Raw genomic sequence first — 144,179 nt, 5'->3', positions numbered from 1 at the left:
GCACTTCCATCTTCTACAAGTCCTAGATCAATGCAACCTCAGCACAACTTTAGCAACTCGAAAATTGAAGATTTGATGCAGTAAATGATGCAACAGCAGCAACACCAGCAAAGAACTGATACAACGCTGCAAAACATTGAAAGACAGATTGGGCAACTTGCTAGTAACATTAATCAGATGCAAAATCAAGGATCTGGACAATTGCCTTCACAACCAACTCCAAATCCTAAAGGAAATGTAAGTGCATTAACTCTGCGAAGTGGTAAACAAATTTCAGATCCAAAACAGAATTGTCCGGTAGAAGCGCAGCAAAATTTTTCCAGACCATTTGCAGCTTCGAGTTCACAGAATTTCCAGGATTTTCCAGCAACTTCAGAGTAGCCAGATACTGCACAGAATGGGATTACTGGAGCTGATCAGCAACATTTCAATCAACCGGAAGCTTCAGATTCTGATCAAATTGATGGAGCAGATTTCGGCTTGGAATTTACTCCAACAGCAGTTTCAAATTCAGCTCAAAATTCAGCACATAATCTGGGAAATTCTGGACAGAATCTGGACAGAAATCTAAACCAGCAAGGAGTTGAGCATTCTATTCCATTACCTTTCCCTCAAAAAGTGTACAACCAAGAAAAGAAATGGAGGAAGAAAAGGCTAGGGAATATCAAGAATTGGTGAAATTATTCAGCAAGGTTGAAGTGAATGTGCCTTTGCTTACCATGATTAAGCAAATTCCAAAATATGCCAAATTCCTCAAGGATCTTTGTGTGCACAAAAAGAAATTAAAGGGGAATGAATTGATAAGTATGGGAAAGAATGTTTCAGCATTATTTCAGCCAGTTCCTCAGAAGTGTGAAGATCCAGGAGTTTTTACCGTGCCTTGTGTGATAGGAGATTGTATCTTTGAGGATGCGATGTTAGATCTTGGAGCTTCTATTAATGTGATGCCTAAATCAGTTTTTCAGTCATTAAGAATTGGACCTTTGCAGCCTACAGGTGTAGTGATTCAGTTGGCCAACCGTAGTCAAGCACACCCAGCAGGAGTGATTGAGGATGTATTGGTAAAAGTGAGGGAGTTAATTTTTCCTGCAGATTTTTACATCTTAGATATGGAGGGTGATGTGCTTGCAAACAGGGCTCCGCTTATTCTTGGGCGTCCATTCTTGAAGACTGCTAGAACGAAGATTGATGTGCATGCTGGAACTCTTTCTATGGAGATAGGAGACACAGTGGTTAGATTCAGCATTTTTGAGGCTATGAAGCATCCTAGAGAGGATCATTCTATACTTAGCGTGGATATCTCAGAGGAGCTGGATGGCATGGAGTTCTTGTCAGATATTGATTCAGACTTAGAGATTTCTGATTTTGGTACAGTGAATGAATTTGTTGCATTATTGGAAGATGTTTTAGATGTGGAATCTGATGTCAATTCAAGTGAATGCGTAGGGGATCGCTTGGGAGAAGCATTACCCCTAGGATCGCTCAGAGAGGAAGAGGTATGTGTAGGGGATTGCTCAGCAGCATTACCCCTAGGATCACCTATTATGGAGCAGACACAAGAGGAGTTGAAACCATTGCCCCAACATCTGAAATATGTATATTTGGGAGAAAATCAGCAGCTACCTGTCATCATAGCTCAGAATTTGGAACCAGATCAGGAGGAGAGATTATTAGAGATTCTGAGACAGCATAGGAAGGCCATTGGATGGACTTTGGCGGACATTCCTGGGATCAGTCCTTCCATTTGTATGCATAGGATCTATTTGGAGGAGGATGTGAAGCCAGTGAGACAGCCACAAAGACGACTGAACCCTTTGATCTTGGATGTGGTAAAGAAGGAGGTGACTAGACTCTTACAGGCAGGCATTATTTATTCGATTTCTGACAGCAAATGGGTCAGTCCCATCCACGTGGTTCCGAAGAAGTCAGGGGTGACAGTGGTAGCTAATGAAGAGAACGAGTTGGTTCCCACGAGAGTGAAGAATTCCTGGAGGGTATGTGTGGATTACAGGAAGCTGAACCAAGCAAGCAGGAAGGATCATTATCCACTACCTTTTATTGATCAGATGTTGGAGAGGCTGGCAGGTAAATCACATTATTGTTTTCTTGATGGGTATACTGGTTATTTTCAGATTTGCATCGACCCAGAGGACCAGGAGAAGACTACCTTCACCTGCCCTTTCGGTACATTCGCATATCGTAGGATGCCATTTGGATTGTGTAACGCTCCAGGTACTTTTCAGCGATGCATGGTGAGTATTTTTGGTGATTTATTAGAGCATTGCATGGAAGTATTCATGGATGATTTTTTCTGTTTATGGCTCTTCTTTTGATGCATGTTTGGAAAACTTGTCTCGAGTTTTGAGTAGATGTATCGACACGGATTTGGTTTTAAATTTTGAAAAGTGTCACTTTATGGTAGAGCATGGCATTGTTTTAGGTCATATAGTCTCTAGGAAAGGCATTGAAGTAGATCCTGCTAAAGTTAGCGCTATATCTTCTTTATCTTACCCCGCATGCGTGCGGGAGGTGCGAGCTTTTCTTGGTCATGCAGGATTCTACAGGAGATTTATTAGGGACTTCAGTAAGATTGCTCTGCCATTGTCTCAGCTACTTCAGAAGGATGTTTTGTTTGTTTTCGATCAGAGGTGCAGAGAGGCTTTTGATAGATTGAAGGAGGCTCTTACTTCAGCACCTATCATCAGACCCCCAGACTGGTCCTTACCTTTTGAGTTGATGTGTGACGCTTCAGATTATGCAGTGGGAGCTGTACTGGCACAGAGAGTGGATGGAGCACCCCATGTTATTTGCTATGCTTCCAAGACTTTGGACTCAGCTCAAGCAAACTACACAACAACAGAAAAAGAGCTTCTTTCTATTATTTTTGCTTTAGATAAGTTCAGATCATATCTTCTTTGTTCTCATGTGATTATTTTTTCTGATCATGTAGTTTTGAAGTATCTCCTCAAGAAGCCTGATGCAAAGCCTAGATTAATCAGATGGATGCTTCTGCTTCAAGAATTCGACGTAGAAATACGTGATAGGAGTGGGAAGGAGAACTTGGTTGCAGATCACTTGAGCAGGATTGAAGGAGATTTGGACCATTCGGCCATTGATGATGATTTCAGAGATGAGCAGCTTCTACAGCTGCAGGGTGAGTCTCCATGGTATGCAGATCTAGTGAACTTCTTAGTTGCACATGTTTATCCCAAACAATTTTCGAAAGCTCAAAGAGATAAATTAAAAAGTGATTCAAAATTCTATGTTTGGGATGATCCTTATTTGTGGAAGTTTTGTAGTGATCAGATCATTAGGAGATGCATACCTGACTCTGAGTTTCAATCTGTACTTACTTTTTGTCATTCTTTTGAGTGTGGAGGACATTTTGGACCACAAAGAACTGCTAGGAAAATATTAGAATGTGGTTTGTATTGGCCTACCCTTTTTCGTGATGCTCATGCTTTTTATCGATCATGTGATAGGTGTCAACGAACTGGGAACATAGGACTTAGAAATGAAATGCCTCAACAATTCATATTATTTTGTGAGATTTTTGATGTTTGGGGTATTGACTTTATGGGTCCATTTCCTGCTTCTTTTGGTTTTGTTTACATTTTATTGGCAGTTGATTATGTTTCCAAATGGGTGGAGGTCATTCCCACTCGGACTGATGACTCTTCTGTTGTTGTTAGTTTTGTCAGGTCTCACATATTTTGCAGGTTTGGAGTACCCAGGGCGATCATTAGTGATCAAGGGTCTCATTTTTGTAACAGACACATGAAGGCTTTGCTACATAAGTATGGGGTTACACACAAAGTTTCTACATCCTATCACCCTCAAACGAATGGGCAAGCAGAAGTGTCTAACAGGGAGGTGAAATCAATTCTTGAAAAGACTGTGAGACCGGATAGGAAAGATTGGAGCAAAAGACTTGAAGATGCACTTTGGGCATATAGGACAGCTTTCAAAACCCCTATTGGAATGTCCCCTTACAGGATTGTGTATGGAAAAGCATGTCATTTGCCTGTGGAGATTGAACATAGGGCGTATTGGGCGGTTAAAGCATGCAACCTTGATAGTGACACGGTTGGAGAAGAAAGAAAGTTGCAACTGCAAGAACTTGAAGAGATTAGATTGGAAGCCTTTGAGAACTCACGGATTTATAAAGAAAAGACCAAGAGATTTCATGACAAACAAATTGAGGTGAAAGATTTCCAAATTGGTGACAAAGTACTTCTATATCGATCTCGTCTCAAATTGATTAAAGGTAAGTTGAGATCTAGATGGGAAGAACCTTATTGTGTTACTAATGTATTCTTTTATGGAGTGGTTGAGATCCAGGATATGTCTACTGGCCGGGTTTTTAAAGTGAATGGACAAAGGCTTAAAAGGTTTCATGAAGAAGTGAAGGGCTTGGTGGTGGAGGAAATGGAACATGTTGATGCTATCTACCCAAGTTAGAGGGGAGTTTTACTTTATCTTTTGTTTCCTTGCAAATGAATAAATTTTAGATTTTAGTAGTTTTTCTTATATGTTAGGACAAGTTTCGGTTTCATTAGAATTTTCTTGCATCAATAAATTTTGAGTTACATTAGTAGTTTTTTATTTTTGCATAGTTATAGTTTAGAAATTTAGGTTTTATGATAATTACCATTTCTTTGAGTTTGTTAGTCTTTGTTTTAGGAATAAATGGTACTTCCTTCTTTTGACATTTCTTTGTATCATTTTAAGGGATTTGAAAAGGAATGTTAAATTTGGCTATCAAGTTTAAAGACTCTATAACATGATTGAATTCTAGAATTGCATGAGGTTGATACTAGTGATGGATTCTTGATTGATGAAATGGTATGATAATTTCTATTTACCTAGTGAGGTTTGAGCCTATTTTAAGTGATGCACTTGTAGCTTATTTCACTCTAGAACTTGCTTCAAATCTGATTTTTACCTCTAGAGCAGTATTGAGTCATGTTTCATGAAATTTACTCCATTATTACATTGCCCTCACCTATTTTTGCTATTCTTCTTGTCATAAATCATCATATCTTTGATTTTTTTCTCATGTCTTATTTCTTTGGATGTGGATACCTTGAATGTTATGTGATGATTTTATTTTGGCCGGGACGGACAAATGAGTAAGTGTGGGGGAGGTGTTTAGTTTGAAATTGGTGTTCTTTTGTGCTGAAATGTTGTATCAGTTTTAGTATCAAAATCAGAATGCAAGATTCAAAGTGAAGGAAGTTTAGTTGGAATTTGAGAAGATGTTGAAACAAATGGTATTCAATATTTTTTATGGCATCTACAAACACAAGGAATGGTGGCTTCAGAATTTATTCTGGACACAAAAGAATGCCAGAACAATTCATCAATGGAGCACTCTTGAATGGACACAAATTTGGCAGCAAGTGAACTTAAACAGTGAGGAAAATGCCAGAAACAGAATTCAGAAAAAAAAAACAACAACAAACGTGTGCAACTCTGAATTATCAGACTTTGAAAACCTTAGGAACTCTTAAGATTTCAGCAGCAATTGTTGTTTAAATCCTGATAGCACTCTCAACCGGCTGGAAGAATTCTGGTAGCAGTAACTTGCTGGAATTTTGAATGTTCAGTAACTTTTAAGTGATGTTATTGGCTGAAATATGATGTAAATCAAGCTATGGTTTAATTTAGTGATTGTGAAGTTTTATGGAGATAATTGTTGAAGCTTGAATTGAGTAAGCAGTAACATCAGTTGAAGATGTCAAGTGTGTAAAGCTGAAATTCAGAATTTGATGAGATGCAGAAATGACAGCTCTGAAAAGAATTGGAAAGATGTGCAGATAGGAATGAATGTAGTATCAAGATTTCAGCAATGATATCAAGGGAAAGTGAAGCTCAGATGAAGTGCTGAAACACGAAGTAACAAATGGGACTTTAGCATCAACAGCTTCTACAAAGATTTAATTCAATCACTGGAATTTGGAAATGGCAAGACATTTGATAGTACTTGAAAGGCTGAATTTTGGTGAATGTGAAGAGTAAAAGAAGACAATGTTTGCTCTCAAGTTGGGAAGTGAAACTTAATTTAGTATCAAGAACAATTGAAAATCAAAAGGGAAGGGTGCTGGAATGATAGAAATGCATAGGGTGCAGAATTCAGAAGGTGCAGAATTGCAGGAAAAATGGCAGTTTTGTGCCAATTTGGAATGAGAATTGTGATGAGCCAGGGCTGCTGGAAAATGGAAGGTCTTTGGATATGCATTGTAAAAGGTTTGTAGAGACAAGAGGAAGGAGTATTGAAATTTTTTTTGTGGCTGAACATGTTAGATTGATACAAAGTCTAGCATTGAAGGAAATCTGAAGCTAGCAGTGCGGAATGAAGTTTAAGGGGCTAATGACCATAGAAAAATCTGAAACCTAGCTGCCACTTTGTATTGATAATTGGTTATCCTTCTTCTCCAGAGTTTACAAGATTTAAGACAAGGAATTGGATACCAAAATAGGGAAGATAAAGTTGTAAACTGAAGAAGATGGAACCAAAACTGCAGCTTGATATTTTGGACTGTTAATGCAGTGAGAAAAAGTAAATCCAAGCTGAAATTTTTTTTGCCATTGGAGAACAAGAGGTGGAGTCTTGAATTCGTACCATTGTTGAAGAGGATGCTTAGAGAAAAGAAGTGAATATCTGAAAAAGAAACTTAATTCTGATTTAAATGCAGAAAAGTTTTGTGACACAGGTAATGTGCTGATTTGTGCCAAACTTTTGGTTATTCAAGCCTGAAATGAATGGAGTTAAGTCATCTTGATCTATTATTAAATAAGCTAACTACCAAGGCTTATCAGTTAGGAAATTTTGGCTGAAATGTCATTGAATCCAAATCTGAAAATTCAAGGACAGATTCATATACAGGAAATGAATGGAGTTGTAGGAACAGAATTTTAGTTGTTAAGTTCAGTTTCTGAAAATTGAGGATACAATCTGCACTGGAAATGGAGCAAAGTAAAAGGAAGAGTGCAGATTGGTGTGCTTGCAAAAATCAAATCAGTAACAAGAAGCAATGGGATGAGGAAATGCAGAATTTGGTGCTTGGCCGAAATTGAACATCACATAGCATTCTAGTTCCATGTCTTCCACTTCAATGTGAAATTTATTTTCTTCCTTACTTGATCAGAATTAATTCTTCCATTTACATCCTAATTTGCTCTTCCTTCCAATGATTGTGAATTTTCATGATTTTGCATCTTAATATCTGTGATGGAGGTTGAATTAGATGAAAAGCAAGCTTATGGTAGTGGATTTGCTATGAGTAGCTGGAGTGCCCTCTACCTTTGCAAGATTTGAGATTAATAGAGAGCCACCTCAAATTACCTTGGGAGAATTAGAAATGTTATCATTTTCATTTTATTCATGATGGATGAAACTTACTAAGTATCGAACCAAGGTGAAAATAGAGGTCGTGAATGTGTGAGTCTATGAAACTTGATACTTACTTGTAACTTCCTTTTACTTTCTTTTAGATATGATCAAGAATAGTTAGGAGAAGGAGGTACCATCTTAGTTGATATTTTAGTGGGCTCACTTGCACGAGGCGTGCAAGAATAAGTGTGGGGGATTTGATAAGCTATGAATTGACACATTAATTTTGGGCTAATATTTGGTGTTCTTTATATATTTGCACATGTTTAATTCCAATTTTGATCATGTTTCCCCAAACAAGGTTTTTATGAGCTTTATGATATTTTTCCATCTTATGCATGATTTATTTCTCATTATGTGAATTTGGTCTTGTAGGGCACTAATGGGTTCATGATTCAAGTGGAGGCATGGTTCACTTAACCAAATGAAGCCCAAAACCCTAACTGACCCCAAATTGAGCTTGGATTCAAGTCAAACCCCAGCTGGACCAAACCCTAGGTATAAAAGGGAATTTTTGGCACGGTGAACAGTGAGCTCGCGCTACTGTTCATCGTGCCAGTTTCTTGACGGCGCGGTCGCGGCTCCCTTCCTTCTTCCAGATCTTCGAGCAAGCTTGTCTTCATCGGTGTGGAGTTCCTCAGCCTCCGACGACCAGATTCCATCCATCCTACTTCATCGGCGAAGCGTTTTGGCGAGCGGAGCACTGTAGCTGCGAGCTGCGAGCTGTGATTTTCAGCTCAGACTAGCGGCGTTCTTCTGGTTTGAGCCTCCATTTCTTCACGGGATTATCGGCGGTGGTCCTCCGGTAATTCTGAACCCTTGTCCGACAGCACTTCAACGTTCTTTGCTCCTTTCGTTCAGCTCGCGACTTCAGCTGCAGAACACGCAGCAGCGTGCAGCAGAGAGCCATTCCAGGAACTTACCTAGCTGAAATTTGTGAGCTAATACAAGGAAATCTGAGTCATCTTGAAGCTTGAGGACACCAGATCGACTTCTGTTGGAGTGTTCTCTGCAGATCTTTGTGTGACGGCAAAGAGAAGACAAATTGATTTCAGATTTGAGTTGTAGGGATGTTAGATCTTCTTTGCAGTTTGTTACTAGCTTAGGTTTCATTGTTACACACTTTTGATTCTGAATCTTATAGTTTATAGCTTGGATTTAGTTGTAGTTTCATTTTCTACCTGAATCTGATATGCTTAGTTCTGTTTTGTTGCTGACTAGTTCTGTTCGTGTAGCAAAACTGCTGAAATTCTGTTTCTTGCGTTTGTGACTGTGAATTCTGCTACAGTTAATTGATAGCTGTTAAGTTAGTGAGTTTATTATTTGCACTACTGTTTACTGTATTTAGTTAAACGAAGAGTGAAGTTTTGTCAACTTTCTGCATCCAGTCCCAGTAGGAAGGTTTAGCTGAGGTGGAAATTTAGTCTGGTGTCAAATTCTGGTAGCTAAGAATTAGAGTTCTAGTTTTCTTTGTGCACGTGTAGAATAAACAAGGTTTGAGTGTAGTAATTAGGTTGAATTCCATTTAGTGCAAGTAAGTGTTAAGTGTTTGAATTTTAGTACGTGTAAGTAAATTCTACAGTAGGTAATGGTTTTTTTTTGTCAACAAGTTTAATTCTGTTTTCTGCTGCATTTTAACACCAAACCTCCATTTCATACTTAGAAAACCCAAAAAGAGTGTTCTTAATCTAAGACAAACACGTCTAGCGAGATCCTCGAAAAATTTGACTCGGGCCTTATACTAAAACATTTCCTTGTGTAGTTGTGGGTTTTCGATCATAATATTAATTTGGGAGTTTATTTGTGACATCTATTTAGAGAGCTTACCAATGGCCCAGCAGAGGTGGAAGGATCTGCGAAAAACGCCTCTGCTAAGAAGTCGGGCCACTCCTCTCCCTCGCCAGGTGCGTCCTCGGCCTCTGGAGCGATAGGAGCAGTGACTGGCGGCGGCCGGCCCTTCCATGCCAGAAACCCCTCGGCGGTGACCTCTATACCGGCTAGTTGAAGACTACGCTGCGCTAACTCATTCTATATGGTAAGTGGGATGAGTGTCCCTACGGCCGTGTCTATCCTAGAGGTGGAGAAAATCTGGGTCAGGATATGACAGTAGGGCATATAGACCACTCCAGACGTGACTGTACTAGATGCATGAATGATGTTATGGAACATGTGCAGTGCAATGTCTATATCTAGGCGCTGACTAAGAGCGTACAAAAAGAATGAGTGAGATGATCACATCTTCGAGACGTCTCGAGATGTGATGGGCAAAATGCATGCTATCAGGACTCTGTACATAATATAGTCCTGAACCCTAAGAAGAGTCGATCTGAACTCAGTCAGTCCAAGAGGTCTCTCCTCCCTAAAAAAATGCATATAGATGTCGTCTAAGGTGATATGGGAACAGGGATCACCGAATGGTAGATCCCTAATTGAATAGCATAGGAAGGTGCATGTGGACTCCCTAAGCTCTAAACTCGTACGAATCAGGGAGGGGGTATGTTGGATGTCAGTTCCACCAACTCTGGTGGAATATATAGTATCATCAACCTTTTCAAGGTTGTGATAGAACTGGACACACAAATCTTGGTTTACTGTGTTGTTGCAGTAAACCAGTTTCCCTAGGTGATAGTAATCTATCATCTGGATAGCAGGGTGACAGAACTAGGAGAAAAATGTCCTACCTACATATCTAGGTTTAATGGACTCAAAGGTAAACCTAGCAAAATCTATCCTATGCTGCTCCGAGGGGAATCTAGGGTCCGTAGAAGGGGCCCTAGCCGGTGTAGGATCAACAATGCAGCGTTTCCTACTTTTGACAATATATATAAAAAGATGCAGAATAACTACAAATAAGGACAATAGGGAGGTTTTGAGATATACCTAGGAGGCATTGTAGGGGTATGAAGGAGAGTGGATGGTTTGAAGGCGCCTTAAGGGAAGAAATCGCACGTTTTGGAGAGGGAATCACGGAGAGAAACGAATCGAGAACGAATAGAAAAGGTTCTGTTCGTTTCTGAAATCTCGGGTTGGAGGCGCCTTATACGGTGCTTAAGGCGCCTCCAGGGGGCAGTTAGAGGCGCCTCGGAGACCATCCGAGGTGCCTTTGGTTAAAGCGGTGGGAAATTTCCCCCTGTGATTAAGGGCGCCTCCCTCGTGTGGGAGGCGCCTCCGCTGTGCGCCTACGTGTCACAAATTTTTTTATATTTGTTTTAAAGGTTAGGTTAATTAAAAAAAGAAAAAGAAAAACTAAGTTAATTAAGTTTCAAAAAATATTAGGTTCATAAAATTTTTGAAAAATATTTTAAGTTGATTAAATTTTTGAAAAATATTTTAAGTTAATTAAATTTTTGAAAAATATTTTAAGTTGATTAATTTCAAGTTGATTAAATTTTCGAAAAATATTTTAAGTTGATTAAATTTTTGAAAAATATTCTAAGTTAATTAAATTTTGAAAAATATTTTAAGTTAATTAAATTTTGAAAAATATTTGAATTCAATTAAATTTTGAAAAATATTTAAGTTAATTAAATTTTGAAAAATATTTTAAGTTAATTAAATTTTGAAAAATATTTTAAGTTAATTAAATTTTTTGAAAAATATTTTAAGTCAATTAAATTTTGAAAAATATTTTAAGTCAATTAAATTTTGAAAAATATTTTAAGTTAATTAAATTTTTTGAAAAATATTTTAAGTCAATTAAATTTTGAAAAATATTTTAAGTCAATTAAATTTTGAAAAATATTTTAAGTTGATTAAATTTTTTGAAAAATATTTCAAGTTAATTAAATTTTGAAAAATATTTTAAGTCAAATAAATTTTTGAAAAATATTTTAAGTTAATTAAATTTTGAAAAAATATTTTAAGTTGATTAAATTTTTTGAAAAATATTTTAAATTGATTAAATTTTTTGAGAAATATTTTAAATTGAAAAAATATTTTAAGTCAATTAAATTTGAAAAAATTTAAGTTAATTAAATTTTGAAAAATATTTAAGGTAATTAAATTTAAAAAATACTTAAGTTAATTAAATTTTGAAAAATATTTTAAGTTAATTAAATTTTGAAAAATATTTTAAGTTAATTAAATTTTGAAAAAAATTAAGTTAATTAAATTTGAAAAATATTTAAGGTAATTACTTTGAAAAATGTTTAAGTTAATTAACTTGAAAAATGTTTAATTTAATTTTAATTTAATTGTGAATTTTGAATTTTAATTCGAATTAATTTAATTTTAATTACGAATTTTAATTTTGAATTTCGAACTGAATTTTGAATTTTGAATTTTAATTACAAATTTTAATTTCGAATTAATTTAATTTCTATTCCTTAGTCATCTCTCCCGATCTAAATTTTCAATTAGGGAATCCTATAATTTTGTGAGATGAATTAGGTTCAATTTTAGGGTTTGGTTTAACTTTGTTTTAGATTCAGGTTTAGCTTTGGGTTCAACAAGTAGGCATTCTTTGGATAAACTTCTGGGCTATGGTGAGTCACAAGGACATCATTAAAGTAATCATACTTTCGAGGTTTTCCAAATAGTTCTACCCATTGAACTTAGTACAAAACCTTGGTCTAACTGGTTGGGATCCATAAAGGGTAGGTTCGGTCAGTTCCACTTAGCCAAATGCACTAGGTCAAAGCCATATCTTCCTAGACATGCGATGACTAAGCTTCCCCAACGTACTATCATCCAATACTTCACCAGTACCGTGAGTCAAGTTAAACCTAGCCCAGTTTAATCTAACCTTAATTACCCTGCCGGGTAGTCTACTCTTGGTTACCCTTGTCGGGTGGATTAAGTTTGGAGGTGCCAGCTATTCTGGAGCCTTCCTTTAGATTTTTTTTTAAGATCTTGTAAGAATTTAATTTCATAAATTTGAATTTGGATTAATTTACTTCAATTTAATTTATATTTTAATTTAGTTTGAATTTTAATTTAATTTGATTTAATTTAAGTTAATTCAATTTAATTTAAATTTTAATTTAATTTGAATTTAAATTTAATTTGATTTAATTTGAATTTAATTTGATTTTATGTTTATTGTTCTTCTTCTAGCTCCCCCTGGATCATAACATCGATATGGTCTATCGAACTAATGTATTTAATCCTTAGGAACCCAATATTGACAAAATCCAACTTAATTAACCAGGTTGGACTTGGGTACCCATGCTTGGACTGATTTACTATTTTGTCTATTTACTAAGGACAGGTAAGATCTATATTTTCTTTTAGTTTATAACCTAGCCCAGTTTTGTTGTAAACAACTCTTTGTGTCCCAAGAATCAGGTCAAGCTTCTTGGAGCCTAAAGAGAACCGTTCTAACATATTTTTTAAATCATTGACCTGAGTTTTCAGATTGAAATTTTCTTCCTCAAGTTTTTGAACTTGAGTTGAATTTTCAATTTGAACTGGGTCAGGCAAGGTTTTGAAGTTAGTCACTTCTTGAAGGACTGCTACTTCCTTTAGAAGTGACTTGACTTTAAGGTTTGCTTTAGCTAATTTGCGTAATAAGTAATTAACTAAATTGTTTAACCAAGGAATACTTACAGCGATGTCAGACCCTTCGGAAACGGATACGAATCCATGGCTTCGCTCGGACTTGGCTTCCGACTCGCTCTTGGACAGATTGATCTGGTCCCGGGCCATTAGTGCAAGTAGACTTGTCTGATCGAGCTTGTCGTCGTCATCTTCTGAGGAAGATTCGTCCCAAGTCGCCTTTAGCACCTTCTTTTTCCTCTACTTCTTTGCATCCTTCTGATTAGGGCAGTTGGCCTTGATGTGCCCTTTCTGGTTGCATTCGTAGCAGATCACTTCGAGCTTGACTTTTGAACTAGATTGAACCTCCTTGGATTGTACTGCCTTCTTTAGATCTCTCTTGTTGAAGCCTTTCTTTTTCTTATAAAGCTTCTTCACTAGGTTCACGAGCTCGGAGGTTAATTCGTCGTGTTCATCGTCTGAGTCAGGTTGGTCTTCCTCCTCCGGTTCAGTTCTTCTCCGTAATCTTGGTTCGCGTGTTCGACTGGTACCTGCAACCAAAGCAATACCCTTCTTGGTTGACAGTGTATTAGTCTGTTCATGCAGTTCGAATTCTGAAAATAATTCATCTAATCTAATGGAAGATAAGTCCTTGGAGATTTTGTAGGCATCTACCATCGATGCCCACAATGTGCTCCTCGGAAAAGCGTTTAGAGCGTACCTTATGATGTCCCGATTCTCGACTCTTTGCCCGATCGCATGGAGGGAGTTGAGAATGTCTTGTATGCGAGCATGGAGTTAACTTGCGGTCTCTCCGTCCTACATTTTCAGGTTATATAATTTATTAAATAAAAGATCTCTTTTACTAACCTTGGTGTCGGAGGTGCCCTCGTGGAGTTCGATCAGCTTCTCCCAAAGCTCTTTTGCGTTGGAGAATGGTCCAACTCTGTTGAGCTCCTCCTTGGTCAGTCCGCACTGGAGGGTGCAGGTCGCTCTGACATCAGCTTCCACCTTCTTGATTAGGGTCGGTTCCCATTTTTCGTAGGGTGTCGGCTTGCCGTCTTCGTCGGTTGGCAGTTGTATTCCAGTCTTGATGATCATCTACATGTCAAACTGTATCTTGAGGAAGGTTTCCATTCGCCCCTTCTAATATCCGAAGTCTTCTCCGGTGAAGAGCGGGGGGCGAACGGTGCTGAAACCCTCTTGTTGGGCCATTGATAATATGCAAAAACAAAGACAAAGTAGAAATGTCCCAAGACTAGATCTTGGATTAGTAGTGCGGGAAATAAAATTTTAAGATTACGAGCTCGAAAAAAATAATTAGAATGTAGCTATTGAGCTAGATTCTAATTGACTCAGTAAAAATTGAAAATACCACAAAAAAAGTTTGCGTGATTGGTGGTTGCACCAGATCAACGCGACCCTGCTCTGATACCAATTGTTGGATCGAGAAGCACTAGAGGGGGGTGAATAGTGCTCGTGGCTATTTCTCATTTCAGAATCGTAAATCGTTCGAGTAATAAAGCAGCGGAATAAATAGAAAGAATCATACAAACACAGAAGGCATAGGTCGTTTACTTGGTTCGGAGCTTGTGGCGATTCCTACTCCAAGGCCCGCGATCGTTGATCGCTTACTGTGGGCAACAATTATATCGCGCAAAAGAGTTTGTACAAATGTAAGTTACAATAAGTGCAATAATTAAAGAAAACTTATACCGATGACAGAACTTAAAGTAGCGGAGCTCCGGGTCGTCGGAAACTTGTAGCAGCACTTCAGGGTGTTTTTGAGGCAGCGCGTTGTAGCTTGATCACTTAGAAATTGTTGTACTGAGCCTCTGCCTCGACCCCCCCCCCTTTTAAACAGTGCTGGAGGTGCCTCCAAGCCTGTCCGAGGCACCTTCAGGCCGCCAAGTCGCACACGTGGATCAGCTCTGATCTAGTCGCACCTTATCCCATTGAAGGCACCTCCAAGCTGCTCCAAGGCGCCTCCAACGCCTGGTCCAAGGCGCCTTCAGCTTCCTTCGAGGCACCTCCAGCGTCTCTGGATAGCTGGCTTCGGCTAGCACCCGAGGCGCCTCCAAGCCCCATGGAGGCGCCTCAGACACTATTCATCCGAGGTTAAATGTGCTCTTTTATTCTTGGAAAATGTGTTAGTCCCAAACACAAACCCTGCAAAACAAAGTTAGCACAGAAATATGATCGACAGTCATCGAACTGTCCAGGTCTGGTTTCGAATTTCCAACCGGAAATCCTAGGTCGACCCGACGTCTACTGTTCCCTCTACGAGGAACACATCCTCACCTACTTCACTCAGGAGATTTACCTGTTGCCAGTGCGATCCTCCAGATCGACTGGACTTTTGCTCAGCGTTCGAAGCTTCCGAACTTTCTGCTGGACTTCCGCTTCCCGGCCCGTCCAGTCTTTCACCTGGTTCGTGACACCAGGACTTTCCACCTAGGGTTACCCCCCTAGGACTTTTGTCTGAAGCTGTCGACCCGCCAAGACTTTCCGCATAGGGTTACCACCCCCTATGACCTAGGGTTACCACTCCCTAGGGTTTTCCACCTGCCTAACCGCAGCTAGGACTTTTACCTAAGTACCACTTAGGACTTTCCTGCAAACTCCATGAACTTGTTAGATCACAACACTACTTAACTTTGAACCCTTTGCCATTATCAAAACTTGGGTTCGATCGTCTGATGCTTCCCGCACCAACATAAGGAGTCAGCTATCCGACAAGGATGCCGATCTTGCGGTGGTGAAGGCGGACCTGGAGAGCGCCCGATTGGCCTTGGAGGCGCATAAAGAAAGCGAGCCTAGCCACTTCGAGGAAATGAAGGTGGCATACATCCGGTCTGATACCTTCATTGACAAGTTCGTTGCCCGGGTCCTTAGACTATTCGGCTGCGCCGTGGACAACATCTTTGATCAACTCAAGAAAAAGGGGTACCTGTCTACCGATCTACCCGGTACTACAATTGATCGCGATCAGCTCAATGACTCTATCCCTGACGATGCTCTAGCTTACTTGGAGTGAAACCTTAAAAACGTTTTCTTTTTGCTCAATTTGCTAAGTAATTTTTAAACTGTACTTTTGTCTGCCCCCGTGAGTACCCGGTTGACATAAACTTTAAGGTGAAACTCGATCTTGCTTTATATTTGACGCTTTTCCCCATTTTTTGATGGTTTTCGAATATGACTAGGCGATCGTCTTGACCCCCACTTATCGAACAATGATCTGGGTATAATTTTTATGACGCGAGGGCTTAAGGTCGTCGCTCGACCGCCGATGATGCGAGGGTTTAAGGTTGTCGCTCGACCGCCGATGACGCGAGTGTTTAAGGTCGTCGCTGGACCGCCAATGACGCGAGGGTTTAAGGACGCCGCTCAACCACCGATGATGCGAGGGTTTAAGGTCGCCGCTCGACCACCGATGACGTGAGAGTTTAAAGTCGCCGCTCAACCGCCGATCACGCGAGGGTTTAAGGTCACCGCTCGAACGCCGATGACGCGAGGGTTTAAGGTCGCCGCTCAACCGCCGATGACACGAGGGTTTAAGGTCGCCGCTCAAACGCCAATGACGCGAGGGTTTAAGGTTGTCGCTCGACCACCAATGACGCGAGGGTTTAAGGTCGCCGCTCGACCAACAAGAATACATACATGCAAGGGTACATGAATTCACTCGTGCACCTCTTATCCGACTCTGTAAGGTTGGAGGTGGTTTGCGCTCCACGATCGATCCAGCTTTCTTCCTTCTGTATCTTCCAAATAGCAGGCACCTGATCGCAACTTCTCCACTACATTGAATGGGCCTGTCCATGGAGCTTCCAACTTTTTGGCATCACCGACCGGCTTAACCCTTTTCCAGACTAGATCGCCCACCTGAAAAGATCTAGGGATTACCTACCGATTATAATTTTGTCGCATTCTTTGTTGGTATGCCGCAAGCGGGGCAGCTGCCTTGTCGCGAGCCTCGTCGATCATGTCGAGTTCCATCTGCCTCTTTTCATCATTTCCCTCGTCGTAGTACAACACCCGATCGGACTCAACTCTAATCTCCACGGGGACGACAGCTGTTGGGTTCATCGGGCCGCGAAAACCGCTTTTTCGCGTCGCGGAAACCCCGAGTCACCCAAAGCCATGGATCTCGTGCAAAGATTCGGAAACAAAACTTTTCGAAAAACCTTTTTCTTATACGAGTTTGTAAAAACTTTAGATCTACACTAAAGTTAAGATCATTACCCTTGTAGCGAAGCCCTTCGCGTTCCCGCTCGTCCAAGAAGTTGCCGGATCTCTAGACCGTCAAGCGTCGGTCCTCTAGAAGTATCCACACGAACAATTCTTGATGGAGAAAACCTAAACAAATGTGTGCTAGCACCTTGATAGGTCACGGCAAGGAAGAGGAGGGAGAGCAAGGAGAGAACACAAGGAAGAAGAAGGAGTTACACCACTTGAATGGAAAAATGAATTCCCACACCCACACAAAGTGGTCGGCCACTCTCAAAAAACACCCAAATTAATTGCATTAATTACAATTAATATGAAACCATTAAAGAGAATGGCTTTGTAACCTCCATGAGGTGGTACCCATGATGATGTGGAACATCATTATTGGTCCATCTCATGCCAACTCACCAATGAGGTGGCAAAAAGGTCAAGTCAAAATTGACCTTTGGTCTTCCTTCTCAAGTCAAGTCAAACTTGACTCAATCTCTACCATGGTTGATCTAATCTAACCATTTGATTCGAGCCAACTTAATATAATGAATCTAATTCATTAAATTAAATTGATTCAATGAGTCAAAATCTAAATTAGACTCATTGAACACATGAATCAACTTGAGTCGAACTCAAGTTAGCCCAATTAGGATTACTCTTAATCCAATTTGATTCATCAAATGAATCTAATCCTCTTGGTTCATCATATGAACCTAATCTCCATCTAATTGTCCTAAGTGTGTGACCCTATAGGTTCTTGTAACGTTGGCAATGCCCTAAACCCATTTAGGAGCATAAGTAATGAGCGGTATCTAGCAACACATCATTACTACCCAAGTTACAAGAATGTCGAGATCCGACATCACCTTGTGACTACTAATTGTGACTCCTCACAATATATGAGACATTGTCCTTCTATCCTAGACATCTAGATTGTTCAATATGAGGCATAGACCGTGTCATCCTCTAATCAATCTAAATCTTGAACTCCAAGTAGACTCACTCGATCAAATGAGCTCAACATCTAATGTTGACTCATTTGGGCATGACCATGCACTTAGTGGTCTTACTCTATCAAGAATACCGATGTCACTCCCGTCATATGGGAGGGATAGATCCCATCTACATCACTCACATCCCTCTACATAATTCGTTATATACCCAGTAATCGCCTTTATAGTCCACCCAGTTACGGGTGACGTTTGACGAAACCAAAGTACATAACTCCTTATGTAGGGATCCATGGTGACTTCAGGTCTAATGACTAATAGTCATACTAATAGCCACATGAGAAAGTATATGACACTCATATAACGATCCATGATACTTTCTCATGGCGGGTCATTCAGTATACATTCTCTAATGCATACCCATGTGTCAGCTTGATATCTCTATATCCATGACTTGTGAGATCAAGTCATCGAGCTGACCTACATGCTAGTCTTATTGTATTAACATTGTCCCTGAATGTTAATACTCGACTAGGAATGATTTAGAGTAGTGTTCCCTATATCATCTCACTATCGATTCAACCAATCGATTGATATAGGCAAGAACCTTCTACTCAAGGACGCTATTATACTTAGTCTATTTGGCACTAATATAAATAAGTATAATAACCAAACAAATGTCTTTATTAATATACAAGAATATGATACAATGAGTCCATACAATCATCAAATGATTGGCTCTAAGGCTCTAACTAACAACAGCTTCCCCGCCATACACCAGATAGAAGGGAGTGAGGCCGATTCACTCTTTGGGGGTCGTTCGTAGCGCCCATAACACGCTAGGTAGTTTATCCACCCAACTGCCTCCCAGGTGGTCGAGCCGGACACGCAGTATTCGGAGAATTTCTCGGTTGGTGATCTCAGTCTGTCCATTGCTTTGGGGGTAGGCCATGGAGGTAAAAGCTTGCTGTATGTCGTAACCCTCACACCATTCCTTTAGCTCTTGGCCGGTGAACTGTCTCCCATTGTCCGAGACGAGTCGGCAAGGAATGCCGAATCGGCATATGATGTTCTGCCATATGAACTTCTTGACCATACTTTCTGTTATCCTTGCTAGCGGCTCGGCTTCCACCCATTTTGAGAAATAATCCACAACTACGAGCAAGAACTTTCATTGACCAGTCGCCATAGGAAAAGGGTCGACTATGTCCATTCCCCATTAGTCGAACGGGCATGCGATAGTGGACGCTTTCATTTCGACGGCCGGTCGATGTGTCAAATTGTGGTACCTCTGACAGGACAAGCAAGTGGCCACCGCCTGGTTCGCATCTTCCTAGAGTGTTGGCCAGAAGTATCCTGCCAGGATAACTTTCCTTGCCAACGACCGTCCACCCGGATGTCCCCCGCAGGAACCTTGATGCACTTCTTGAAGGATGTATTCAGCATCCTCAGCACCCACACACTTGAGCAGAGGGCGTGAGAATGCCTTTTTATATAATTGCTCGCCCACTAATGTGAACCGAGCGACTCGCTTCCTTAGAGTTCGATCGGCTTCATGGTTTCCCCGTTGACCCCCTGCTTGGAGGAACTCAATGATGTGTGTCCTCCAATCCTCCGGCAATGGTATCCCTCTCGATCGATCAACGTGCACCACTAGGGAGACCTGCTCAATTGGGCAACTGGCGACGATCGGCGTCATTGCACTGGCCAGCTTTGCCAGTTCATCTGCTGTTTGGTTCTCCGATCGAGGAATCTTGTGTATGACAACCTCTTGGAAGTTTGCCTTGAGCTTCTCGAAGGCCTCCGCATATAGCCTGAGTCGCGCGCTATTGATCTCGAATGTTCCGTTCAGCCGCTGGGCTGCCAACTGTGAGTCTGAGTGTAGGAATACCTTGGTGGCATCGATATGCCGAGTAGCTTGTAGGCCGGCTATGAGCGCTTCGTACTCAGCTTCGTTGTTGGTGGCTCGGTAATCCAGCCGAATGGATAACTGCATCCGGTCTTCTCTAGGAGATATGAGTAAGATGCCAATTCCGCTTCCCTGACGAGCGGATGACCCATCCACGTATACCTTCCATGAGGATTCCTGCTCCGGATTTTGCACTTCCGTGACAAAGTCCGCCAATGCTTTTCCTTTTATGGCCGACCGGGGTTGGTATTGGATGTCAAACTCACTGAGCTTAGTGGTCCACTTGATTAGCTGACCGGATGTCTCGGGGTTGAGCAATACTCGACCCAAGGCGCTGTTGGTCATCACGATTATGGAGTGGGCCAGGAAATAGGGTCGGAGCCTTCGGGGCGACGAGAACTAATGCATAAGTGAGCTTTTCGAGACAGGTGTAGCGAGACTCGGCATCTTTTAATATGTGGCTCAAAAAATACACTGGTTGTTGTATTCCCCCCTCTTGCTTGACTAATGTCGATCCGATCGCATATTCGATAGATGATAGATAAATCCAAAGCGGCTCCCCCACGATCAACTTGGCCAAGATGGGCAGGGAGTTGAGATATTGCTTGAGCTCTTCGAAGGCCTGGTCACACTCTTCATCCCATTGGAACTTGGTTGCTCGCCGAAGAATCTTGAAGAACGGCAGGCTCCAGTCGGATGACTTGGAGATGAACCTTGACAAAGCCATGATTCTTCCGGTCAGCCTCTGCACCTCTTTTAGATTATGAGGTGGTGGAATGTCTTGGAGCGCCTTTACTTTGCTAGGGTTCGCCTCAATCCCACGTTCGGTGACGATGTAGCCTAGAAAACGTCCGCCTTTAGCGCCGAACAGACACTTGATCGAGTTGAGCTTGATCCCATAACTTCTCAGTGTCTGGCAAGTTTCTTCTACATCTGCACATAGGTCGACAGACCGGAGAGACTTAATGAGGATGTCGTCGACATATTGTTGGATTTTTCGGGCCGCGAAAACCGCTTTTCGCGTCGCGGAAACCCCGAATCACCCAAAGCCGTAGATCCGTGCAAGGAAAATCGAACGAAAATTACGAGTACGAGTTTTTAAATATCTAGATCTACTCCTAGATCTATGTGTTAAGAAGTATACCTTGAAGCGTACCCTTTCGCGTTCCCGCTCGTCCAAGGAATTTCCGGATCTCTAGACCGTCAAGCGTCGATCCTCTAGAAGTATCCACACGGACATGTAGGTGGAGAAAACCTCACACAAAGGTGTGCTAGCACCTTGGTAAGATTCGGCCAAGCAAGGAGGAGAGGGAGAGGGAGAGCTTGAGGAAGAAGAAAGGAGTGAATGAGGAGTTTAATGAAAATGAATTTCATTAACCCCCTAAAGTGGTCGGCCACCTCTCCAAGAGTAACCCCCATTTCTCATTTAATGCCTCATTAAAGAGAATGGGTATGTAACTCCCATGAGGTGGCACACCATGATGATGTGGAACATCATCATTGGTCCACCTAATGCCAACTCACCAATGAGGTGGCAAAAGGTCAAGTCAAAATTGACCTTTGATCTTCCTTCTCAAGTCAAGTCAAACTTGACTCAATCTCTACCATGGTTGATCTAATCCAACCATTTGATTCGAGCCAACTTAATATAATGAATCTAATTCATTAAATTAAATTGATTTAATAAGTCATAATCTAAATTAGACTCATCGAATACATGAATCAACTTGAGTCCAACTCAATTAGCCCAATTAGGATTACTTTTAATCCAATTTGATTCATCAAATGAATCTAATCCTCTTGGTTCATCATATGAACCAAATCTCCATCTAATTGTCCTTAGTGTGTGACCCTATAGGTTCTTGTAACGTTGGCAATGCCCTAAACCCATTTAGGAGTATAAGTAATGAGCGGTATCTAGCAACACATCATTACTGCCCAAGTTACAAGAATGTCGAGATCCAACATCACCTTGTGACTACTAATTGTGACTCCTCACAATATATGACAAGAGTCCTTCTATCCTAGACATCTAGATTGATCAATGTGAGGCATAGACCATGTCATCCTCTGACCAATCTAAATCTTGAACTCCAAGTAGACTCACTAAATCAAATGAGCTCAATATCCCATATTGACTCATTTGGGCATGGCCATGCACTTCGTGGTCTCACTCTATCAAGAATACCGATGTCTCTCCCGTCATATAGGAGGGATAGATCCCATCTACATTACTCACATCCCTCTGCATAATTTGTTATATACCCAGTAATCGCCTTTATAGTCCACCCAGTTACGGGTGACGTTTGATGAAACCAAAGTACATAACTCCTTATGTAGGGATCTATGGTGACTTCAGGTCTAATGACTAGTAGTCATACTAATAGCCACATGAGAAAGTATATGACACTCATATAACGATCCATGATACTTTCTCATGGCGGGTCATTCAGTATACATTCTCTAATGTATACCCATGTGTCAACTTGATATCTCTATATCTATGACTTGTGAGATCAAGTCATCAAGTTGACCTACATGCTAGTCTTATTGCATTAACATTGTCCCTGAATGTTAATACTCGACTAGGAATGATTAAGAGTAGTGTTCCCTATATCATCTCACTATCGGTTCAACTAACCGATTGATATAGGTGAGAATCATCTACTCAAGGACATTATTTATATAGAATATGATACAATAAGTCCAAAATACAATCATCTAATGATTGGCTCTAGGGCCCTAGCTAACACATATACCTCCAAATTCCGCCCGATCTGCTTCCGGAACACTTTGTTCATCATCCGCTGATAGGTGGCGCCGGTGTTCTTTAACCCGAACGACATGACCTTATAGCAGAACGTCCCATCAACTGTGACGAAGCTGACTTTCTCTTGGTTTTCGCACGCGAGGGGCACCTGATGATAGCCTTGATAGGCGTCGAGCATGCAAATCAGCTCGTACCTGACTATCGAGTCCACCATCTGGTTGATCTGTGGTAATGGGTAGGAGTCCTTGGGGCATGCCTTGTTCAAATCCCTGAAATCAATGCACACTCGTCATTTATTACCTGGCTTGGCGACCAGTACCACGTTGGCGAGCCAAGTTGGAAATTGAATCTCCCTAATGTGTCCGGCCTCCAGCAGTTTGTCAACTTCGACCCGGATAATCAAATCTTGCTCGGCGCTAAAGTCACGCTTCCTTTGCTTGACTGGTCGAGCGTCTGGCCGGACGTGCAGTTCATGTTGTGCCATGCTTGGGTCGACTCCGGGCAATTCTTGAGTCGACCAAGCGAATACGTCATGGTTCCTTCAAAGGCAGGCGACCAACTCCTCCTTTTGCTGGTCCGGCAGATCGGATGCTACGAAAGTAGTAGCCTCCGGCCGGCTCGGGTGTATTTGTACCTCTTCCTTGTTATTATACATCAGCATGGGAGGCTTCTTTCTGATGGCGTTCACCTCCAACCGGGGACATTTCCTGGCTACTTTAGCTTCCGACTTGACCATTTCAACGTAACAACGCCGAGCCGCCACCTGGTCGCCTCGGACCTCGCCCGCCAAGTTCCCCACAGGAAATTTGATCTTTTGATAATAGGTAGACACTATGGCCCGAAACTCATTGAGGGTCAGCCGGCCTAATATTACGTTGTACGCCGAGAGCGTATCCACCATAATGAAATTCGTGGTGCGCGTCCTAACCAGTGGCTCTTCTCCGAGTGAGATGGCTAGCCTCGCTTGCCCGATCGGCAAGACTTCGTTGCCGATAAAGTCGTATAGAAGAGTTGCCATGGGTAGGAGCTCGACTTGATCAATTTGCAATAAATCAAATGCTTGTTTAAAAATAATATTTACCGAACTTCCCGTGTCGACAAAAGTCCAGCGGATGGTGTAGTTGGCGATCACCGCCTTGATGATCAGCGCATCATCATGAGGGACCTCTACTCTCTCCAAGTCCTTGGGTCCAAAACTGATCTCTGGCTCTTTCGCCTTTTCCTTGTTGCACCCCACCGCGTGAATAGATAACTGCCGAGCCCACTCTTTCATGCTCGGTTGGAGTCTCCTCCAGTCGGGCCGCCTGAGATCATTCCAATTTCTCCGCGGGAGGCGTTTCTTCTGTTTTCTTCTTCTCGTGTAGAATGTCTATTCCGCTCGGCAGAAACTCGAGTGGGGCTCCGATCCCGCGGATGATGTTCCTGCTGGTCGCGCGTCCTCTGACCACCGGTTCTCTGTTCAATTTTGCGTTCGGGATGTCGATCCGGGGTGAGTGACCGGTGTCAGTATTCCCTTGGCTTGGGTTGGTGAACAATGGGGTCGCCATGACATTCCCATGTGTTGTGTGTTCCTGACTGGTGGAACTTACAGAACATTGGCGTCCATTTTTTGCCGTTCTTTTGCTGACTGACCTCCAAATGTACTGCATGCGTCCTTGGCTCAGAGTATTGTGGCACTCCTGTGGCCCAGGGCCCTCGTGGGGGCTGATGGTTGCTGGGTACTCTCCGTTCGGATGGCACGTGGGGCTCGGCGGGTGCTTCTTTTCTGCGGGCCGCCTGTGCTTCCTCCACGTTGATATCCTCCGTGGCCTTCTTCTGTAGATGGGTGAAATCTCGTGGTGGCCTGCGGATGAGTGACCGAAAGAACTCGCCTTCTACGAGTCCTTGGGTGAAAGCATTTACCAGTACGTCCGAAGAGACTGCGGGTATATCCATCGCTACTTGGTTAAAGCACTGGATATAGGTCCTGAGCGTTTCTCGTGGACCTTGCTTTAGCGAGAACAAGTTGACACTTGTCTTCTGATGTCGGTGGTTGCTCGCAAAATGGTGCAGGAAGGCCGCCCGGAAATCCTTGAAGCTACGGATGGACCCGCTCGGCAGCCGTGTGAACCACCGCTGCACCGGCTCCGATAGGGTTGTCAAGAAGATCCTGCACTTAACCCCATCGGTGTATTGGTGCAGTGTAGCCGCATTGTCGAACTTGGCTAAGTGATCGTCAGGATCGGTGCTTCCATTGTACTTTCCGATCGCCAATGGAGTGTAATGTCACGGTAGGGGATTCTCCATAATTCCTCTTGAGAATTGATCGTTCATCCTTTCAGGCGAGTCCTCGTCTCGCGGTGCTTTTCCCTTTCTGGCATCCCTTTCGGGTGCCTCATCTGACGAGGAGCCCTAGTCTCGGCGGACTCGACCTCCTTCCTCCGAGGGTGTCCGGAACAATGCTTGGTGAAAGGGGATTGGCGCGTTGGGCGCTGGTCCGTACGTATCCAATTTTTTACGGGTGCCCGGATCTGCTGCGGGTTCCATCCCGCTACCATGATCCATGGGTTGGCCGGATCATGAGACGACTGGCTCCTGTGTCGGTCGTTCGACCAACATTCGCTGCTACTGCTCCATTGCCTTTGCCACCCCGGCCTGGATTAGCTTCTCCAATTCTTCTGTCGTCAGCGTTACGGACGTTGATCTTCCGGCGTCCTCCATCTCCTGCTTCTGGGTTCAGGTTGAAGTTCCCACAGACGACGCCAATTTGTTCCTGCCCCCCTGAAGTTGAGTAGATGGTAACCGGGAAGCAACGCTAAGGTGGCTCTTCGTCTTCACTGGTGCTCCTCCGCTCCTGCAACCACAAGTCGTTAGTGCCAAGCCAGGAGGAAGCTCCCGGCGACGGCCCTCCGACGCTCAAGTCACACACCGGCAAGCGAGGAAAACAAAGAAAGCAAAGATGAAGCAATGAACGATGGTTTCCAAAGACACGTGTGCGTACCTCCGCGGATAGCTGCTCCCCTCCTTATATAGAGCTTCGACGGGTAGACTACACGCTTCCCGGGCGGATGCGCATCCCCAAAATTTCCCCAAAAGCTAACATCGAGAAAGGATCCCTGACATCTTACCATAACGGGGCAAACACATCTCTGCCGAAGCGACGGAATCTTCTTCCATACGATCTTCTGTCCATCCGCGCCGTCAGTCGACGGCACTGACTCCCAAAAGGCTGCTCTATCCATATGCACCACTAATCGGCGACACTGACTCCCAAAAGGATGTTGACATGTATCCCACAACTTATTTACCGGCTGTTAGTCTGACTGGACTCCCCTTAATCAGTCCGACCGGCCACTTCTTTGACCTCATACGCTTATGTCTAGGCCGATCGGCTTGAGTGCCCCTTGCCTCGGTGCGTTGTAGGCTCGGCCAACCCTCTTCAAACTCTTCTGGCCGGTCGGGGATGAAGGACCTTCTGATCGGCTAGTTTCTTAGTTGACCACCCCTTGACTTGGCGACCACCAAAGCGCTGAACTTCCTTGGAGGTGGACCCTCCCGAGTCATCATCGGATCACATACGTTGTATTGAAAAGAAATGAGGCTAAATTTCATCATTGTTTTTGGGCTTTTGGTGCATGTGGAAGAGTTTTTCCAACCTATTTTTGAAAATTAATTAGAATTGATGTAGCATACTTAAGGGGCAAGTACCCTGGTGTGTTATCGATGACCACAACAATAGTTGATAATGGAAATCTTCTTCTAATTGGCTTTGTATTACTGAGATTGAGTGTGGCTCTACATGAGTGGTTTTTAAATCATTTAAAGACATTTCTTGCAATTGATCCATCAAATATGACAATTATATCTGTAGACATCGTGGAATATTATCTGCAATTAGTAAAGTTTACCCTATTGCTTATCATGGATTATGTTATTATCACTTGTCTTATAATATGATTACTGATACTCATGATAGAGTTGTATTAGGAGTATTTTGGACTACAGCTAGAGCAAATACAATTCCACAATTTGATCGAATCATGTAGACTATGTTAGAGACACATGTAGATGCTTATAAATGGCTTCAAAATATAGAATCTACAAAATGGGCAAATGCACATTTCCATAGTAGAAGGTACTCAATGTTGACAACGAATTATTCTGAAAGTATGAATGCATTGTTCAAGAAGACTCGAGAACTCCCTATTATAGCACTAATAAACAACGCAAAGAGGAGGGTTGCTTAATGGTTTTATAACTGTAGGGAGCAAGTGGCTAATTCTACAGGATTATTGATGTCATTTGCTATGAAGGAGATCGAGACTAGGAGACAAAAAAATTGGGTACTATACTGTTCATCCACATACCAGAATAGAAATAGAGGTACAAATTTCATCATCATTATATATAGTTGATATGGAGTGTTGTAAATGTGATTGTAGTGAGTTTCAGATTTCAGGACTTCCTTGCCCACACACTATGATAGTGCGTTATACAGGAACATGGACCTATATAAATATTGTGAACATTATTTCTTATTTGGAACTTGGAAGAGTACTTACATGGATCATATTTATCCATGTAGAATTAAACAATATTGGTCAATAGGTGGACAAGAATGTATTGTTTTACCACCTAGTAGCGTTGTGTAACCTGGAAGAAGGAAGAAGGCGAGGATCTCGTCCAAGAACATGGGAAAGGTTAAAAACAAGTGTAGCAGGTGCAAACAATTGGGTCACAATAAAAGATCGTATAGAATGCCTCCAACAAGTTGATATATGTATTGGTCTTCTTTTGTATAGTGCTCAACTTTTGTATGTATTTGTTACACAAGCCTATCATCCTGATGAATGAACATATAAGTGCATTTTGCTAAATATATTCATATGTGTGTTTTGCTAAATACATTTAAATATCTCAATGTAATGTTGTCTATATTATGTTTCTATATTCATATGTTCATTTATGTAGAGATATAAATTGTTGCGTTGTGATCTAAATTATTTGTATATTGGATTGTGTAAAAAAATTATGTTGTAAATTGTTGTGTTGTTGTGTCATTTATTGTGGCAGAAATTTGTTAAAAATTCTCTGGTCTTGATATGGTGTATCTCAAAATCTATGCACTCAATATGATATATTGTAATGATATTAATGGCCATTTTCATGTTCAGGACACCAACTCGAGCACATAAGAATTGGTCCCATGTCGATACAATGTCATTTAGTCCATCAATCGATTTTGGTTAAAATCAACTGATGGACTTTAGAGATCCTAAAAATTAAAAATTTTAAATATTAAGAAAGAGAATGAATGAAGCATCTCAAATATGGTGTGTTTCAGTAATTATCATTTGCATTTTATTTATATTGAGTTACAAACATTATTTTTTATGCCTGAATCATGTTTAAAAAATTGCTGCACTCAATACGATGTATCATAATGATATTAATGTGTATTTTCACGTTCAGGACACCAGTCCAAGCATATAGGAACTGATCCCATGCCGATCCGATGTCGTTTAGTCCATCAGCCGATTTTAGTCAAAACCAGCTGATGGACTTTAGAGACTCTAAAAATTAAAAATTTTAAATATTAAGAAAGAGAATGGATGAAGCATCTCAAATATAGTGCGTTCCAGTGATTATCATCTTCATTTAATTTATATTGAGTTAAAAAACCTCATTTTTCAATTTTCGGTAATTATCATCTGCTTCCCTCTATGTAATGGTGTTAAAATTTTCATTTTTCGATTAGTCGAAGTCCATCAGCCGATTTTTATCAAAATCAGCTGATGGCCCAAACTATATTGGATGAACATGTGGTCGGATCCTATGTGTTTGGGTTGGTCTCCTGAATATGTAAATGCCCTCGAATCTCATTACAATATAACATATTGAGAGTTATGAATTTTTAAACACGATTCGAGCATAATAAATGATGTCATAAGCTCAAAGTAAATTAAAATTATATGATAATCACTGACACACACCATATTTGAGATCCTTGAGCTTCCTTTTATGTGATGGTGTTAAAATTTTCATTTTTTGGATAGCCGAAGTCCATCAGCCGATTTTGGTCAAAATCGGTTGATGGCCCAAACTATATCGGATCAACATATGGTCGGATCCTATATGTTCAGGCTGGTTTCCTAATGTGTAAATGCCCTCGAATCTCATTACAATATAACGTATTGAGAGTTATTAATTTTTTAACATGATTCGGGTACAATAAATGATGTTATAAGCTCAAAGTAAATGAAAATTATATGATAATCACTAACTCAGATCATATTTGAGATCTTTGAGTCTCCCTCTATGTGATGGTGTTAATTTTTTATTTTTTAGATAGCTGAAGTCCATTAGTCGATTTTGGTCAAAATCGACTGATGGCCCAAACTACATTAGATCGATATGTAGCCGGATCCTATGTGTCCGGGCTGGTCTCCTAGATGTGTAAATGCCCTCGAACCTCATTATGATACAACATATTGAGAGTTACAAATTTTTGAATACTATTCTCACACAATAAACAATGACGTAAGCTCAAAGTAAATGAAAATTATACGATAATCACTGACCCGCAATTGTCTTATGTGTGCAGGCTAATCTACTGAATGTATTATGTCCTCTAACATCATTACGATGCATCCCATACATCGTAATGAATAACACAACATAAAACAAAAATTTTACGCATCATACAATTTTACATGATCAATTTAACCAAACACAACATAACACAACACAATAATTTTACATAATCCAATACAAGATAATTTAGAACAACACCACGCTATAATTTTACACAATTCAATATCAGTTTAATACAAGAATAAATAATAATTTTCCACAATCAGATACAAGATCAATTTAGAACAACACAACATAACAATTTTAAACAATTCAATATTAATCCAATATAAGAACTACACATCATTTTTAAACACAAAATCCAGTACAAGATAAATTTATAGTTTTTATACACAACATAACACAATATTATTAAACAATTGAATATCAATCCAATACAAGAACAATATATGAATTTTACACACAATCTAGTACAAGATCAATTTAAAACAACACAACACAACACAACACTTTTAAACAATCCAATACAAAAAGAACAAAACACAACATTTTTTTTTAAAAAAATACAATGAATAATTACAAGAATCTAGAATAAAAAAATTTCATAACATATAATTAGATGAAGTATAATTAAATTTGAAACAAACAAACATACATCGAACTTTGATATACAAATTATAAACATACTATACAACACGTCAATTATAAACATACTACACGACACTTCAATTATAAACATACTACAACACATCATTTACAAACACATGTTGTTCACAACACTACAATGAAGATCTCATACCCTTCACTGTATCCGATGTTCACCCTTGAGCATTAAACCACGTCACACTGTTCATCCAAGAGCATTCATTATTCCAATAATGAAGGTCTCATACCTTTCATTGTAGCCAATGCTCATCCTGGAGCATCCATAACTCAACAATGAAGATATCCACTCTTCATTATTTTTCAATGCTCAACCTTGAGTATTTACTCTAATGAAGGTTAACCACCTTCCATGGTGTTTAAAAAATTAATTTTCAAGTCCTTAAAGAGTAACTCCCCCTAAAGACATGCTCCAGACTTCTGTCATTACACCAACAATGACTTTGGTCCTTAAACCTTTAGGAAACCCAAAAGCTGAAGTTTTGAGGTTTAGAAGATTCAATATTGAAACCAATCTTATCCTAAACTTTAATCTAGTGGTCCTTAACCATTTCTCCTTATTTTCATCATGAAAACTATCTTTAAATGTATATAAATATATTCCAAGGATTTAGAAGTGATTAATGAGACAAAATATGGCTTAAAGTACTAAAATCAAGCTTTTCCAATCAAAATCAGCTTTCTCAATCGATTGGGGTTGGGGCTCAATCGATTGACACTATTTCAATCGATCGCCTGATCGATTCCGTGAGCTTCTATTCGCGGAGAAAGTGCTTAAATTGATCTAGACTTGAGTGAATCGATCGGTTGATCGATTCAGTGAGCTTCTACTCACGGGAAACCCCTCTCAATCAATCGCTCGATCGATTGAGACACTCTAATCGATCGGGTGATCGATTAAAAGTCTGATTTCCTGAAAGTGAATTTCAGCCAAAATTCAGAAATACTCTAAAAATTTTAAAAATCATGAAACTTCTTGTAGATATTATTTAGGGTGTATACTATTATGAAAAAAATAGTTTTCTAAGAAAATACTTTCTATTTTCAAAGATTGACACAAACTTGAAAACTCTTGAAAACTTCAATATTTTCTTCTAGTTTGTATCTAAATTTTCAATGATGATTACTATCAAAAGATAGCCTTCACCAAGGTTTTCCAAAATATATTTAAAGTGATTTTCAAAAAGTCAATTTTCAACCATGTTCTTTGGGTTTAATGCACATGACTTGTACATTAGCTTTCCCAATGATTGGAGTACACATAACTATGTGTTTTGATGAAATCAAAACTCAAATAGATGCACTAAATCAATATCTTGAGCCTTGTTCATCATCTTAACATCTCACTTGTATCTAATGTACACTAAAATATATACAAGTCACCTTATAGTCTTTGTGAGATGCAGATTTTGATTTTACCCTAAACTAGGGATCATGCATATCTATCTAGGCATTTTAGGAATTATGAATATTCACCTACAATGCCACTTGTTAGTAAGTGTCATTGTCCTTAATTATAAGGAAATTAAAATGATGTATGATGAGTTATGGCATACATCAAAAGAAATAATTTTTAAAAGAAAATATACTATTAGTACATGATGTATGTATGACATGACATAGTATTTTTGTTATTTTTCATAATAAGCATGAATGCAAAATATGATGTCATGACATAGAATGAGAATCAATCATGGAAAATTAGCATAAAAAAAATATACCTAAATCATCTATCTAAGTATCCTTAATCCTTAGCTAAACTTAAAATTAAGCCTAGATTGCCCCTATTATCTTCTTCAAGAAAATGTCAAAATCCAACTTGGCATTTCTTTTACTCTTTCCCAATTATACCAATTCCTCAAAGTTTGACACATTTTACTCTTTTAAAGAGTAACTGATTAATTCTTTTCATTTTCAAAGGTTAACAAAATCTTGAAAATGCCTCCAAGTGTAAATTTCATCAAGGTTGGGTTAACTACCCTTTCAATTAGAGTCGACACTCTCTAAACCTATCTAGGGTGTAGAGAAAATGCTCTTATGAACCCAAAACCTATTGGTGCTCCTTGGATGTTCTAGGTACACACTAGGGATAACTTCCCTAGATACGTTTCTAATGATGTTTCTAGGCTTCTTAGAAGCCTTGGTCACTTTCACTAGGTCAACTCTAGATATTGCTTCCCTTGTGACCTTCTTAGTTGCATTCTTAGACTTTTTAGAAGTCATAGTCACATTGGTCTTGGAAAAAATACTTCTAGGGATAACTTCCCTTGTATCTTTGACTTGACCCCTAGACCTAGGGTTGGTTCCATAACTATATGGAACCCTATGATAAGAAGGAACACCCTTCTTGGCCTTGGGTTTGTATCCCAAACCTTTATGATCATTGGATGATTCTTGTCTAACTCTCCCTAGGTTATGCTCATTTTGACCCTTAATAATATTTTTCATTTTCTTTAGGATCTTTTCTAATTTATCAAGCCTTGACCTCAAAGCTTGGTTTTCCAATCTTAAATTCTTAGATTTTGATTTTTCTTGATTTCTATGAGCATTTCTATTTTTAGGCCTATAACTAAAATCCTTAGAGTTATTATCTAATTTGTCTACCTTTCTAGCCTTAGGTGTGGTAGTCTTAGCATGATATGCCACATGATTTTTCTTAATTCTATCACGCTTCCTATTTTCATGATAAATAGAATTAAAATGATATAAATTATTTCTATCATTCTTTTTATCATGGGTCAAAGGAATAGGTTCAATGAATAGTACCTTGGAAGCTCCCCCTTGACTTGTGCTTCCTCCTTTGACTTTGGTCAGCTTCTTCCCTTTAGGACATTGACTCCTATAATGTCCTCTTTGATTGCAAGAGAAGAACACAATGTGCTCATTGTCCTTGCGTTCCATGGGACCGACTCTCTTGGGTTTCTCTTTGCCCTTGGGTGCCACTTGGCCCTTCTTCTTGGCCAATTTTGGACACTTGCTCTTATAGTGTCCTCTTTCCCTACATTCAAAGCAAATAATGTAATGTTTATTATTTAAACTTGAAATTGTTATACCTTTACTTGTAGGGGTAACACATGATCCTCCATTTGATTTTTCTTGATTTATGAAGGTGGCACCTGTTGGTGCAACCTTAGGTCAAGGTTGACCTGGGTGACCCGACTCGAGTTGACCTGACTCGAGGTATATTTTGATGTTTGACAAGAATAGAGAAGTTGTATTTTGATGTTTGACAAGAATAGGAACTTGGGGGATTGTGGGTGCAACCTTTGGTCAAGGTTGACCTGGTTGACCCGACTTGAGTTGACCTGATTCGGGAAAAGTCCAAGTATGGAGACTTGGTACGGAAAAGTCCAAGCAGGGAGCTTGGCACGGGAAAAGTCCAAGCAGGGAGCTTGGCACGGGGAAAAGTCCAAGTATGGAAGCTTGGCATGGGAGGTCGGAGAGGGCTCGGTAGCTCGTTCTCCGGATTAGGTCAGAGAGGGCTTGGTAGCTCGTTATCTGGACTGGATGGAGTCGGAGAGGGCTCGGTAGCTCATTCTCCGGACTAGGTTAGAGAGGGCTCGATAGCTCGGTCTCTGGACCGGACGTGGAAGTCGGAGAGGGCTCGGTAGCTCGTTCTCCGGACTAGGTCAGAGAGGGCTCGATAGCTCGTTCTCTGGACCGGACGAAGTCGGAGAGGGCTCGGCAGTTCGTTCTCCAGACTAGGTCAGAGAGGGCTCGGTAGCTCGTTCTCTGGACCGGACGTGGAAGTCGGAGAGGGCTCGGTAGCTCGTTCTCTGGACCGGACGTGGAAGTCGGAGAGGGCTCGGTAGCTCGTTCTCCGGACTAGGTCAGAGAGGGCTCGGTAGCTCGTTCTCTAGATCAGGAAGGCTTTAGGTTTAAGGCTGGGAAATTGGATCGGTCTGCTGACCAATCCAGTGATACACTAGGTCATCTGATCGATCTGGTGACCGATCAGTAACCAAACAGATTGGGAGAAGGAATGGCCTGATCAGTTCACAGACCGATCAGGGCTCTGGCAACCAACTCTCTGTGAGAGTTGGGATCGGTCTGGGGACCGATCAGCCTAGGGCCTGATCAGTCCACAGACCGATCAGCTATCGCAACCAACTCTCTGTGAGAGTTGGGATCGGTCTGGGGACCGATAAGCCTAGGGCCTGATTGGTCCCCTGACCGATCAGATCCATCCTGGACCGATCAGGGTGGAGCCTGATCGGTCCAGGTCTAGCCGTTGAGACACAACGGCTAGATTTCTTCTTTCTTCTTCTTCTTCGCAGGTTCATGTAAGGTTTATATAAATCAAGGGCCTCAACAGTAGGTTGCTTCTTCTTTTCTTGCTTCTTCTTGTTCCTTGCGATCAGAGCTTTGCTGAGCTCTTCACTGCTGAAGCTTCGTGTGAGCTTCCCTCGGCTGGACTCCAACTGATCAGTTGCTGTTGTTGTTGGCGTGAAGTGGTTGCTTCATCACCAGTCGACAAGAAGGCAAGCAAACTAGTGTTTTTACATTCATATTGTTCTTGGCTTTTTGCTGTATTTCTTGTACGCTGATCTTGCTGTTGCAAGAGAGATTGTGGCGAGGTTTCTTCACCCAGAAGGAGTTTTCATTAGCCAATTTTTCGGGGTCTCATCCACCGACGGATTGATAGGATTCGTCCACCTTACGGACACGCCGAGGAGTAGGAGTATCATCTCCGAACCTCGTTATATCGTCGCGTTTGAGGTTTGATCTTCTCCATTTTCGTTTCTACCTTTTATTTCCGCTGCGCTAACTCAAATTGTAGGAAGAAACGAGAATTTGGGGTCGGCTATTCACACCCCCCCTCTCTAGCCGCGTCCGAAGGTCCTAACAAGTGGTATCAGAGCAAGGTCGCTCTTCGTCGGATTAACATCCGGGGGAGCACGAGCTAGAGAATGGATCAACTTGGAGAAGACATCACAATTCCACCCTTCTACGATCGCGACGACTTCGCGTATTGGAAGGTAAGAATAAAGTATTTTCTTATGACTAACCTAGTAAATTGGAATTGTGTACAAGTAGATTTTATTCCTCCGGTGGATAAAGAAGGAGAACCTCTCGAGAAGAAGAAGTGGACGAAGGAAGAAATCCACCAATCCATAATCAACGACGAGGTAATGAAAATCTTTGAATTTTCATTACCTAATGATATCTTGTGTAAGATAGGTAGATACAACAATGCCAAGGAGTTGTGGAACAACTTGGCTAAGTTCCATGAGGAGAGCTTCAATTCAAGTCATGAAGAGGAGTCAAGTGAGCCAAGTAGCTCACATCATGGAAATATGGAATTAGAAGTTGAGGGCTACTCAACATCTAAAGAAGAAGAGGAGGAGAGTTCTTCTTCAAGATTGGAGCAAGAAGAAGAAGCCTCTACCTCTGGAAGGGATGAAGGAGAGAGCTTATATCCATCCTCAACCCTAGGTAACTCAAGCAACTTAATTTCAAGTAAATTACATATAATGTGCTTTGAGTGTAGGGAATATGGGCATTACAAAAGTAAATGTCCAAAGAGGATTAGGAAGACTCCACCGGCACCAAAAGTCAAGGAAGCCGGAGTCCCGATACGCAAGGGCAAGGAGCACGTGGTGTGCTTCCAATGCAAGCAAAGGGGACATTATAGGAGTCAATGTCCAAGGGGGAGGCAACCTCACAAGGACAAGAGACCAAGCACATCTATAGGGGGAGCTAAGGCAAACCCTAAGGTATCCTTTAAGGCACATTCTCGCAATTCTAATAAGACACATGCTAGTAGTTTTATTGCAATTGTCAATAATGATAAGAATGATAACCATAGAAACTGATACATGTGCTTAGGTGCCAAACATGTTAGCCTAGATAAGGACAATACTAGAAATGCTAACCCTAGAATTAACTCATCTAAGGTTAAGGAAAACCTAGATAGGAATCCCAAAACAACTAGACATATGCCTAGGAATACCTCAAAGAAAAATGGAAAATTAAAGCTTGAGGTATTAAAGAAGGAAAATCAAGTCTTGAGGTCAAGACTTGACACTTTAGAAAAGGCTCTTAAGAATTTGAAGAAGTCAACTCTAGGGTCTAAGGGTCAAAAATCAAAGCCCAAGGACATGAGAGGTTTGGGTCACAAACCTAAGTCTCAAGTGGTCAAGCCCACTTATTATAATGTTCCATTCGATTATGGAACAAGACCTAGGGCTAAGAAGACCATCACCAAGGTCACAAGGGGAGTCACCCCTAGAGTTGATCTTGATGAGTCTCAAATGACCAAGGCTTTAAAGCCTAGGAAGGTCATTAGGAGGGTTGCTAGGGAAGTCATCCCTAGTGAATATTTAGTGAACCCAATGAGCTCAAATAGGTATTGGGTTCCTAGGAGCGTGATTCCTTCACACTAGATGGTTTAGGGTGTGATAACCTTAATTGGATAGGTAGTTAACCTACTCATGGCAAAAGGTGGCATTTTAGGAATTTTCAAGGTGTAATCAAGCTTTGAAAATGAAATTAAAAATTATTTCTAAGGTGATTAGGATGTGCCAACCATATTTGAGGAGTTTTCTAGGGTCAATCTAATTGGCACATAGTGATCTAAAAATCTTTAGTATATGATTTTAGGTCTATTACACTTAGGAATATAGAATTTATGGTAAAATGATCAAAATTATCAAAAATGACAACTAAGGCTAGAATTAGATATTTTCTATACCTTTATATGTTATCTGCCATACATTGTTTGTCATATGCCATGTCATGACATCATATTTATTTTATTATCATTTGAAATATCATGATAATGCTTAGGTTAGTTATATGTCATGTCTTATTTAAGTTTCATACTTGATGACATGACATCATGACATTGGCACATGTTTTCACTTATGATATTATTTTATGTCATGTCATCATCTCTTGGATTCATGATCAATTAAATTGATTTAAGGATAAAAACACAATTTGATATGGAGATTAAATTGTTGTTTAGAAAATACATGAGAACTTAAGATGACCTAAACCCATATCTCACATCAAAATTGACTTGGATGTGTTTGATACACCTTAGATGTGTATGAGATATTAGGATTATGAGTTAGCATCAAGGTGCATAGTTCTTGTACCTAGATGAGCCTAATTCGAATTTGAGGATCATAGGGAAAACTTGTGTACAAGTCATGTACATTTAGCCCTAAGATTGTGGTCCTAAATTGAATGGTTTAAGATCATTTCAAAATTGATTTGAAAAACCTTGACGAAGCTTTTCTAGTGATAGCATTCATCATTGAGCAAGTTGATACAAAGTTGGATTAACCTTGAGCTATTTCAAAGTCTTTCGAACTTTGTATCAAGATTAAAAAATGGGAGTTATTTTCATAGAAAACTATTTTTCCATGATAATATATGTTATGAGGAATGTATCCTCAAAATTTTACAATTTTTGGAATTTTCTGTAATTTTTTAGGGGTTTCTGAATTTCGGGAGAAAAATCAGAAATTCTTATCAGAGAATTGTGGACCGATCAGAGAAGATTCTGATCGGTCCAGGGAAGTCTGGATCGGTCACTGGACCGATCCAGGGCAGTGTGGATCGGTCTGGTGACCGATCCAGTGGAGTCCTGATCGGTCTGGTGACCGATCAGAGCGTGCCAAAATGTTGATTTTCGACTGTTGTCTGAAATTTCAGCTGTGGAAGTTGGTGTTTTAGATTTCTAAAGGGTTGAAACTCTCCAAGACATTGTTGGTGCAATGGTCAAGGAGGAGTTGACCTTTAGGGGGAGTTTTTACTCGTCAAGATTTCTGAGGATGAGTGATATGAGATTATCACTAAGTTGATTGTTGACTTTAGTATCAAGGGGGAAATTAAGGGTTTCAATGAAAGGTATGGGACTTTCATTAGGAAGAAACTCTTGACCTTGATTCACTCTTTTTGATGTGTGTCAAAAAGGGGGAGAATGTCCAGAGAATGTTCAAGGAAGAACATTGGAGTTTGGGGAGAATGTTCAGAGAATGTTAAAGGAAGAACATTGGAGAACTATTGGAAAACCTAAGTTAGGTTATCGGGTTAACCTAACTTGATTATGATTTTTGTCAAACATCAAAAAGGGGGAGATTGTTGGTGCAACCTTAGGTCAAGGTTGACCTGGGTGACCCGACTCGAGTTGACCTGACTCGAGGTATATTTTGATGTTTGACAAGAATAGAGAAGTTATATTTTGATGTTTGACAAGAATAGGAACTTGGGGGATTGTGGGTGCAACCTTTGGTCAAGGTTGACCTGGTTGACCCGACTTGAGTTGACCTGATTCAGGAAAAGTCCAAGTATGGAGACTTGGCACGGAAAAGACCAAGCAGGGAGCTTGGCACGGGGAAAAGTCCAAGTATGGAAGCTTGGCATGGGAGGTCGGAGAGGGCTCGGTAGCTCGTTCTCCGGATTAGGTCAGAGAGGGCTCGGTAGCTCGTTATCTGGACTGGATGGAGTCGGAGAGGGCTCGGTAGCTCATTCTCCGGACTAGGTCAGAGAGGGCTCGGTAGCTAGGTCTCTGGACCGGACGTGGAAGTCGGAGAGGGCTCGGTAGCTCGTTCTCCGGACTAGGTCAGAGAGGGCTCGGTAGCTCGTTCTCCGGACTAGGTCAGAGAGGGCTCGGTAGCTCGTTCTCTGGACCGGACGAAGTCGGAGAGGGCTCGACAGTTCGTTCTCCAGACTAGGTCAGAGAGGGCTCGGTAGCTCGTTCTCTGGACCGGACGTGGAAGTCGGAGAGGGCTCGGTAGCTCGTTCTCCGGACTAGGTCAGAGAGGGCTCGGTAGCTCGTTCTCTGGACCGAACGTGGAAGTCGGAGAGGGCTCGGTAGCTCGTTCTCCGGACTATGTCAGAGAGGGCTTGGTAGCTCGTTCTCTAGATCAGGAAGGCTTTAGGTTTAAGGCTGGGAAATTGGATCGGTCTGCTGACCGATCCAGTGATACACTAGGTCATCTGATCGATCTGGTGACCGATCAGTAACCAAACAGATTGGGAGAAGGAATGGCCTGATCGGTTCACAGACCGATCAGGGCTCTGGCAACCAACTCTCTGTGAGAGTTGGGATCGGTCTGGGGACCGATCAGCCTAGGGCCTGATCGATCCACAGACCGATCAGCTATCGCAACCAACTCTCTGTGAGAGTTGGGATCGGTCTGGGGACCGATAAGCCTAGGGCCTGATTGGTCCCCTGACCGATCAGATCCATCCTGGACTGATCAGGGTGGAGCCTGATCGGTCCAGGTCTAGCCGTTGAGACACAACGGCTAGATTTCTTCTTTCTTCTTCTTCTTCACAGGTTCATGTAAGGTTTATATAAATCAAGGGTCTCAACAGTAGGTTGCTTCTTCTTTTCTTGCTCCTTCTTGTTCCTTGCGATCAGAGCTTTGCTGAGCTCTCCACTGCTGAAGCTTCGTGTGAGCTTCCCTCGGCTGGACTCCGACTGATCAGTTGCTGCTGTTGTTGGCGTGAAGTGGTTGCTTCATCACCAGTCGACAAGAAGGCAAGCAAACTAGTGTTTTTACATTCATATTGTTCTTGGCTTCTTGCTGTATTTCTTGTACGCTGATCTTGCTGTTGTAAGAGAGATTGTGGCGAGGTTTCTCCACCCAGAAGGAGTTTTCATTAGCCGATTTTCCGGGGTCTCATCCACCGACGGATTGATAGGATTCGTCCACCTTACGGACACGCCGAGAAGTAGGAGTATCATCTCCGAACCTCGTTATATCGTCGCGTTTGAGGTTTGATCTTCTCCATTTTCGTTTCTACCTTTTATTTCCGCTGCGCTAACTCAAATTGTAGGAAGAAACGAGAATTTGGGGTCGGCTATTCACACCCCCCCTCTCTAGCCGCGTCCGAAGGTCCTAACAGCACCATCTTCTTCTTCTTCTTCTTCTTCTTCATTTGACCCGGAAGTGGAAGCCTCTTCTTGCTTCGGTGTCAATACATGACACTCCCCCTCAATCCTAGAAGTGGAGGCTTCTTTATCTTCATCCTCTTGCTCATTGAATAAAGAGTATGCTCCCTCTTTGCCCTTTTTGTTGCATTCCATTGAGGATGAAGCTTCTTGTTCTTCTCCTTCAGAAGTTGAGCATCTCTCAACTTTGGAGTCCTCTTCCTCTTGATCTTGATCCAATGAGTCACCCTCTTTAGATTCTTTTTGATTTGGTACAGTGGAGGGGACCTCATGGAGTTTAGCCAATTTGCTCCATAGCTCCTTTGCATCTTCAAATTCTCCTATTTACTTTAAAATGTTGTTCGGCAATGTGTTGACCAATACTCTGGTCACTTTGTCATTGGCCTCGCTTCTTCGAATTTTCTCTTGGCTCCACTTGCTCTTCTTGAGAATTTTACCTTTTGAATTTGTTGGAGCTTGAAAACCTTCCATTAGAACAAACCATTGCTCTATGTCCACAATGAAGAAATTTTTGATCCTTGATTTCCAAAGATCAAAACTTGTTGATGTGTATGGTGGAGGCACCCTCGTGTCGAATCTGAATCCATCTCAAAATTCCATTTGAAGTTGAGCCTTGATGAAATCTTTGACTTGTTGAATTTAGTGCTTCAACTTCTTCTCCCTCTAGCTTGTTGGCCTTTCCGGTGGTGATTCTAGTGAAGAGCGACCTTGCTCTGATACCACTTGTTAAGGTCAATTGATGCTAGAAGGGGGGGGGGGGGGGGTGAATAGCTCATCGCGCTCCGTTGGCTTGCTTCAGTGTTGTTGATATGCAGCAGAAAGAACTTGAAACAAGACTCACAACGCTAACACGTAGATTTACTTGGTATCCACCTCAAGAAGAGGTGACTAATCCAAAGATACACACGTGACACACACTCCACCAATAAAAACACTCCTCGGTAACTATCGAAGGTGGAGAAACCTCGTACAAGACTCACACAATAAGATATACAAGAAGAACGAAATACAAGCTAATACAATAACAAATCTTACAAGATTTACAATGAAGAAACCCTAGCTTGCTCTTATTCTAGCTTGAATATATCTCTTGACTTGCTTGGAAGTGCAACAACACTCCTCTCTAAGCCTCCAAGATTTGGTGTGTGTGTGTGAGCTCCGTGGAGAAGAACACGTGAAGATCGAGATAGAGCTAGCGAAGAAGTACAGAAGAAATCGCTTGTCAATGGCTTTAACCTGCGCAACAGTCATATCTCAATCGATTGACCAATCAATTGGGGAGGTTGAATTGATCAGTTGATCAATTCAAAGCGCCTTTATGCTCTGCTAGAAAAGGCCTGAATCAATCAGCTGATCGATTCAGCCTTTATCGCGACTCACGTGATTTCTAGCCCCCAATCGATCGGTTGATCGATTGGGGACTGTTTAGTTTGCGCGATAAACACTCCCAATTGATCGATCGATCGATTGAGCCGCTGTTTATCATAGTATTCTCCCAATCGATCGGATGATCAATTGGGATTCGATCCAATCGATTGGTGGATCGATTGACCACCCTTGACTTGCTCAAATCAATCTCAAGGGTCCCCAAATCCAACATCCGGTCAACCGTGACCTGTTGGAACTCCTCATGTCTAGCATCCAGTCAGCCTTGACCTGCTGGGACTTCTTCACCAAGTGTCCGATCAATCCTTTGACCCACCTGGACTTTCCTCCTCGTGCCAAGTGTCCCGTCAACCTTGACCCACTTGGACTTACCGTCTCATGCCAAGTGTCTGGTCCTCTAAGACTCACTTGGACTTCCTCCCACCAGATGTCCAGTCACCCTTGACCCATCTGGATTTCCTTGTGCCAAGTATCCGATCACTCTTTTGACCTACTTGGACTTCCCAACACCAGGTGTCCGGTCAATCTTGACCCACCTAGATTTCCACATGCCTGGCTTCACTCACCAGGACTTTTCATCTGCCTGGCTTTACTCACTAGGACTTTCACACTGTTTGACTTTACTCACTAAGACTTGTTGGGTTTTTCGGGCCACAAAAACCGCTTTTGCGTTGCGGAAACCCCGAAATCCCCCGCCACCGGATCCGTGCGAAGAATAAAATTATGTAAAACTTTCATATACATGTTTTCTACTCCTAGATCTACATTAGATCTACAAAAGAAAAAGGTTACCCTTGATGCGAAGCCCTTCGCAATCCCGCTCGTCCAAGGTTCGTCGCCGGATCTCGAGAGTATCAAAGTAGATACTCCTCTATGTGTATCCACACGAACAACTCGATGGAGAGAACATCTAAGGATGTGCTAGCAACCTTAGAAGATCAGTAATGGTGGAGGAGAGGGAGAGAAGAGAAGAGCTTGAGGAAGAAGAAGGAGTTACTCACCAAGCACACAAAATGCACTAACTATCTCATCAAAAGTGGCTGACCACTTTAAGAGGGAATGTAACCTCCATGGAATGCCAAGAGTCACAACTCTTGGTAACTCCCATGAGGTGGCATCCCACTTAAGCAACCATGATGATGTGGAGCATCATCATTAGCCCACTTCATGCCAACTCACCAATGAGGTGGCAAATGGTCTAGTCAAAATTGACCATTCATCTTCCTCTCAAGTCAAGTCAAACTTGACCACTTCTCTCCCTTGGTTGATCAAATCTAACCATTGGTTCAAGTCAAATTTAATTTAATGAATCTCTATTCATTGAATTAAATTAATTCAATGAGTCTAAGTCCAAATTAGACTCATTTAATACATGAACCAAATTGAGTCCAACTCAATTAGTCTACTTTGGATTACTCTTAATCCAATTTGGTTCATCACATGAACCTAATCCTTTAGATTCATCAAATGAACCTAATCTCCATCTAATTGCCCTTTGTGTGTGACCCTATAGGTTCTTGTAACGTTGGCAATGCTCCTAAACTCTTTTAGAAACATAAGTAATGAGCGGTATCTAGCAACACATCATTACTACCTAATTTACAAGAATGTTGAGATCCAACATCACCTTGTGACTACTAATTGTGACTCCTCACAATATATGACAATGTCCTTCTATCCTAGACATCTAGATTGATCAATGTGAGGCATAGACCGTGTCATCCTCTAATCAATCTAAATCTTGAACTCCAAGTAGACTCACTCAATCAAATGAGCTCAACATCTCATATTGACTCATTTGGGCATGGTCATGCACTTAGTGGTCTCACTCTATCAAGAATATCGATGTCACTCCCGTCATATAGGAGGGATAGATCTCATCTACATCACTCACATCCCTCTGCATAATTTGTTACATACCCAGTAATCACCTTTATAGTCCACCCAGTTACGGGTGACGTTTGACGAAGCCAAAGTACGTAACTCCTTATGTAGGGATCCATGGTGACTTCAGGTCCAAGGACTAGTAGTCATACTAATAGCCACATGAGAAAATATATGATACTCATATAACGATCCATGATACTTTCTCATGGCGGGTCATTCAGTATACATTCTCCAATGCATACCCATGTGTCAACTTGATATCTCCATATCCATGACTTGTGAGATCAAGTCATTGAGTTGACCTACATGCTAGTCTCGTCGCATTAACATTGTCCTTGAATGCTAATACTTGACTAGGAATGATTAATAGTAGTGTTCTCTATATCATCTCACTATCGATTCAACCAATCGAATGATATAGGTAAGAACCCTCTACTCAAGGACACTATTATACTTAGTTATTTGGCACCAATACAAGTAAGTATAATAACCAAAATAAATGCCTTTATTTATATACAAGAATATGATACAACGAGTCCATACAACAATCATCAAATGATTGGCTCTAGGGCTCTAACTAACAAGACTTTCAACTGTCTGGCTTCACTCACCAGGACTTTCCTTCTACCTACCTTCACTCACTAGGACTTTCCATCTGCCTGGATTCACTTACCAAGACTTTTCATCTGTCTGACTTCACTCACCAGGACTTTCCCACTGCCTGACTTCACTCACCGGGACTTTCAACTGCCTAACCTCCAGTTAGGACTTTTCCAGTCAAGTATCCGGTCACTCCTTTGACATACTTGACTCTTCTTCTTATCAACCTGGTCAACCCTTAACCAAAGGGAAATTGTATCAACAATCTCTCCAATTGGACGATTGCACCTACGATCTCCACATTTTGTCAAATATTGAAACTCAAACATCAAGACTCAAGCTTCAGCCAACTCAAGCTTAGTCAACCTGGTCAGCCTAACCTAGGGGATATTGCACCAACAAGCGTCTCCACCGAAGTCAAGTCAAAGGGTCACATCATTTGCTTCGGGTGTAACGAGAAGGGACATTACAAAAGTAGGTGTCCATTAGATAAGAAAGAGGTAACTTCTAAACTCAATTCAATTCCTTTAGAATCTAATTTGAGTTGTAGGAAAGAAGAAGCCCAAAGGAGGAGAATGTACATTAGATGCTTCATGTGTGGGGAGAAGAGACACTACCACACCAAATACCCCAAGAAGAGGAAAATCAAGAAGCTTGCACATTTAAAAAAATGGGAGAAGAAGAAAAGGAGCTCAAGTCAAGGGGGATCTTCAAGGGTAAAGGAGGTATACCCTAATTTGAATCATAATTTAAATTCAAATTCAAATTTTTATGTTTCCATGCATGCTAGGAGAAATGATTTGATTATCATTGTATGCCCATGCAAAATTTTGGATTTAAATATCATGATAGGAGTAGGGTCAATGTGGATCATAACCCTAGGAGACCAATTCATGATAAATCTAGACACGGTAGACCTAAGGAGAACTAAGACATTAATCCCAAGAAGGGGAAACACATGCTTAGAAAGGGTAGGTCTAGCTAGGAATGTCCAATGCGGGTAAATCAACTCTAGGGTTAGGAACCTAGAAAGGGAGAATCAAGCTTTGAAGGTAACTTTGATCAATTGAAGAAAATCATAGCAAGATTTAATGTTAGATCTAGAGGGTTAAGTATGGTGTTGGGTATCCAAAGACCCAACAATGATAGATCGGGTTTGGGATACCGATCTAATGTCTCCAAGGCTAAGGAAAAGTCTTATGCTAGGGTTGCATATGACTATAGTAAGGAGAAGTCAATAAATGACAAGGGAAAGCCATTTAAAGGTTAGAAGAAGTTAACCAAGGACAAGGTGTCCAAAGTTAAAAAGGTTAGGTTTGTAGGCTAAGTGTCACCGGAGGTGCACCGATATGGCTTAACAATTGTGGATTAGTCACCTAGGGAGGTGACTAAGATTAAGAGCTCTAGGAGGAGCTCAAAGAGTCAATTTGAGACCCATGGCGAATATATCTCAAGTGGATTTTACTTGAGTGTCTAGAGGAGCCATGGAATGTGCCAAGTGGTTTGGAGACGGACTTGAGTCTCAAACCTAGGGATTTGGCACAACTAGTTTGTGTTTCATGCAAGAAATATGACATTGGGGTCATATAGCATGATAATTAATTTTGGATGTATAGATGTCATATAAACCAATGCTAAGGATGCATTATGGGTTAGTATGAGCAAATACATCAAGAGAAAGCTAAAACTAAGACTTTAGGTCAAAGTTCAATTAAACTATTTAGATAGTTTTGAGTTTTATGTCAATCTTAGGATCCAAGATATATACATTTTAAAATGTATTTTTCTCAAGTAGACATTGGTAAAACAGACCTCTCCATAAAATTTGAGAATTTTTGGAGGTCTATAAAATTTCTGATGCATTTTTGAAGTTGGTCAGAAAAGGTTGATTTTCGTAGAAATAGGGTACCAGTTGACTGGTAATAGCATTTTTGAGCACAGAATATCTCTGTAAACTCATTTTGATGGGTACCAGTCAACTGGTAATAGTGAATTTCGAACACAGAGGGCTCTGTGAGTTGAAATCAAAGGGGGCAGTCGACTAATATCTTGAAGTCAGTCGATTAGTACCAGCTTGAGATGTATGAGATCCATGGGGATAAATATATAAATTTAGGGTCAGTTTGATGAGCAAGTTTTCAACAATTGAGATATTGTTGGAAAGCTTTTTGGATGTTAGGCAAAGGGGGAGAAGTAAGGTTTAGTTAGAAAAACCTTTAGTGCCTTTGCGTAGGGGGAGCCTTGTGATAGGTTCTTAAAAATCCTCGTGGGGAAATCCTAGCTCATTAGGGAGCTTAAGTGTAGGGGGAGCCTTGTGATATGTTCTAAATACATGTTTGCATTTTGTTTAGACAGTATAAGTCTAAGTGTGTAGCCTTGGCAACGTAAATCTATTCGGCGGTGTAAGTCCAAGTGTGTAGCCTTGGCAACGTAAGTCCATTTGGCGGTGTAAGTCCAAGTGTGTAGCTTTGGCAACGTAAGTCCATTTGACGGTGTAAGTCCAAGTGTGTAGCTTTGGCAACGTAAGTCCATTTGACGGTGTAAGTCCAAGTGTGTAGCCTTGGTAACGTAAGTCCATTCAACAGTGTAAGTTCAAGTGTGTTGCCTTGGCAACGTAAGTCCATTCGGTTGTGTAAGTAAAGTGTGTAGCCTTGACAATGTAAGTCCATTGTTTCTTTTTAGCATGTTTGTTTGCTATATTTTTTTCCTAACTTAAACGTATTACCAAATATCAAAAAGGGGGAGATTGTTGGAGCAATCCCAATCGTCCGTGCGACCATGTGTTTTGGTGTTTGGGCAAAGGATTTAAGTTAGGATTACCCTCGTTATTTGATATGTGTATGTGAGTGTGCAGGTTTGCAGGATACACATACGACTCAGCTTGATGGCTTCGAGTCCGGTGAATGATGGAGCATCCGAGGGACCGTGGACAAGGCGGTAAGGATAAGAATCGAGAGAAGCGCACTTCAAGGCATACGCGAAGGATGGCATTGGGACGAGCCGTGGGCTTGGTTACATCTGAGGGACGAGAGCCAAAGGAAGTAAGCTTGAAGGCAAGAGGTCAAAGCTGCAAAAAAGAAGAGTTAAGTGAGTCGTGAGGGTCCGAGTGCAAGAGAAATGTACTCGGGAAAGGGAACCCTAGGTTCAGGGTTGTACCAGTCGACTGGTATTTAGATCAGTCGACTGGGGGAGAGCATAGAGAGCTTCTGTGCTTGAAACGACTGGGATCAGTTGACTAGTACATGACATCAGTCGACTGGTAGAGAGTCGTTGGGCTGGCACCAGTCAACTGGTGTAAAGACCAGTCAACTGGTAACGGTAAAACAACAGGGTTGTTTTCTTCCAAGTTCTATAAGAAGGAGCTTGGGATGGTTGGCCAAGGTGACGAAATTGGACTTGGTTAAAGTCTAATTAGTAGTCACTAAGTGCTCAAAGTTTCCTTTGTGTCCAAGTGTTCTTAGTAAGTGTTGTGGTGAGGTTTCTCCACCCATAAGGAGGTTTAAGCTAGCCGGAGTTTCCGGGGATTAATCCATCGATGGATTGAGGGATCGTCCGCCTTACGGACAGCCATGGAGTAGGAGCAAGTTATCTCTGAATCACGTAAATGAACGTGTTAGTGGTTTGTGCTTTCCTTATTGTCTTTAGCTTGCTTGTTTTGTATTATTCCGGTACGCAAACTAATAAGCGTAGGAAGCTATCAATTTGGGGGGCGTCATCCAGTCAACCCCCCTTCTAGCCGGTCATCGATCCTCTAACGGGGGTAGGGAGAATATCAACAATAATCTATAAAATCAATAACAATACGTAATTAATTAAAAACTATTAATTATATAAGATGAATTTAGCATGAGTTGAAATACACATAATGATTACCTGTCTAGATAAGACTTTTGCTAACTTAGCATTTATTTTATTTCTATGAGAATAAGTAGACCTCTACTTACTTATTCTCGATGTTACAATGTTTGTCGGCCACTTAAATAGGGACATGCTTAAGAAACCAAGCCTATAGCATAGTTTAATAATTAGATACTATTAAAATATTTATGAAATATATTAACTAACCAATAAAAACTTATAGCAAGTAAACCGACAAATCCCTTCATATAAGGCAGTGAGAGGTTACAGTTAGGAGTCTTTGATGCAAAAGCATTCCCAAATATTAGGAGTTGAGGAACCATATAATTATATATAGCTTCAACTCAATTATAACTTCCTAGATTGTCAAAATCATCGACAATATCTACCATTCTAAAAGGTAACTTATATGTACTAGAAGCAAATAAAATAGAAGAAAAAAGATACAAAATATAAAATTTACAAAATAACAAAACAGCTGAATCTGAATCGACTCGGAGACAATATGCCCTCATTAGATTTTCCAATCTAGATCGATTTAGGTCTTTATTTGGAAAACATGTTTCAAATAATGCACCAGAGGCAACATTGGAATCCATCTCGACATATTTGTCTCTATTTGGGATTCTAAGTAATAATATTATATCATTGGTTGTGAAGGAGACAACCACGTTGGCGAATTTGAATGTCTCTTTTTCGCAATCTCAACTCTCAAATATGTTCACAAGTAATCCCCTAAGATGTCAAATTTCTGGTATGCTTAGGAATAACGAAAAGGGGTTACTTCTTATAATCTTTATGTATTTTTCGTGGAGTACAACTCCCGAATGACCCTTTGTCTTTCCTCTTGTGGAAGTTTCAGAACAAAAATCCAGAAAATGTCCCAACTTGCTCATCCAATGTAACTTGTCCTGAAAACTTGATAATTTAATTGCACTTCTTGAACTTGATGTATTTCTTTTACTAAAATTCAATAAAATATCAATAGTAAAACAAAGTTAAACTAAATTTAGTCACTGACTCTATACAACGAATGAAAACATAATTAACAATTATGAAATTAGAATGAATGCAAATATCAATATCATATACTCTAAAAAAATATTAAATTTATTGATAACTTAAACTAAGTAAATGAATTAAGAGTTCTATACACACTATAATTTTAAAAATATTAAATTTGTTGACAACACTATGAGTTCTATACACACATAAGGTGGTCAGTTTAGAGATGATATAACCTATTTAGATTAAGAAATTCTTAACACATTTTAGGTACGAAGTATGACAAATATTAAATCAAATTGTATATTTTTTACCAAAGTTAAATAGTATTAACAATTTATCTTGATAATATTAACCTATTTAGATAAAGTATGTGTTGGACAATTCATCTATTTAGTATTAACAAAATTAAATATAAAAAATATGTTTTCATAAATAAAGCTATAATGAGAAATAAATGAACAATTAAAAAAACACTTTTACTCTTAATATTTTTATCTTTAGAGATGATGATATATATTTTGACATTCTCATAGATGTATTGATGTGGTGCAATGGAATAAGGAGATAACGTGATGAAGAAGGTGGTGAAGCTCAAGACAATAACGAGCTAATGCGGTGAAAAAGGTGATGAAGCCGAACTTTGACCTAGGTTATGAAGCTTTCGGGAATACAGTAGTCGGTGATGATATGATTTGAACTTCACAACTTCTAGAGAGTACAGAAGCAAATGACAACGCCCATGGAGATGAAGAAGCTAGATATAAGGAGGATTAGTGATACAGGACTTCACTAGTGAAACGTTGAACGATGGAAAGGAGCAAACGATCAAGTTCGGGAGGGGTTTAGAATTGCATTTTAAAAAATAAATGAAAGCGAGCGGGCAACATCGGGAGGGGAGGAGGAGTTAGGGTTCGAAATTGGATTTTAACAGAAACGGAAGTTTACAAAATTAAAGTGGGTCGGAATGCTTTTTCTTGCTTCAGACGAGCACATGAGGTGAATGATGACATGGATGACGTGGACAAGAGGTAAAATCGATATCCCAGACGTGATTTGATCATTTAAAAGTTATGCACCTAAAATGGGTATTTTATAAACTTATATACACCGATCAGTAAAAAGTTACTTTTTAAATAGTTTATGGATTATATTATCAATTTTTTATACATTATTAATTATTACTCTCACTTTAATTTTGAGATGAAAAAAATCTCAAATCTCAAAACCATGTATTTAAAATGGCTGCATTTATAGTAGCACGTGTTTTCTACAGCTAAAAATTAAATCTAACGGTTGACCTAAACAGATCCCAACGGTACCTAAAAATTAGTGGGCTGATAAATCATCAGGAACACTTTCTAATTTATCCTAATAATTAATAAATCAATCATCTCCAATATTAACCACATAAATTAAATACCGACCGAGCAGTTCTCGTAAACACACATATGTTGAAAAAACACGTGCATTGAGTGTTTTTTAAAAAATATTTTACAAATAGTGAAAATTTGTTGTAAGGAAAAAAAATACATATTCTGATTATTTTACTAGTAAATTTTCCATAATGCTTCTAAAAGGAATCATAAGCAAAATACAATCGACATCTAAAATTCTTCCATGCTAAAAAAATACATATGCTGATTATTTTACTAGTAAGTTTTCCATAATGCTTATAACAGGAATCATAAGCAAAATACAATCGACAGCTAAAATTCTTCCATGCTAAAAAAATGCATATTCTGATTATTTTACTAGTAAAATTTCCATAATGCTTATAACAGGAATCATAAGCAAAATACAATCGACAGCTAAAATTCTTCCATGCTTCCGAGACTAATCCCTCTGACAAATAAATATACTCAATTTAGAATTTGTTGGAGAGGGACAAATATTTAAGTACGTTGTAATATTTGCCTAAGTTGCCATGCCCATGAACAAACCATTCCAATAGCACAGTATATCGAAATCATCATGAGAGGAAGAAATGGCAAACTACTACCAAAAATATATGGATGCAGTAACTGACCCCATAACTCCACACCTAGCAAACCTAGAAGATAAATTGTTCCAAATTTTCCAATAAATGTTTCTTCTCGATCTGAAGTACTTGGGTTGTGGACTTTATCTTCTGCAGGAACAACAACCAGCTTGAAATAGGAAGAAAAGCCAATCCACATGGCGATGGCATACAGAGTGAGAAGCAGTACTTTTATTGGATATTCCTGCGGCTCGAATAGCAGAGGAAACATGGAATAACACGATACTGCAGAGAATGAAAAAGAGATTTTAGTTGCAAGTTCAAGGAATGGAACAATTAATCATAAGGTACTACTATCTCAAGAAGCTCTTGGGCTACTCGACCAGAAAATAGAAATTGGAGTGAAAGAGCACCACCACTAAGATTTGCACTAATGATAAGTCAATAAATCTGTTCATCATGCCAAGTTAATAAAGAAAAACTACTATCATGATGGATCACCTCTGGCAATAAAACTAGTTGATCAAGAAACAAAAGGTAAAAGTATATCGATTAGCAAGCGTCAGGAATACCTATTGAAAGCAAGAAATAGTGTCTTGCATCATTCAAACTGTCCACTGAAATTACAGCGAGTGGGATTGTGAAATGAAGTGATGCTTTCTCATGAACATGCCAGCCAAACATGAAGCCACATGTGAAGGCATATGCTACCCATCTGATAAGGTGTTTTGCTTGGGGCTTTTGGAAGGCTTTGATGAGACATGGAGACATACTAAGTAACACCATTACAAATGTTATCAAAGGGGTGACCTATCATCAGTTCAGAAGTACAACAAAAATCAGATCAAAACAGCTAGCTGAATGATCATACACTCCAAGCACAGAAGTGTTTAAATACCTGAGGAAGCACAGCAAAATGAGAAGAATTTCCAACCAAGCCACCAGTAAAAGATGCTTCAGGAGAAGGGATATCAAATCCAAGCTTTGAAAGCACAACAGCTAGGAGCTTGTCAATAACTATGTAAAAGACCCAAAAATTTGGAGCCCAATATGCATGGCAGAGGCCCCTACCAAATGGAAATAGACGGCTAAGAACCTGCTGAATCTGCAGAACTATCATACTGTCAAAAATAGTTTGGAAAAAGCATATCATACTGCAAGGGGCAATCATAAAGGAGAAGAAATTGCACTGTCTAACAAACAGAAACCCAAGAGAAGTCAATAAACTAACCGAAATTGCAATTTTTAATTATTCAATGTCTGTTCAATACACAATGAGTAGTTCTTCAAATCCTTTCTTCAATCTCTGTAGCATATTAGCATTTGACTTAACATTCCACCACTGCATTAGCCTCTAGTGTGAACAAGTTCTCCAATTCTCAGCATATTCAAGTGTTGGAGAGACAACACAAATATCCTTGATAGCAGATGCATGATTAATTTCAAGGACACCAAAATTGAGGGGAACCTGGTAATATGATCTAACGAGCACAAATGGTTAGCAGGCTCACTTACAAAAGTGAGTTCTTTTTATCCACCTACTTGAGATCGATGAATGAAAGCTTAATACCATAGCAATCTCTATTGCTAATGTATGAGTTGTAAACATAAAGAAGTTTGACCTTGGTTATATTTCATCTCATCAACAAGTTTAGCAATAAGCATAACAGCCCTATTGTTCCAATGGAGAGGAGAACCTATAATTAGCTTTTCGGGAAATTTACAAATGAACAATTTCAATGAAAACTTTCAATTTTTTATTTTAATATGTTCAACTCTATGTATTCCTCTATCCGTAGAGTACATGGTTAACATAAAGTTCTGAAAACATCACTTCTTGGAGAACAGTTTGAGCGCTGAAAAAGATACTAAACAAGAACAATGGATGCACACTACTGTATAATATTCAAGAAAATATGCAGTATTCATATGGCTGTAAGATTGAAGGCAAAGTAACCCTCAATTGGCATTTAGGATGATACACATCAAAGAGCAATATGCACATCAAATGAAATCCAACAAGACAAAAGTAGAAAGCATAGCCAAGAAATTATATGACAATGCCCTGGAATAGTAGTTACAAACAGTTACACTGAAAAACATACAAATAATATGAAAAATGGTACAAAAAGGATCTCTTGCAATTTGACAACTTTTGCTTAAGAAACCAATTATAGAAAACAGTAATAGACAGTTTCTTGAACTACTAGGATGGTTACAGCTGCTCAAAATAGTCTTGGGTAAAGCACATTGTAAGGAACCATGGAGAAGTTGGTGTAAACTTGAATATGTGCTTACAAGGTCCACAGATGCTGATGTTATGTAATAAAGATTTTCATCTAGATCCCAGTGATTAAAAGGACTAACGGTAATTATTTAGAGTGGCAGTAATGCCAACAGCTTAGATTCTATTAGCTCTCAGTTGCTTACCTTAAGTTTCTTTCCTCAAATAGTCCTGTTCCCAGTCAGTGCCCTTGAACAACTGATGAACACAAATAACAATCTAAAATTTTCTAGTTTCCCTACAAAAAGGTGCATTTAGAGTGCCTTTCATAAGTTCATAAGCAATATATTCTCTGATTAATGCTCAAACAGACGGACCAAGTAAGAAAAGAGTTTTCAAAATCTTACTACAAAATTATCCAGAAATTGTTAGCAAAACAAAACAGGAAGCTTTCTACACGGAAAATTAAGATTATGTAATTCAAAGAACGATAAATTTTGCAATCACAGTTTTCACCTGTCCATAGTAAAAGAACGGACCAAATGCAGCAACGAAGACGGCTCCTACCACTCCTCCCATGATTAGAAACCTCCCCGACGCCTTCCACAGACTGCCTCTACAGTAATGCCTGAGGAGGTACACAAAATACAGCGGCGCGGCGATCAAAAAGAGGTGTTTGGAGCAGATCAGGACAGAGAAAGCAATGCCCGCGGCAAGATCCTTCCCTTCCTCCAGGAAGGAGAGGGAGAGGAGAAGGATGCCAAGGAGGTAGCCGTTGTACTGGAAATGGATATGGTCAACGATGAGAAGCGCAGGCGACCAAAGGAGCAGCACAAGGACAATGCTTCGACGAGCGATCGGGAGCCTGCGGCGTGCGAGTCGGACGGCGGCGAGAAGGAAGACGAGATCGGTGACGATGACCGAGAGGCGGAGGTAGAGGAGGACAGGGAGGGGAGCGGATGAAGGAGGGGAGGGGGAGAGGTGGAGGAGGCCAGAGGGATGGAGGCCGAGGGAAGTAGCCGGAAGGGCGAGGAGACGCTGGAAGTAGGCGAAGAGTGGGGGGTAATCGAGGGTACAGCAGGGAGCCGATGTATCGGAGTACCAGCGCCGGAGGGGAACGCTGGAGGTGAGGGCGAGCCAGTGGCGATGCACTTCGAAGTCGGTGCTGCGGTACGACGGGATCAGGAGAGCCTTGACGCACGCTGCCACCGCCCACATCCACACCGCCTCCTCCATGGCTGCTCCTCGGCCCTGTTGCTCCTCGAGGCAACGGAGTAGAAGCGAAGCGAAGCCAAGCCAAGCCATCAAATGGGCCAAGTAGTGGGCCGAAACAAATCGAATTAATAAGTTGATTCGATTTTACAATTGATTCGGCCACGGACCGCCGTCTCTTTCTCCTTCGATGGCAGCTCAATCTCAGTGTCCCAGCGACTTGGTGCTCATGGATAGGTAATTCATTCGCGATGAAGCTCGGATTTTGATAGGTGATGGTGAATTTTCTCTTTGGTTCGTCATCAAAGGTGGAATTTTGATAGATCAATGCATAGAGATGGAGCATGCCCGATCAACGCCGGGATTCGTCCGCAATGACAATGGTCAATGGAGGTGAGGAGTTTGATTCTTTTTGGATTTGTAATTGGTGTTTCTGTTTGTTGATCGTCGCCATCGAGATTGGAGATGAGTTTAGAATGAACCATGATGTGAGGAAGATCGGTGGAAAGGTTTCTGCCGGCGCACCGGTGACATGGCGGAGCCGCTCAGGTATTATCTCTCAGGTACGGCCTCCGGAAGCTGATGCCTTCGTCGGTCTACTCGTGTCCTTCGGAGAAGGATGTGATCATTGTATTTATTTTATGAAACAGATTTTGATAATCTATATATTTTAGATGCTTGAGCTTAATTAAAAAGTCATTGCAATCTAATTATTTAATTATTTTACCTTACTATTTTAGTAAAAATTAAAACATTTACTCATTAACTCTCGAATAATTTAGTAAAATCTAAAATTAAATTATATTAATATTCTTTTTTTTTCCTACTAAAAATAATTTTAATATTTATTAGTAATTTCTACCGATGCAAGCTACGACATATTATTGAGAATTTTTCTCACTGATAATTTTCTCTGATTCTCTTTAGTCCCACGTCTTAGCATTGACAACACTGTGAGTGGAGAACCTTCAGAGCGATGATGTTAAAAAGCATTTTTTTTTTTTGCTAGGATCAAATATGATATTAAATGCATTATACTATTGCATAGATCTAGTACATCCTTATCCAATTTATGGATGGTCTCACTCTTACTCAATTTATGGGTGGTCTTTTGGATAAGATTAAATATAATATTTATTTTTATTAATTTAATATCTGATATAAATAATTAAATTAATTTTTATGAAGGATAGCAGGGGCGGATCCAGAGATAAATTTTAACGAGTGCTAACAAAATATTTTTTTTAACATAATAAATATATTTAATAACAAAAAGTTCAATTTGACATCATAAAAAGATAAAATACTAAATTAATAAATTACAATTAGACTATTACTTATTGAAGTATTGGTTAATACTTGGTGACATATTAGGTGGTCGTTGGATAAGAAAGAGGAGGCAACTGCATCCTGCGGCTTTTCATCTTATGAAAACGCTGCAATATTTGCTCATTTTCAATTGTTGAAAAGATATCTTTATTGATCTATACGACTAGACTGTCATTCATCCACTCGTCTCCCATTCTGTTACGTAAATCAGTCTTTATCATCTTCATTGCAGAAAATACTCTTTCAACAGAAGCGGTCGCAACTGGTAAAACTAATGTCATCTCAATCAGACGATAAACCAATGGATAAGCTTGATTTTTAGAGTTTCAACAATTTTCTGAGCAAAACTTCCCAAATCTTCAATTCCAGAAAAATTTGGATCCTGTTGTATATTATGAATGAAATTCTGAAGTTGTTGTTCAATAACTATACAATCATTTGTTGAGAAGTCCTCAGGATATAAATCACAAAGTCGAACGAGTTTCTGAACATTGAATTCAGAAAAAGAATTCATTGGATGAAGACATACTATACAACTAAGCAATTCTGTGCTAACTTCTGAAAAACGAGTATTCATCTCTTGTATAACTAAATCAATAACCTGACATTGTAATTTGCAAGAATAATAATTAATAAGTAAAAAAAATCTTATTGATGAATATAATAATAATAATAAATTTTCTTTTTTTAGAAATAATACCTGATAGAAAATCTCCGCACGATAATAATGTAAATTGGTGATGACTTGCTTTCTACGTCTACTACGACCACCAATCAAACAATTGTCTTTCATCTCCGACACTAGGATATCATTCAACTCACAAAATGTGTTGACTTTATCTATAATTATATGCCATCCTTCTTCCCTAAATATTTGAAATTGACCTTTCACACTTTCAATCAAACTTATGGCTTGGACAATATTTTGATCCTTTTGTTGTAACACAAGTGACAACTCATGTGTCATTCCTAATATCATCTTCATCAAGTGTAACATGAAAACAAACTCATAATTCTCCATTTTCTGAATCAAACTTTTGGCAACTCCTCTACTATCAAAAGAACTAAAATCATCACAAATATTCTCCAACACTTGTATCACTGAAGGCCACATAGATAATAGACGACCCAATGTCAAGTAGTGTGATCCCCAACGAGTGTCTCTTGGCCTTACTAAATTAGTTTCTTGATTTTTGCCACTGCCCGTACTAATGTCTCCACCCTCCAACATTGCAACAATCCTATCATGTTCAATTTGCCTAAGTTGATCTCTCCTTTTACATGATGCTCCCGTTGTATTGACAATCATAGTGACATAGTTAAAAAAAATCACTCGCATTGAGATTACTCTTGGCAACAACAACAATAACTAACTGTAATTGATGAGAAAAACAATGAATATACCTTGCATATGGATTTTCTTGCAAAATGAGAGATTTCAACCCATTGAATTCACCCAGCATATTTGAAGCTCCATTATATCCTTGACCTCTCAGTCTAGATAATGATAATCCATGTTTCACAAATAAAGCATCGATAGCATCCTTCAAAGAACGAGAGCTAGTGTCAGATACATGTACAATTGCAAGGAATCGTTCAATCACCTGTCCTCTTTTGTTCACATATCTCAAAACAACTCCCATTTGCTCCTTCACTGAAATGTCTCGAGATTCATCAACCATTAAGGAGAAAACATTGTTTCCAATATCTTTGATTATGGAAAGTGTGATCTCAGAAGCAGAAGCACGCGTAAGGTCTTTTTGAATTGTTGGAGAAATCATTTGATTGTTTCCGGGAGCATTTTGATTAACAACCTTTGAAATTTCCTCATTTCGTTGACTGTACCATTGAAGCAATTCAAGAAAGTTTCCTCTATTTAAAGAATTACTTGACTCATCATGTCCACGGAAAGACAGTCCCTGCTTCAAAAGAAATCGCGTAACATCCAACATTGCTGTTAAACGGGTGCGATAAGAAACCTCTATATCTCGCCCATGTGCTCGTAATATATTTGAAACACTATGTCTTTGATCTTGAAAAGATTCAAACTGTACTATAGCATGATTGTGACAACTATCTACAGCACCATTATGCAAATTAAATCTTTCTAAAGCATTTTTTCAATTAATGAATCCCGTATTTACAAATGCATCCTCTTTATATCGACCTCCTTTATTTGATGGTTTAAAAAGATAACACCATAAGCAAAACGTCGCATCTTTTGATATGCTATATTCTAGCCATGTATATATTTTATACCAAGTATATTGGAAACTCCTTTCTTGATTACCAAAAGTTCTTTTGATATGCTCGCGACTGCTAGCTTGTTGTAGCCTGCAGTGATGCAATCGATGGGTGGCCAACCGGCAGGCGGCAGACTGGTCGGCGGCGAACTAGCAAACAGGCGACAACGGAATCAACACAAGCAAACAAAATAAAAGTAGAGAAAAAACTAGAGCGGGTCAGAGGGAGGCGGCGAACTGCGGACCTAATGGGCGGCTTCTGCAGTCAGCGGGCGCCGGGCGACGGACTGGTGGGAAGTAGACCGGTGGACAGTGGATAGAACACGAACGGCGGACTGGGGAACGAAGCGCCGAGGAGTCGCGATTTGTGATTGCAAGGAGGGAGAAAGGCAGAAATCGCAATTGACGAACACGAAGGGCAAAAACACCTATTGGGTATTTGGGCTTGGGCTGCCAAGTGAAGTCTTTAAATTTTATTTAAAAAAATTAAAAAAAAAAGAAAGATGAAAATGTCGCTGCTTCTATTTTTGTCCTATGGCTGTCGGAACTCGGACGCCGATCACGCCGAACACGCCAAAGACCAAACTTCTCATGCCAGACTCCTTTTTACCTCTTTCTCCGGCAAATCTTGGCGAGGGCTTCAGCCCCCTCTAGCCCTCATCTAGATCCGTCCTTGAAGGAGAGTCCTTGTAGACGTAAGGATGATATTTGAGAATAAATCATATTTTCATTGAATAATGTTAAAATATTGATTTTATAAAATTTATTTGTATCATATATTATATTACACACATAATGTATGTACATAATCGCCAGTATATAAGATTTTTCTCTTCTTCAAACACTCAATTCATGATCTGATGGATATTATTATATTTATTTATTTATGTGCAACCATCATGTATAGTTTATAATCAATTATTATTATTTGCATTCCTTACAAATAATTATAATTATTGTATATAGATGAGATATATTTATATTAGTAACTTCAATTGAATGAAATTAATTTAGTTTTAATTTTCTTTCTTTTTAATTTTAAGACCAATTATTTAGTAGATAATAATAATTATCTAATATTCTCTCACTGAGCCTAAAATTACATTAAATTAAAACTTAAAACATAAATATTTTGCATTATAACTTTAAGCATAAAAAAAAACTTATTCTCTTAAGATATCATAATTGCCTTAGTATAATAGAATACTAAATGTGGGTTATAATGACGGTATATTATGTAACATACTTCCTTCAATATACCATAAACATCAGCATCCATTATATTGGACCTATAAATGACATATAATTTCATAATAATCTACAATAATGCTTCTAGACAATTTACGTTATAATATAATAATGTGTACATCATAACTAGAAATCATATATCAAAAATATATAAGTGAGCTCAGAATGTCAACTTAATAAATCATTCAAAAGGATAATGAAAACTCATTTGATGTATATGTTTCTTAAATATTTTTTTTTAAACATTTAGTTAACGGATCTGTAATAATGAGATGTGTTTTAACATAATTAATAAATATTCTTTGTTTCTGAACTTTTTTTTTAGTGATAAAATATTTTAATTTCATATTTTTAGCTCATCTTGAGTATTTATCATTTTTTGAAAAAAAATATTATTACGAAGTTATCACAATAAATTTTTAACAACTTGATAATACTGCCTATAACTTTAAGTCTTGAAATAAAATTTCACAACCATAATACGTGGATTGTGGTTTTAAAATATGTTACAAACTTTACTTCTATTATGGATAAGATAATTGTTGGAATTCAATCAAAGTTTCACATTGAAAAAATTTGAAAAATATCATGAGGTTAAAAAGATATAAGATATCTCTATTGGGATGAGACATTTTGGGTAGAATCTAAGAGCAAAAACATGAGGGTCTAGGCTCAAAATGGATAATATCATGTCATTATAGAGATATATGAATATCCTTTTGGCACAATAAATGGTATCAGAATCATGGTCTAGACCAGATGTAATGTGAGGTAACCTTGAACGAAATTGAGGGTAGGCCCTAAGTAGGTCAGGATGACCGGATGCTCACAAGGAGGCTCAGAGTAGGTCAAGAGTGACCAGAAGCAAATGCTCGTGGGAAGGCCTGGAGCAGGTCAGGATGACCGAATGCTTACGGGAAAGGCCCAGAGCGGGTTAGGATGACCGAATGCTCACGGGGATGACCCGATTTCAGATTGCATGTCCTTTTTACTGACGTGTTGACGATGGATCATTACTCAGGGATCGTTAATTACTTAAACTAAATAAGATTTTCTTTGATAACTTTAGATGGATACCAATATTATCCAAGATAATCCCAGCCAAACACACTTTTAGAGATTTTATTCACTTTTGAATTTTCTACTAATTTATTTAGATATTTTATTCAGTTTTGAGTTCTCTACTAATTTATTACTTGCCATAAATTTCAATGTAAAATAATCCAACTCAATTTAATTCTAGTGATTTTAATTGGTTAACATATTACAAATGCATACTATTGTTGTGTGTTCTACGGTCATTCATTATTATCTATTCATTCTGATATTATGATATATTATTTCAGATGGAAATGAGTGATAAAGAGGTTGAGGATGCTATGCAAAATGTTCCAACTGTGGGAAGTCAAGCACTTGTATTGACAACATCATATTTCCAAAATGAGAGTGTTTTATGATGCAAACGAAACACCTCCAAATGAGAATTTAGAAATTGAAATTATGGGATCAGAGGGTGGAAATAAAAGAAAATTTAGATCTTCTGCATGAGATTATTTTGAGAGAAAGCTAACGGAGGAAAATAGAAAGTGGTTTACAATGGTAACAAGCCCTTAGGTGGTTAAAATAAGAATGGTACGAGTCATTTACTTGATCACACCAGATCATGTTTGTACAAAAAAAAAAAAAAACAAAAGACAATAATGCAATCAATATTGCAGCCAATAAAAAGTGATGGGACAATGATGCTTGGGACATAACATTTTAACTAAAGATCACGGGAGTGTTAGCAATTTCGAGTCGTAAAAATTACTTTTTGCATTACGAAAATTTCGAAGTTAGTCACGGATCCGTACAAAGATAGATAAACCAAAATTCATGTACATGTTTGTCTACACTAGATCTACCTTAGATCTACATGAAAAGGAAGTATTACCCTTGTAGCGATGCCCTTCCGTATCCCCCTCGTCTAAATGATTGCCGGATCTCGTAGAGTGTCAAGTGTACACTCATCTACACGTATCCACACGGATAAAAGGTGGAGAGAACGACTTAGAGTGTGCTAGCACTCTTGAGAGGTCTCGGCAATGGAGGAGAAGGAGAGAAAAGAGAGGAAGAAGAAGAGACCTTGCCCCTTGCTTCACCCCTTCAATGTGGCCAGCCACTTTTAGAGTGTTTTATACCTCTATGTAATACCAAGAGTCATGGCTCTTGGTCTTCCTCATGAGGTGGCACACAATGATGTAGCCTTGATGATGTGGAACATCATCATTGACTGACCCATGCCAAGTCACAATGAAGTAGCATTTGGTCAAGTCAAACTTGACCCTTCATCTTCCCTCTCAAGTTAAGTCAAACTTGACCTCTTATCTCCCATGGTTGATCAAATCTACCCTTTGACTCAAATCAATTTAATTTAATGAATAACTATTCATTGGTTTAAATTGACTCAATGAATCATAGTCTAAATTAGACTCATTCGACACATGAATCAAATTGAGTCCAACTCAATTAGTCTAATTTGGATTACTCTTAATCCAATTTGGTTCATCACATGAACCTAATCCTCTTGGTCCATCATATGAACCTAATCTCTATCTAACTGCTCTTTGTGTGTGACCCTATAGGTTCTTGTAACGTTGACAATGCTCCTAAACCCATTTAGAAACATAAGTAATGAGCGGTATCTAGCAACACATTATTACTACCCAAGTTACAAGAATGTTGAGATCTAACATCACCATTATGACTACTAATTATGACTCTCACAATATGTGGCAATGTCCTTCTATTCTTGACATCTAAATTGATCAATTGAGGCATAGACCGTGTCATCCTCTAATCAATCTATGTCTCGAACTCCAAGTAGATACACTCTAATCAAATGAGCTCAATATCTCATATTGACTTATTTGAGCATGGTCATGTACTTAGTGGTCTCACTCTATCAAGAATCATGATATCACTCCCGTCATATAGGAGGGATAGATCCCTTCTACATCACTCACACCCCTTCGTATAATTTGTTACATACCCAGTAGTCGCCTTTATAGTCCACCCATTTACGGGTGACGTTTGATGAAACCAAAGTATGCAACTCCTTATGTAGGGAACCATGGTGACTTCAGGTCCAAGGACTGATAGTCATACTAATAGTCACATGAGAAAGTATATGACACTCATATAACGATCCATGATACTTTCTCATGGCGGGTCATTCAGTATACATTCCCCAATGCATACCCATGTGTCAACTTGATATCTAATATTCATGACTTGTGAGATCAAGTAATCGAGTTGACCTACATGCTAGTCTCATCGCATTAACATTGTCCCTGAATGTTAATACTTGACTAGGAATGATTAAGAGTAGTGTTCTCTATATCATCTCATTATCAATTCAACCAATTGATTGATATAGATAAAATCTTCTACTTAAGGACGCTATTATACTCAGTTATTTGGCACCAATACAAGTAAGTATAATAACCATAAAGAAATGCCTTTATAAATAGGAATATGATACATCGAGTCCATACAACAATCATCACATGATCGACTCTAGGGCTCTCACTGACAATCTCCCACTAGCACTAGTGCCAATCAGTGTAGGCTCTAACACCTAATGACCTAGTGTGACCATCATGTTTCTCTGTGTCAAAGCCTTGGTCAAGGGATCAACGACGTTAGCCTCTATGGGTACTCTGCAAATCTTCACATCTCCTCTATCGATGATCTCTCGAATGAGATGGAAGCGCCGTAGTATGTGTTTGGTCCGCTGGTGTGAGCGAGGTTCCTTAGCCTGCGCAATTGCTCCATTGTTGTCACAATAGAGCTCTATAGGATCGGCTATGCTAGGAACCACCCCAAGCTCAATAATGAACTTGCGGATCCAAACTGCATCCTTTGCTGCTTCTGATGCAGCAAGATACTCGGCCTCTGTTGTAGAATCAGCAACTGTGTCCTGCTTCGAACTCTTCTAGCTCACAACACCACCATTCAAGCAAAACACGAACCCAGACTGCGATCGATAATCATCTTGGTCAGTTTGGAAATTGGCATCGCTGCAACCCTTTACAGCTAGCTCGCCATCGCCTCCAAATATCAAGAAATATTCTTTAGTCCTTCTCAAGTACTTAAGAATATTCTTGACAGCTATCCAGTGACGCTCACCTGGATCTGACTGGTATCTGCTCGTCACGCTCAAAGCATACGAAACATCAGGACGAGTACATAACATGACGTATATGATAGATCCTATGGCTGAAGCATAAGGGATCTTATCCATGCAGTCTCTCTCCTCTCTAGAAGAGGGACTTTGAGTCTTCGAAAGACTCACACCATGTGACATTGGCAGAAATCCTTTCTTAGAACACTACATGGCAAACTGTAATAATACCGTGTCAATTATGTACTTTGACTTAGGCCAAACAATCTTTTAGATCTATCTTTATAGATCTTTATGCCTAGAATACAGGATGTTTCACCTAAGTCCTTCATTGAGAAACAATTCCCCAGCCAAGTCTTTACAGACTGCAGCAAAGGGATGTCATTTCTAATGAGTAGTATGTCATCCACATACAATATAAGGAAGACAACTGTGTTCCCAACAACCTTCTTGTAAACACAGGGTTCATCTTCATTCTTGATGAAACCAAACTATTTGATTGCATCATCGAATCGAAGTTTTCAGCTCCGAGAAGCTTGCTTTAGTCCATAAATGGACTTATGCAGCTTGCATACTCTGCCAGTATACAGTGGATCTACAAAACCTCCAGGTTGTGTCATGTACACATCCTCGAGCAAGTTTCCATTCAGAAACACGGTTTTGATATCCATCTGCCAGATCTCATAATCGTGGTATGCTGCAATAGCAAGCATGATCCGAATGGACTTAAACATAGCTACTGGAGAAAAAGTTTCATCATAGTCAATATCATGAATTTGCTTGAAACCTTTAGCTACTAGATGACCCTTATATATAAGTCCATCAATGTCAGTCTTTCTCTTAAAAACCCACTTACACCTAATGGGTTTGACCCCTTCAGGTGGATCAACCAAAGTCCATACTTGGTTGGTGTACATGGATTCCATCTCGGATCTCATGGCTTCTAGCCATTTCTCAGAATCTGGGTTCATCACAACTTCCTGATAGGAGGTAGGCTCATTCTCAATGAGCATAACGTCATCATGGTCAGACAAGAGAAATGAGTATCTCTCAGGCTGACGACGTACCCTATCAGACATGCGAAGAGGTAGGTCTACTTGAACTGGTTGTTGTTCCTCAACTCCTTGTGCAATAATCTCATCATCCACAACATTTGGCGGTTCTAGTTCAACTTCCATCAAGGCTTCAGTGCTATGGTCCATATCTTGAACTTCTTCAAGATCAAACGTACTCCTACTAGTTTTTCTAGAAACAAAGTCTTTTTCTAGAAATATCCCAGTCTTAGCCACAAACACTTTGTGGTGACTCCTATAAAATAGCACTTATCGGATTTGAGTCCTAACAAGTTAGTGTTGGTGCAATATCCCTCAGGTCAAGGTTGACCTGGGTAACCAAGCTGAGTCTTGGTTTGGGTTTAGATGTTTGACAATAAGATATTGATTGAAGAAGAGTCAAGTAGGTCAAGGTTGACTGGATACTTGACTGGGAAGTCCTAACTGGGATGTTGGGCAAAATGAAAGACCTAGTGAGTGAAGCTAGGCAGTATGAAAGTCCTGGTGAGTGAAGCCAGGCAGAAGAAAAGTCCTGGTGAGTGAAGTCAGGCAGAAGGAAGTCCTAGTGAGTGAAGCTAGGCAGATGGAAATCCTGGTGAGTGAAGCCAGGTGAAAGTCCTAGTGAGTGAAGCTAGGCAGATGGAAATCCTAGTGAGTGAAGCCAGGTGAAAGTCCTAGTGAGTGAAGCTAGGCAGATGGAAATCCTGGTGAGTGAAGCCAGGTGAAAGTCCTAGTGAGTGAAGCTAGGCAGATGGAAAATCCTAGTGAGTGAAGCTAGGTGAAAGTCCTGGTGAGTGAAGCCAGGCAAGGGAAAATCCAGATGGATCAAGGATGATCGGACATCTGGTGCTGGGAAGTCCAAGTAGGTCAAAGGATTGACTGGATACTTGGCATGAAAGAAAAGTCCAAGTAGGTCAAAGGGATTGACCGGATACTTGGCACAGAGAAAAGTCCAAGTGGGTCAAAGGATTGACCGGACACTTGGTAAGGGAGTCCTAGCAGGTCAAGGGAGTGACTAGATGCTAGGCATGACATACCAACAGGTCAAGGTTGACCGGATGTTGGTTTGGGAGGTTTGGGACTTGGTTTTGGACAAAAATCAAGTGCTGGATCGATCAGTGGATCGATCAGCTGGATCGATTGGATCGATCCAGACTGTCCCAGCGAACAGAGAGCTTCCGGATCGATCCGTGGATCGATCAGAGGTCCCAATCGATCGATGGATCGATTGGGAGCTTCGCGCGATAAGCGCCGGATCGATCCGTGGATCGATCCGTGGATCGATCCACATGGTCGGATCGATCCGTGGATCGATCCAAAGCCTCCCCGATCGATTGGGAACATTCGAATCGATCGGGATCTGACCGTTGGCGTCGTTTATAGCTGCAGGCGTTCGATGGCTGCGGCAATCGCTTCTCCGATTCACTCCAGAGCTCTAGCCAACTCCTCCACAGCGCTCACAAAGCTCAGATCGCCAGTTCTTGAAGGATCTTGAAGCTCTCCAAGTCAAGAGGCGGATCAAAGCCAAGAAGAGAAGCTAGGGTTAGGGTTTTGTACTCATTGTAAGCTTGTAAGCTTGTATTTCTTGTATCCTTTCCCTCTCTTCTTGTATTGAGTCTTGTAGGGCTTCTCCGCCCTTGGTAGTTACCATAAAGGAGAGTTTTATTTAGTGGAGGGTGTGTGTGTTGGTGTGGATCCTTGGATTAGTCACCTCTTGTGAGGTGGATACCAAGTAAAACCAACCGTGTTAGCGTTGTGTGTTTGTTTCTGTATTTTCCGCTGCACATCTTTGAAGGAACAAGCAACGCCGAGCACCGAGCGAACGCGACGAGCTATTCACCCCCCCTCTAGCTACTTTTGGTCCTAACAGTTAGTTGCTCTTTCGTTGTGTCCATTAAAGGGAGTCTTGGTCAACTTGCCTAGTAGGCATGACTCGCATGTCTTATATGATTCAAAATTAAATGAGTCCATGGCAAACCATCTTTATGGAGCTGGGATAAGCGATTCTCATTTATATGACCTAAGCGATAATGCTAAAGATAGGTTCGGTTCATTTCATTTGACCTGAACCTTTTGGTACTTATGTTATAACTGGGGTTCTCTAAGTATAGAATGTAGAGTCCGTTCATCAGAGGTACACTACAATAAAATATATCTTTCAAATAAACAGAACAACATTTATTCTTTATTATAAATGAAAATCCTTTCTTGTCTAAACAAGAAACTGAAATGATGTTCTTTGTTAGAGCAGGCACATAACAACATTCATCCAATTCTAGTACAAGCCCAGAGGGTAGAGATAGAAAGTAAGTTCCTACAGCAACAGCAACAACCCGTACTCCATTGCCTACTCGTAGGTCCACCTCATCTTCGTCAATGCCATGCTATTTCTCAGCGCCTGTAAACTAGTACAAATGTGAGAAGCACATCCGGTATCTAATACCCACGATGAAGAAATAGAGAGATTGACTTCTATAACATATATACCTGAAGTAGAAATCTCATTTCTCTTCTTCTTAAGATCTTCCAGGTATCCTTTGCAGTTCCTCTTCCAGTGCCTGGTCTGACCGCAGTGGAAGCAGGTAGCATCCTTGGCAACCCCTCCTTTAGGTTTCATTACCTTGCCTTTGCCCTTGGCTTGAGACTTTCCCTTACTTTTAGGCTTACCCTTGCCTTTATGCTTTTGCACCATCAAAATTGAGTTGGGCTTTACCTTCTTAAGGTTGAGCTTAGTAGTTCGCAACATGCTTAACAGCTCAGGTAGTGGCTTATCAATTTCGTTCATGTTGTAATTTATGACAAATTGACTGTAACTTTCTGGCAAGGATTGCAAGATCAAGTCAGTGGCTAGTTCTTGGCTAAGTGGGAATCCTAACCTCTGTAGGTTCTCCATGTACCTAATCATTTTGAGTACATATGGACCTACGGGAGTCTCATCTTGCATCTTGCACTGAAACAGTGCCTTAGAGATCTCGAATCTCTCGTGCCTTGCTTGTCCTTGATATAGTTGATGAAGATGTTCAACCATATCATAAGCAGTCATCAACTCGTGTTGCTTCTGAAGCTCAGAGTTCATGGTTGCGAGCATGAGGCATGACACATCTAATGCATCATCTTGATGCTTCTTATAAGCATCTCGGTCGACTCGCGTGGCAGTGGCAGGAGGTGCCTCCGGAATGGGCTGCTCTAGGACGTACAATTTTCTTTCTTGTGTAAGAACGATTCTCAGATTCCTGTACCAGTCTAAGAAATTGGCTCCATTGAGCTTGTCCTTGTCAAGGACAGAACGCAGGGAGAAAATATTCGTGTTCGTCGACATGACAATCTACAACATAAATAAAGCAGAAAGTAAATATCATATTCCACTTATCATTTAATTATGCCTTTAACTAAATGATGCTCCCACTGAATTATCGAGCTTTTGTAGTATCAAGTCATGAATGTGGTCAAACCACACTACTAGATTCATACCAATTAGCTATAATTCTTGCGGGACAAGATCCACATCATACTACACCTTAAGTTAGCTTTAGCTAAATCATCCAAGACTTAGTATGATCGGTAGATAACTAATTACCAATTACATCTTTATTCAATTCTTGTTTATACTATCTTCCCAACCGTTGGAAAATGCCTATAGTTTTACCCGATCCAATTGAGTTAACTAGTTATACTCAATCTAATTGAGTTTGTTCTCCCCCAAGCTTTAATAGGCGGGACCAAGATTGTCCCTCCGCATCCTACCAAGATAATATGTGTTGCTCTTCTTTGATAGATTCAACAACAACAAATGATCAAAGTAGTGATGAGTATCAAAACCTGGTAGACATTTCAAGTTGATTTGATTAAGATCTAATGTAATCATGAATGTGTATCATATACGCATTAAGACACTAATTACCCTACATTAGCATGCATCACATACACATAAGCAATGATATATAATTGCTTATGTGTATGTGATGCATGCTAATGTAGGGTAATTAGTGCCTTATATATATATATACTGATTAATTAATTTGTGATGAGATCATGACCCTACTACGATCTTCTCAAGCTAATGAAAAGATAGGACGGTCAACCTAGGGTTAACTAACGGCTTCTTCAAGTGCCTCCTTTTGACCGCCATGTGTTGACAGCACCCTCTTCGTAACTCCTCATTGAGTGGACCTTCCACCGCTTCATTTTGTACATTACAAATATGAAACTCGAGTTACATTTGAGTCTAAAATCTATTTACAACAGGAACATAATAAGGGAGGCACGATGCGCAGGTCGCATATCATATACAACACGCACAATACTAAAATGACGCGCAGGTCATATTATGAATTACAATACAATTTTAACCAATCACATTGGGATTTTTAGGCCATGACCATCACAATATCATACATAATTCTAAATTATGTATTTTACATAAATTTCTATAATTTTACTACTGTGTTATCAATTTTATGAGTCACAACTCCTCGGTGGTCCCGTTTAACGATTTTCGGGAGTAATCGTGAGACAATGCCCCTTGCGTGGTTAGGGGCAGCGCCCCTTCTTGCAAAATGAATATTGCGAGTGTCCCAAACTGATCTAATAGCGCCTTAAGTCACTGTCCCAAAAAAAATAATTTTTATTTGTGCGAGACCTTGCCGTTTCGGAAGGTTTTTCTCAATATTTGAAGTCTACAAGTGTCCAAGCACTTGTTGCTTCGCCTCTACAAGAAAACTACTCACAAAATCCATAAAAGTAGGAAAATTATAGAAACTTACAGATCTGAAACCTTTTCATAATAACAAATACAAACATGTATAAGCTTCGCACTTGGCTCTGATACCACTATTAGCAATTTCGAGCCGCAAAAATTACTTTTTGCGTTGCGAAAACCTCGAAGCTAGTCACGGATCCGTACAAAGATAGATAAACCAAAATTCATGTGCATGTTTGTCTACACTAGATCTACCTTAGATCTACATGAAAAGGAAGTATTATCCTTGTAGCGATGCCCTTCGCGTATCTCGCTCGTCCAAATGGTTGCCGGATCTCGTAGAGTGTCAAGTGTACACTTCTCTACACGTATCCACATGGACAAAAGCTGGAGAGAACGACTTAGAGTGTGCTAGCACTCTTGAGAGGTCTCAGCAATGGAGGAGAAGGAGAGAAAAGAGAGGAAGAAGAAGAGACCTTGACCCTTGTTTCACCCCTTCAATGTGGTTGACCACTTTTAGAGTGTTTTATACCTCCATGTAATATCAAGAGTCATGACTCTTGGTCTTCCTCATGAGGTGACACACAATGATGTAGTCTTGATGATGTGGAACATCATCATTAGCCGGCCTATGCCAAGTCACAATGAAGTGACATTTGGTCAAGTCAAACTTGACCCTTCATCTTCCCTCTCAAGTAAAGTCAAACTTGACCTCTTATCTCCCATGGTTGATCAAATCTACCCTTTGACTCAAATCAATTTAATTTAATGAATCTCTATTTATTGGTTTAAATTGACTCAATGAATCATAGTCTAAATTAGACTCATTCGACACATGAATCAAATTGAGTCCAACTTAATTAGTCTAATTTGGATTACTCTTAATCCAATTTGGTTCATCATATGAACCTAATCCTCTTGGTCCATCATACGAACCTAATCTTGGTCCATCATATGAACCTAATCTCCATCTAACTACCCTTTGTGTGTGACCCTATAGGTTCTTGTAACATTGGCAATGCTCCTAAATCCATTTAGAAACATAAGTAATGAGCGGTATCTAGCAACACATTATTACTACCCAAGTTACAAGAATGTTGAGATCCAACATCACCATTGTGACTACTAATTGTGACTCTCACAATATGTGGCAATGTCCTTCTATTCTTGACATCTAAATTGATCAACTGAGGCATAGACCGTGTCATCCTCTAATCAATCTATGTTTTGAACTCCAAGTAGATACACTCTAATCAAATGAGCTCAATATCTCATATTGACTTATTTGGGCATGGTCATGTACTTAGTGGTCTCACTCTATCAAGAATCATGATATCACTCCCGTCATATAGGAGGGATAGATCCCTTCTACATCACTCACATTCCTCCATATAATTTGTTACATACCCAGTAGTCGCCTTTATAGTCTATCCATTTACGGATGACATTTGACGAAATCAAAGTATGCAACTCCTTATGTAGGGAACCATGGTGACTTCAGGTCCAAGGACTGATAGTCATACTAATAGTCACATGAGAAAATATATGTCACTCATATAACGATCCATGATACTTTCTCATGGTGGGTCATTCAGTATATATTCTCCAATGCATACCCATGTGTCAACTTGATATCTAATATCCATGACTTGTGAGATCAAGTCATCGAGTTGATCTACATGCTAGTCTTATCGCATTAACATTGTTCCTGAATGTTAATACTTGACTAGGAATGATTAAGAGTAGTGTTCTCTATATCATCTCACTATCGATTCAACCAATCTATTGATATAGATAAGAACCTTCTACTCAAGGACGCTATTATACTCAGTTATTTGACACCAATACAAGTAAGTATAATAACCATAAAAAAAATACCTTTATAAATAGGAATATGATACATCGAGTCCATACAACAATCATCACATGATCTGCTCTAGGGCTCTCACTAACAGGGAGGGCAGAGCTTGCTAATATGATTACATTGTATGAGTATCTTTATCGATGGTTAATCATGTGGGGTTTAGAATGCACTCTTATGTCTTACAACCATTATTTAAAGTTGTTTCTCGAAACACAATTAAGAACTACATCATGAGGATATTTGAGTATCAAAGAGAAAAAATAATGAAATTATTAGACTCAAATGCTAGTCGAATTGCATTGACAACTGATACGTGAATATTAAGTAATCAAAAAAGAGGATTCATGGCCATCACTTCACATTTAATCGATGTTTCATGGAAGTTACAAAGTCAGCTTGAAATCTTAATTTTTTTATCTTTAATTTTGTACTTGTAATTACCATTAATAATATTAATATTATTATTAAAATTTATTATATTTATTTTGTTACTCTACTGTGTCCACATACTGCTGAGGACCTTGCAAATGCCCTTGTTGATTGCCTCTTGGATCATAAATTATCCATTTAACTATTGATAATTGCACAACTAATGATGCTATGATTGAGTTTATTTTGGACAAGCTTCCTCCAAGTTCACTAATTTTAGAAGGAAAATTGTTTCACATGTAGTGTTGTGCCCATATTTTGAATTTGGTTGTAAGAGATGGGCCAGACTTAATTAGTGATAGTATTGAACTATTTATTATAGTGTTGGATTTTGGATAGCAACGCCAAAAAGGGATGAAACATTTGTTGAAACAACTCGATAGTTGAAGGTTCCAAGCACTAAAAAATTGGAACTTGATTGCAAAATACGATGGAACTCTACATATTTAATGCTTAACATTACATTGAATATAAAGATGTATTTGTTCGTTTGAAGCAGCATGAGACTTTATATAAGAGAGTTTCCATAGAAGAAGATTGGTTAAAAATGAGATAGATTTCTTCTAGATTGGAAATGCTTTATGACGTTATAGAGTTATTTTCAGGGACTAAATATCCCACTATAAACATTTTATTCTCACTATTTGTGATATTAAGTTGGAAATTAGTGTTTGACTTCTCTCAAATGATAATGTAGCGAAAACAATGGCAACAAATATGAAAATAAAGTTTAAAAAGTATTGGGATGTAATGAATTGTTTGTTGGCAATTTGGAGCATTTTAGATCTAAGGTATAAGACAAAGACAAATTAGTTCTATTATCTTCTTGTTTATGGTGATATGTCTTTATTTGAGATTGAAAAACTAAGGTATAAGTTGTACAACATGGTTGAAGAGTATAAGAAGAAATCTAAACAATCTTAAGAAGTGAAAATTCACAATATTCATCTTCAAGGCCTCCACTTCCTAAGCGTGGTAGCTACGCTAATGAATTTGAGATGTTTATGGATTTTAATGCTAGTATTGAATATGAGAAGTTGGACTTAGATTATTATTTAGAAGAGTCACTCTTGCCAAGAAATACAAGTAACTTTGATATCTTATTTTGGTGGAAGATGAATGAGATCAAATATCTCATTTTGCATGATATTGTTAAGTTTGTGTTGTTCATTCTTGTGAAAACTATTGCTTCCGAATCAACATTCAAGTACTAGTGGTAGAGTTTTAAGTTCTCATCGTAGTAGGCTTCATCCTAAAACTGTGGGGATTTTGATATGTGCTCGAGATTGATTACGCACTACAGTAATTTTGATTATTGCATGGAGTGATGTGATGTGACATGATAGAGAAGAAAGTAATTTATGAAGGATTGAAAAGGATTTAGGTATCTCCATAATGATTATAATATTGTCTACTTTGGACCTAAGCCTTAATGGTTTTGCTCTTGGGCTCTATCCAAAAGGCCTTATGTCAATGAATATATCTTTTTTTTATAAATCCATGATCTTTCCCATGTGTTTTCAATGTGGGCCTATGTTTGCAACTTTACAACCCCAACAATCCTTCCTTCAAATAAAGGACCAAAGGGTCCCCTTCAAGTATCAGGTCAGAAGTGACCTGCTTAGGGTCTTCCCTCGAGTATCAGGTCACTCTTGAACTGCTCAGGGTTTCCCCTCAAACATCGGGTCACTCTTGACCTGCTCAGAGCTTTCCCTACTTTGTTCAAGGTTTCACCCACATGATTTAATCTTGGATCATGGCTCTGGCTCGTGCTTCTTCCGATGATTAGTCCGGTGAAGAGCGACCTCGCTCTAATACCAATTGAAGGATCGAAAAGAATTTAGATATCCCTATAACGGTATAATATTGTCCACTTTTGGCCTAAGCCCTCGTGGTTTTGCTCTTGGGCTATATCCAAAAGACCTCATGTCAATGGAGATATCTTTTTTTTTATAAACTCATGATCTTTCCCATATGTTTTCAATGTGAGACTATGTTTGTAACCTTGTGACCAATTTGATGATGATGATAGTGATGAGTTTGATCCTTTCCGCTTATTGAACAATTATTAATGTTATGAGGTGTATTGTTTAAGTAATATTAGTGTTTATGTTATTATGTATGTTGTTGGATTTTTGTATCCGCACATAATTGCACTTTTGCTATGTGATTTGAGTTTTAACTTGTAAAAAAGTGGATATTTCAAGTGGGGATGGGGATGAGGATGGAGATGTGAATTTAATCCCTCAGGTTCGGGGATCCGCCCCTATCCCCGCCCCATTGTCATCTCTGTGGCGGGGATGGGGACGAGGATGGAGGTTTAATCCCTATGGGTTTGGGGATAAGGGTGGAGATTTACTTTAGGGATGGGGATGACAAATATGTCCCTGACCCACCCCATTGCCACCCCTAAAGGTGAGTGATACCAAGCTCTTTTCACATAGGATAGAAATAAAAAGAGTGCGAGGAAACAACTTACAATCTTCTTAACAATACTCCAATGCATAACCTGAAAAGCAAGGGCGATAGGGGGTCACCTTGCCTTAAGCGGGGTGGCATCCACTTAAAAATCCATAGAGGCCACCATTTAGAGAGATAGGGTAAGAGATTGTGGTAACTCATGTTGGAGCAATCCCAATGGTCCGTGGGATCATGTGTTTTAGTGTTTGGGCAAAGAATTTAAGTTAGATTCACCCTTGTTATTTGATATGTGTATGTAAGTATGCAGGTATATAAGATACACATGTGACTCAGGTTGATGGTTTCGGGTCCGGTGAAGGATGGAGCATCCGAGGGACCGTGGACAAGGCAGCGAGGACAAGGGCCGAGGGAAGCGACTTCTAGGCATACGTGAATGATAACATTGGGGATGAATCGCGGGCTTGAATGCATCCGAGGGACGAGAGCCAAAGGAAGTAGGTTTGAAGGCAAGAGGTCAACGATGCAAAAGAAGCGTCAAGTGAGTCATAAGGATGAGGGTACGAGTGCATGAGAGATTGTACTCGGAGTAAAATCCTAGTTTTAAGGTTTTACTGCAGCGCTACTGTAGCAGTAATGTAGTGTACTGTAGCAATACTGTAGCAGTAATGTAGCGTTACTGTAGCAGTCGACTGCATGTTTTAGCAGTCGACTGCTGCAGTCGATTGGGAGCGAACAGAATGCTTCTATTCGTTCGGTTAGTGTGGAGCAGTCGACTGCTAGTTTTAGCAGTCGACTGATATCGAGCCGTTGGGATGTAACGGTCGAATTTCTACAGAGGGCAGTCGACTGCATGTTTTGGCAGTCGACTGGTAGGCGGGGATTCCAACCCGTGACCTATATAACCAAGCCTTGGGAGCTTGGTTATAGTTGACGAAATTAGTGGTGGTAAACCCTAATTAGTAGTCTACTTGTTCTCAAGTGTTTGTGAGTGTTGTGGTGAAGTTTCTCCACCCACAAGGAGCTACTTGAGATAACCGAAGTTTACCGGGGCTAATCCATCGACGGATTGGGATCGTCTACCTCAAGGACACGCCATGGAGTAGGAGCCCTAATCTCTGAACCACGTTAAACGAACGTGTTAGCGGTTTACTTGTTTTTCTTTCCTTTAGTGTTTAGTTTTCATATTTGTAGTTAGTTTGTATTTCCGCTGCGCATACTAACGAGTGTAGGAAGAGAGGATTTGGGGGTGCCGTCTATCCAACCCCCCTTTAAGTCGACCATCGATCCCCTTACAACTCATTCCCTAACTCATTCACAAAATTGTTGAGGAAAATCAAAACCAACAAGGGTCGCCATGAGGAAATCTTAATCTATTATATCAAATGTTTTCTTCAAATCCACCTTAATCATATACCTTGGTAAAATTATTTTGTGTGCATGCTTCTATAGTAGCTCTTGGGTTAAGTTAATGTTATCACCTATAGACCGCCCTTGCACGAATGCCGCTTGTGCATAATCTAATAAATAACCCAATACCATAGCTAGTCGGTCGACCAACACCTTGACAATTACCTTGTAGAAGACGTTACAACAAGAAATAGATCGATAATCCAAAATTCCCGGGGTATGGTCTGCCTTTGGTACCAAAGAGATCAATGAGTGGTTTCATTTTTTTAATAGCTTCCCACCTTGAAAAAACACTTAGACTGCTACGATAAACTCCGAACCAACTATATCCCATGATGTGGTAAAAAATTTCGCTCCATATCCATTCGGACCCAGCGCCTTATCGCTTCCAATGTTGTATAGAGCTTGATCTCTACCACCGCCACTGGTATGATCAAGTCCTCAGTTTGGGTATTAGTTAGCCACCTTTCGGGGAGTCTATCGATGTCCTTAGGGTTGCACGACACCATTTGCCTAAGTAGAGCATGAAATAAGTCCACAAACTCATCTGTCACTTCCCCTAAGTTGTTGTTTGATTCTCATTTCTTTTCATATGTGTAATAATAACATTTCTCTTATTGTTGTTCTTTACCATATCATGAAAGAATTTGGTACACTTATCCGATCTTCTTAAATAAACATTCTTTGTCCTTTATTGATAGAATTGCTTATCCACCTCCACAAGAAGAGTGACTTGCTTCCACATGCGACTATAGTTCGTGGGGATAGCCCCTCTCGCTAGAATACCTTTTTGTATCTCTTGTAAATTTGCAATTGCCCTTCTTGTTTTCTTCGAAATGTGTCCAAACTATTTTTTGTTACTCCCTCAACCAGCCTTCAACTTGCTCAATTTTGACTTGAGTACAAACTGAGCTTTCCCAATGGCTAGGGTTGCCCATGAGTCCGCCATCACCCTTTTGAAGTCTTCATACAACGACCACATATTGAGAAACTTGAACGACTCGTTTAGAGCTCGATCTTTCGCTAAGGTATGCATTATGCCACAAGAATGGTCCAATAGACATATGAGAGCCATGAATTCCGCACAAACTTTAAAATTTGCCATCAACCAATATGAATTCACTAAAGTTCTATCTAATTTGTAAGAAACGGTACTGTTGGACCAAGTGAGCCGCAATATGATGGAATGAAAGTCCACTAAACCCCATGCGTGAAAAAATATTTGAAAATTACTCATGGTTTATGACTAGAGAGCCTCCTTACTTATCATGAATTGATAATATCGAATTGAAATTGCTCATGATCATCCATGGCTCAAAGATAATCCTCCCAAACTCTATAAGCGCCTTTCATAATAGCCTTTGAGTAATAATGGAGTGAAACTCATAAATAAACATCACCAAAAAGCCCTCTCGGATACACAACACCAAATATGATAACGAATAAATTAATCGATTGTCATAATGACCTCCATATCAACCTTATGTAATTTTCAAAAGAACAATATACTATCATAGTTAAACATACCAAAGTTATGAGCAAACATGACACGTTATTATACATTCTTATTTATAGACAATAACATCTTTATTTTCGTGCATCCATTATGTATGATTTATAATGAATATATATAGATGAGTTATATTTGATTAGTAACTTTGGTAACAACTTATTTTGTTTTAATTTCAAATCTTTTAATTTTAAAATCAATTCCTTAAAAGTTAATAATAATTATCTAACATATGGCCCTCTTCTGTGTTATTAATAAATTCATGCACATAATTTCATATTAATAAAAAAAAATATATTGTCAATTTAACAAATTTCTGTAGTTTTATTTTTCAATAAGTTTTTTTTTTAAAAAAAATAATCCATCGATTACCATGCAAATACTTATTTTCATCTATATTTACAATTTTTTTTCTTTTTTTTTCATTAATGAGTACTCAACAATCCAAGTCAACTTGAAGGATTAGAGATTTTCAAATTTGGATCGGAAGATTTTAGAATTGAAAATTTTAGAGTGAATTGAGATGGACCCGAATTTAAAATTTAATAAATATTTTAGAATTTATATAAAATATGGTAACAAATAATAATTAAATAATAAGGTTAAATAGAGGAATAATCTTAACAGAATTTTATGAAATTTTTAGAAATTTTCTGTAAATTTTTTAGAGGCCGTATGGTATAGGTTACGGGGATAAATATTAGGTCACAAGAAAGTCTGTTTAGACTACGCCATTGAACGACGTCGTGCCCGACTCTTCTTCTCTTCTCCTACTCTTCCCCGGGCTCGATCCTCTTCCCATGCTTCCGTGCCCTAGCCCTCTTCTCGACCCCATCTCCTTCTCCTCCTCTACTCGTCGTCGCTTCTTCTTTCCCCTTTGTTTTCTTCCTCCGATCACCGAGCAGAGCCACCTTCTTTCTGCCCTAGTGCCGAGCACTTGGCATAATCCAAGGCGAAGCCGTCGGTCTCTAACCTTTCGTGTTGCTGTGTCACGACCTTGAGATGTCAATGCCCGACGTTGCCAGCCACTGCCGCCACCGTCCCTGTCTGTTGCCGCCTATCATCGCCAACGCTCTCACCTCTCCCAATCGTGGACACCAATAGCTCGCTGGAAGCCGAGCGTTTGAACTCTCTGTTCGTCGTGCCCTAGTTTGGTTTTCTTCCTCACGTGCGCTGGTGTTGAGGTATTACCGTCGATCTCTCCTTGGTTTCCTTCTGCCCGATCGTTGACCCCTGAAGTAGTTCTGCCGACACCTTCCTGCCGACACCTCTGGTTGCAGGACCCTAGCAGCAAGGACTTTCCTACTGGATTCTGACCACTGCAGTAGGTTAGAGGACCTTAGAGGTAGTGAAAATTGTTGGGACAGATCTGCGATTTCCTGGAGAGGAAGCCAAAACGAGCGTGGAGGAGGTAAGGGGGTCTGTGGACAGAGTTTAGAAGTTTAGCATGCTTTGGGTTAATTTGTAGAGGTTGGATTTCCATAGGATATTTGATTTGTTTTCAACAACCATGGCCAGAAATTTGGTAGTAGGTTCTTCAGGATTGGAGCAGCGCTGAGGCATCGGAAATTGGGTAAGTTTTGTGTTAAGTTGTGATTGAACTAAATAATGAATTGGGTGAGTTTGGGTTGGTCCATGTATTAATCTAATCAAATTTGATTGTAGATTGTTAGGGATACCTAATTCAATGTAGTTGTGAAATGGGTTAAGATAAATCTAATTGGATTTGAATTAATGGTTAGCTAATTAATGCATAAAGGAATTAGCTAAATCCGTATATATTTAATATTACAAGACTTTGATTCGAGATGGTGTCTCGACGTGAGATCTATTTTGGAGATGATCTCTACTTTTGAGACGGGTACCTTGACTTATCTCTTTTGATATATCATGTTAATATTCGTAGTAGATTATAGCCTTTAGTAATAATTATGTTTATCTTTGCTTTGGTATGCCACTACACGATACCTGTTGTATGCTTTTATCTATTTTGCATTTATATTTTATACCATCTTATTTATTCTCATGACTATTTATGATCATAGATGTAGTGACATACCATGCCTTACGATACACCGGACTAGTCATTTACCATATCTGACATATGTACCTATATCTGATTATTTCATGCTTAGTGTCATGCATCATCTTGCATGATTGTATGTTGAGCGATTGACAGCTCCATTATTGTTGAATACATCACCAGTTACATGGATTTGCACACAACCACTCATGGGTTAGTGGTATATCAGTCAGGGTGTGTGTGACAATTTTGCTCTGTTAAGCTCCATTGGTCCACTTATGGGTAGCGTGACGCAACGTGGTAGCCAATAGAGATCCCTCCTCTGGACTGTCTCAGGGAGATGAGAGTATTGAGCTTCCCCACTTATGATTTGGGGTAGGAGGATAGATGTACTCTGACAACATCCTGTCCACTCGGTCACTCATCAGGAAGAGTAACGACAGAGTGCACAGTTGTTATAGTCCTATCAACTTTTTTCTTCATCGTGTGTGAAATGGCTGATTGACATTAGGGATGATCATGTCATTTACATCATATGCATGATTGCATTTATTGCTTATGTTTACTGCATTTTATTTGCTGCATATTGGATGCATACATATATTTGACATGCATACAATGACATGTTACTTTTGGTCTGACGACCTTATTATTCTGATAAAGGTCCTAATGAGTACAACTTCTCATTTTCTTACAGATATACATTTTCCATTACTTCAGGAGACTGTACACATATTTATTATTACGAGTTATTTTATACTATGCATATGAATCTGATACCCACAGAGAATTTGACTTACCCCATTGATGTTATCATTTCAAATTGATGCTATCAGATGATTCCAGTCGCTAATCCCCACTTTGCGTCAGGTCGATTTTCTACTTTTTAGTCTTTTAGTTCCTTGTTACATTTCATATATATATATATATATATGATGTGTATATTTGTACTCAAAGAATTTTATAGAGTTTACGTCATTCTAATAGAGTAGATAATTTTCAAATATAAACTACATAATTGTATCAACCCGAGATTGCAATATATATAAATCGAGTGGTTATTTAATTATATTTATTATTATTATTCCGACCATGTTAACGAGATATATATAACCCCAAGGACCTTATAAAATAATTTCATATTATCATCAGTATAAAAAAAAATGTTGCCGAAATTTCTTCTGACAAAAACTGAGCATGACAATTAAACCACATTTTATTTTAAAAATTAAAATACTTATATATATATAATAATCATAATAAAATATTGAAATAAAAATAAAAAAATAAAAATAAAAAAACAGAGTTAAAAAAATCATGTATTATTCAGATTAAATTCGAGTTAAGAATTTATTCGAGTTTGGTTTTTTAAAAAAAAAAATAAAAACAACTCAACCAAATTGACACCCTTTTATTTGATCTATCAAACATTTCTAAAGAACAAAATCAGAATAAAATTTATTAAGATATGATTCATAATCTTAATTATTTAATTGTTTAGACGATTACTTTATCTATTATCTTCAAATTCTATCCCTTACAACCTTCAAAATCTACTTGATATATTCAGAAAATATCTTTTCAAATAACAACTATAAAGACAAATATTCAATTATGAGAACAATTTCTTGATCAAATTCAATACCCTTTAAACACCAAGTCTCTTTGCAAATTGAATTGACTTGGAGAATTTGTTAAATAAATAGAAATTGAATTGATCGATTTATGGCATTGATATTTTGAATATCATGAATAGAATACCATTCTTAATAAATAGATACATAGTAATTCTTTCGAAGTAGAGAGGAGTATCAAAGAAAAGATAAAGGATCTTTCCCTGACAATTTGTAGATGAAAGACTTCGACATAATGAAAATTTCGTCGAATAGTATGATTGATAAATGAGAAAAATAGATAAGAGCCACACAAAAAAAGCAACATTTGGAGGTAAAGAACTGTATTTGATTTTATTTTTTTGAGATTTAAAACAAAAAATCTTGAAAAAAAAAGATTTAGGAATCCGAATGGGGAGAATGATCAGAACCTGTCGGGATATCATGAGAAACATCATGAAAAATCAGTGGATTGACAGACCATGAAATTTCACATCACTTCATTTCCCCAAATATAAAACCTCGAATAAGCATAGCATCGACAAATCGACCAAGTAAAAGAAATAATTCGAGCAAAAAAAAAAAAAGAGAATAATCCGAAAAGAGTAAAGGAGAGAATCAAAGGGATGACTCAGAACTTCTTAGAGGGATTGTGTTACCGTCAGCGATAGACGAATCCGTCTCCGGCACATGCATTTGATTTCATCATGGCCATCTAACTAAACAAACAAAGATTTTACCTTTATCAACAAAATCGAAGAAAAAAATTAAAAAAACAGCAGACGGCGCCGGCTCCACGACAGCGTCCCGCCGTCCCGGATTTGAGACGGAGATTCAACTATCTGCCGTTCTCTTATATAGAGGAGTAAGTAGGGAAAACAAACCAGAAACCCTAATTTGAGATCGGATGTCCCGATCTGGGCCGGGCCGAACCGCTCTCACGTTGGGGAAGAATACCATTTCTACTTTTTTTTGTCTTTGTATTTTTGTTTTTACAATTATATTTAATTTTATTTTTAAATTAATTTTATTTATTATTTTTTCACCAATACTTATATATTTTTTAAATTTTTATTTACTTTTATTTTTTAATTAATTTTATTTATTATTTTTTTAATTATATTTAAATTTATTTAATGTTATTTTTTAAATTAATTTTGTTTATTATTTTTTTCATCAATACTTATATATTTTTAAAATTTATAAATTTCTTCTCCCTCCTCCCTTTTCAGATTTTGTCTCCCATATAAATAACCTTTTTCCCCTAACTTCTTTACTTATAATTTTTTTTAATTTTATTTAATTTTTATTTAGTTTTATTTTTTAATCAATTTTATTTATTATTTTTTTCATCAAATTTTTTATTTTATACTCCTATTTTTCCCAATTTTATTTAATTTTATTTTTTAATCAATTTTATTTATTATTTTTTATCAAATTTTTTTATTTTATATAATTTTTAATATAGTCAGAATCTCTCTCTTTCTTTAAATTACTTTCTTAATTCAATATTCAAATTATTCTTATCCAACTCTTTACACATGTCAGAACCTCCTCTCTCTTAAAATTACCTCCCTCTAACTCTTGACACATGTCAAAATTTTTCACTATCTTTGATATATGTCAGAATCTCCTTTTCTTTTAATTACCCATCCTCCAATCCTTAACACATATCATAACTTCTATTCCCTTGATTAAAATTTTTATTTTTATATATTTTCGTATATTTTTTTATGTATTATTACATGTACTATTCATTTGAAAAAAAATTATTCGTAAGCTATAAATGTGTTTACTATTAATTGTTAATATTTTTATTCGTTTTATGTATATAATTTTTATTTTGATCCATATTTTTATACTTTTAAAATATAAATCCGCTATATTAACAGCCCCCTAGTACCGATCCCATTACGTCAGAGATACCATACGCTTACATCATTTTTAAAATTTTTATACTTTTAAATTTTTTTATAAATATAACTCTTAAAATCTACAAGTAAACAATAAATAAAAGATTATAAACCTATAATAAAAAATAAATTACTCAAAAAGAATAAAATTGATAAAAAAAAATATAAAAAATTGATTAAAAAAATAAAACCAATAAAAATAAAACAAACAAAATTTTAAAAAAATGTGAATGTGAGAATAAGAAAAAGGTGTAAAGGTAAAAAATTAGTTGAGGTCAGCATATGAGGATATTAGGAGAGATGAGAAAACCAACTCTGGGGACCGTCCACGACCTGATGTCATTTTCTTAAATGATTTTTTTTATTTTTTATTTTTAAACTAATGACCGTGCTCACGCGCACATTGATCCTTTATAATGAAATTATATTAATTAAAGCATTTTAGCATTAAAATATTAAAGTAGAGTAATTAGTAGAGTCATTAGAATAAAGTACTTAACTTTTGAAAATCTGAATATTTGGATTTTTGAAAATTCGAATTGTTTGGATTTCCGAGTATCATCTTTATGACTTTCCTATGAAAAAAATTAATTTAATTTATTATTGTACTTATCTTAGTAAAAAAAAACTAAGAAAAGTCTATTTTTTAACATTGTCGACCTAAAATATTTATAGAAACTTTTTTGATCATAGTGTTGTCAATTTTAAGATGTGAGACTAAAGAGAACTACATTTTTTTATATAAAACAATTAGAGAAAATTAATGATGAGAAAAATTCATAATAATATGCCGTAATTGAGTCTCGAACTCTAGTTCACTGATTGTTTCGTTTGTGGAATTATTAATAAATCTTGAAATTATTTTTAGTGTGAATAGAAAAAAAAAGATAATAACGTAAATTTATTTTAGATTTCTAGTTAATAAAGGGAGAAGATTTTTAATAAAATAATAAAATTAAGATAGCCAAAAAGATTAGGTGATGCCAAGATAAAGTTAGGAGTTTTTCAAACTCTTCAAATATAACATACCTATATTAGATTTAAATGTCATTTGGGGTGTCGGTCCCACAAGGTAGCCCAGGGCAAAATGAAACTATCTTTAAAACATAACGGGTGAAAATCTATTATTTAATATTAATTTGTGAATGGAAATAAATTTTCTTCCGTCTTAGTCTTCTTTTATACAAAGTTAGAAGTTTTTTTTTTATATTTATTTTTTTTAGTATTGTCTAGGGGTGTAATCAAGTCGAGTCGAGTCGAGTCAAGTCAAACTCTTGGATGTTTGAGTTTGACTTGTTTATAATCGAGCCGAGTTCGAGCTTTATTTAACGAATATATTCATGGCTCACGAGCTTATTCGAGCTTTTATCGAACCTAAACGAGATTAATAAATATAAATTATAAATTTAAATATTCATAAAAAACTAAATTATATGTTTTAAAAAATTATAATATTATTGTTAAAATTTATAATTTTATTCTAATAAATAAATTTAATATATTTGTCTATGTTTTTCATAAGTCCAATATAAAATCTATAAATTTAATATCAAAGCTATTATTTATTTTATTTAAAAGTTGATTTATGAGTTTAATGAACATGTTCACGAGCTAACGAGCCGAATATTGTGAAGCTTGAGCTTAGTTTGTTTATCTTAACGAGCCTCATTAAACGAGTTCAAACGAGCTTTTATCGAATCAAGTTTCGAATAGTTCATGAGCGGCTTGGCTCATTTACACTCCTAGTGTTGCCTCTATGCGGACCATGCCGACAGATCACCTCAGGTTGGACCCCAACCAGCACCAGCTGGATCACGGTCGGATCACAGTCGGATTTTGATCGGATCATGGTCGGATTCTTATCGGATCGTGTCCTGTCGAATCAAGGCCAATTGCGGTCATATTTCGATTGCAATCCGATCACAATCTAGCCGTGAACCGGCAGCGGACGAATTCCACTCGTGATCATACCAGATCATTGTAAGAATCCGACCGCAATTGATTGTCATCCTCTTGGTTCACGTTTTTCCATATTACAGTTTGGATCCGGGCAAACGGTCAGAAGCCACTGACAATGGGCGAACGGTCGGACGCTAAGTAGGAGGTGGTAGGTGGGTGTGGTAGACGCGACAGACGCTAGGTGGGCAAAAGTTCGACGTCGCACGATGATGAGCAATATATATATATATAAACTATTAATCGTGTCAGTGATAGGGCCCAACAAATTTTTTTCGTTACCTATGAAAAAAATTCATCCACTAATTCATTAAAAACATCCTCGAGCTACATAAAAAAAAAATATCCTCGAGCTACATAAATTTTTAACTCCCATTATCTTAAGATGACTGTGTTCGGCCATAGTCTTTCATTCAATTTATTCTAGAATTAATACGAAAGAGGTAAATATACAGATGATTACTAGTTCTTAGAATAATGACTAATACATAAGGAAGATATTTATTTTGACTATGTCAAAATTTAAATCTCATACCTTAAATTAACAGTACCTCATATGCTAATTTCTTGCCCTCCCGATGGGATAAATTTTGGGCTCACGGACAAACAACCAAAGGTTTTAAAATAAATATTTCTAAAATTTAAACGGATTTGTCAAGATTACCTTCAATGCACGTGTTGTAATTCAACACAAATGTACAATTTATAAAACCCGTAAATTTATAGTATATAGATCAACTTGTTGCTAATAACTCGGGAATATAAAATGATTAAATTTAATAAACATCCCCGATAAACATTTTAATCTACAACATCATTATGGCAAGGGGTTGATCTTGATATTGCTTACGGATGCTAATAAATAATGCTTCCAAAGGCATGTTTTCCAACATCATGATCTTAGACTTGTGTCCGTGCATTGTGTTTGGCAACTTGCCTTCAATGGAGTTTATCATACCTTCTTCTTCATTCATTTCCTTTTCGAGATTGCTTTGTGTTTTCAAACTTCTGTTGAAATTCCAAAGAGTTCCTTCAGATGAACACAGATAATAATGTGGTGTGCAACAATTGTACAAAGATGAACCATATGATAGTAAAAATCGACAAACTAACCGCCAAAATGAAATGTTGGAATACAAAAATTGAAATCTGTCTGACTTGTTATCCGTGCTCTGTCCCATATTTAGACAACCATCGGATGCACCCAGTGTTAGACGGAAGCTATGATCCAGACATGTGAAGTATTTCTTCATGAACACTATAGGATACAAAATTATTGAAGTTATTGTATAGTGTAATTTGGGTGAATATTAAAGGTTCATGTAGATGAAAGAAGAGAATGTGGAATGCAGTCACCATTCCTTACAAACATTGTATGATCAATCTTGTTAGAAATGGATTATGATCAATCTCAAGTTGATTTGATTTGTTAGAAGGTGCAGTTAATTGATCCATTAAGTAAGATAGTGTTCATGTAGATTTCCATGGGAAATGTCAGTTGTAATATAGCAATTACTGAATTGCATAGAAAAAGTACTAGATAAATGAATTATGTGGGAAATACAATGTAAATATGCACATCTAGAGGTTGAGATGGAGATTTGACATTTTATGCAGACATCAAGCAAATAAATAACCATAAATTTAGCACAAACTAAACAATTATCAAGAAAAATGATATCGATAAGGTTCACCTTTTGACTTGGAAACGTATCACACTTTCGGTTTTAATGACATGATGTTTATGGGAGGAACTAGCAAAAATTCTATCATCATTGATCCTGTCCAAAAATGGAATCGGATGAAGATCAGATGAGGTATCGTTGGTATTGATGGAGGAGAGACTGTGATGCTGCAGTCGTACGGGCTTCGGCGAACGGACCCCTACGTGGCCTTGAAGGATTACTGGGTCTGAGCCGGCGATACTGGAACTCTGCGCACACTCAGACAAACACATGGAACGTTAGAGACCAAGAACTAGGGAAAAAGTCCCCGGAGCAAACCTTCCGATGCTCAAGTCAGGTACTTTTTTTCTCCAGAAGAATAGTGTATGAAGGAAGAAGAAAAGTAGACAAGTGTGCGAGTGAGCGTACTTGTCAAGGGAGAGGACACCCTTTTTATATGACAATGCGTACCTTCTGGAGACTGACCCCTGTCAGAGGGTGTCAGGACTTGTTGAGTGATGGAGGACACGTGGTTTTCTCCTATAGACTGGAGGAAGGTTCTATTTGCAGATGACCCCGATCGTTAGAATATTTCCTGACATGCAGTAGTTATTCTTTGACAGGTGGTTACAATTCCCTGACCTGTTGGCGCGTAGCACCTTCTGTCCCACCCGGGTGTGATTGAGGCAACCCGGGTCTGTCTGCTAAGTGCTGAGGAACAGACTGGATGGACGAAGGGGCATGACCAGAGTCCCCTTCTCCATGCTATCTCGATTCAAACCCGACCGAGAATGACAAATCTGTTTATGCGAGCTAGCTTGAGGAAACCCGACCGGTAAAGCCAGGTCAGGCTTTTGCCCTGATCACACGTCTTGTCGCAGACATGGTTTCCTGATCGGTAGACTCCGCCCTGACTTTATACACCGGATGGCCTCGGGCGGTTCTACTCTGTACGTTGACTGTCACGTTTTCTTGACTTCTGACTGTCACCTCCCCTTGCCTTCTGACTGCCACATCCCCTTGATTTCTGACTGCCACATCCCCTTGACTTCAGACTACTGGACCATATCATTATGCACCGTATCACAAGCTTCCCCTCCAAGTCTAGTCGAAGGAGGCTCAGGTTCGACTGACTAGACTCGGACTCCGGTTTCACTTGGCTTTGTCATTGTGACTTTAACTATTGCTCCTTTTCCCTAGATCTTCGGAAATTTACCACGTTCTCAAATGTTGCACCCTTTCCTAAATGTCTGTGCCATTGCGTTAGTTCTCCAAATCATTGGATAAGTAACTTGTCCTTGAATGCGGCTCGACTCCCCATTTGTTGTATGCTACGAGGCCGACTCTTCACATCTTTCTCTTTATAAAGGATTGACTTCTCTTATGCCCTTATGTTTTTCTCACTATCTTCTGCATACCATGGAATCCATCGTGGAGCCTGATGAGGTGTCATCGTTGCGCCAACAGCTTAGTCATCTGAATCAATTACTTGTCTAGAAGGATGAAGCCTTATTCGAGATGACGCAGAGCAAGGACCTTCAGTCCTCCCTTCGCCAAGAAATGGAAGAACTTTGGCTAGCCGCTAAGTCCAGGACTCAAGCTACGACGGCCTTAAAATATAAGGCTCATTCAGACCTGGAGAGCCAAACTCACTTTATTATCTATTTGAAGGTAAAACATGATGCCTCACTAACCCTTCTTCAAGAAAAAAGTCGGATGAAAGATGAAACTATTACCCTAACAACATCGCACCAACAATGTTTCTGCAATGGGGAAAAGACAACTCTAGTGAACTAAGAAAAAATGGAATTTCTTACCATCCTATTATAATAGCAGACAAACTTCTTACAATTTTATATTTAAGATCTTCACGAATGTCTTCGAACATTATAGCTGCTGAAAAAAACCCAAGCATAACGACATGAATTGATTCCCTCCCTAGCCTCACAACCTTGCCCTCTGAAAAATTCAAGTGTCCAGTAACTCAACTAGAATATAGATACAAGAAATGCATTAGGTTTATTCTATGCTACCAATTGATTATCCTGTTGTAATGGTATGTCTCAAAAAAAAGAAAAACAGGTAAATGAGAAATAACCAATTGGATGAACAATATAAAGAAAGAATGTTATAGCTAATGCATTAACAAGAGAAATAATGAAAAGGCCAGAGGGAAGACAATGAGCAACAGTTGTCGATCCGTCTGCATCCCACAGGTGCATTAAAAAGTTGTCTAGCATCACTTTGTGCTGGTTTACTATGCATGTGATAAGATCTGAACGAGCAGAGACTTAATAGAACCAGAAATGAATAAGTGCCTATGATTGTCTCTGACTTCTCTGATCCCACAGAAGGAGCTTGCAATCGACAAACAGATATGGATGGATTAAAACAGCATGATCGACTAGTGATAATGTACCTAATGGCATGCTTGGCTCAGGTGAAAAAAGCAACAAGTTTGTTTTTACTGTAACTCTTATGTGTGGAATTAATCCTGATATGATCTTCGCAGGTTTGCTGGGAATATTAACTTCGTAAACCAATATCACACCATCAAATATCTCATCCTACCTGTTGCAAAAAACAGAAAAGAAAAAGTCACATCTTTCCATCTAATTAATTTCATTTCAGTTACTTGAAAAGAAACAGATACAATTGTATGCTGTTTAGGACTTAATAGCTAATAGACATAAGAGACAAATGAAGTCTACTCCCTATACAATTTTTTCTGAACCTTAGACATAATATCTAATTTCATTTCAGTTACTTGAAATGAAGTCTAGTCCCTACAATTGGTTGCTTAGTTGTACGAGTAATGAACATAGATTGGATGTCAAAAAATAGGTTATCGCATGAATATGAGGTTGGAGTAGAGTCTTTCTTGCACTTTCTAATACTAAATGCTAAAGATCTGAATGTAATACCTTGCCCATGTGCAAGATGTGGTAATTTAAAGAAGAAAGATGTTGACATTATATGAGCACATTTGTGTTGTAATGGTATAGATTTAACATACCATACATGGATTTGGCATGGGGAAAGATCTAAGATCAGGAATTCAATGAATGATAGTGATCGAGTAGGGCAAGATGAACACAAATCTTTTGCCGAGGAACCTATAGATATGGATATGCTACATGCTGCACATGATAGTTATGCTAAGAATCCAAACCAATTCCAAAAGCAACTTGAAGATGCTGAGAAGCCTTTATATCCTGGATGTACTAAATTTATAAAGTTATCTTCACTTGTCAAATTATATAACTTGAAGGCAAAATATAGTTGAAGTGATAAAAGTATCACTGACTTAGTTTGTTGGGGGAAATGCTTCCAGATGATAATGAATTGCCTTTCTCTTTGTATGATGCAAAGAAAAGCTTATGTGGATTAGGGATGGAATATGTGAAAATTCATGCTTGCCCTAATGATTGTATCTTATATCGGAAGGAGTATGCAGATTTTACCAATTGCCCTATTTACATGATGTCAAGATGGAAGTTGGGTAAAAAATTCTACGATAAATGAAGGAGTTCCTGCAAAGGTCCTTTGGTACTTCCCACCTATTCCAAGATTTCAAAAATGGTTTCAGAACAAAGTGATATCTAAGGAGTTAACTTGGCATGCTGATAAAAGAATTCGTGATGGATATTTGCGTCATCCGGTTGATTCACCCTCTTAGAAAGTGATGGATCACAACTGACCAAATTTTGCTTTCGAGCCAAGAAATCTAAGATTGGCCATATCAGTAGACAGAGTTCGATGAGTTTTGCATATAGTTGTTGACCAATTGTAATGATCACTTACAACCTTCCTCCAAGGTTATGTATGAAGAGAAAGTTTATGATGCTCACTTTATTGATTTCCGATCCCAAACAATCGAAAAATGATATTGATGTCTACTTAGCACCTCTAATTGATGACTTAAAATGCTTATGGGATATAGGTGCTGATACATATGATGCATATTGAGAAGAAAATTTATTGCTTAGAGTTGTTTGACTATGGACAATCAATGATTTTCCTATATATGGGAACATATCAGGTTGTGTTGTGAAAGGATATCATGCATGTCCAAAGTGTGGTGAAGAAACATATTTGATAAGGTTGAAGCATAGTAGAAAAATTTCATATACAGGTCATAGAAGGTTTCTTCCTAAAAGTCATCCTTATTGAAGGCAAAAGAAAGAATTTAACAGGAACCAAAAGTTTAACCTCACACCAAAACCATTAACTGGATATGAAGTTTTAGAAAGAGTTGAAAATATTAATTATCGGTTGGGAAAAATAAGTGGGAAGCTTCAATTAAAGGATGTTGATGAAAAATCATGCTGGAAAAAGAAATCTATATTCTTTGAACTTGAGTATTGGAAACATCTACATATTCGACATGTTCTTGATGTGATGTACATTAAAAAAAATATTTGTGAAACTCTCATTGGTACGTTACTTGACATTCATCGAAAAACAAAAGATGGAGTAGCGACAAGACTAAACCTCATGGAGATGAATGTGAGGATTGATTTGACACCAATGATGGGGGATAAGAGAATATAATTGCCAGCAGTCTCTTATACACTAAGTAAGGATGAGAAAAGAAAATTTTGTAATTCTTTGATAGGAATAAAGGTCCCATCAGATTACTCATCCAATGTTAAAAATCTTGTGTCGATGAAGGACCTAAAACTTATTGGCCTTAAGTCACATGACTACCACACTTTGATGCAACAATTACTTCCAGTGGCCGTCCGTGGTGTCTTGCTAAACATGTTAGAGATACTATCACTCTGTTGTGTGACTTCTTCAATGTGTTATATAATAAAGTGATAGATTTCTCAAAGTTGGATGATTTGCAAAGAGAGATTGTAATGCTATTGTGTTTACTTGAAAAATATTTTCCCCCATCTTTTTTTGATATAATGATTCATTTAACTATGTCTTGTGCAGGAGGTCAAATTATGTGGATTAGTGTGGTATAGACATATGCACCCATTTGAAAGATTCATGAAGATCTTGAAAGGCTATGTGCGAAATCACAATCAGACTGAAGGGTATATAGCCGAAAGTTATATTACTGAAGAGGATGTGGAATTTTGCTTGGACTACATGTCTAGTGTGCATACAATTGGGATCCCATCAAGGCATCGATGAGTACAACTCACTAAGCCTCTAGCTAGTTTAGTAATGCACTCCACTAGTCATGATGAGTTGGATCAAGCACATCGTTATGTATTGAAAAATGATGTTGATGCTTATATCAAGTAATTTCTCTAACTTATTAATACTTTCTTGCACTTTTCTTACATTCAATTGGTTAACTTATCCCTAATCATTTCATCAGGAAACACATGATATTTTTGAATGCAAAATTTCATATGGCTAAGTCTAAAAGGTGGTTATAAGATGAGCATAACCAAACATTTATTAACTGGTTATATGATCGTGTAAGTTTCATAATTATAGAAATATAGGTTTTTTCAAAGCTAAGTTCAAATGTTATCATATTGTGAAATATAGGTTGCAAGTGTAGTTGGTCATTCCACTAGTCAAATATCAGAAAGATTGAAGTGGATAATAGCATGTAGACCTAGCAATCAAGTGTTAAAGTACTCTAGTTATTTGATTGATGGGGTTACTTATCATACAAAAGAGCATGATGATATACGAGTTATTTAAAACTCCACAGTAAGCTTAGTCGCAAAGACAATACAAGTTGTTAGTGCAAAGGACAGAAATCCAGTTTTACCAGAAATGATTTTTTTATGGAGTTATGAAAAAAATATGAAAACTTGATTACCAAAAATTTCAAGTTACAATGTTTAAATGTAATTGGGTTGAGAATAATAACGGTATTAAAGTTGATGATCTTGGTTTCATGTTGATAAACCTCAAGAGAATTGGATTAAAATCTGACTCTTTTATCTTGGTCAATCAAGCAAAGCAGGTATTTTACATTGAAGATCCTTATGTTTTTGCATGACATGTTGTACTTGCAACACCTACACTACAAGAAAATCCTCATTCAACAACACTCAAACGACAACGGTTTTATGCCAAACTGTTGTCTTTTTGTCTTTTAACAACGGTTTTAACAAAAACCGTTGTCTTTGAACAGTTTTTTTGGCTTACGACAACGGTTTTTAAAAATCGTTGTCTATTTATGTTTTTTTGGGGCTACGACAACGATTTTTAAAGGCTACGACAACAGTTTTTGAAAACTGTTGTCTATGTGCGTATTTTTTTGAGATTACGACAACGGTTTTTGAAAACCGTTGTCTATTAAGTGTTGTTGAATATAGTTATTTTTTTCCTTCGCTTGTTTTCTCCCTTCGCCATTTTTTACCGCCTCGTTTTTTCTTTCCCAAATTGTTGCCGCCGCATTCCCCCCAAATTTTGGTCGATTTCTTCACCTACTTCACGTTTTTTTTCTCCTTTCCTCTCCAAGCCCTAAACCTGCCTCCCCTTCTCCTTTCCTCTCCAAGCCCTAAACCCATCGCCCCTTCATGACTCGTCGTGAACCAGTCGCGGGGAGGGAGAGAGATGGGCAACAGAGGCCACAAGCATAGGAGCAACCAAGGAGGATTAGCAACGGAGGTCGCATGATCCAGAGGACGACTCCAGGAACGAACGGTGTGGCCAAGCATCATGGCCATGGAGGCGCGGTCACGGCAGCAATGACGGCAGCGACGTGAGGTGGGAGGGTTGCATGGAGTTCGAGGAAGGGTCGGATGGGGGATCTGATGGAGGAGAGAGCCTTGCGAGGATGAGAAGCCTCATGGACGGCGACCTGGAGGAACTCAAAGGGTGATTAATTTTGTTCGAGACATTTAGAGACAAGATTGGAAACTTCGAAGTTCGCTGTGAGAACCAGATCAGAGGGCTTCTGAGTCTGTACGAAGCTTCCTACATCGAGAAGGAAGGAGAGGCTGTGCTAAAGGAAGCCATGGATTTCGCGACTGAGCAGCTGAAAGAATTCATGGAGGAAGGATCTGTTCCTGAGGCTGGCGATCTCAGAGATCAGGTAGCCCATGCGCTGCAGCTTCCACTGAATTGACGGCTGGAGAGAGTGCAGCACAGGTGGTTCATTGAAGCATTCCGTGGAGACGACACCATCAACCCTCTCCTCCTGGAGTTTGCTAAGCTCGACTTCAATATGGTTTAGGATGCGTACAAGAGTGAACTCAAAGAGCTCTCCAGGTAAATTAACTGCATCTAATTAATCAAACTTTCGATGTTTTTATAATAACAATTTCAAAGTTTAATTACTTTTTAAATGCAGATGGTGGTCCGGGCTCGGGCTTTCAGAGAAGCTGCCATTTTCTAGTAACAGATTAACTGAGGGCTATCTGTGGACAGTTGGTTTCACTTATGAACCAGATAACCGGAGATGCAGAATGATGTAAACAAAGGCAATCTGTTTTATTACAGTGATTGATGATATTTACGATGTTTATGGAACCTTGGATGAACTCCAGCTCTTTACTGATGTCGTCGACAGGTGACAGCAGTACATTCACCATCATCGTCAAGTCATGTATATATGTTTTATCACGAGTATCGATCTAAGATCGAGTGAGTTTTGTTGCAGATGGGACTTAACTGCCATGGACAAGCTTCCAGTGTAACGACCACCCTTCTTACTACTACTGCACTCTAAGGATGACCGTTACTTGACTACTAACTCTACTTAACCGGTATGATAAAAATCTTTAGGAAAACCCTACCGAAAAATTTCGGCAGAATCTCCCCTGTACCGGTGACCATATCCGTAAATACATACAGAATATACTCAGCCACAGGCGGCTGGAACATATAATTTCACAACCACGCAGTATAATAGCTCAATAAAAATATGAAACTACTCTAGCAATGGCAACAACCATATCACTCCAACAATAGGAGGTATCAAACAACAAATGCGGAAATAAACTCAATCTCAATATAACATTAAAAGATAACTAGGGGAAAAGTCTTGACAATTTTGCCAGCTAATTCTGGATCTCTCCATAGTCCTGGCATCACACACACTGTCACAGCATCTCCTTGTCGCCTTCCTTCTTATACTTTTCCTTTTCCTTTATCTGCAGTAGGAGGAAAATAGTATCTATAAGCTAAAAGCTTAGTGAGCGCTATCCTACTCACAAAAACTCGATATGCATATATATAAATAAAAACATGCTAAAACTGAATGCTAACATGTAGAGCTACTTATGCTCATAAATAGCGAAGAAACTAACTGAAAAACTAACATGTATAGCTAATCATGCTCATAAATAGCGAAGAAACTAACTGAAAAACTAACATGTAAAGCCAATCATAGAACTATCATGTGTATCAATAAGAAACTGAATTGATACCTAAGCTAAACTAATTAATGCTAAACTGAGACTAACTTGTATTCACATAACTAATTTGTGAAGTTTTGAAAACTATTTACATAATAGATTAAAATAATAATCATGCTGCTGATGGGCCCGGCAACTGTACTTGCTGTGCGCGCATCCCTAACTAAACCCGGGATTGCAAGTTCCGAGTCTAGTAGGGTTTACTAGGTTATCTAAACCTAGGGACGACTGTGGGAGCCCAACTCAATGGATATCTAATCCTACTGCTGAAAATAAAATACTGATTTCATAGCTAATTTTCTTACCTTGCTCTAACTAGGTTATCTGAACCTAGAGGCGACTGTGGGAGCCCACCCATTGGACCGTAGTCCCATATAAGCTGAAGCAAGACTAAATAAGTTATTTTAAATGCTTCTACTGCATTAACTGAGCTATTAAAATGCCTACTGTAGCATTATATTGAGCTAAGCATTTTATCAAGCACTTGGTGTGCACTAGAACACACCCTACGTCCTGAAAATCTGTATACAACTAAACTAATGCATAAAACACACAAATAGCTACTTATACTACATATGAATTTACTTATAAAAATCTGCATGCTATAAAGATAGAGCAAAGAAAGCAACTTGGACTTTCTAAACATGCTGTAAAATAGAGCAAAAGAAAGCTAACTTAGACTTACTAAACATGCTGTAAAATAGAGCAATTGAAAGCTAACTTGGACTTTCTAAACATGCTGTAAGGTAGAGCAAAATAAACTAATTCTGAACTGTTATAACAAGGTTATTCTTGCCCTTAAACCAGTAACAAATAATCTATCCAAACTTACTAGTATACTAAGTTGTGCATGCTCATTTAGTGGCAAGGGAAACTGAATCAGCATACTACTACATGCTATAATCCTTAACGTAATTGGAAATAAGCACCTTTCATGGAAACCGAGATATAAGAAGGGATATTGCTGTTATCAAACATCTACGCATGATATACTAAAACTTCGTGTATGGATTAGCTACTAAGGATCCAACTGAAACTTCCCTAATTAAATCTGTTCATTGTTGTTCATTTACAAGCCGATCATGCTTAAAAAAATAAATCTATTTAACTAACTGTTCTTAAACTAATAGCAGGTTCCAAAGGCAAGGAAGGACTAAATCCCTAGCAACCATAATCTGTTACAGCAGGTTCCAAAGGCTGTTCTTTTCAATGCATGGCACAAACAAAGCTAAAATCTGCTGAAGCTTAAAATCTAATTAAAAATCTCTTCTCCTCTTCTTTATCAAACTCACGGCAGTAACTAAATGGTTCTAAAACTGCACACTAAATCTGAAACAGGAAACACTGAAACACTTGCTGTACAGAAAAATCCAAGCATGGAATCAAAGCATACTAGAATCCTGACTGTAACAAGCTCTAAGAGGGGTTGTTCTAAGCTCTAATTAAGTTGTTCATGGTTACGAAATGCAAATAAAACTGCATGTACAATCCGGAACCAACAGCAAGGGCTGTTCTTGCCCACTAGCAAACTAACAGATCCAAGGGTTTCATACATGCTCCGGCAACAAAAAAGGAAACCATTGTAACTAGTAAGGGGTTTGCTACTGGAAAACAAAACAAATACCATTCCTCATACTCAGATTTAACAAAAGAAATTCTGGAATTGAAAACTATACTACACAACCAATGGATCAAATACTGTATGCTTAAAACTAACAACAAAGAAATCTATTCCAGAATCTCTACAAGCTGAAATGCTAAACTACATGCTCATCTGATTAATTTGTTCCTTTTCCAAACCTAAACAAATCTGAACTTGAGATTCACGGCAGCAAACCTCAAGAACAACAATCCTACTGCATACTTCGGCCAAACAAGAAGAGAATAGAATCCAGAAAAAGAAAGAAACAAGGAATAAAACCTCGGAGCTATCCTACTGCAGGTGAGTAGCAACTCACCTTTTCTTGGAATACTTTGACTTACAACCGGAGAAGAAGGATGTTTCTAGGGCTTCGGATATATGCTTCCTCGACGATCTCTTGGTATCTTCTTGCTCTCCTCGACGAGAGGATCACAAAGGTATGAAGAACTCACGGAGAAGGGTGCTCGCCGGCCGCCGGAGACGCCCTAAAGCTCGCTGCGTTTTTCGCCCGAGAGAAAACGCCGTCGCCGAGAGAAAGGGGAGAAGATTTTGTCACGGGGAAAACCTAAGTTCTTTTCTTATAACTTTAATATTCTGTTAACTAACTATTGCTTAAATACAACTTGATTCGGGTTTTATTAAGAAAAGTTCGGCTGGTCTGTTGGTGGGCTGCGTTTTGCTTAAGGCCTAGCGCATGGTTCGAAACTTGGCTGTAACCATTTTTCCTTCCTATTTATTTCCTATTCATTAACAACTTCTTAAATAGAATATTTCTCCTTTTTAAATAAGAAATGATCGCTAGCACACTTGGTCAGCCCGGCTTTAACCAAATCCCAGGTCACAGCTTTGATTCCTCAGCCGCGCACTTTTATTTCCAATTTATTTTACTGTTCCTAACTACTACTTAAATATATATCGCTCCATATATGATTAACAAAACCGTGTAGCTCATCTGGTTGGGCCGATTTCTGCTTGGGCCGAGGAGCTGGGTTCAAACCCCAGCTTCTACAAACTTATTTTTTTTTTTTATTTTTTTAAACTTCTTCCTCTTGGTAAAAATACCAAACGAACTCCAAAAATTACGTAAAAATATTCTAAAAATTTCTAAAAATCTCTAGAATTTTTCTATAGCATTTAAAAATATTTTTGAATTATTTTTGGAGCTCAAAATGAGAAAATTTGGGTCGTTACATCCAGAGTACATGAAACTATGTTTCTTTGCACTCTTCAACATGGTGCACGAAGAAGGCTACTGGGTGATGAAGGAGAAAGGCTTGGACATTGTGCCTGGCTTAAAGAAAGAAGTAAATTAAATTATAAATACTATTTCAATTTTCTTCGTTTTGCTTCTTTGTTATTAATCAATTGTTGGTATATTAATTTTCAGTGGGGAAATTATGCAAAGCATACTTTGAGGAAGCAAAATGGTTCCACCATGGACAAACTCCCAAGCTCCAAGAGTACTTGGAGAATGGTTGGGTATCAATCTCTAATCCGATCATGCTATTTAATGCTTACTGCATGGGCAAAGACTTAACTGGAGAGGCCTTGATGTGTTGTATCCACTTTTTTCTTTCCTTGAACCTTTGTTGTTTCCATACCTTAATATTAGAAACTTTATTCATATATTGGTTTCGACCAGAACCTGTAGCCAGGTAGAACTCTAACTCATATACTGACTTTAGGTTCTTTATGGTGCTGATTTTGACACTAGGGGGTTTTCAGTTGTGGCTTTCTCAAAGAGTTATCCTCTGCGAAGGTATGAGCACTAGGGGATTAGTATATGAGTTCTGGATGGAATTTAAATAACATCATGGCATGTTATTATTTCCTAAGAAAAACTGTGTACTAGTCTATTATGTCACAAAATTGTGTTTACATCATTTAATAAGTATCAAATGTCAAGTCATATTTATTCTTTTCCCTTTTAACAAAAAATGTATTTATATATATAAGGTGAAGTTTCTCTATTAACACAATGCTTCTACAGTAGTTTACTGGAAACTTTTACTGTCATGTTCGAAGAGTAAATAGTTTCATTCTCTAGTTAATTAGAATTACCTTAGTTCAAAGATGGATTTTTTTTTTCAAATTATAATAAAAATCCAGACATACTAGGTTATAAAGAATATTATAGTAAAGAATATTATAGTTACATAAAACCAGACATACTAGGTTATCTCCTGTGTGGAAAAATCAAGTCATTTAATGAGAACTTTCAACTTCTTGGATTAGGTTTTGCTAGTAACTATCTAATTATATATTATTGTATTTTTGTCTTATTTCATATGCACATTTCAGTGTATGCTTTCTTCTTGGTATCTGTACTAAGAACTCAATATTAAGAGTTAATCAATATGCTATTGCAGGGGTAAAGTTGCTGAAGGTATAGATTTTGATCGACACTATGGAAGACTTGTTATCATGTTTGGGGTTCCTTTCCAATATACACAGAGTAGTTGATCTTAAGGTTAATTGTCATGTCATCACTAAATATGGATCCTTCCCATCTAGCTTCTCTAGTTTGATTGATTGGAATGAGGAAATTCTGAAACACCTTTGCTCAATCATCACTTTGGATGTTGTATGAATTAAGGTTATGAATTGAGCGATAGTTTTCATGGGCAATATTTCTAATTTGACACTTTGTTCCTTACCGAGGCCATTCCTATTCTTATTTTCCTTGCATGGTTTGTTTGTTACCTTAAAGCTGTCTCTACTTGAGAAGATGGGAGCTTAAATAGAGCAAGAGAGGAGTGATAGTAATCATTTCCCTTGTCTACTTAGGTGGTAGGGCAAAAAGGGTAAAGAAGGGAACAACTTGGCTCTTTTTTCCTCACATTTGATTCCTTCCAAAATGGTTGTAACAGGGGGAAAGACTGAAAAACAGTTGGAAACAGTGGTTTAACCTTGCAACGCTTGTGGTTCTATTTGTTTTTATTTTTATTTTCAATTACCATTTTTCAATGTCGTTGAGGAATTCAAATAACTTCCTTTTGTTTTTTCCAGAATTTTGCTTGCTAGGTTATTGTATTTGCGTGAGAGATTCCAGATAAAAGAGGGTGCTTTCTTACTTTTGATGCTTTGGTATGTCCAATTTGGCCCTTTTATTCAGGTCTTATACAATTAGCTATTTTCTGTTGTCAGTCTTATTATTGGGGTACTTTCTGAATTATTTTTAGAGTTCAACCATGTGGAAGGAAAATGCATTTGGTAAATATATATACAACACGACAGAATATGTTGCAATTATGCTTGTCTACAGAGATTTTCAGTTTATTTGTATTTCTTATATTCTCTGTATTATTATTCCTATATTCTCTGTATCACTTATTTATTTTTTATTTTTCTGCCAAGTTACTTTATAATATTTTACTATTACTTTTTGTGCAGGGACTTTCCGTTCCCAGATGCAATCAACAGACGAAACCAATGAAGACAAGAAAATATTTTATACTCTATTTCTTACAAAATAGACAAATATTTCTTCACCAATCGGTACAAAGACAACAATTGAAAGTTGTAACTATCTGATTGATAAGTCCTAGGCTATTTGGTTGAGTTCAAGTGATCATTGAAGCATTTTCAATGTTTCATTATATTAATGTTCAAGCTACATAGTAATTTGCATGCCTAGATGTTAAGCCTACCTAGGGCTAGACTGATCTTTGATCTTTAGTTTTTTTATATTTCATTCCTGTATTTTGTAATACCTTTTATGCATAGATCTTGATCTATACAACTTTTTATTGGTATGTTAAAAACATTTTGCTCAATTCATTTTTTTCCAATTAGCATAAATTAAATTCCTTGATGTTTGCAATTGTTGCACCCATTTCATAATTGATGAAATTAATTGTTTTGTTTAAAGCAAATTTTTATTAGATGTTGTCATTTTTCCCTGGTTATTATTCAATTCTTTTTTTTAATGCATCTGTTGTAGTGATGTGGAGATGAACATTATGTTGGAGAGCTCCTTGAATGCAAAGGAGAAAATAATCTCTGAGTTGAATATGGAGCTTCATAACATGGAATCCACATTATTAAAGGGGAGGGAGCAGCATTTGAATGAGATAAAGAAGTTGAATGCACTAATCAATGAAAAGGTTTCAGTTCTTTGTTTATACCTAATTTTTTATACGATAACTGATATGAAGTATAAGTTGCAACATTTTGGCATTTGAGATGACCAACAATTATAGTTCAATTAAAATTTTATCACAATTTCTCGGCACAACAATATGATCTTGGACATGTTTAAAGCTATCACATCCTTTATTAACACAATTAGATTTGATAAAATAGCAATGCTTACAGTTCCTAATCTCTATATCTCTATTTTCTTGCAGGATAGTGCTCTTTTGGAGATAAGAAGAGAACTTCAAGAAAGACCAACCACAAGATTAGTTGATGATCTGCGTAAAAAAGTTAAAATTCTTCAGGTCCATAAAATGCAATTGACCATTGGATTCACCTTCCTAACATTTGTGCACATGCATTCTTCTTTTGGATTCCTTTATACTGTTTGATATTGCATACTCAAGAGCCACGCTTAAACAATTTTGCAATATAACTATACTTTTGAAGATCCACTTAGGTATTTAGCCAGTAGTTGTTTCAGTTCATCTACATTCTTCCTTTCTTTATTCTTAGTAGTTTGTTCCTAATTGATGATGTATTTAGCCATGCTTTGCTCCCAGTGTAATTATTTAGAGAGATAGTTTAACATACTTGTAGTTTGTCCATTGGAGGATTTTTGACGGTACAGTTCAATGCTACAAATTTCACTTATTAAGTGTACATATGGTGTTATTCCATACCAATGCAACAGTGAAATCAAAGGTCCATTTTCAATGCTTTGCTCTCAAGTTGTTTCGGTTAGTAATGATCCTAAAGATAACCTTTTATTCTTACAAGATTGTTCCAGATAGCCTCTGTCACAATATTATTTACAATTTTCCTTTATCATGACTATTTCAGATATATAATTTAACATAATTTCAATTTATTAAGTTAAGTCACAGTCTTACTTGAGTGTACTAACAGGCACAATGCATTCAGCAATACAATTTAGTTGCTCAGGAAATAGTTGAAACAAATGCATTAGCTTGTTCATTGATATAGGATATGGTGAAACAAATGCATTAGTTGAAACAAGCTATCACATCCTTTATTAAACAGGAAAATGCATTTTTATTATTCATAGGCATTTAGTTTAGATCAAGTGACATTTCTTTATCTTCTTCTTACAGGTGGAGTTTGAAGGATTAGGAGAATTAAGAAGCAAGGATGAAGAAGATGAAGGCATTTAGTTTATCTTCTTTCTTTATCTACTTGGTCCACTTCGATCCAAGTACGATGCAAACATGGCAAGGATGAAGAAGATGAAGGATTAGGAGAATTAAGAAGCAGTGTTTTGTTACTCTTCTAGTGTTGTACATGGTAAAAGTAGTTCAAATGATCCAACTCTTCAAAACTGGATATCAAGATTAGGATGTTGTGTTACTCTTCTAGGATTAGGATGTTGTGTTGTTCTACCTTTGTTTTAATAGTGTCGTTGTCATTTTGTTGGCTGCTTTTGAAATTTCTTCGGAATGTTGTAAATATTATTTTCGAATGTTAGAAAATTATATGTTAAATTTTATTTACAAATTTAGTATTTTGAATGATTTATAATACTAGAAATTTGTATAATAAATTTTAATATTTTTTATATTTTTTATCAAAAAAGACAACGGTTTTTCATTGTTGTCGTAAATAGTTTAAAACTGTTGTTGAATACCCTGTTATTAAATGTAGACGCTCAAAGACAACGGTGAAAAACTGTTGTCTTTGAAGGAAAAGACAACAGTTTTTCACCGTTGTAAAAACTGTTGTCTTTGTCTTCAAAGACAACGGTTAAAAACCGTTGTCTTTGGGTACCCCCTTTAACAACACAGCCTTTAACAACAGTCTGAAAGTGGCTACGACAACGGTGAAAAACCGTTGTTGTAAGGTTTTTTTCTTGTAGTGCTACCAGGGAGTACATTGAATACATAAATGGTGATGAGAAGGAAAATGATGTAATCCACTATCAATGTTTTACAAGAGAGTTTCTATCAATGGATGTTGACATAATAGATGAAAATAAACCACCATGCATTCATGAAGATTGTGATGACACTTGGGTAGACAATAATTAAGTTCAATCCTACATGGTATGAACCACCATCACAGGTTTCTAGTCTTTTGACTATTGTTCATTAGTTGTAAATGGAGTTTATTTGTATTGGGATAGATTTTATTTGAACATGAAACATATTCCTTCTTTTGTGATTGTGATTGTGATTCTTGTAGTTTTGAGTTAATTATGAATCATTGATTAGAATGAACCTAATAATTTACCGAGAGATAATTAATCAGAACCATAATACCCCCATTGTTCATAATATTACAATTTGAGGTAGATAAAAAGTAAAGAAGTGAATACTTAATTTCTTGTGTAGTATGCGTTGCATAGTATATTTTTATGAATGCCTGACAAGTTATCAATGCATGCAGGAATTGTGTCATCGGAGAACTTAACAAGATTCTGGAATTGTATCTCCTCATTTCTTTGTGGAAACAATGACATCTTGTGGAAAATAGAGTACAAGAATGCCAATGATTGAGAAGTCTAACGAAGTGAATACTGCAAATTTTGCAAGTTCTGCCACAATATTGGAATCTCTAGAGACCAAAACAACAAGAACATTAAGAGGTCGCACTCGTTTGGATAAGTTGGTTAGGTAAAGGGTTTAGGGAATTAGAAAGGATGCAAGTTTCAATAAATTTGGACAGCCAATAGGAGACTTTGCTAGTAAAATACAAAGTTATATTAACATTCTCACTCGGGACAAGGTTACAATAAGTTACTAGACATGGAAGTAAGTTCCAAGTCATGTTAAAGAATTAATATGAGAATCAGTTAAAGTAAGTTAGAATGTTTTGACAATTTTAATTACCTTTCATATGGTTATGATATATTTAATGTTATGAGTTAATCTTTTTTTTATAGTTGAGTTACAATATTGACCCAAGATGAAAAAAAGGATGTTTGAATTCAACAAATAATAAGTGGCATCAATATAAAGCTCTTCTCACGCAGAAGTTCATTCTTAGCAAACTTGATAAACCTGAGGAGTTCAAAGAACTACCAAGTGACTATGGTATTACATGAGATGATTGAAGTGTGTTTAATTTGTAATCAGTCGCATGTCTGAAGACTTCAAGGTAAGATCCTTAATTTGTTATTTTAAAATAAGTTCGCCACGATCCATTATTTATATTAAAATCTAATATATATGAGGAATGCTCAATTAACTAGAAAGTTATTGATGAACAAAAGAAGAGAAGAAAGCAGAACTTATACCCCCATCAACTTGCTTGTAAATGATATGCACGTTTTGTTGATGAAATAATAAGTATTCCTACTAAATTCAATAAATATACACTACAAGAAAATCCTCATTCAACAACACTCAAACGACAACGGTTTTATGCCAAACCGTTGTCTTTTTACTTTTTAACAATGGTTTTAATATAAACCGTTGTCTTTTAGTAGTTTTTTTTTGCTTAGGACAACGGTTTCTAAAAACCGTTGTCTATTTATGTTTTTTTGGGTCTACGACAACGATTTTTAAATGCTATGACAACAGTTTTTGAAAATTGTTGTCTATGTGCGTTTTTTTTGGGATTACGACAACAGTTTTTGAAAACCGTTGTCTATTAAGTGTTGTTGAATACCATTATTTTTTTCCTTCGCCGTTTTTTCCCTTCGTCATTTTTTGCCGCCGCGTTTTTTCTTTCCCTCTCCTCAAAATTTTTTGCTGCCACATTCCCCCCAAACCTGATGATGACAACACTTTATGTGCTAGCCACTAGACCGTCCCGAGGGGATTAAAAATTCTCCAAAATAATTGATGATATGGATATTGATTCAACTAGAAATGAATGTATACTGAGTTTCAGATCAATCCTCATATTTATTTCTGTTTGGCAGAAGTTTTTCCATATTTATGGCTATGTAATAACTTGTTTGTTGACCTTACAATCTTAAGGAGTCCACATTTTTTTTTCTACCATTCAAATCACCTCTAAAATTGGAAGATTGATTTATATCTTAATGCATTGCTCTTCCAATATTAATCTGATACTTTAATTCCCTATATATATATATATATATGTATAGATTTTATTTTATTTGTCTTTTCTGCATAAAATGAAATTTTCAAGTTGCATTTTTTTGATGATATATGTTGTACTAATACTCTCTATTATGCTCAAGTCCTGTTATGTCCTGCTTTAGTTCTCCTGAATTTCACTAATCTTGTTGATTCATGTATTATGCTTTCTCAACTGAGAGGGTGATCAGCTATAATTTCTTAGTTTGGAATAACTTTAATGCCGATAGCTTTTATACAATATGTTCTGATTAACCTTTTTTTTTTTAATTGTTGCATATCATTGCATTGGCTCATGATCTTTACTATGGTAATAGAGCCTTCGAAAGCATCTCTTTGAGGAGCTTGATCACGCTTTTCCTGATGAAGTAGAAATGTACAGGGAGATCCGTACTTCTGCCGCTGTAAGTCAAAAGCTTATCACCTACTTCACGTTTTTTTTTTCTCCTTCCTCTCCAAGCCCTAAACCTGCTGCCCCTTCTCCTTTCCTCTCCAAGCCCTAAACCCATCGCCCTTCACGACTCGTAGCGAACCAGTCGCGGGGAGGGAGAGAGATGGGCAACAGAGACCACAAGCGTAGGAGCAACCAGGGGGATCAGCAACAGAGGCTGCATGATCCAGAGAGGACGATGATGAAAAATCCCCAACTGGAGGGGCTTTAACCATCCTCCTTGGCTAGCTTCAAATCCATGGAGAACGATGATGGAGTTTCTTTGGAAAGTGGCGAAAGAAGTCCTCTGCTGGATAAGGTGGCTCTCAGATCTCCTTTCCTACCGCTTTTTTCATTGTCGTTTTATTCATGCTCATCATGAATAAAGATGGCGATTTAGCAATTAAATCTTGTTCCGACCTCTGAAGGAACTTGAATTTGTTTTGTTTTACTTGCTCTTATAGGTTGGTAAATTCGATAGTGGGTTCCTAAGAAGTCTTTGCCGTCTAGGGTTAATACATCCATTCCATGGTTGAAATTTCTGTATTTTTCCTGCACTTTTGCTTCATCTATATTCTCTTTCCCTTATTTTTCCTTTTTTAAAACCTCAGTTGCTCGATCTGCAGAACATCTATCTCAATGGGCATTTGGGCGGAATTTCTTATTTTTATATGCGTAGATTCATGAGGTTTACCTTTATTTGTGGATAATTTTTACAGGGTAAACCATTGTTCCTTGATTGGTGCACCTTGAGTTGTTGTGAGGATGACTAATTTTACAAGTGCAGTAAAGATTTTCTCTCCTTCCTTTGAAGTTCTATAAGCCATTGTTCCTTTATCTTATCGTGAATCTTAGAGTTGTGGCAAGGATAACCAAGTTCATGAAGGAAGTAAAGATTCTCTCTCCTTCCTATGAGTTCTATAAAAATCAAGTGGGATTGAAGGAAAGGATAGATTGATCAAGTTCTTCAAAGCCATCTCACTTTGACCAAATTAAACACGGTTTCATCATTTTAATTCTCAATTTAACCAAATTTTAGTGAGTTGTGTCAATTTTCTAATCTAATCTAACTAATTTCTAGTTAATTGCTTTAAATCTCTCCTTTTTAAAAAACTTCTCAATTTTGTGAGATGATGATTGTTTTTTAAAAACAAAATGAGACAGACTATTGCCGATACTGATCTAACTCGGACAATCCTAGCTACATCATTGTTTCCCTTTATGTATATTTGAAAAAGTTAAACAAAATATCATGCAATAGTATTTGGAGTGCTTTTACTGTGACTAGATTCTAGAAGTATGATGATCTCGTATGGACTGGCAAAACGAGATACTAGTTCATTACTTACTAGTTACCTGGACACTCATTGCAGAGCCAATCATCAAGGCATTTTGAAGACAATGATTCTGAGGAGATCGATCAAAGATCTGAGCCACAAAGTGTAACTTCTATATCCAAGGCACCACCAATAATCTTAGGTAAGTATCGATTATATTTTTCTCATACTTTATGTGATAGCCTTTGTCTTATCAAGAACGGATACTAACAATATCTTGTTGTACATCCTATGAAAATTAATTGAACAATCATATATTCCTAAATACTTGAACGTTAGTAATATGCTATGTTGATGTTGCAGCATTTTCGTTCCTGGAAGGTATTGCTTTCAATGGCATTGGCATAAACTTAGTTTTGTATCTTGGTTCTGTCCTTCATTGGCCTATTTCTTCAAGTGCTGCAAATGTTTCCTTTTGGGGTGGAACTACATATTTCACACCACTGCTCGGTGGCCTCCTCGCTGACACCTATTTGGGAAATTACAGGACAATTGTAATATCCATCATATTGTACCTACTTGTATGTAAACTACACTCAAAACATTTCACTAAATGTTCTTGAAATATTTGTTAGTTATCATAATAATGCTATGGTTTTGCTTTCTAATGTCTGTAGGGGTTGGTGATTGTTACTTTATCTGCCACTATTCCATCATTAACACCTCCTTCATGTGATGGAAATTCATGTCAACCTGCAACTGCATTCCAAACGTTTGTGTTCTTTTCTGGGTTATATGTTATTGCCTTTGGGACTGGTGGAACCAGAGCAGCCTTGCTGCCCTTTGGTGCAGACCAATTTAATGAGGAGAAACCGATAGAAATGAGAAAGAAAGTATCCTTCTTCAGTTACTTTTATGTATGTTCCATGTTAGGAGTGCTCTTTTCTGGTACTTTCATAGTTTGGATACAACAAAATGTCAGCTGGGCAATTGGATTTGGGATTTCAACATTTTGCATGGTTATAGCTTCTGGAGGCTTTTTACTTGGAACTTCAACATACAAGTTAACGATGCCAACTGGCAGTCCTTTGAAGAGTCTTCTTCAGGTTCTTCAGGTTATTGTAGCTACTGTAAGGAAGATGCACGTGGTGAACAGCTTAATGTGTTCATGACTTTAAAATAGTATATTCCAGATTTTCTTAAGGTGAGGACACAAATTTAATGAGGAATATACTTTATGAGAAGTTTAATTTAGAGTATATCACAATGAAAAAAAAAAAACCTTGTTAGCCCGTTTTTGTTATATACTTTGCAAACTCTAAAGCTCTATATTACTGGAGACTAGCTAGACTTGTTGTTGTTGAATTGGATTAAAATCATATGATTTTTATTTTCACATGAAGTAAAAGGGTGTTTAGAAGATGCACAAGTAGAGAAAATTTGATCCAACAAAACAAGATACTTTGGCATATATATGTGTGATATATTGTTATGGGTACTATTTAGTTTTGTAAACTTCGATGTTTGGATGTAGATGTTTGGTACTTTAATGATGTTTGGATTGTAGGTTCTTGATCAATGATATTTTGTAGATAACTTGAACTGAAATTGAGGTATGCAGTAATTTTAGTTTGTGCCTAGAAAGAAATATTGTTATCATATTCAATTGTGTACAGCCTCTTTGTCATCATCATCTTTATGCCATTTACTCCTGGGAAATGACTTAACTTGCAATCATATGCTATTTACCTCAGGGAAAAGATAATGATCCCGTACTCAGAAAGGAGAAGAAAAGAGAAGCTAGGAGGGAGGAGAAACCAGAAAAGGCTGCAGTTATCGATATGGTGTTTAGAAGATGCACAGGCTATTTAGAAGATGCACAGGTAGAGAAGACTTGATCCAACAAAACAAGATATTTTGGACTTTATATATATGTGTGATATATTATTATGGGTATTATGTAGTTTTGTAAACTTTTGTGATGTTTGAATGTTGATGTTTGGTACTTTAATGATGTTTGGATGATGATGTTTGGTACTTTAATGAAATTTGCATTGTAAATATTGATTATGTTTGGATTGTAGATTTTTTATCAATGAAATTTGCACTGGATGAAATTTGCACTGGATGATGATGTTTTTTATAAACCGTTGAGTAGGAAAAGATTAATAAGTTTTTTATTTATTATCAAAATGTTGTATATTGTACCCAAAGACATCAGTTTAAATATGTCAAACTGTTGTCAATGGCGTTAAAAGACAACAGTGAAAAATCATTGTCAAACTGATGTTAATTAACATTGTTCGCTAAAAAGATAACGATTTTTAACCGTTGTCAAATCGATGTCATTAGAGAAAAAGACAACGGTTTTTAGTCGTTGTCGTAGACAGTTCAAAACTGTTGTTGAAGAGCCTAGGCATACGCTCAAAAACAACGGTGAACAACTGTTGTCGTTGAATGAAAAGACAACGGTTTTTCACCGTTGTAAAACTGTTGTCTTTGCCTTCTAAGACAACGGTTAAAAACTGTTGTCTTTGGGCACCCTTTTTAACAACACGACCTTTAACAACAGTCGAAAAGGGGCTACAACAACGGTGAAAAACCGTTGTTGTTGGGCTTTTTTCTTGTAGTGATAATTCCGGAATCTACCTATATATTATTCCTACTAAATCTAGTAATGTGACTTCTAAATTTGTTTATATCATACATTTTGGTTGTAGGGAGATGAATTATGTGATGATGATGAGATTAATAGAGCTATTATTTGGAAGAAAGGGCAGGTCAATAGGAAGGGGCAACTTAAAGGCGATGATTTGAAAATAGCAATAAAAAAAATTGCAAGCAAGCTCATTATGCCTCGTTCCAAACTTTATTTTTAATGATGGTTTGTTGGATAAAATTTCCTAGTGAGACATTTATGTTGTTGTGTGGCTGAATACATGACAACCAATGGAAAATTTTATAGTGACTTGTGATTCAACAATCTTCTTGCATCCCCAACGTTTCAATTTTTTTTATTCTTGTTGCAACAACATTTTTTAGATTAGTATTATAATAATGGAGCTTTCGTGAACATTGGACAGCTAGCTAGTTTGAAAACCTCATGAGCATGGCAAAAAAAATAGGTACTTTTATTTTCTCCCATAGACAAAATGGAAGAGGCCTTAAGCTTTTATTTTCCGTTGCCTTTCCTCTCTCATTCAACCCCTCTGATGTACATTATCTACATTATTTTTCTTAAGATAATACTTTTTAAATAGAAATATTATTCAGTCTAAAGTTGAAACGCATGTTTATTATACTTAATAAATTTGTTTGATATTTGGTGAAAAAATGAGGACATTTGATACTATAATTAGTGTTAGTATTTACCATTTTCAAATACATGGCAATAAAACTATTTTTAGTAATTATTTGTTTTCTTGTGCATGACAGGATGATTATGTGCAACAAAAATGGGAGGGTAAGTTGCACTTTGAAGAGGGGAAAAAAATCCTTTCAAACACACTTGCTTCAGATGAACATTCTGGGTGTGTGAGAGATGTTGAAGGCCATATCACTCAAACATTCTAGTTTAATGTTGGTAGAATATGGAAGAATCCTCTTTTTGATGACCATTTAATCCTTCAGCAAAGGTAATTGATGGAGGAAAAGATATTAATTGTAGAGCAAAATGCACACATCGTCGAACAAAATACACGCATATCAGATCAAGATGAATGCATATAGAAACTTGAAGCAATGTTGAAAAAGGGTGCATGTGACATAGATATTGATGAATAAGGTAGTTGCTCAGTAAAGTTGCATCCCATGAGTGAAGAAAAACAATCGATACCGAAAAGAATGTCCCAAATATTGAAACATTGGATGATGATGACATGCAAATTTGAGCAATGATGATTTCTTCCAAGTACATATTTAGTTGTGGTTATATTTCCTACTACTATTGAAACTATGAGTTGCATTAATTTATAACATGATTATTTGGCTTCTAGGGTAAATCAGTTGCATTGACATTGGATTCTAAGACCAAAATTGTTGTCTATGTTATATAATTGTTCATGTCAATGCGGTTGATAAATTACTTCATGGTGTTCCATTACCCATAAATTGTATACACGTCTCCATTAATAAGGCTATGGAGAAATTAACACATTTGTCATTTCCAATTCCAAATGAATGTAATACAATTAGTGATGCTATAGGAACACATTTGGGTTGGCCAACTCACTTGGTAGTGATACAAGATGAGGTAAATATCATATTATATTTAGAGTTAAATTATAAAAAAAAAATAGTATTGCACCTAACATGTGTGCATTTAAAATTTTTAGAAGCCTCACAGGAAAATAAGTATTGTCCAAAGAAATAATCCTATTATTTCATCAAGTGTGCCAAGATCATTACATCTATTATATTGTTATTGTAAGCATGCTGTAGATGATGAAAAAAATATATCAATGATTTTTTATCATGATTTCTTTGACAATGATTACGAACTTCTTGTGCACCTTGAAGACATCAATCCTTTTTATCATTTGGAGCCCATATCTGCCAATTGTATAGTGATTTACATATGGTAAGTCTTCTTCTTCTATTTGTTTAGCATTTAAATTGTATAAACTTTATTAATTTAGCATTGTAACGGATACGGTGAATGATGTGGAGCTTTCGAGTTGGGTCAAAATCAAAAGGGTTAGCTGACATGGTGATCAAAGTTAAGGAAAGGTCAACCTTTGAAGTCAGTGTAGTAGATCATTACGACTGAGAGGTTATCCTACCAGACCATTAGGCAAGTCGCATGCCAAGTCCATCAGGTTATCAAACCGAACCATTGGCCGGTCGGATGCTGAGTCCATCAGGTTATCCAACCGGACCATTGGGTCGGTTAAACACCGAATCTTTAAATATTGATGAATAACTCAAGACGAGTCAACACTCTCTAGAGCCAAGACTTATTTGCCACTTGAAGATAGCACGATTAACTAGCTGGGTCGAGTAGTCTAGTCGATTAGAGCTATAGTCCGATCGGATAGAATGGACGCCCAGTCCGATTAAACCCTTTGGCTAAACATATAGGTTGAGTGAAAGATGAGTTCACGACAACACTCTATAAGTCCAATCGGCTGGTCCTTATGAGCAATTGTCGATCGAGTCACAGGAGAAACTTGATCAGCTTGATGTGTAAGCATACAGTGGGTCCCGCAATTCAACGACCTCATATTTCTTTTTGCCATCTTATCCCATGGAGGACAAAGAATATTCTGCATGCAAGATATACATTAGAAGCTTCCTCTTTGCCAAACACATAGATTGCGGGTTCATTTTGGGAAAGGTGTCAAAGCATCTTTATGGTCTATTCTTCTTTGGAAACGCTTTGAGATTCATGCATAGATAAAATAGTAACACTATAAAAGAGGGTCTCCATCTACAGGCGAAGGTACGCGATGCTGCGTAATTTTACACACTCATAATTACTGTTGAGACTACTATTCATCTATTCGACTTAATCACTAACTTGAGCATCAGAAGACCTACGTGAGGGACCCCTTCCCTGACCCAATCACTAATGCTCCTTTTGACACGCAGGATCACTCAGAGCCACTTTTGTTGAATCGAAGTCTTCAAGCAGTCAACATCAGACCCACCTTCCCAACCAGCCATCTTCTCCGCTTTCGGATGGGATCTGTAACATTCTTCTTTTTGAAATGGTAGACATATTTATAAACAAATGAAAAAAGATAACAAGGTCGAAAAATTTAGATTTGTGAATCCACACGCAATCCCATATATGCCATGTGTGACCCGACTCGACAAAAATATCAAAATCGAGTACTTGAATGAAAGAGCAAGTGTTTTGGCAAATAAGCTAAGTCATGCATCAAGAAATCAATTGGTTTTAGTGCCACATAATGTTGGATAAATAAGAATTATAATATCAATTTTAATTTATTTTTTTGATAATTTATTGAAATATGTATGCCCTAATTATGTGGTTTGTGCATAATTGTCATTGAATTCTCACTATCCTAGATCCTTATAAGGAGGCGGTTTATTTGTTGGATTCACTTAGTCATCACAATCATGACAAGGACTAGAAATATGTAGTGGATATGTGAGTATATATTTTGCTTTTATTAAGCAATTAATTTAGTCAATAAAACACTCATATGTCCACTGATGTGTGTGATTTTTTGGCATACTTTAACACACATCTATTTGTATTTCATAAGCACAATCTATGTTTATTGTACTCTATTTCATTATAATATCATATTTCTACTCTTTTTATTCAGAGATCTATTTTTTGCTTATTTTGATTGATATGATGTGTTTTAGGAGTAAAAATGGAAAAGCCTTAAACCGTGAAGTCAAAGGAAGGAGCATGCTCACATGAAACATATATGAAGGAAAATACTTTCAAAAGACCTTCAAATTGGAGATTTAATCAAGGAATATGCTCTAATCATGTTCCTTGACATGGGCATGTTCCTACTGAAGACATTTGAAGGAAAACGAAGCTAAAATGGAATCTAAAGCCTCCAAAATATCTAGATTGTACTTATGAGGCACGACCATGTGAAAAATATAGCACAAACCAGTGTTTCACATGCATGGTTGTGTCTTTTAGGCGCGACCATGTCTTTTTTAACATTGTAGAGTAAAAGTAAAAATATCATAACTTTTTGGTCAGTTAGAGTTAGGGTTAATCTTTATACCAAAATGTAGTAACTTTAAGATTTACAACTTTTCTTCAGACTTCAACTAGAGAATACCACATTTAGATATGCTAAAAGGCTTCACAAGTGAATCATAGCCTTGAGACAGCCATGTCAAATTTTGCATTTTCTGCACTACACACTAAAAGTAAAAAGGTCATAACATTTTGCTCGGTTGGAGTTTTAGGCTGATCTTTACACCAAAATATAGCTAACTTCAAGATCTACAACTTTAATTTAGACTTCAACCCAAGAAAATGAGGTTAAAATGTGCTAAAAGGAATTACAAGGAAGACACGGCCATGACACATGGCCGTGTGAAATCACACAACTGTGCCTCCTTTCTCTAGTCCATTCATGCTCTGCCCATGCCAAAAGGCACGGTCATGACATGACCAAGGTAGGGGTAGTGCCTAGTGTTATAAAAGGGGGTTTTCTCCCCTTTTCACTCATCTTTAGCTTAGGGCTCCGTCCCATTTCTTGGAGAAGGGTTCTTCCCCCTTTGGGGAACCCTAGAAGCTTCATTTTTGCCAATCCGTCCACCTTTGGAGCAAGGATTACTTCCAAGAAGACCAGTGCTACATGGATAAGCATTCTCTCCTCTTCTTTTTATGTTTTGAGTTGTAGAATGTTTTATTTCTTGTCTCTTGGTTGTATTTCTTTCGCAATGGAGTAGATCTTAAGATCTAGGATGTAGGAAGTGTTGGTGTAGGTTGCACTAATGGTCTAACTTAGGTTTTGATGAATGACAAAGTAAGTTAAGTTAGATTTATTATGATCTAACGAGTTAACTAAGTGTGCAGGAGAAGTCTAGATAGGTCTAGGGGTGGGTATAATTTGGTTAAACCCGGAAAAACTGGCCGAACTGAAAAATTTCAATTTTTTTGGTTTGGGTTTTTTGGTGTTTCGACCGGTTTCGGTTTAAATTTTTTAAAATTTGATTATTCAGTTCGGTTTATGGTTTTGACTCCCAAAAAACCGAGTAAACCGAACCGACCGTATTATACTTAAAATATGATTTTTATGGATATTGATCATACAAGTGGATTGAGCCTCTAATCATTTGTAATATAATAGCACAATCAAATTATATATTTACTTATTGTTACCAGATAAAAAATTTTTAGTATTACTTTAAATTCATAATTATTTTAATAAATTGATACTTTTTCTTTGTCTCTAAACTAATATTTATAGTCGAACAAAATTAATTTAATTCATTATATAAATCGTATATAACCGACTGTATAAATCAGACCGTATTACAATAAAAATTGGACTGAACTATAATAATATGGGTTGATTTTGGATCAAAGATTTTCAAAATTGAAATCGAAAAAATCAAACCGTAGTAGAGTAAAATCAGACCAAATCGGTCGATGCCCACCCCTAGATAGGTCGATGGGCTGACTAGATATTTGGCACGAAGTCCAGCTAGATCAACGGGCCGACTGGATAGCTGGCATGAAGTCCAGATAGGTCGATGGGCTAATCGAATAGTTGGCATGAAGTCCAGACAGGTTGACGGGCTGACGAGATGTTTGACAAAGCGATAAGTTTGTAACGCCCGAAAATTCTCAAAACTATTTTAGAATTATTCTATGATTTTTCTGGAATTTTTAGATATTTTTTCGGAATTTTCCAAATATCAGAAGTAGCAAAAATAATTAGAACCGCAAAATAGCTTAGGCGGGAATCGAACCCGAGACCTATGGTATACGAGATAATGTTAGTAACCGGTTGAACCCAGCAGGGCCGTGCTGAAAGAAAGGAGAACCAAATATATTTATATTAGAGTTGAGTTCATTAAACCACTTAATATAGATTAAAAACTTAAAGAGGGTTTGGTTTATTTTAAGAGTTTGGTTCGGCACCTCCTCACCTCACGCCACTTCTCTCCTCTCAAAACCTCACCGCCGCCTCTCCCTCTCCTCCTTCTCACGGCACACCAAGCCCCAAGGGCCAAGGGAACTTCTTCCGGCGACGACTCCAACACGAAAAAGGTTCTTCTCCGCGAGAGGAACGCGAAGACGCAAGTGGATCGTCGAGAGGACCGTTTCCATCGGAAAACCAGCGGTTTGAATCGTAAGAAATTACGAATAGGAGGTAAGAAACCCCTCACCTGCAGTATAATAGCTCCGTTTGGTTTTCTACGCATTAGTTTTAGCTATAGGCAGGTTTTTCGGCACATAGGGTGTGTTTAAACCCTCCTCGAGGAATTAGGGATCTAGTTGAGCACCTCTAGACGGGCCGGACACGTTGGTCTCCTTTAGTTGGAGATTCTAGACGTTGTCGGGTGCCTAGAGGTGATCTCCCTATTAGAGGAGAGAGTTGGAGCACACCAAGTGTTCGGTAAAATGTTAGTATAGCTAAATACCACCTCAGTTATGTTTAATAGCTCAGTTAAATGCATTAGGAGCATTTAAAATAGCGCATTAGTTTAGTTCAGTTTATGGGACTACGGTCCAATGGGTGGGCTCCCACAGTCGCCTCTAGGTTCAGATAACCTAGCTCTGGGTTCAGATAACCTAGAAACAGCAAGTTAAAATAGTTAGCTATATTCAGTATTTTATTTTCAGTGGCACTGTACTGGATCAGATATCCGTTGGGTTGGACTCCCACAGTCGTCCCTAGGTTTAGATAACCTAGTTAACCCTACTAAATTCGGGACTTGCAAACCCGGGTCTAGTTAGGGATGCGCGCACAGCAAGTACAGTTGCCGGGCTCAAACAGCATGATTACTATTTTCACTTATTATGATATTAGCTTTCAAACTCTTAATCTAATCCAGTGATTATAGTTTAAGATCAGTTTTAGCGCAGTTCAGTTTCAGTTCAGTATCATGCTCCAGTTTAGTTTTTCCCTGTGAAGATGCATGATCACTTTACGTGCAGTTGTTATACATGCTTTTATGTTCAGGTTTAGGTATGCCATGATTGTATGCTTATATGCCATGCATGCTAGTTTATTCAGTATATCCAGCATATGTTTTAAACAGCATGATTTAAAATCATATTTGCATCGTTGCATGTTTTTGTGAGGTAGATGGTTTCTTACTAAGCTTTAAGCTTACAGATACTATTTTTCCTTATACTGCAGATAAAGGTAAAGGAAAGATGGACTAGCAGAGGGAGCTGGAGGACAATGCAAAGGATGGTGTGTGTGGCAGGAACTGGAATAAAAGACCTTGGAGAGTTTAGCAAATTAGAAACTAGTTCTTCCTTGAGACATTTTCTTATACTTTGCTTTTTATGCATTTCTAGTAGTTAAAGGTTATGAGTTGATGAACCTTGCTTTAGCTTAAGTTTAGAATTGTTACTACATGTTATTAGAATAGTTTATCATGCATTGGATAGTTGTTATGCGGTATTTTGGCACGCCAAAGCTGAAATCGAGTTCCGTGCGAATCGGAACCCGATCGGTCTCGGACCGATCGAGCACAGCAATCCGATCGGCCACCGCCGATCGAGATACATCTGATATCTCGTATCCTCACGGATCGATCGGTACCGACCGATCCGGACCTGTTCAGTTTCGAGCTTGGTGCACGGATCGGTCACCGACCGATCCGAGATATACCGATCGGTCGGCCGACCGATCCAGACATACTGGATCGGTCTGCCGGGCACGGATGTACTCTGGATCGGTCGGGAGACCGATCCAGAGATCTGAGCGATGCAGGCTTACGGATCGGTCAGCTGACCGATCCAGGGTGTTCATCCGTGCCAGTAACAGCCTGGATCGGTCCGTGGATCGATCCAACGGGAAAGCAATCGATCCAGTTCAGTTTGGATCGATTGGGAAGCTCAGTTTCGACCAAGAAACTCAGTAGATCAACTTCAAGTCCATGGGGGATGTAGGATACGCTTTGTGTTCCTCAGATTGCATCCTTTAGCACATGTAGAACCAAGAACAATCATCAATTAGTAGAAAAATTTAAATTAGATCAGTTTTCCGCACAGTCAGTACAGTACAACTGTAGCGATTCGCCTTACAGCCTAGTAGTTAGAAGGCGGGTCATTACAGAGTGGTATCAGAGCAGTATTCCATACTCCCTACACACACATCAGCATTGTACCTGCAGCTTCCAAGTAAGGATACCTCTACTCTCTTTATTGTTTCTTGCTTTCTAGTTACAGTTCATGTTTATATGTCTATTGCCTGTTAGTATGTGCTAGTCTTTTAACATGATATCAGTAGTTATATAACTGCAATTACCTTAGTTATGTTATGTTCTCTATGTCGTTAGAAATGGCACGAGGACGCCCAGCTAGAAGAGCACTAGCTACTGAGCCCCAAAGAAGGGCGGTTCGGTGCCTCCTCCCGACCTTCAAAGATTAGTGGCTCACTGTAGCTGAACAAAGAACAGAAATAGCCACCTTAAAGGCTAACCGGAGAATACCCCCCACCCCGAACCAAACCGTCGGCGACTCCAAGAGTCTTAGAGGTTCTTCGGCTCGACCCACAAAGACGGCACCTAGCTGACCGCAGGAACTGGCTGTGAGCCGAAGGAAGCCTATCGATCCGGTGGCGCTGGTCAAGCCGAGAGCTTCTCAGGCATTAGTGAACCATGGGATGCACAAGCCTGGTTCAAAACACTGGAGAGCACGATGGAGCTTCTGGACTGGCCAGAACACGAGAAGGTGAAGTGTGCCTCCTTCTGCCTGACAGGAGACGCACGCATGTGGTGGGAAAGAATCAGAACGAAGCGCCCAGTGACTTCGAGAAGGAATTCTTCGAGGAGTTCTTTCACATACGGGTTACAAACCGCCACTACGACGAGTTCACTGAGTTTCGTCAGGGCAACCTTTCAGTTGAGGAAGCCGTGAAGAAATTCAACAGGTTGGCTCGTCTATGCCCAGAGCTAGTCAGCACAGAGAAGGAACGAATCCGGTTGATGCTCAAGATGCTGAGGCCAGAGATAACAGTGAACGTGGCTGGTGGCATACATAGGCCACAAACCACAGAGGAGTTAGTGAGCAGTGCCTTGACCACAGAGCATTACCAGAACAGCATAAAGCAGCAGAAGCAAGTCCCCTCAGAGTCCAAAGGCCAAGGAAACTCTCACACTCAAAAACAGCAAGGCCACAGCTCCAACTGGAAAGGGAACTCCAACAACAAGTGCAAATCAGGGAGTGACTCAAAAGGAGGACCATCTAGCAAGCGACCCAGTTATCCAAAGTGTGCCACTTGTGGGAAATTCCACCCAGGGGTTTGTCGCAAGGGTACACGAGGATGCTTTGAATGTGGACAAGAAGGGCACATGGCCAAGCAGTGCCCGAACAAGACCGGTCTTCCTCAGCCACAGCAGATTCAGTACGCAGGCCAGCCAGCTCAGTTATATCAGATGCAGGCCGCTCTAGAGGGTCCACATATCAGCCAGGGCAGATTAGAAGCCCCTCCAGCTATGGCGAATGCGAGGATATACTCACTCACCAGAGAGGACGTAGTCAATGCCTCGACAGTTGTCACAGGTCAGATTAGCATTTTTCAGTATAGTGCTACTGTTCTATTTGATACTGGGGCAACCCATTCATATATAGCCAGGATGTTCTCCGAAAAATTAGAAATACCCCCAGAGGTACTTAGTGGTCAGTTTCTGACGGCACTACCTTCAGGAGAGATCATGGCATCCACGCACTGGCTCAGAGCAGTGCCGGTCATTATAGCAGACAGAGAGCTCTTTTGTGATCTGATAGTGCTAGAAATGACTGACTATGACGTCATCCTTGGAATGGACTTTCTGATCAGATACGGTGCTTCCATAGAGTGCCAAAAGTCGTATTCCAACCCGAAGCAGAAATACAGTTTGAATACCTCGGAGAACCAAAGAGAAAAGCCAGAAAATTTCTCTCAGCAATGAAGGCACAGAAGTTGATGGATTCGGGATGTACGGGGTACCTAGCACATGTAGTCAATACCAGCCAGGACAAGGACCAACAGCTAGCAGAGGTCCGAGTTGTATGTGACTACCCAGCAGTCTTCCCTGAAGAGTTACCAGGCCTAGCACCAGTCAGGGAGATTGAATTTGAGATAGAGCTTTTCCCCGACACCAATCCTATTTCCAAGGCGCCCTACCGCATGGCTCCAGCAGAACTGAAGGAACTTCATGAGCAACTACAGGAGTTGCTTGACAAGGGTTTCATACGCCCTAGTCACTCACCATGGGGAGCGCCCGTACTGTTCGTGAAGAAGAAGGATGGAAGCATGCGGCTATGCATAGACTACAGAGCACTGAATCAGGTCACGATCAAGAACAGGTATCCTCTTCCCAGAATAGATGACCTGTTCGACCAGTTAAAGGGAGCAGCAGTGTTCTCTAAGATTGACCTCAGATCAGGATATCACCAAGTCAGGGTCAAGGAGGGTGATATACCGAAGACAGCATTCAGGACCAGATACGGACATTACGAGTTCGTAGTCATGCCTTTTGGCGTGACAAATGCTCCAGCTACATTCATGGATCTCATGAACAGAGTATTCAGGGAGTATTTAGATAAGTTTGTTATTGTATTTATCGATGACATTCTTATCTACTCAGGAACTCAGGAAGAACACTCAGAGCACCTGAAACTAGTATTGCAGACCCTTCAGCAGAACCAGCTATACGCCAAGTTCACGAAATGTGAATTTTGGCTAGACCGGGTCCTTCCTGGGTCACATCATCTCAAAGGATGGTATTATGGTAGATCCGGTAAGATAGAAGTGAGTAACTGGAAGAGACCTAAGAACGCCAGTGAGATCGGGAGCTTTCGGATTAGCAGGATATTACGGGAAGTTTGTAGAGGACTTCTCAGGATAGCCTCCCACCGGCTCTTACCGGAAGAACAGAAATTTCGGTGGACGGAGGGCTGTGAGAACACTTGAATGAGCTAAAAGGAGATTGACCAGGTGCTCCCATTTTGGCTCTACCAGATAACACCACTTTGACATCTATAGTGATGCCTCTAAGTTGGGACTAGGAGCGATCTTGATGCAAAATGGCAAGGTGATCGCCATGCCTCCAGACAACTCAAGGATTATGAGAAGAATTACCCTACTCATGACCTTGAGTTGGCAGTAGTGTTCACTCTCAAAATTTGGAGACATTACCTATATGGAGCTCGGTGCAGGTGTATACAGATCATCGAGTCTGAAGTATTTCTTCACTCGGAAGGATCTGAACATGCGACAGCGCAGGTGGCTTGAGCTGGTCAAGGACTATGATGTAGACATCCTCTACCATCCAGGGAAAGCCAATAAGGTAGCGGATGCACTTAGCAGAAAATCCAGTGCTACCTTATTAGCCATGTCACCGCCCCTATAGAAGGAGATCGTAGATTTCGGTCTCGAGTTCATCGTGGGATAGCTCTCTACTATGACCTTAGAGTCTACCTTGCTTGGTGATATTCAGACAGCTCAGGACCTGAAATTCAGAAAATCAAGCAAGGGCTAGCAGAAATAGAGAGAGAATTGAGTGTCCGATAGCGGGTGTTGTATTTTGGTGATGACTCTGTTCCGGATCGGGAGGAGCTACGAGAGGCAATTTTAGATGAGGCTCAGGACTCCTATGCGATGCATCCGTGTTCCACCAAATGTATCAAGACCAAGAACCGCTTTTGGTGGTCCGGATGAGCGAGACATCGCAGATATGTTAGCATCGCCTCACTGTCGAAAGGGTCAAGGCGTAACATCATGACCGGAAGAGTTCTGCACCTATCTGATTCCGAATGGAAGTGGGAGGATATCTCCATGGATTTCATAGTGGGACTATCCGAACCACGAATGGTTTTGATGCCATCCGGTAATAGTCGACAGGTTGACTAAATCAGCCACTTTTAGCTATCAAGATATCCTACTCCATGGAGAAGCTAGCTCAATTGTATCTCGGAGATCGTCAGACTACATGGAGTCCCACGAACCATCATTTCGGACAGAGACAGTAGATTTACATCACACTTCCGGGAGTGTACAACATTGGGCACGAGTTAAAGTTCAGACTGAGATTCCATCCTCGAGATGGATGGTCGACAGAGCGAGTAAATCAGGTACTCGAAGATATGCTCCGAGCATGTGCCCTAGATTTCAAAGGAAGTTGGTGCAAATATCTGAGTTTAGCGGAATTTGCATACAACAACAGCCACTATCGGCATGGCACCTTACGAGGCTCTCTATGGGCGGAGGTGTAGATCTCCAATCTGCTGGTATGAGAGTGGTGAACAGAAGGAACTAGAGCTTCAGACAGATCTAGTCGCAGATACCACAGCAGCTATACAGCAGATCCGCCAGAGGATAGAGACAGCTCAGAGACGCCAGAAAAGCTATGCTGATACACGGCGTAGACCCTTAGAGTTCTCAGTCGGGGATACAGTGTTCCTCAGAGTAGCTCCCATGAAGGGAGTGATGCGTTTTGGGAAGAAGGGCAAGCTTAGTCCCAGATATGTGGGACCATACCTTATTAGCAGAAGAGTGGGCAAGGTAGCATATGAGCTAGAGCTACCCCCGGAAATGTCAGCGGTCCACAACGTATTTCATGTCTCCATGCTGAAGAAGCATACCCCAGATGCCACCCAGGTGATTGAGTCCCAGTCGGTACAGATCCGCGAAGACCTCAGTTATGATAGTCGACCTATTCAGATAATAGACCGAGCAGATAAGAAATTGCGGAACAAGGAAGTACCATTAGTCAAAGTCATTTGGCACAGTCACACAGCAGAAGAGGCAACTTGGGAGACAGAAGCCAGCATGAGACAGAAGTATCCAGAATTGATCTAAGTTCGAGGACGAACTTTTTATAAGGTATGGGGGATTGTAACGCCCGAAAATTCTCAAAACTATTTTAGAATTATTCTATGATTTTTCTGGAATTTTTAGATATTTTTCCGGAATTTTCCAAATATCGGAAGTAGCAAAAATAATTAGAACCGCAAAATAGCTTAGGCGGGAATCGAACCCGAGACCTATGGTATACGAGATAATGTTAGTAACCGGTTGAACCCAGCAGGGCCGTGCTGAAAGAAAGGAGAACCAAATATATTTATATTAGAGTTGAGTTCATTAAACCACTTAATATAGATTAAAAACTTAAAGAGGGTTTGGTTTATTTTAAGAGTTTGGTTCGGCACCTCCTCACCTCACGCCACTTCTCTCCTCTCAAAACCTCACCGCCGCCTCTCCCTCTCCTCCTTCTCACGGCACACCAAGCCCCAAGGGCCAAGGGAACTTCTTCCGGCGACGACTCCAACACGAAAAAGGTTCTTCTTCGCGAGAGGAACGCGAAGACGCAAGTGGATCGTCGAGAGGACCGTTTCCATCGGAAAACCAGCTGGTTGAATCGTAAGAAATTACGAATAGGAGGTAAGAAACCCCTCACCTGCAGTATAATAGCTCCGTTTGGTTTTCTACGCATTAGTTTTAGCTATAGGCAGGTTTTTCGGCACATAGGGTGTGTTTAAACCCTCCTCGAGGATTAGGGATCTAGTTGAGCACCTCTAGACGGGCCGGACACGTTGGTCTCCTTTAGTTGGAGATTCTAGACGTTGTCGGGTGCCTAGAGGTGATCTCCCTATTAGAGGAGAGAGTTGGAGCACACCAAGTGTTCGGTAAAATGTTAGTATAGCTAAATACCACCTCAGTTATGTTTAATAGCTCAGTTAAATGCATTAGGAGCATTTAAAATAGCGCATTAGTTTAGTTCAGTTTATGGGACTACGGTCCAATGGGTGGGCTCCCACAGTCGCCTCTAGGTTCAGATAACCTAGCTCTGGGTTCAGATAACCTAGAAACAGCAAGTTAAAATAGTTAGCTATATTCAGTATTTTATTTTCAGTGGCACTGTACTGGATCAGATATCCATTGGGTTGGACTCCCACAGTCGTCCCTAGGTTTAGATAACCTAGTTAACCCTACTAAATTCGGGACTTGCAAACCCGGGTCTAGTTAGGGATGCGCGCACAGCAAGTACAGTTGCCGGGCTCAAACAGCATGATTACTATTTTCACTTATTATGATATTAGCTTTCAAACTCTTAATCTAATCCAGTGATTATAGTTTAAGATCAGTTTTAGCGCAGTTCAGTTTCAGTTCAGTATCATGCTCCAGTTTAGTTTTTCCCTGTGAATATGCATGATCACTTTATGTGCAGTTGTTATACATGCTTTTATGTTCAGGTTTAGGTATGCCATGATTGTATGCTTATATGCCATGCCATGCTAGTTTATTCAGTATATCCAGCATATGTTTTAAACAACATGATTTAAAATCATATTTGCATCGTTGCATGTTTTTGTGAGGTAGATGGTTTCTTACTAAGCTTTAAGCTTACAGATACTATTTTTCCTTATACTGCAGATAAAGGTAAAGGAAAGATGGACTAGCAGAGGGAGCTGGAGGACAATGCAAAGGATGGTGTGTGTGGCAGGAACTGGAATAAAAGACCTTGGAGAGTTTAGCAAATTAGAAACTAGTTCTTCCTTAAGACATTTTCTTATACTTTGCTTTTTATGCATTTCTAGTAGTTAAAGGTTATGAGTTGATGAACCTTGCTTTAGCTTAAGTTTAGAATTGTTACTACATGTTATTAGAATAGTTTATCATGCATTGGATAGTTGTTATGCGGTATTTTGGCACGAAGTGTCAAATCGAGTTCGAGCGAATCGGAACACGATCGGTCTCCGCACCGATCGAGCTCAAACAATATCCTGGATCGGTCGCCGACCGATCGCAACATAAGATGTGATATCATGATCCTCCGGATCGGTCACCGACCAATCCGGCAGGACACGATGAGTTTCAGAGCTTAAGGTACGGATCGGCCACGGACCGATCCAGACATCTGGATCGTCCGCCGACCGTCGAGTACTCTGGATCGGTCGGAGACCGATCCGAAGACTCTGACGATGCGACACGATCGGTCAGCTGACCGATCCAGGGTGTTCATCCGTGCCAGTATCAGCCTGGATCGGTCCGTGGATCGATCCAACGGGAAAGCAATTGATCCAGTTCAGTTTGGATCGATTGGGAAGCTCAGTTTTGACCAAGAAACTCAGTAGATCAACTTCAAGTCCATGGGGGATGTAGGATACGCTTTGTGTTCCTCAGATTGCATCCTTTAGCACATGTAGAACCAAGAACAATCATCAATTAGTAGAAAAATTTAAATTAGATCAGTTTTCCGCACAGTCAGTACAGTACAACTGTAGCGATTCGCCTTACAACCTAGTAGTTAGAAGGCGGGTCGTTACAAAGTTAAAGTAAGTCACTGGAGGGGAGTGACCTGGTGAGGACGTGTTCCCCGTTTGAGGGAACAGTAGGCGTCGATCCAACTTAGATCCATTTTGGAAATCTAAGTTGAGATCTTGACTAGATTCCAGTCTCGAGGAGACATAATCTAATTACTACTCTACTTGTTATATATTGTGCTAAGTTTGTTTTGCAGGGTAGTATAATTTTTATTTGTCTCGGAGTAACTTTTTTTTGCAGGAAAACAGTTTGCTGGAAAAGGTGGTCCGAGCACTCGGAAGGGATCCGGGCGCCTGGAGTGGTTCGGGCGCCTGGAGTGGTTCGGGCGCCCGGAACTAGTCCGGGCGCTTGGAGTGGTCCGGGTGCCCAGAATGCCCAAGGCTTATCTGCTCACTAGCTTGGAGCACGCTGATTGGTTGGCTGACGTCATGGTCCAGGCGCCTGGAAGGGATCCAGTCGCCCGGAACTGCCTATATAACAGCCTTCCACCAGGAGCACTATACACAACATTCTTCTGTGATTGCCTTCTTGCACGTTGCTCCAAAGAAGTTCCTGCGACTCCATGACATGACTTCGACGATTGAGTGAAGCTGCTCCGACGACCGAGCAACACAACTCTGACGACAGAGTGAGGCGACTCCGACAACTGAAAGCACAACCTTCTAGATCTCTAAGAAGTTATTGGTATACTTGTTTATTTTCATAGTATTTCTCTTGTAAAAGATTTGCGAATTACTAGTGAATTGCCCACTGAAAGCACTCTCATGTGCGGGCCTTGGAGTAGGAGTCAACGAAGGCTCCGAACCAAGTAAAACTTGTTTTCTCATTTTTCAGTTTTAAATTTTTCGACATAATCTAAATTGGTACCTTACCTCTTTGGAAACATTTTCTCGTGGCAAACTAATCTGAATTGGTGCAACACCAATTCAGTTTCAATATTTTTATTTTTATTCCACACTACTAATCCAAGACCAAAAGTCTTGAGACCATCTCTGTTTGTTTTTATTGTGTGCAAGAGAAATGGCCCAAAACGAGGGATATAGCACTGTCTGTCCTCCCCTCTTCAGTAGAGACGACTTCCCATACTGGAAGAAGCGAATGGAGGTTTATCTGAAGACCGACTTCGACTAATGGTTCAGCGTCACCAGAGGCTACAAGGCTCCCGTCGACAACTCCGAAAATCCAATAGACCCGGAACATTGGAATCCGAAAATGAAGAAGAAAGCCCAGACCGACTTCAAAGCTCTCAACACACTACAATGCGGGCTAACAAAGGAAGAGCTAAACCGTGTGGGCCCACACAAAAATGCGAAAGAACTGTGGGACAAGCTCATCGAATTGCATGAGGGAACTAGTGCCGCGAAGGTAACCAAAAGAGACCTCTACTTGAATAAATTATTTAATATAAAAATGCAGGAAGGAGAATCAACGAGTCAACTCTACGCGAGGATAAAGGACATTGTCAACGGGCTCCACACCATCGCTCACCAAATGGAGAACCGCGACTTGATGAGGTACGCTCTGAACGCATTTCCTCGAAATGCTCTGTGGGTATCCATCGTGGATGCTTATAAGATTTTGAAGAATCTTTCTAAATTAAAACTTGACGAATTATTTTGTGAACTCGAACTCCATGAGCAGACTAATTCAAAACGGCCTGAGATTGGTATTGCCCTTTTTGTAGGTTCCTCAAAGGAAAAGTCAAGAACCAAACCTGAACCTGAAGGTGAGTTTGACCAAGACTCAGAAGATGAAGAATACCTGGTGAACTTGGTAAGAAAAATGTTCACCAGGAGAAAGAAGAACTTCAGCAGAAATGACCTACAGAAGATCAACTCTACCACCAACCCTAACAACAAAAATATGACCTGCTTCAGATGCAACAAGAAGGGTCACTACAAGAATGAGTGCCCAAAGCTGAAGAACAACAAATCCAAGACAACCAAGAAGAAAGCACTCAAGGCAATGTGGGATGAATCATCTTTAGATGAATCATATGCCGAAGATCAGAAGTACCGAAGCTACCTCGCGCTGATGGCATGCGAATTAGAATTGGAAGGTGAATCGAAATACGGGTCCGAACCCAAATTGACCCACGAGTCCGTACTCATTTCTGAAGGTTTCGATGAGGTATACTTTAATTTAAGCAAAAAGTTTTTTAAAGTCATTGCATGCTTAAATAAAAAATTAACTGAATAAGAAAATCAAAACAAGATACTCCTTGAGGAAAATCAACATCTCAAGGAACAAATCAAAAATTCTAATCCAAATCAAGTTGTAAAACTTGAGGAGGAAAACTCAACATTAAAAATTGAAATTAACAAACTTAAAGGACTGTTAGAAAATTTTACAACTAGATCCAAAAACTTGGATTTAATCCTTAAAAATAAAAAAAAATTGTATATAACAAATCTGGGTTTGGATACAAGTCTAGTTCAATAAATAGATCATTCATATAACTAGTAACTCAAAATAACACACAAACTAAAGCTTGGGTTTCAAAAGCGTGCCTAACCACGCAAGTAGGAATTAACCAATACTATATATCCAAAAATAAAATATATTATGTAAAATCAAATAACCTAAATCAAAAATATAAAACTAAATCAACTAAACCAAAGACAAATTATAGAAAGAACTACAAAACCAACTTAACCCAAACTATCATCAAGTCTATTATAATTACAAAAGTAACCGCCATAAATCCAAAACCAAAACTTCAGAAATTCAGATCAATAATTCAGGGGGAGGCTCCAAACTAGTTGGCACCTCCAAAAATAATCTACCCGACAGGGTAATTAAGGATTAGATTAAAATGGGACAAAAGTTTAACTTGACCTCCGGTATTGGTGAAGTTTTGGATGATAGTAGGTTAGGGAAGCTTCGTCTATGCATGTCTAGGAAGATATGACTTTGACTTAGTGTATTTGACTTAGTGGAACTAACTAAGCTACCCCTTACAAATCCTAACTAGTTAGACCAATGTTTTGTACTAAGCTTAGTGGATGAGACTATTTGAAAAACTTTGAAGGTATGGTTACTCTAATGATGTGCAGGTGACTCACCATAGCCCAAAAGTTTATCCAAAGAATGTCTGTTTGTTGAATCCAAAGCTAAACCTGAATCTAACGCAAAGTTAAACCAAACTCTGAAATTGAACCTAACTCATCTTATAAAAATTATAGAATTCCCTGATTGAAAAAATAGATCGGATGAGATGACTAAGGACTTAAATTAAAATTAAAATTAAAATTAAGATTAAGATTAAAATTAAAATTGAAATTAAATTACATTAAATTAAAATAAGTTAAAATTAAAATTAACATTAACATTAACATTAACATTAACATTAACATTAAAATTTAAATTTAAATTAAAATTAAATTATCATTAACATTAAATTAAAATTAAAATTAAAATAAAAATAAAAATAAATTAAACTAAAACTAAAACTAAAATTAAAATTAAAATTAAAATTAAATTAAATTAAAATTAAATTAAAATTAAATTCAAATTAAATTTAAATTTAAATTAAATTAAACTTAATTTAAATTAAATTAAATTAAAATAAATTAAATTAAAATAAATTAAATTAAAATAAATTAAATTAAAATTAAAATTAAATTAACATTAACATTAAATTAAAATTAAATTAAGATTAAATTTAAAAAACTTAAATTAATAAACTTAAAATTAACTTAAAATTTAAATTAAATTAAAATTCAAATTAACTTAAAATTCAAATTAACTTAAAGTTAACTTGGCATTCAAATTAACTTAGAATTCAAACTAATTTAAAATTAACTTAACATTTAAATTAACTTAGAATTCAAGCTAACTTAAAATTAACTTAAAATTCAAATTAACTTAACATTAAAATTAAATTTAATCAACTTAAAATTCAAATTGTGTTAAAATTTAACTTTTAAATGAAATTAATTTAAATTAACTTAACTTAAATTAAAATTATTTTTTTTAATAAAAAAGTGAAAAGTTTGAGACCAGGGGTGGGCATCCCTAGTATTCGACTTCGGGTGCCTGAAACATGCTCCGGGTGCCCCGCCCCACCCGGACTGCCCTATAAAAGGGGCGGCAAGGGCACCCCCAAAGACTTACATCTCCACCTTTTTCTTTTATAAAGGCCTTCACCGAGCTTTAACGCAAAAGGAATAAAACTTTAAATTTTTTTCTTCCTCCTCCGGTTTTTATGCTGCTACGGAACAACCAAGGTCATTAATTCTATTATTTTCATTAACAATACCTCGGTAAATTTTCTTTCCCTTCCTATGTTTTTAATTTGTTTTATTTTAGTATTTTATGCTTAGTCTAGTTTTCTTTAATAAATTAGGAAACGTTCTAATCCGCGTGTTGGGCCTTCTACCGCTAATACTGACCCTAGGTTTCCTACTGAAGAACTTAGGATTAGGTTTGGTACTACTATCTACATGTCTATATGGACTATGTGTTTAGATAGATAGTTTTTTATGCGTTCATGCATTCCTGCTATAGAGGTCATTGACTACTACAACTTGTAGCATCTGGTTTACTGTACCAGTTCAGTTAACATAGGTTTATGTGCTGAACTGTACAACAACCTAGTTAGACTAGATGACCTTACATACATCACTTGGGTAGCTGGTACTGATATCACTCTATCCCCTACTATCATTTGGATCTTTTTAGGTTTACGTCCATCTGCATGCACTTTTCAGTGCTATCCCTATAGGGATCGATCATTTGGTGATCCTTACTCACACATTACACTTGACATGATCTACTTGTATTTTTTGGGGGGCGAGCGAGTACCCACAGTTACCCTATTTAAGTCGGTCTCCCTTAAAGTCCAGGACCATGCCCTTTATAGGGTCTTAGCCTCTTGTATTTTGCCATTGACCACTCATGACATCACGATGATGCGTCCCTTTCACTCATTTCTACTATATGCCTTCTGTCATAGACTAGATATAGATATTAGTTTACATATTTTTCATGCCATTCTTTACTCAGCTAGACTCATCACCAGCAGACGAGTTCACTAGACCTGTCAAACGGGCCAACCCATGGCGGGGCGGGTCAACCCGTGGCGGGCCAACCATTTGGCGGGGCGGGCGGGCCGACTCGTAAACTTGATGGGTTGGAAAATTTCCAACCCAACCCAATCTAAGGTGGGTTGCGGGTTTGGCAGACCAACCCGCGGGCCCATCAATTTTTTTTTTAAAAAAATTTAAAAATGTTTTATATTTTCAATGTTTTACTTCGCCAATATTTCATCGACCAAATATATCCATAAATATGTATTTTAAATATAAATGAACACAAACGAGTAGTTATGTGAGATGAAAAGTACTATTTTTATTTCAAAATTATAACAAAAAAAGATAATAAATTGGCAAAAAACTTAGCTTATATGTGTTTCTCAACCCGCGGGCCAACCCAAGCCCATCGCGGGCTGACCCGTACGGGTCGCGGGCATAGGCGGGTCGGCCTGTGGCGAGCTTGGGTTGATAAAATTCCGACCCAACCCGCTTAAATTATTTGGTGGGGCGGGCCAACCCGACGGGCCCAACCCAAATTGACAGCTCTAGAGTTCACATGCCCTACTGCCACATCTTGACTGCATACATTGCCTCTTTAGATATTGTTGTCACTAGAGGTGATGTTAGAGCCCTGACTGAGTTTGACATGGTAGGATCTAGGAATTTTTCTTTAAGTGGTATTCATACAGATGATGAGGGTGTCTTGTCCTGGAAGAGGGGGAGCCCAACATCAGCCTGACCTGGACGTCGAGCCACAACCAGATGTCGAGGGGGAGGAGGCAAGGGTGGATGAGTTCATGGATGCACTTTTTGCCGTTCCCCCTGCTCCAGCACCACCTCCAGATCGAGGACCACGTCCCGCCACGCACTCTAGCCGACCAAGTTACCGTCCTTGAGATAGCTATAACTAGTCTTCGGCAAGAGGTCTTTGATTTTCGATGGGACATGAAGCAGGAGATTTTCGATCTTGGATGAGACATGCAGTAGGATGTCTCTGATCTTTGACGGGACATATCTAGCTCTCGAGAGGATGACCGGACTCGTTACATTGAGGTCATAGAGATGTTACGCTCTTTCGATTCTGGACCACCCTCCTCATCATCACAGTAGATTATGTTACTATTATCTACGTGTATTTGGCCTTGACTGTTGTCCTTGTATATTGACTTATTTATGTTTCACTTCAGATATTGATTTGCCATATTATGATTAATAGACTAGGACTATTACTTTGAAAATTATTTTCAAAAATATTCTTTAAAATTCTAACGTAAAATTCTTTATTTATTTTTCTCAAAACTTCCCTTATTTTTAGAATTTTCAAAATTACTTTTACCCTTAGTCTAGATCAAACCCTTAGAAAGTATACTCCTATAGATATAGGACTTGAGCATCTCACCAACACACTAGGGTTACTTTGTTTGTGTATTGCTAAACTTAGAAAGGGTGAGTGCATAGGCAGATTGCCTGGACTTAAGATGCTGATATCAGTGCATCAATATAAGTCTGAGCGTTAAAAACCAAACTAATAGTAATCAGGTTAAGTTTTTCAGCTTAGTCAAACACTAACTCAATAAATTATCTTAAGATGACTAACCAAGTGAAAACTGCTATCTTCTTATAGTTAGTAAGTAACAAGTGGTTAGATAGTTAAGGACACTTTTTAGTTGTTTATTTTTGAAATAATGTCAGGTTTAGGGGGGGGGGATTAATAACTTTAAAGATTTTTTTAGAAAGAAAAATTTTTCTTTGAAAACTGCTTCATTTTTTTAACTACTAGCATTTTCAACGCTGTTAAGTTTTTTTTTTGCCCTTACAAATTTCAAAAGTGTTTTAAAAGATAGCTTTTAAAAATCAGTTTGACAACTATTTAAGTTTTTGAATGTTGCTTTAAAAGATAGTTTTAAAAACATCTTACTTCAGTTTTACTATTTTATTCATTTTTAAAAACATCCCTTGTATCTTTTTCAAAATTCCAATATTGAAAAAGTTTTTCAAATATTATCTTAAAAAACCTAACTATTTTCAAAATATTTCTTATTTTTATTTTGAAAAATTTTAAATTTTCTAAGCTTAAATTTATTTTTGCAAAAACTTTTTGTCACGCCCCAAGTAGTGCCTACCAGAAGAAATTATTGGTGCAAGTTGCATCAGAATCAAACCTGAGTGTTGATGTTGTCAAAGGTTCAAGTTAAGTCTTGTTATGATCTAACAAGTTGACTGAGTGTGCATGATGTTTACTCAACCAGAAAAGTCCTAGATGGAGGCTAGGCAGAGAAATCTTAGCAGATCATGGAACCCAGGTGCAAGTCTAAGCAGGTCAAGGGGACCCGACGCTTGGCGGTGTGATCGAGAGGTCTGGAGGACCGAAAATCAAAAGGAAAAGTCCTGGGGAGCCGATCAAGGCTGAGTGAAAAGTCCAAACTAGATCTGGAGGATCTAAGTTTGGCAGGTAGGTTGAGGTAAACAACTGGAGTAGCGACAGTGAGGTCGGGTTTTCGATGGGAACAACGTTAGGTCGCTGATCCAACTGAAAAAACTGGGAAGGTTTCAAAGTTGAGATCAAGATAGTTCTACTGTCTTACATTTTATTCCTGCTTTATATTATTGCTCTAACATCTATTTTGTAGGAAAGTTTTTTCGTAACACTATGCTGCAGGTTCGACTAGATCGGTCGACTGAACCAGTGGTTCGGTCGACCGAACAAAGCAAACTCAAAGCAGTAATTCAATTCAGAACAGATCAGACCAGAGTCCGGTCAAAGCATGATCGGTCGACCGAACAGTAAGATCGGTCGACCGAACCAGGGTGACTCAGCAAAGGACAGATCATCAGCAGAGATCAACAGGAAAGGAAAAAAGGATGATCAGTCGACCAAACCAGAGGACCGGTCGATCGATCCAATCAATATTAATGCTGCAATAAATAGAGATCTCGGTTGATTTCAACGAACAAGGAAAAAGCTTGTTTGGTCGACCGAAAGGCATGATCGGTCGACCGAACCATTGAAGGTCAGCTAATGCAGAATATCGAGCCAGTGTCGTACTCCAGCTGGAAGGGATCGGAGCTGGTTCGGTCGACCGAACAGAGGGATTGGTCGACCGAACATCCATCATACCTATAAATTGAGGCTCGAAGTCAGAGGCTGAACAGAACTTTCTGATCAACTCTTGTGCTCTTTTGCAAACTGCTCACGCTACACGTCATCATCAAGTTTGCAAGCGACTTCATCCAACAATGCCGACCGAGCTACGATTTACTACTTCTATTGTCGGTATATTTTTTTTAATACTGCACTTAATTTCTGTAAGATAGTAGGAGTGTTACTATCTTACATATTTGTGCTTGTACGATTCACTTCTTTCCGAGGATTTCGGAAAGAAGGATTATAGTGCTTTGCCCATCGGTGCGGTCAAGGACCACGGGCCTTTGAGTAGGAGTCGAGCTAGGCTCCGAATGAAGTAAATTCTATTGTCTCTCTTTATTTTCCACTGCTTAATTCTGACTTTAAAAGATAAAGAATAGTTTTAAAAAAAGATGCGATATTCACCCCCCCCTCTATCGCACTACTCGATCTATCAATTGGTATCAGAGCCTCGTTAGCTCTAAATCTCTTAACCGGTTTTCAAAGCATTTTAAAACTTTTTCTTTTTCTTTTCTTTCGAAGTGTTTTTTTATTTTTTTTGGCACTACTAATTCCAAGACGAAAGTCTTGGAAATTTTTTTATCTTGTAATTTTTTCTTGCAAGGATGTCGAACTCGTATCAAGAAGGGTACAGTACTGTCCGACCTCCACTATTCAAAGGAGAAAATTTCAGTTATTGGAAGAATAGGATGAATTGTTACTTGAAATCCGACATCGAGCTTTGGTTCACAGTTTTGAAAGGCTATACTCCCCCAACAAAGGACGGAACAACACTAGAACTAGACGAATGGACTCCCCAAATGATCAAGAAGGCACAACTGAACTACAAGGCGATCAACACCATTCAGTGCGGGTTCACAATGGAGGAGTACCGAGTTGGTCCCTATGACAACGTAAAAGAATTGTGGGACTCGCTAGTCAAGCTACATAAAGGAACCGACGACTCAAAGGTAAACAAACGAGATTTACTTTTAAACAATTTATTAAATATAAAAATATTTCTTGGAGAGACGACCTCGTAACTACACGCTCGACTGAAGGACATATTTAACGACCTCCACCTGATCTGACACAACCTGGAAAACCACGACACAATAAGGTATGCTCTGAATGCTCTTCCTAGGAATGCTTTGTAGGCATCAATTGTAGATGCGTACAAAGTTTTCAAAGATTTTTCAATTCTTAAGTTAGAAGAGTTATTTTACGAATTGGAATTACACGAACAGTCTAACATAAGTCATGTCGAGAAAGGTGTAGCGTTGTATACAGGTCCAAGCAAGGAGACAAAATCAAAAACCAATATCGAGTTTGAAGGCGAGACAGACTCTGACTCAACAAATGAAGAAGAGTTGGTGAACATGGTGCGAAGACTTTTGACAAAGAAGAAGTTCAGAAGAAATATCAAGAAGGCTCCACTCAACCAGACCCAAAACAAATCTGAAGTGATTTGTTACGGGTGCAACAAAAAAGGACATTTTAAAATCGATTGCCTAAACCGGAAGGAAGAAAAACCCAAATCGACAAGACGAAAGAAGGCTCTTCAAGTGACATGGGACGAGACTTCTTCTGACGAATCCGACGTGGAGCAAACGAAGCACTCGAGCCATCTTGCATTTATGGCAAGAAATGAAGATTCCGGCTCCGAGTCCGACGAAGAGTACGAATCCGAGATCGACATCGAGTTCAACAAAAGCAACGGATCAGAAGATCCAAATATGGTAACAATTTATTTCAAGTCTAATTTACTTAAAGTAGTTAAATGTTTATTTAAAAAATTATCGAAATCTGAAAAACAAAATAATTTGTTACTTAAGGAAATAGACCACCTTAAGCAACAAGTTAACTTGAGTGACTCGACTAACCAACTTCAAATCGAAACTTCAACTCAAGTTGAAAAGCTTGAGGAAGAAAATTCCGATTTGAAAGGTCAAGTCGAGCGACTCAAGAAAACATTGGAAAGATTTGAATTGGGTTCCAAGTGTCTAAATATGGTACTTGGATCGCAACGAGCCGTGTACAACAAATCAGGACTCGGTTACAAACCCAAACAAACAAACAAATCATACTTATCCTTAATCAGTCAAACTACTAGAAGGCAAGTCCAAGCATGGGTTCATACAAAACTTTTAACCAAACAAATTGAACCAAATCTATACTTGGTCCCTAAGAGTCAAATCCATTACTTAGATAGACCTTATCTAAGCTATGACTCAGGAGGAGCAAGTAGAAAAATAATACAACCAATTTGATTAACCAAACTCAGTACTTAGGATTAGGTTTATTTTCTGCTTAGAACAATTAGATGAAAAAGGTTTACCAAACCCTATAACATAACATCGGAATGGATTGGGATGATAGTACGTCAAGGAAACTCTGTCGAAGGCATGTCTAGGCTGAATATGGAATTCTACCTGGTGCACTATACTTAGTGGATCTGACCGAAGCTACTCTAGTCAAACATGGGCTAGTTGCACTAAAACTTAGTATTGAGTTTTTTTGGGCAGGAACAGTTTGGAAGTCTTCAGCAAGTGGTCCACCGTTGATACACAAGAAGGCCATATGCCTTGCCACTGAACTGAAAGCTTATCCTTAGGAAGCCTACTTGATTAACCCAAAGCTAAGTTTGAATCTAACATGGGTTCAATAATCTTTTTCAAAAATTCAAACTTAAAATTAATTTCAAACTAAACTAATTAAATAATTAAAACTTATTTAAAAACTTTTTCAACTTAATTAAATTAATTAAAAACTTTTTCAACTTAATTAAAACTTATTTTAAAAAAAAATTAAAAACTTTTTCAACTTAATTAAAATAAATTTAAAACTTTTTCAACTTAATTAAAACTTATTTTAAAAACTTTTTCAAGTTAATTAAAATAAATTAAAAACTTTTTCAACTTAATTAAAATTAATTAAAAACTTCTTCAACTTAATTAAAACTTATTTTAAAATAAATTAAAAACTTTTTCAACTTAATTAAAATAAATTAAAAACTTTTTTAATTAAAATAAATTTAAAACTTTTTCGACTTAATTAAAATTATTTTAAAATTAATTAAAAACTTCTTCAACTTAATTAAAACTTATTTTAAAATAAATTAAAAACTTTTTCAACTTAATTAAAATAAATTAAAAACTTTTTAAATTAAAATAAATTAAAAACTTTTTCAACTTAATTAAAAATTATTTTAAATAAATTTAAAACTTTTTCAACTTAATTAAAACTTTTATTTTTTTAACTTTATTTTAAAACTTAACTAAAAAACTTTTTAAAAATTATTTTAAAACTTAATTAAAAACTTTTTAAAAAATTATTTTTAAAACTTAATTAAAAACTTTTTTAAAAATTATTTTAAAACTTAATTAAAAATTATTTTTTAAACTTATTTAAAAAAACTTTTAAAAAATTATTTTAAAACTTAATTAAAAATTATTTTTTAAACTTAATTAAAAAACTTTATTAAAACTTATTTTAAAACTTAATTAAAAATTTTTTAAAACTTAATTAAAAACTTTTTAAAAAATTATTTTTAAAACTTAATTAAAAAACTTTTTAAAAATTATTTTAAAAACTTAATTAAAAATTATTTTTTTAAACTTTATTAAAACTTATTTTAAAACTTAATTAAAAAAACTTTTTTAAAAATTATTTGAAAACTTAATTAAAAATTATTTGTTAAACTTAATTAAAAATCTTTTTTAAAAATTATTTTTTAAACTTAATTAAAAATCTTTTTAAAAATTATTTTAAAATTTTAATTAAAAATTATTTTAAAACTTTATTATTTTAAATCTTCATTAAGAACGTTTTCAACTTGATTAAAATTCATTAAATATTTAATAACTTAATTAAAGGTATATTAATTCAAAATGTCAACCCCTAATTAAAGCGTTGAACCGGTCAAACGATTAAATTAATCAGTCGACCGATAAATTTTTTGGTCGACCGAACAATTTATGATCTACCTACTTCTCTGTGTTGGAAATCGAAAAGTCGTTAATCTTTACTTTATCGGTCGACCGATCTAGGTTTTCAGTCGACCGAACATCTACCACATTGCGTTAGATAACTTCGGATTTATTGTATCGGTCGATCGAACTGTTTATTGGTCGACCGATCAGTGTCTATATAACGACCAGAAGAGCTGAATCTCTTCATTCAACTTTTCTCTTCTTCATATAACTCTGCCGGTTTCTTTGTTTCTGCAATCACAGCCATGCCTCGGTACGAGTTTAAGTTTCCTTTCTTTCTTTTTCTTATCGCATTATTTACCTATTATCCTTTTTTTAGTGAAAAACTGCGTAAACTTGCTCAAAAGGAGGCTAGTTCCTCCAATCCCAGCCAAGACCCTAGGTTCTTCACAGAAGACTTACATCAATCCTTTTCAAACAAGACCTTTTTAGTTGTGGGTACTAGATGTCTTGATCTACCATTTTATCAAACTTATTGTCTTGAAATTGTCGACATTATTCAACATTACTCATTGGACAGTTTGGTTCTTTGTAGACATGCTTATAATCCCACACTCCGCACTGAATTTTACCATAATTTATGTGAGATTGATGCGTATCATTTTAAGACTAGAGTTGCATCAAGAGATATGTTATTTGATTTTGATGTATTCTCTCGCTTCCTCCGCATGCGTCCATCACATACTCGGATCTTTCCTTATCCATCATACCCTAAAGTCTTGCCCGAGCCATTTTCTTATCTCACTCTCGATCTTATGTATGCTAATTTCTTCCAAGGTTGTCGACCAAGGAAGATGTCATCCGCCCCACTAAAACCAAACGACAATGCACTATACAAAATGGTTGTCTCATGCATACATCCTTTGTCATCCAGAGACCAGGCAGTTCTACGTCTTGTTCACCTTTTTCTGATGTATGTCCTTAAGCATAAACTGGATATAGATCTTGCTTATTGGGTTTTTAAATCCATAATCTACTACTCTAGCTATAGTACCTCATTTAAGGTATACATGGTTCATTGTCATATTCTTACTGCTTTTATAACCTCCTTAGGTGTAGGAATTGGGCGTGGTGAGTTGATTGAGTTGTTCGATTTTGATCTCATAGGTATTCGACAAATGTCTTTGGCTGGGATTAAGGCTAGTTCTCAAGGTCTGATTTACAAGCATACTCATCCATACTATGCTCCACCTGTCGAGGAAGCGGTTGATGCTGAGGGCATCCCCATTGTTGTAGAGGAACCCTATATACCACCATTAGCTATTGAGTACTCCCAGACTCCAGTCTTTGATGCTGCTTAGGCGACTTCATCTACAGCCCCTGCTCCTCACTTTAGTGATCCATTCAGTCATCCCCGAGACGATATTTTTGGTCGTTTCAACTCTCTTCAGACGATGTTTCAGGATCAACTGATAGATTTTCGTCAGGATATTACTCGACGAGTAGAGACGTTGGAGGCACAACAGACTAGGATGCTTAGCTATTTTTGTGCTGCCCATGATCCTCCACCTCCTGACATCTGACTCTTTATATGTCTTTCTGGACTAGTGTGACTGATCAGACTTTTGTATTTGAACCTTGTCCTAAAATTTGTAGTTCTGGTTACTTATTTTTGTATACTTGTTAGATGTGTTTAATAGAATAGGTTTTATTTTGAAAATTATTACTTAGTTTATTTTTCAAAATTATTTTTGTAAAAATCTCCTTTCAAGATTTTTGTTTACAAAATTCTTTCAAAATATTTTATTTTCTGGAGTAGCCTAGGTCTTACCGTAGATTTGCATGTTCCTATAGTTTCTGGAGTAGCCTAGGCCTCACAAGTACAGTAGGATCCCTTGTTTGATAACTTAGAATGGGTGAGATGCTTAGGTCTTAGCTCTAGATTTCAGATGTTTATGTCAGTGCATCGCTATAAATCTGGGCTTTAAACAACATACATGAATCAATTTGGGTTAACTAGTTAGTAAAAATCTAGTTAGTACTAAATACTCAAATTGACCAACCTAAGTCAATAGCTACTATCTTGTGATAGTTAGCCTTGAACAAAGGTTGGACATTTCATCATTAGGACCTCTTTTCCTTAGTTTACCTAACCATGCTTGGACTTTTAGGATAAATATCAATTTTAGGGGGAGCTATTTTCAAAAAACTGTTTCATCTTTCTTGGATTCTTTTTGAAATTTTTTCTTTTTCTTTCGAAAATGTTCAAAATTATTTAGACTTTTAAAAATTAGTTTTGAAAATTTGTTTTAAATTTTTACTTCATAAAAATTCAAAAGGGCTTTTGAAAATTCTTTCAAAATATAATTTTTTAGTAAATTTTTTCATATGTTTTAAGTGTTCAAAATTAATTTTACACTTAGCAAACTTGTTAAAACCTTTAAAAGTGTTCAAATGTTTAAAGACTTATGAAAATGTTCAAAATTACTTTTTGAAAATTCTTATATATTTTGAAAATTCGGTCTTATTTTTGAGTTTTTTAAATGTGTTCAAAAAGGTTTTTGAATATTATATCAAAGAAATTTTAGAAAACTTCAGTAAAACTTAAGTTTATATGCCTTGAAAATTTAATTTACAAACAAAAAGATTAACTATATTCTTTCTATACTTTGAGATCTTTTAGGCTTTCCTAATTCACACTTTCTTATACTTGGTTTTTATGTCTTCCCCTATTTTTGATGTGTGTCAAAGGGGGAGAGATAATGAATTCAGAGGGAGTTGTTTAACTCAGGAGGAGAAAAGTTAAATTATTTATTTATTTACTTGTTGCATATGTTTAAACTTAACTTTGAACCTTGGTTGCCAAACATCAAAAAGGGGAGATTATTGGTGCAAGTTGCACCAGAATCAAACCTGAGTGTTGATGTTGTCAAAGGTTCAAGTTAAGTCTTGTTATGATCTAACAAGTTGACTGAGTGTGCAGGATGTTTACTCAACCAGAAAAGTCCTAGCTGGAGGCTAGGCGGAGAAATCTTAGCAGATCATGGAATCCAGGTGCAAGTCCAAGCAGGTCAAGGGGACCCGACGCTTGGCGGTGTGATCGAGAGGTCTGGAGGACCGAAGATCAAAAGGAAAAGTCCTGGGGAGCCGATCAAGGCTGAGTGAAAAGTCCAAACTAGATCTGGAGGATCTAAGTTTGGCAGGTAGGTTAAGGTAAACAACTGGAGGAGCGACAGTGAGGTCGGGTTCCCGAAGGGAACAACCTTAGGTCGTTGATCTAACTGAAGAAACCGGGAAGGTTTCAAAGTTGAGATCAAGACAGTTCTACTGTCTTACATTTTATTCCTGCTTTATATTATTGCTCTAACATCTGTTTTGTAGGAAAGTTTTTTCGTAACACTGTGCTGCAGGTTCGACTGGATTGGTCGACTGAACTAGTGGTTCGGTCGACCGAACAAAGCAAACTCAAAGCAGTAATTCAGTTCAGAACATATCAGACCAGAGTCTGGTCAAAGCATGATCGGTCGACCGAACATTAAGATCAGTCGACTGAACCAGGGTGACTCAACAAAGGACAAATCATCAACAGGAAAGGAAAAAAGGCTGATCGGTCGATCGAACCAGAGGACAGGTCGACCGATCCAATCAATATTAATGCTGCAATAAATAGAGATCTTGGCTGATTTCAACGAACAAGGAAAAAGCTTGTTCGGTTGACCGAAAGGCATGATCGGTCGACCGAACCATTGAAGGTCAGTTAATGTAGAATATCGAGTCAGCGTCAGACTCTATCTGGAAGGGATCGGAGCTGGTTCGGTCGACCGAACAGAGGGATCGGTCAACCGAATAGAGGGATCGGTCAACCAAACATCCATCATACCTATAAATTGAGGCTCGAAGTCAGAGGCTGAACATAACTTTTTGATCAACTCTTGTGCTCTTCTGTAAACTTCTCACGCTACACGTCGTCATCAAGTTTGCAAGCGACTTCATCCAACAGTGCTGACCGAGCTACGATTTACTACTTCTATTGTCGGTATATATTTTTTTAGTACTGCACTTAATTTCAATAAGATAGTAGGAGTGTTACTATCTTACATATTTGTACTTGTACGATTCACTTCTTTCCTAGGATTTCGGAAAGAAGGATTATAGTGCTTTGCCCATCGGTGCGGTCAAGGACCGCCGGCCTTCGAGTAGGAGTCGAGCTAGGCTCCGAACGAAGTAAACGCTATTGTCTCTCTTTATTTTTCGCTCCTTAATTCTGACTTTAAAAGATAAAGAATAGTTTTAAAAAAAGACGCGATATTCACCCCCCCTCTATCGCACTATTCGATCTATCAAAAATTTCGGCAGCATCTCCCCTATACGGGTGACAATCTGAATCTTTACTACATCATCCATATACCTCGGCCCACACGGCCGGAACATACATAGAGCATATAAGCAATCACCATGTAGTTTAATAGTAACAACTAAACATAATCAGAGATAAGGAAATCATTGCAAAAATCCTACTCAACTACACCCATAAAACACAAATCCGATATCCTACTCAACTACACTCATAAAACACAAATCCGATATCCTATTCAACTACATCCATAAAATACAAAACTCCAGCATACATCCGAATGAAAACCCATCGTCAAACAACAAAATGTATAAGATCCAAATGTCAAGCTATAAGTCTGAAAAACATAGTCTAACACAATAAGTAAAACCCAAACTGTGTGAACTCGTCGCGACGTGCAGTGGTGGGGGACTAGCGACTGGAACCTCCTGAACAGCCTCAACCTGAAAATAGTAATAACGGGGTGTGAGTCCAACACTCAGCGAATACCTAGTTGACATGCATAGTAAATAATAACCAACAGTAATAAATATGCGTACAGTCTCCTAGATATAACAAATGGAAAGTGCAAACTGTAAGGTAAGGAGTAACTATACTAACCAGAATCTGGGTATAAGGATATCAAGGCCGTCAGACCCAGAGTATCATAAATCCTGTATGCATGTCAACATATGCATGCATCCATCCAATATGCAGCATATAAAGTGCAATCCTATATACATGTCAAACATATGCATCCATCCAATATGCAGCATATAAAGTGCAATCTTGTATGCATGTCAAACAATGCATCCATCCAATATGCAACATATAAAGTGCAGCAAACACAAGCAATAAATGTAAATAATGCATATGATGCCAAAAACATGTCCTGGTCACCTCTAACGCCAGTCAGCCATCTAACACACGATGGTGAGACCGAGTGGGTAGGGTTGTGACAACCATGCACTCTACCATCATTGCTCCTGAGCGACCGAGTGGACGGGATGCTATCAAAGTACACCTATCCTCCTACCCCAAATCATAAGTGGAGGAGCGCAATGCTCTCATCTCCCTGAGACAATCCAGCGGAGGGACCCCTGACGTGCTACCACGCTGCATCACGCTACCCATGAGTGGACCAGCGGAGCACTTACAGAGCCAGCACTACACCTTATCTGATATACCACTAACCCGTGAGTGGTGGTGTGTGCAGATCCATGTAACTGGCAATGAGCTCAAATAATAATAGAGCTGCCAACCGCTCAGCATGCAATCATGCAAGATGGTGCATGTCACTAAGCCGAAAAATATCCTGATCCTATCCCTCTCCATATAATGTGTACCAAAATATGTGGATCAAATAATATAATCTAGGTACACATGTTAAGTAGGGTATCTAACCAGTCCAGTATATCATAGAGCATGGCATGTCACTACCTCTATAACATAAATAATAAATAGGTAACAAACAATACATGCTCGGAAATAAATAGTGACATGCCGATGCAGATATAATCATAATTATTACTACTTGTTAAAATCTACTAAACATATCAACAAGACGTATCAAAATAGATAGGTCAAGGTACCCGCCTCTAAAGAAAGATCCAATCCAGTCCAAATCCGACGTCGAGATACTCGTCTCGCGTCAATGTCCTGTGTCACCAATAGATACATTTTTATTTAGCTACAACCCAATGAATAGCTAAATAAAATTAGGATAAAACCCTAATCATATAACATTAACCCTACCTAATTCAACATGTAAACCTAATCATCTAACAAAATCCAATACACATGATCTACAACTATGCAAATGTTAAATTCATAGACCACATAAATTACAAAATGTATCCAGAGCCCTACATCATACCTCAAGTTCATCCCCCCTTCCTCCTATTTTTTTCCACATAAAAAGGAATGTTACTATGGAAATGAGGTTACTGCTAGCTGCTGGAAAGAGTGGTTGTCGGACCCAAGAACAGCCCACAGCAAAACGTCCCTCTAAATTCAATCGGATCAAGAAGACAAGATCAAAATTCAACACAACAACCTATCACCAACTCAAGTTTAATTCGACCTCCTTACCACAGATCTGCGTCAACAATGCAAGGACCAATGGTGGCACAGATCCGTTGTCGCATGGAAGTAAGGGAGAAAGCACTGACTCAATTCGGTGGCGCCGGACCAAACTAGGGCTTGTAGGTGGCTCGACAGAACTTGGTGATCAGACACCAACGCTGAGGCGTGAGGTCGACAGAGGCTAGAGTCCGGAGCTAGGGCACCGACACTAAGTAGAGGGGATCGGGAGAGGAAAGAATGGCGTCAGCTGTGGCATGAGCTCGACGAAGGGGAAGAGAAAAAGGGAGAACTCGGGGTGCCGACGCAGAGAGAGGAAGAGAAGACTCAACTCCCTTTGCCGAGGGCTTTGTACACCGGGAGAAGAGGAAACGACACCGGCGTCGGGGGCACGTCGGTTGAGGAAGAGGGTAACGACGATGGGGAGGCACGGGTTCGGCGGGGTATCAGGGAAAGGCAACGGGGAAAAGGAAATAAAAGAAAAAAGAAAAAGAAAAAGAAAATAAAACTTTTCCCCATTTAAATGGGGTAGCCTAAATAGGCTTTCATGGGACCTTGTTTTTATCCCCGTAACCTAAGCCATACAAGCTCCGAAAAATTTCTAAAAATTCTGGAAAATTCCCTTATGATTATCCACCCTTTTTCGGTATTTTACATTCTCCTCCACTAATAAAACTTTAGTCCCCAAATTTTCGTTATCTACCACCAACAAGTACTAATAACAGATAGATAGTATAACTGTTGAACGGAAAATAACCCATATACCTTATGTGGGGGTATCGAGCTCGGATCGTATCCTCGAGCTCCCAGGTAGCCTCCTCATTTGAATGATGTTGTCATCCGACTTTAACCAGTCGGATAGTCTTATTCCGCAGCTGACGCTCCTTCTGTTCCAGAATCCGTATCGGAATCTCCTCATAGGTGGCGTCAGGCTGAAGGGAAACTTGTATATCAAACAACACATGAGCTGGGCCAGCTATGTATCTCCTCATCATATATACATGAAATACGTTGTGCACGCCTGCCAGAGCCTGTGGTAGCGCCAGGCGATAAGCTACTGCTCCAATCCTCTCCAAGATCTGGAGAGGTCCAATGTAGCATGGAGCTAGCTTACATCTGAGGCCAAATCTCTTCACCCCTTTTGTGGGTGAAACTCTCAGGAATACATGGTCGCCAGTAGAGAACTCCAGGGGTCTGCGTCTCCGATCAGCATAACTCTTCTGGCGATCCTGTGCCTTGGCCATCCTCCGTTTAATAGTACGGACCAACTCTGCCTCCTGCTGAGCTCTCTGAGGTCCTAACAGCTGGGCCTCTCCAACCTCCTCCCAGAGGGTGGGTGTCCAACAAGACCTACCATATAACGCTTCAAACAGTGCCATCTGGATAACCGAATGAAAGCTGTTGTTGTAGGCGAACTCTACCAATGGCAAATGGTCCTCCCAACTACCTCCGAAATCCAATACAAATGACCTCAGCAAGTCCTCTAGAGTCTGAATGGTCCGCTCTGACTGTCCATCTATCTGCGATGGAAAGCTGAACTGAAACAGAGCTGAGTGCCTAAGGCCTACTACAGACTCTGCTAGAATCGAGATGTGAACCAGGGGTCTCTATCCAAAATAATACTCAAAGGAATACCATGCAATCTGATGATCTCTCGGCAATACAGATCTGCCAATCGATCCAGGGAATCAGTCTTCTGGATCACTAAGAAGTGCGCGGATTTGGTTAATCGATCAACGACTACCCAAATCGCATCATAGCCTCGTCGTGTCCTAGGCAATCCCACCATAAAGTCCATAGTAATGTGATCCCATTTCCACTCAGGGATAGGAATCTGTTGAAGTAATCCGGCAGGTCTCTGGTGCTCCGCCTTCACCTGTTGATAGACAAGACATCTAGCTACAAATTTCGCGATGTCTTTCTTCATGCCGTTCCACCAATAGGAACACCTCAAATCTCGATACATACGGGTCTCGCCTGGATGGATAGCAAATCGGGAGCGATGAGCCTCCTGAAGTAGCTGCTGCAAGACTGGGTGAGACTGAGGTACACATAATTTACCTCAGAAATATATAATACCCTCCTCATCTCGTGTGAACTCGGTCTGCTGCCCGGAAGCCATCTGGTTGCCAATGAACTGTAAATGTTGATCACCGGCCTAGGCATCTCAGATCCTCGTCCTGATCGACGACTGAGCAACCATGGTAACAACATACCCTGCTATGTCCGTCCCTGTTCCTGAAGGCCCAACTCAGAAAAACCCTGAATCAAGTCCGTGACTCGGT

At 38.5% G+C, this 144,179-nt stretch overlaps 4 protein-coding genes and 2 non-coding genes across 7 annotated transcripts in view; 2 read left to right on the top strand and 4 right to left on the bottom strand.

Annotated features, from left to right (window-relative positions):
• LOC122019320 overlaps window positions 1-84 on the top strand; it is a 1,491-nt gene extending 1,407 nt beyond the window's left edge. Inside the window, exon 2 of the mRNA XM_042576799.1 lies at window positions 1-84. This exon is cut by the window's left edge and continues 108 nt beyond it. Within this exon, the coding sequence (XP_042432733.1) occupies window positions 1-84 (84 nt within the window).
• Window positions 85-50,329: 50,245 nt separating this feature from the next.
• Window positions 50,330-54,604, bottom strand: LOC122020970 (probable dolichyl pyrophosphate Glc1Man9GlcNAc2 alpha-1,3-glucosyltransferase). The gene is made up of 4 exons (XM_042579035.1): window positions 53,325-54,604; window positions 51,483-51,689; window positions 51,157-51,394; window positions 50,330-50,869 (listed from the first exon to the last, which is right to left on the bottom strand). Exons 1-4 carry the CDS (start codon window positions 54,111-54,113, stop codon window positions 50,499-50,501), a joined length of 1,605 nt encoding a protein of 534 aa, XP_042434969.1. The 5' UTR covers window positions 54,114-54,604; the 3' UTR covers window positions 50,330-50,498.
• A 1,031-nt stretch (window positions 54,605-55,635) lies between these two features.
• On the bottom strand, window positions 55,636-88,489 carry LOC122019319. The gene is made up of 8 exons (XM_042576798.1): window positions 88,481-88,489; window positions 87,976-88,123; window positions 87,374-87,515; window positions 57,609-57,742; window positions 56,754-57,426; window positions 56,050-56,215; window positions 55,879-55,950; window positions 55,636-55,833 (listed from the first exon to the last, which is right to left on the bottom strand). Exons 1-8 carry the CDS (start codon window positions 88,487-88,489, stop codon window positions 55,636-55,638), a joined length of 1,542 nt encoding a protein of 513 aa, XP_042432732.1.
• On the bottom strand, window positions 80,444-80,527 carry LOC122022165. The gene has a single exon (XR_006122891.1). It is a non-coding gene; the product is annotated as a small nucleolar RNA snoR14 (small nucleolar RNA).
• Window positions 80,651-80,737, bottom strand: LOC122022160. Its single transcript, XR_006122888.1, has one exon. It is a non-coding gene; the product is annotated as a small nucleolar RNA U61 (small nucleolar RNA).
• Window positions 88,490-104,129: 15,640 nt separating the features above from the next.
• On the top strand, window positions 104,130-107,263 carry LOC122021133 (protein NRT1/ PTR FAMILY 8.4-like). Of its 2 annotated transcripts, none has more exons than XM_042579220.1 (5): window positions 104,130-104,145; window positions 104,239-104,490; window positions 105,545-105,650; window positions 105,812-106,029; window positions 106,126-106,737. In XM_042579220.1, the coding sequence occupies exons 2-5, from the start codon at window positions 104,431-104,433 to the stop codon at window positions 106,618-106,620; spliced, it is 879 nt and encodes a 292-aa protein (XP_042435154.1). In that variant the 5' UTR covers window positions 104,130-104,145; window positions 104,239-104,430; the 3' UTR covers window positions 106,621-106,737. The 2 variants fall into 2 exon arrangements, with proteins under 2 accessions (XP_042435154.1, XP_042435153.1); XM_042579219.1 differs by lacking the exon at window positions 104,130-104,145 and adding an exon at window positions 107,203-107,263 and having other exon boundaries at window positions 104,172-104,490; window positions 106,126-106,652.
• The last annotated feature ends 36,916 nt before the right edge of the window (window positions 107,264-144,179 follow it).

Source organism: Zingiber officinale, chromosome 9A (genome assembly GCF_018446385.1).
Source record: "Zingiber officinale cultivar Zhangliang chromosome 9A, Zo_v1.1, whole genome shotgun sequence".
Lineage (NCBI taxonomy): Eukaryota > Viridiplantae > Streptophyta > Magnoliopsida > Zingiberales > Zingiberaceae > Zingiber > Zingiber officinale.
The sequence above is the reverse complement of the archived record's forward strand: the minus strand, read 5'-3'. Positions and strand labels throughout refer to the sequence as shown.

Coding starts and splice junctions, on each gene's coding strand:
- LOC122020970 (XM_042579035.1), bottom strand. CDS start 54,113: ATGGCTTGGCTTGGCTTCGCTTCGCTTCTACTCCGTTGCCTCGAGGAG. Junction 51,690..53,324: donor CGTTCTTTTACTATGGACAG/GTGAAAACTGTG, acceptor ATAGTTCTGCAG/ATTCAGCAGGTTCTTAGCCG. Junction 50,870..51,156: donor CTATTTCTTGCTTTCAATAG/GTATTCCTGACG, acceptor CATTCTCTGCAG/TATCGTGTTATTCCATGTTT.
- LOC122019319 (XM_042576798.1), bottom strand. Junction 57,427..57,608: donor AGGAGTTTCCAATATACTTG/GTATAAAATATA, acceptor ATGGTGCTGTAG/ATAGTTGTCACAATCATGCT. Junction 56,216..56,753: donor CAAGAAAATCCATATGCAAG/GTATATTCATTG, acceptor TCAAATATTTAG/GGAAGAAGGATGGCATATAA.
- LOC122021133 (XM_042579219.1), top strand. CDS start 104,431: ATGGAGAACGATGATGGAGTTTCTTTGGAAAGTGGCGAAAGAAGTCCT. Junction 104,491..105,544: donor GAAGTCCTCTGCTGGATAAG/GTGGCTCTCAGA, acceptor CACTCATTGCAG/AGCCAATCATCAAGGCATTT. Junction 105,651..105,811: donor GGCACCACCAATAATCTTAG/GTAAGTATCGAT, acceptor TTGATGTTGCAG/CATTTTCGTTCCTGGAAGGT.